At 42.1% G+C, this 117,621-nt stretch overlaps 1 long non-coding RNA gene across 1 annotated transcript; it reads left to right on the forward strand.

The window, feature by feature from the left end:
* The first annotated feature begins 4,012 nt into the window (after nt 1–4,012).
* LOC140494559 (uncharacterized) lies at nt 4,013–62,488 on the forward strand. Its single transcript, XR_011964012.1, has 4 exons — nt 4,013–4,060; nt 29,664–29,840; nt 43,346–43,538; nt 62,098–62,488. It is a non-coding gene; the product is annotated as an uncharacterized lncRNA (long non-coding RNA).
* Nucleotides 62,489–117,621: the final 55,133 nt, after the last annotated feature.

Below are 117,621 nucleotides of genomic sequence, written 5' to 3' on the forward strand. Positions count from 1 at the left end.
TTGGCTAAAACTTTGCTGGAGTTCTGTGTATGTGTTCCTGGGTAAGGATGTCATTGGCAATGGAGCCCATTGCATACAGCAGGTATTGATATGGAGCTGTTAATGCTTCAAAGGTGGCCCTGAGTGAGTTGATACTCTCATTTATGGGCATCCATTAATCCTATAATAACCTGGCAGGGATGAGGGGTGACCTTAGAGAGGTTTATAAAATCATGAGGGGCATAGATAGTGTGAATAGCTAAGATCTTTTCCCAAGGCTGGAGCATTCCAAAACTAGAGAGCATACGTGAGAAGGGAAAGATATAAAAGGGACCTAGTGGGCAAATTTTTAATGTTGCCAGAGGTAGTGGTAGATGCTGATATACTTACAACATTTAAAAGCTATGGGTACATGCATAGGAAGGGTTTAGAGGGATATGGACCTGGCAAATGGGACTAGAATAATTTAGGATATCTGGTCGGCATGAGTGAATTGGACCAATGGTCTGTTTCCGTGCTGTACATTTCTATAACTCTATGAGTATACCTCACTTTACCTCACTTTAGGTGAGCTTTCAATTACACCACTTTAGTCTGAGGGAGCCATCAAATCACAATATACAGAAAACCTTTAGCAGATCTTCTTATTTCATTGTTGCCCAGTTATGCCTCGCAGTTCTTCATACTTGTTTGAGTAAAGAGCATCATGACCTGAGACTACTGTCTCCACTGCTGCCACTATGTTTGATTATGTTGTGTGTGTTCTTCAGGTGTTAATAGACTAGGCTTTTAGGTAACAATTAAACTGCTCTGCGACTCTACGACTCTACAAGTGGCTAGGGCTATGAAACAGCGTGCTTTGGAGCTGGACAGGTGTCTAACTTCTCAGCAAGGCATTAACACATCTGATCACAGTGATACTCAACTTTCTTCAGAGGTTAATCAACATAATCATCAAACTCCACTGACTACAATGTGAGGTTTAAGTTGGATTATACCCAGTGAATCCTAGTGTTCAAGAAAGGGGAAAATGAGAGCCATTCCTGGTCCCAATGATTTCTACATACAGCGGACACAGCGGTACTGTGGTGATGTCCCTAGCTCTGGGTTCGAGTCCCCTTCAGAATTTGATGGCCATGGAATGTGTGTTTATAATGGGGGATAACATTATGGCAGTGCTAAGTATGGGAGATTCTGCTGGTCAGCCTCTGTGTGTGAAATGGTATTCCTTAGGCTGCAGTTTCTGAAGACAGGATCGTCTTCTGTTCCAGGAAAATCTAACTGTAGAAGCAGACATTCTCATCCTTTTCTTTTCCTTTATTCATTCATGGGACTGGGCAGCTAGTCAGTATTTATTGCCCATCCCTGATTGTCCAGAGGGTAGTTAAGAGTCAACCATATTGCTGTGGGTCTGGAGTCACATGTAGGCCAGACCAGGTTAGAACGGCAATTTCCTTCCTTAAAGTTCATTAGTGAACCAGATGGAACTTTCCTAATGATCAATTCACGATCATCATCAGACTCTTATTTCGGATTTTTATTGAATTTAAGTTCTACCATAGCGGGATTCGAAACTGGGTCCCCAATCTAACAATAATACCACTTGGCCATTGTCTCCCCAATGATTATACAAAAGGAGAAGAATGTTTAAGTAAAAACTATATCTATAATGTTCTTTTGTTAACAGCCTTTAAGCAAAAATACAAAGTAAATAACACTGATTCAATAGAAACAGCATTGGCATAATTAATTTCTAATTTTAATGCTTTTATAAAGGTTAGTATTAGGGGGTACAGCACACTCAAGTGTTAAACTCTTCAGTGTCAGGTGTAATCACAGTTGAGAAAAGATGAGATAAATCAGGAATTAGTGGTTTGGATTTTAATTTGGATTTTCTAAGTCTGTGAGTTGTTGAAGTAGAGATTCAGAAGAAGGTGAACAATGGCAACTTGTATTTATGTTTATGTAGTGCATTCATGTAATGAGATGTCCCAAAGTCCATTACGAAACAATGTATGCCACCAAGTTGCAGAGGAATGTATTAGTTAAGAGAACCAAACACTTGATAAAAGAGGGGTTTTTTAAGGAACATTTTAAAGAGCCAATGTCAACAAAATGGTGTGGGAAGAAATTCCAGGACTTGGCAGTGAGGCAACATGGTCACCAATAGTGGAGCAGTTAAAAATAGGCATGTATAAGAGACCTGAATTAGAGTGCAGATATCTTGGAGGTTTGTCAGGTTGGAGGAGATTGCAGTGACAGAGAAGACCATGGCACAGAAGGACTTGAATTTAAAATTAGAGCATAACTTAGCTGAGAGTCAATGTAAGAGTGAATGAACAGCAGAACTGGAAAAAGTACAGTAGGTCAAGCAGCATCAGAGGAGAAGGGGCATCAATGTTTCAGGTCAGAACCTTTCATCAGGAGCCAATATAAGTCAAACACAGGGATGAAGCATGAATGAGACTCAGTGTGAGTTAAGAAACAGCAAAGTTTTAGATGCCCTTTAAGAGATTTAAGAGACAGCTAAGAGGTTCAAGTGCAAATCATAGCATTACAGTGTTGGGAAATATCCAATAATTGGCAGGAACACTCAAGTCATAAATGCTGTTTTAATGCATGAAGTCTTGCAGGAAGACTGAAATACCAGCAGGGAGAGCTGTATTCACATATCTGATGGATTCAACCACACGTTATAGTGTGATACACAAAACATTCCTAAGGGCAAAGTCTTTTTAGTTTGACCTGGAATACATTAGCACAACAATGGCAAAAAAAATCAATTCAATACAAGCTATTTCTATATAGGATTGTGTTTCTAGTGTACAAAACAGCAGCATGTTCAACACGCGGACTAGTGTGTGAATCTCATGGTAAAGGATATGATTACAGCAGGCTGGCACAGACAATCTGATATAATTGCATTTCAATCCAAACATCCACTTTTAATACAAAAAAATGAAAAAATGACATGCATTATCACATCCAATTTTAGTTTTCCAAATTTCTAAACATACGCTACTGTTCTCGTGATTTAGCAGTTTGCCATTTCTGTCAGTCTCTGGGTACATGTTACACACAGGTCTTACATTATGCGGGTCTCTTCGTGGTAAGCTTGCATGTTGTTCTTGGTTTTTCATCTGGCTGATGTTTTTTCCCCAACACAAATGATGAAGTTACTCCCCTATGGGAGGTCAGTGAGACAGGACTTGGAGAAACCCTAATGTAATAAGGTCAACCAGTTACATTCACATCAAACGCAAATAGAAAATCGTTAGGGCAGATCAGGAATGAGTACCTGACCATTGTTTTTGCCTGTGAACATTTTCATCAATATCTGCCTTAATGTGATGTGCAAAACAGGCAAGGTTGGTGTGAGAACAATTGTTTTCCAACAGGAAATGGGCATGCCATCCAACTAAAAGTGGAGAGTGGATTCTCAGAGCTGAAAGTGTCAATGAAACTATCCCAGAAGGAAAAACCAGTAAAACTGGTGAAAGGTACATACTGGTCTGACTCATCTTGTATACTTCACAACAGGGGACCTGTCCAACCAGTGCATTCATTTCTAAGAATTCTTATTTTGTTAAGTCCTGTTTTTAAAAATCTTGTCCTGTTTCCCTTCAGCGAAGCAGCGTGACAGGAGCTGCAGGAGAGGGTCAGGACTGGCCGTCCCTTTCCAATCTTTTTGAACTTCAAAATGTTTTCATGGACAGGTCACCATTATGGATGGCGGGGTGGGGAGGCTTATGGAATGTGAGGGTGAAGGAAACCCCTTATAAGCTACCACTTGGCTGTTCACAGGCAGTAGGGCCTTTTGGTCCTGCTTGATCTACTACAGGAGACCGCCCTCTAGGCAGCTAACCTGGTCACTGCACCCTGTGGAGGCCAAGTATCTCAGTGCCAATGTTTGGAATTTGTAAAGTGGATGTTTTACCATTTTAAAAGTGAAAAGCTAAGTGCCGCTCTGGTACTTTGTGACAGTTCATCCTTTGCCGCTAATTTCTCACCATATCCCTTTTATAGCACCGCTGTGAGCATCGTATCTCGTCGATAGGGATCAGCACTTCCAGGAGAAAAGGTGAGAGTCTTGGGATCAGAGAGGAGGGTAGTGATGTCCAATAGCTTTCCTTCTATGTGGTCAAAACTGTACTCACGACATACAAAAAAAATCCAAAAATCACTCATTATTTTGAGTTAAAAGTTTGGTTCAGCATTAAAACCCTTTTTTAAATCATTTAACAGCTTGGGCTGCAACTCTGAATTTTTATTGAATTTTCACTTAAAGGAAACACAATGAAATGGAAATTTTGTAATAGTGGATTTCTTCAAAAAGGACTCTCTGAGAGTATAAACTACCTGGGTGCTTGAATATTAACCTCTGCCCTGAGCAGTTCCTTGAGACTCATCAAATTGAGGGATGTTCATGCTCAAGGCTAAAGCATTTACCTATTTCATAACTTACTTTTGGCTTTAAATATTTCCAGATCAACCACCCAACCGTTGGATGCAGAAACATGTTCCAAATGCAGAAACACGTTCCTTCCATACTGTCATAGCAAGTAATCCCAGGGCAGGTACAGCATGGATTAGATGTGAAAATAAACTCCCTCTGTACTGTGTCACAACCCAGTCAGGTAAAGCATAATTAGGGGACAGAAATATTCTCCTCACTACACGGTGTTATCATTGTTCCCAGAGCAGGTAGAACAAGGGTTAGGACAGAATAAAACTCCCTTTTCCACTGTATTAGCATTACTCCCAAGGTAGTTGCAGCATGGGTTAGATACAGAGTAACTCTCCCTCTGCACTGTGTAATCATGACTCCCAGTAACTAAAAACCAGAAGAACTGTGGATGCTGTAAATCAGACACCAAAACAGAAATTGCTGGAAAAGCTCAACAGGTCTTGATGCATCAGTGGAGAGAAATCAGTTCTGAGTAAGGGTCCTGAAACCGGAAACATTAACTCTGATTTCTCTGCACAAATGCTGACAGATCTGCTGAGCTTTTCTAGCAATTTCTGTTTTTGTTGTCCCTTATCATTACTCCTAGGACAGGTGCACTGTGGCTCGATATAGAGGAACTCTCCCTCTCTATACATTGTAATCATTACTCTCAGGGTAGGTACAGCATGGGTTACATATAGATGAAAGCTCCCTGTACACTGGAGGGGTGTAGGGCTCCCACATATGACTCCTGTTGTGCATGTTGCTTGTTTTATGTCCCTACAGAGGTCACTCTAATGTATGTTCTGGCCTATAAACCATGTGTACTTCTCTCCCTGGTTTTCCCTGTGAACTCCTATTCTCGAGGTGGTCACTAAGCATCCTTTTCTCCTTCTCTGTTTATCTACTTCTTGCCAGCCAGCCTTGGATCATCCATTTAGAATATCTTATCACGTCTTGTTACATGCACAATCCAGTTCATTTGCCTTTTTCTGATAACATCAATCAAGCCAAACTCTTCCTGAATGAAGTGCCTTGCAAGGCTGGTCATGGCATTAATCAATTCCAGCCTCCCCACTACTGTTGACCCGTTCCAATTTGCCTATCAGACCAACAGATCCATGTCAGATGCCATATTACTTGCCCTTCACTTCTTCCAAGAACGTCTTGACACCAAGAACAGCTACGTAAGAATCCTACTCATTGACTACAGTTCAGCCTTCAACACTATTATCCCCTCGAGACTGATTACTGAACTTAGTGATTGCGGACTCAGCTCCACTCCCTGCAACTGGATCCCCAGTTTCCTGACCCACAGGCCACAATCAGTGAAGATCGGGGACAATATTTCATCCTCACTAACACTCAACATTGGAGCCCCCCAGAGGTCCGTACTCAGCCCCCTAATGTACTCACTGTATACCCATTGCCAAATACCAGGCTAATGCCATTTACAATTTTGCTGATGACACCATCATAGTCCATTGAATCTCAGATGGTGACAAAACAGACAACAGATGGGAGGTGGAAGACCTAGAAAAATGATGCACTGAGAACAACCAAGCTCTCAATGCCAGCAAAACCAAAGAACTCATTATTGACTTTTGGCAGGATGTTACTCATGCCCCCCAACACATTAACAGCACAGAGGTGGAACGAGTGGAGAGTGTAAAGCTCCTGGGAGTGGTCATCCACAACAAGCTTTTTGGACTGTTCATGTGGATGCCCTGGTTCCAAAGACCCAACATCTCTTCTTCCTCAGGCAGCTGAGGAAATTTGGCATGATGGCGAATACCCTTGCCAACTTTTATAGGTGCGCCATGGAGAGCATTCTGTCTGGAAGTGTCACAACCTGGTCGGACAACGGTAACATTCAACATTGGAGACAGTTACAGAGAGTGGTGAACTCAGCACAGACAATCACAAAGGCCACCCTCCCATCTATAGAATTCATCTACCAGGCCCGCTGTCAAGGAAAGGCCACCAGCATTCTCAAAGATCCGTCCCACCCTGGCAATGTTTTTCTACAACCTCTACCATCGGGGAGAAGGTACAGAAGCCTGAACACACGCACCAGCCATTTTGAAACAGTTTCTACCCGACTGTTATTAGAATACTGAATGGACTCACAAACTCTTAGCATTCACCTGTACCTGTGTTTTTGTTTTTGCTGCTGTTTACCTATTATTTACTATCTATGCTACTTAACTATGGGATCTGCCTGTATTGTTTGCAAGACAAAGCTTTTCACTGTGCCTCGGTCCATGTGGCAATCAATTCAATTCAATTCAATCACTTCTATCACCTGCTGATTACTTTTTTTATTTGATCCTATTTATCTAGCCGTCTTGTTTTTTGCACTTGTCTCCAAACCTATATCTCAAAGCTCCCTAGAAGCCTGACCTCCCCTTTCCCCAGTGGTCAATAATAAATTCATTAAAATTTTCACTCATCATTTCTTTAATTTTCTATTCTGTTAACTGGTCAGTAATTTTCTGTTTCTATTAAATTGTAATCCTAGCTGTCACCTTATTGTCAAGACATTCTGTAATTATGTCTGCCTGACATTTAAATCATCTCAGCTAAGCTAAATTTCTCCCCATGTCTTGAACGTTCACTCACTCTTTCCCCAACATTTTCATGAAGCATTCCTGACTATATTGAACTTCATTCCATGATCCATCGCTATAGTGTCACCAACTGCCCAGTCACCAACAACTATCATCCATTCATGACCCTTGCAACTAAAACTTTGCAATCAATCCATCTAACACTGTTCACTCCTTCCTTTCCCCAAATTAAATATGTTGCTTTCTTTTCCCTCTGCATTCATTTAGCTGAGAAATAGCATCCTTGTCAGTTGTCACAATTCTATTTGTCTGTTCACCAGTTCTGAATCTCCACCTTGCTACCTTAGCTCCTGAAATTTGTTCCACAAGTAAAGACTGTATTAGATGTCTGTTCAATGCGCCCTGATGAAGACAGTGGTGACAAACTGTTAATGGCACTGGATTAGTAATCCTGAAAGTTCTGAGTAATTCCCTGGGGACCTGTAGGGAACAGTAGTGATGCAGTGGTAATGTCACCGGAATAGTGATCTGTGTGGAACAAAAACAGAAATTGCTGGAGAATGTGAGTAAGTCTGGCAAAGTCTGTAGAGAGAAAGCACAGTCAACGTTTTTGGTACAGTGACCCCTCTATAGAACACAAAGGAAAAAGTGCTCAGTTTCTGGTCAACGGTAACCTCCAGGAGGATTCAGTGAGGGTAATGCCATTGAATGTCAAGGGAAGATGGTTCGATTCTCTCTTGTTGGAGATGGTCATTGCCTGGCACTTGTGAATGTTTCTTGCCACTTGTCAATTTCAAACATGAATGTTGTCCAGCTTTTGCTGCATTTGGACATCGACTGCTTCAGTATCTGAGAAGACACAACTGGTGCTGAACTTTGTGCAGTCATCAGTGAATATCCCCATTTCTTATGACAGAGGGAAGATCATTAATGAAGCAGGTCAGTTATCTCCGTTCCAGAATACCTCTGCAGGAATTCTTCAGGGTAATGTCCTTGACCCAACCATCCTCAGCTGCTTCATTAACCACTTTCTCTTCGTTTCTGTACCCTGTGCCAATTTGTACATGGTTCAGGCAATAACCTTTGATGTTTACTTTTCAATTCAGTTCATAGCTTCTCGTACACTCTAAGCAGAACCTATTTCCTGCCTCTAACAATGTCAAAACTTAATGTCAAAACCTAATTAAGTGGTGCAGCTAGACCAGTTAACCTAATTGATTCAAGGAATAGGTTTTATGGTTGTGGCCACAGTTGTTTCTAATATAGCTGAAATGATAAATTATTTTTCATGCATAGACATTAAGAATCATTGTTGCAAAAGAAAGTCTTGATTCTATGCATCTTATGTTAATTTTAAAGATGGCTTTACTGACAACATTGGTATAAAAAATTTAGTCAACACCATATCTATTATAAAAGCACAAAGGTAAAAGAATCGTCAGTTCAATATGCAAATCTCTTGTGATTTTTTTTATCCACGGTGGGCACATGCTGTTGTCCACTAAATTAATATGGTTCTTTTCGAACATGCTTATATATAATTCATGTAAATTGATGCATGAAACTTGAATATTCATATACTGGAGACACAAAGAAAAATATTAAACACACAAAAGATGTCCAGAAACAATCCATAAGATTTTTTTTAATATATAGATATATTGATTCAACATATGTGTGTTATTTGTTCTGTTTACAGATAATGCACTCTATCAGAGGCAGCTTGCAAGTTGCAGTGTTTTTGACTTACAAAATCCAAATTTCTGTCTTGTGTCGATCAATAGTTCATATTTTAAGCAATTTCTTTTAAAAAGGCACTTCATTTTGCCAATTCAGGCCTACTCCAACAAATCGCTGCACACATGAATCAATTGGTATGTCGTTAATTTATCAAAAAACTTCCTGTACCACTTCTAGTGTGACAATTTCTGGATAACACCCCAATTATTATAATAGCAACAAAACAAATCTTTGTATAGGCTCTTTAAACTAATAAAATACCTCAACATTTTACAAAAAGCCAAACTTAAAATATTTTTGAAGGGATGAAAGTTATTTTTTAACAAATTCTGTTTGAAGACTGTTTTAACTGTCATCACTCTTTTTCACAAATATTAAGAACAATTTCTAAACACGTAAGTTGGTAAATGATTGTTAACAGCATAACTGAACATGCCCATACCCTCCAGTTTACTGTAAGCAATGAGCGAGAGATCTTTTATTACACATGAAGAGTTGGCTGAGCATATGAAGACAATCTTGGACTTTAGATAATTGGGAACAGTTTAAGCTTTATTTCCTTGGCTTCCAAGTTGCATTCCACTCTGCAGTTGTGTTACATCCTGTAACAGACTGTCAACCATCTGTTAGTCTGTGTATGTTCAATCAGTAAGATTTCAGTTTATTGCTTCGATGAGTCAGTATATTAGTCTCGACAGCACAGGTGGCATTCCATTAAATAATGTATCATTTGAATTCTTCCATTTGTTTATTTTTAAATTGACTCTTAGTGAGCCACAGAGGAGGTTTGCTTCCCTGAAGTGTACTGTTTGCCTTTCATGTTCCGTCGACCATATTTCTTTTCCCTTGGTGCCCCTCTCTCTTTGATGGGGAAAGAGAGTTCGTGAGCATGATGCTGACAATCTTCAGTTTCTTAATTCACTTAAATAAATCAGCTTGTTTAACCAGTTTGAAAATATCTTTAGAAGTTAAGACACCTCTGCAGCACAGAAATAGGCCATTCAGCCCAACAGATGCATGCTAACAATTGTTCTCCACACAAGGTTTCTCCCATCCTTCTTCACCAAACCCCATTAAATGGGGGAGATAATGGTCTAGTTTTATTATCACCATACTGTTAATCCAGAGACCCAGGTATTTCCGAGGAGGGTGGGGAGGCTAAGTTAAAATCTGCCATGGCAGCTGTTGGAATTTGAATTCAATAAAAAAAATCCTGGAATTCAGAGTCTAACGATGACCATTGCCAATTGTTGAAAAAACCTATTTGGTTCATTAATGTTCTTTAGGGAAGGAAAATGCCATCCATATCTGGTCTGGTCTACATTTGACTCCAGACCAACAACAATGTGGTTGACTTTTAACTGCCCTCTGGGCAATTAGGGATGGACAATAAATACTGGCCCAGCCAACGATGTCCACATCCTGTGAATAAATTTTCCTTCTATTTCTTTCTCACTACATACTTATCGAGCTTCCCCTTAAATAAATCTGTACCAATTGTCTCAACTGCTCCTTTTGGTAATAAGTTTTATATTTTAACTAACACTGAGTAAAGAGGCTTCTCTTGAAGTCCAAATTGGATTTGTTTATGATAATATGGCCCTAACAACTAATTTAATTCATGGGTGCAAAGGTCTTCTTTACCTCAACCCTATCAAGCTCCTTCAATAGTGCAGCATCTTGCTACAACCGGCTGGTTTTCAGAGACTTGAGTTGCCTTTTCAAAGGACGTCCTGTCAAACCATACATGAATCAGGCTCTGATGCAACCATTAGGTAGGGCCTTTGCTGGAATCAAGACCCCACAGTCATAAGTTGCTCCATCTACATGCTGTCAGCAAATCAGAGACTGGCAGCTCTTCAACTCAGCAGCACATTGGAGGAAGCTGTGGTTGCTGATGGCAAGGTAACCCTGGAATCCTGGGGTAAAGGGTGGTGTCAGAAATAAAGGAGGGAGACTGGCTTCCAGTGGGCACACATAGCTACCAATCTCCATTCACTCAATCCAGCACTGAATGCCTTTGATAGAGATAGCTCCAAATGTGATGACAAGCTGAATGCACAGGTTAACCTGTCTGGTACACTGTGTGGCAACAGACCTGACTGCTACTGGCTTAAACCAAGTGGTAGTTTGTATTTGGCCAGTTAAGGGCCTCAGCTGGTAATGGGGCAGGAAGTTTGACCCGGACTTCAATCTTGGGTAGATTAGAAGGAGTGAAGATTTGGGTATGTTACCAGCCGACCTAATTAAATGCCTTCCTGCCTCCAATCTCACCACCACTGCGAGCAGAAGATTCCACTGGCAATCTTAAAGATCTTCAACAGGTCTAGAAAAAACAGCCACCATCTGTTGATTTTTGTCTCATCACATCTCAGTTCTTATATCATTCCAGTAAGTCATTTTACACCTTTCCAGTGCCTCAATATCTTCTAATATTATGGAGATTATGACTGGCTATTTCAACAAAGTGTGGGCTAACCAGGTTTCAGGAGAAAGTGAGGACTGCAGATGCTGGAGATCAGAGGTGAAAATGTGTTGCTGGAAAAGCGCAGCAGGTCAGGCAGCATCCAAGGAGCAGGAGAATCGACGTTTCGGGCATCAGCCCTTCTTCATTCCTGAAGAAGGGCTGATGCCCGAAACGTCGATTCTCCTGTTCCTTGGATGCTGCCTGACCTGCTGCGCTTTTCCAGCAACACATTTTCAGCTCTAACCAGGTTTCAGTACCAATTTAACCAAACTTACCTGCTTTTCAATTGCCTTCATCCTAAAAGTGAAGCCCAGGGCTTTGTGTGTACATATTAAGGGATAATTATACTGTTTGACTATTTTTATTGAATTGTGAATTTCTCCATCCAGGAATATGGGGCTTCCTAATCCTACCCACATATAACTCTATTGAATTTCAATTACCAACTGCACACCCACTCTGTAAATTTAGTATCGCCTACCAGTACTTTGTCACAGTTCTCCACTGTATTAATTACCATTTTGGTGTCATCCACAATTTTGGAAACTGTGGGCTATGATTTTTGTAGGGAGTCAGTGAAGTCAGGGTAATGGGAGAGATTGGGTGGGGAATACACTGGGGGCAGTGCTTCAGATTGGCATTGAGTGCCAAGAGATGGTGAACTCATTTGCTCAGCACCAGTCTGGGTGGACTTGATATATGATGATGGCCTCCCTCTTCTGCTGTTAAATCCCAGTGTCAGTGGGAGGAAGTCATCAATTGATCACCTAAAGGCTTCAATTTGCCTTAGGACAAGTGGTCTTTTCAAGGTCTTTCTGATCACAGGTATGTGAAGGTAGATATACCTCAGTAATAACACTCATGACAGAAAGCCTAACTTCACACCCCACCCCCTGCAGCCATCCTGCCCCTGATGGGCATAACAGTCAGCTCCTTTCTTCTGATTCCCAAATTCAGATAATTTAAATAGAGAGACAGAACTCTGAGGCTCAGAGGGATCTGAGTGTCCTTCAAATCACATAAAGTAAGTATGTAGGTGATTCAAGCAGTTGGCTGGGCAGCTGCTCTGAAATGCAGACTAATACCAATGGCATAGGTTTGATTCCTGCACTGACTGAGACTCACATGAATTGAATTGAATTTAATGTCACGTGGACCGAGGCACAGTGAAAAGCTTTGTCTTGCGAGTAATACAGGCAGATCACAGAGTTAGATAGCATAGATAAGTAAATAATAGGTAAACAGTGGCAAAAACAAAAACACAAGTACAAGCGAATGCTAAGTGTTTGTGAGTCCGTTCAGTATTCTAACAACAGTAGGGTAGAAACTGTTTCAAAATCGGCTGGTGCGTGTGTTCAGGCTTCTGTATCTTCTCCTTCATGGTAGAGGTTGGAGAAAAACATTGCCAGGGTGGGATGAATCTTTGAGAACGCTGGTGGCCTTTCCTTGACAGCGGGTCTGGTAGATGGATTCTATAAATGAGAGGTTGACCTTTGTGATTGTCCAGACCAAGTTCAACAGTCTCTGTAACTGTCTCCGATCTTGAATGGTACAGTTGCCATATCAGAAACATCCAGACAGAATGCTTTTGATGGCACACCTATAAAAGTTGGCAAAGGTATTTGCCATCATGCCAAATTTCCTCAGCTGCCTGAGGAAGAAAAGACGTTGTTGGGCCTTTGTAATCAGTGTATCACATGACGAGTCCAAGAAAGCTTGCTGTGGGTGACCACTCCCAGGAGCTTGACACTCTCCACTCTCTCACACCTCTGTGCTGTTAATGTGCAGGGGGGGGCATGAGTAACATCCCTCCAAAAGTCATTAATGAGTTCCTTGGTTTTGCCGGCATTGAGAGCTAGGTTGTTCTCAGTGCATCATGAAGCAGTCAATCTCCCCCCTCACCTGAGGCATGGTGACCACGAGCAGTTATCTCTCTCTAATGCAAGAGCAGGCCTCTGGCCTTTTAGAGCTGTGGTAACTTCACCTGTTAGTGTGTTGGTATAAGTGGTTAGGAAGTCAACTGAACTATTTGTTGTTTATTGCAAGGAGAGTGCAATATAAAAGTAGGAATATTATACAACAGATATGTAAGGGCATCGGTGAAACCATATCCGGAGTACTTTGTAAAAACAGAAGTTGCTGGAAAAGCTCAGCAAGTCTTGAGCTCTGAAGAAGGATCATCAGATCCAAAGCATTAACTGATTTCTCTTCACAGATGCTGTCTGATCTGCTGAGTTTTTCCAGCAATTTCTTTTCCTCAAAGTGTCATGAATCTAATGAATTGTGAGGAAAAGTCACTGTACCCAAAACGTTAACTCTGATTTCTCTCCGCAGATGCTGCCAGACCTGCTCAGCTTTTCCAGCAATTTCTGTTTTTACATCTGATTTACAACATCCACGGTTCTTTCAGTTTTTGCTCTGGAGTGCTGTGCACAGTATTTGTCCCTCTGTTTAAGAAAGGACAGAATTGCATTCGAATCAGTACAATGAAGGATCTCTTAACTGAATCCCGAGCTGAAAGGGTTGCTTTGTGAGGAAACTTTGGCCAAATTGGGCTGGCACTCTTTGAAGTTTTAAAGAAGGAGAGATAATTTTATTGAAAGACATAAGATCCTGAGGGGAAATAACAGGAAGGATACTGAAACGATATGTCCCTATGTGGGAGAGACTGGAACGAGGGGTCAGAACTTTAAAAATAAGGGATCTCCTCTTTGGGTCAGAGATGAGATTTGTTTTTTTTCCTTCAAAGTGTCATGAATCTGATGAATTCTCTTCTTGAGAGAACACTGTGGGAAAAGTCATTGAATCTTTTTAAGGTGGAGATTGGTAGATTCTTGACTAACAAGGGAGTCAAAAGATAATGGGACAAGCAGAAAGGTAAAAGTGAGAGCAGAAAAGGATCAGCCAGTATCATAATGAATAGTAGAACAGGTTTGAGGAAACTATGCCCACTCCTAATTCTTATTTTCGTATATATTACCCTCTTTGGGACTTATGACCTCTGGTTCAGACAATCCTTAGGTTCCTGCAGGAAAAGTACTTCCATTAAGATGGGCTTTGCCTGTCTCCTTGGAACAGGCAGTCAAAGCATGGCCCAATGGGAGCTGGGAAGTTTCACCTGCAGCACGACAGTACAGGAAATTCCCTGCTGTTTTACCAAACATCCTCAGCAAACCTTGCCCCTCTCACCAACCAAACTGCCTTCATTCCTGATACCGAAGGGCCAGTAAAATCCTGACCTAAGTTTCTAAATTTGTTTTTTTTTAACTCATTCGCAGGATCTCTGGCGAGGCCAGATTGGTCTTAAGAGGGTACATTGCTGTGGGTCTGGAGTCACATGTAGGCCAGATAAGGATGGCAGTTCCCCTCCCTAAAGGGCATTAGTGAACCAGATGGGTTTTTCCAACAATCAATTCGTGGTCTCTTAATTCTAGGTTCTTATGGAATTCAAATTCCACCATCTGCTATGGAAAGACTCAAACTTGGGTCACCAGGCCATCACCTAGGTCTCTGGTGATGCAGTCTATTGATAATACCATCAGCCATCCCCTCCCCTCATGGAATACCTGATCTTGGGATTGCTTGGTTGGGAAACTTGAAGAGAATTTCATTCCACATCTCTCTCATGATATGTCTGATTTGCTTAACGGCCCTGTTATGGGCACTAAGAACATTATTTTCAGTCCCATTTATCCATGGTTGGAAAATGTAAATCGTACTTAACTGTATGGATAAGTGAGTTGCCCAAAGGGGAATGTTTTCATGCTCACCAGTAATAGATTTTCTCCCTAGGAGAGGAAATGGTTACAAAAAAAGGTTTATGTACTGCAACAGAAATAGCAAAGCCTAATGCATTACCAATAAACTTTGCTATTCTCTCATGGAACAGACACTGCCGAAGAGAGTTATTATTTTGATGGGGTTTGATATGAAGCCAAGAGCTGCTCAACTTAAGACACAACTCATTCTACTTGCAATGTGGCAGTGCTTGTATCAACATAATGTCTGAGATAGCTCAACTCAGCTGACACTGCAAACACATTCTGATTCTGAAACTGTAGATAGCTTCAAAAATAAGATCTTAAATAATGCTAGTGCAGAAACAGTATTTTCCGCAGCAACCTTGGAATAATATGAGAGCAATCTAACTGCTGTCTGCTCCAGGGCTCCCTGATTGCAGTACAGATTATTATCCAGTATAAGGAAGGGGATACTGCTAGGCCATTAGTGAAGTTCCCTGAATCTATTCTGAATTAAATGTGATTTATTTCCTAGACTGAACCACAGACAATATGAAATGTTTAACAATATATACATGGCTCACCTCCAGCCCAACATTGACACAGAATCACCATGTGCAGTGGAAATAATCCATTGCATGACCACATTTGCATTCCTTTTTTTTTTGCATTTATTAAATAGAGGGAAGAAAGGAAACTGTGCACATTTCCTTGTTTCATTTTACTCAGACTCCTGCAGTTTTCTGAGCTGACAGTCCTCTGATATCCACCCGTTAATTGAAACTCCAGTTCCCACAGTCCTTCTCAGCTGAAACTGCACTTTGGGGTCTCCTCATGTAACGGTTTTCATAACCAAAATTCTAACTTCCGCAATTTGTCCCAAACAAGCCCTGACTGCCTGCTAGCCTTTCCACCTGAATACCCACCCTGCCCATATCACTGGCTCCTGTTAACTCTGAGCCGCAAAGTCCTAACTGACCTTCTGATCTGAAGCTTCAACTCCCAGGAAAACACTGGCAACCTCAATTTCTCTGAAAATTGTGAAGGGCAAAGAGGAGTCCCATTGGACAAACAAGGATGATGCCAGGGTATGTAATAGAGTCATAGAGTCATTAAGTACGGAAGCAGACCCTTCGGTCCAATCAGTTCATGTCGAACATGACCCCAAACTAAACTCGTCCCACCTGCCTGTTCCTGACCCATATCCCTCCAAACGTTTCCTATTCATGTAACATATCTAAATGTCTTTTAAATGTTGTAATTGTACCCACATTCACCATTTTCTAAGGAAGTTCATTCCACACGTGAACGACACTCTGTGTAAAAGAATTTCCCCTCATGTCTTTTTTAAATCTCTCTCCTCTCACCTGAAAAATGTGTCACCCTAGTCTTGAAACCCACATCCTCGGGAAAAGACAGCTAACATTAACCCTATCTGTGCCCCTCATGATTTATAAACTTCTAAAAGGTCACCCCTCAACCTCCTGTGCGCCAGTGAAAAAAGTCCCAGCCTATCAGCCTTGCTTTCTAACCCAAACCTTCCATAACTGGCAACATCCTAGGAAGTCTCTTCCAAACCTTCTCCAGCTTAATAATATCCTTGCTATAATGGAGGGGTGGCCAGAACTGGACACAGTATCCAGAAGAAACCTATTGGTCACAAGTTAATTAATCATCGTGAATTGGCTCAGGGAGGGGGGGAGGTTTCATTGTCAAAGTTAATGCCATCATTAGGTGACCTCATCTTCAAACATTTTCGAATGTGAAATTTAAGTGTTGAAGAATGCTACCAACAGTGTGACTGGAAACTACAGGGATAATGTCATAAAGTCCTACAGCATGGAAACAGGCCCTTGGCCCAAACTGGTCCATGCCAACCAAAATGTCCATCCACACGATCCACATCTTCCTGCACTTGGCCCAAATCCCTCTATATCTTTCCTATCCATGTATTTATCCAAATGCCGTTTAAATGTTGTTAATGTACCCCCCCCCTCCAAAACCACTTCCGCTGCCAGCTCATTCCAATGCGTACCACCCCTTGTGTAAAAATGTTGCCCCTCAGGTTCCCTTTTATTCTTTCCCCTCTAACATTAAACTGATGCCCTCTAGTCTTCGATTTCCCAACCTTGGGATAAAGACTGAGTGCATTCACCCTATCCATGCCTCTCATTATCTTATATACTACTTTAAGAACCCCCTCAGTCTCCTACGCTCTAAAGAAAAAGTCCTAGCTTGTCCAACCTTTCCCTACAACTCAATTCCTGGCAATATCCTTGTAAATTTCTTTTGTACTCTTTCCAGTTTAATAACATCCTTCCTCTAGCAAGGTGATCAAAACTGAACACAATATTCCAAGTGCGGTCTCACCAACGTCCTGTACAACTGCAACATAACTTCCCAACTTCAATACTCAGTGCCCTGACTGATGAAAGCCAGTGTCCAAAAGCCTTCTTCACTGCCCTGTCTACATGGGACTCTACTTTCAGAGATCCATGTACCTGAATTCCAAGGCCCCTCTGTTCCATTACATTCCTTAAGGCCCTACCATTCACCTCCTACCTTGATTTGACTTTCCAAAATGCAATAGCTCACACTTATCTATGTTAAACTCTATTTGTCATTTCTCAGCCTACTTCCCCAGCTGATTAAGTTCCTGCTGCAATTTGATAACCTTCCTCACTGTCCACGATACTGCCTATTTTAGTGTCATCTGCAAACTTACTAATCATACCTTGTACAGTCTCATCCAAATCATTTGATATCGATAACAAACAGCAATGGGCCCAGCACTGACCACTGAGACACATCACTAGTCACAGGCCTTCAGTCCAACAAGCATCCATCCACTATTAACCTCTGCTTCCTACCACCAAGCCAACTGTGTATCCAATTTGCCAGCTCCGCCTGGATTCCATGTGATGTAACTTTCCAGAGCAATCTACCATGTGGAAACTTACCAAAGGACTTACTGAAATCCATATAGACTACATCTACCATACTACCATCGTCAACCTTCCTGGTTACTTCATCAAAGAACTCTAACAAATTTCTGAGGCACAATCTCCTACGCACAAAGCCATTCTGACTATTCCTAATCAAATCAAATAGAGTCATAGAATCATAGAGATGTAAAAATTAATTTGGTTCACTTAGAGTCATGGAGTCATAGAGACATACAGTGTAGAAACAGACCCTTCGGTTCAACCCGTCCATGCCCACCAGATAACCCAACCCAATCTAGTCCCACCTGCCAGAACCTGGCCCAGATCCCTCCCAACCCTTTCTATTCATATATCCATCCAGATGCCTTTTAAATGTTGCAATTGTACTAGCCTCCACCACTTCCTCTGGCAGCTTATTCCATACACATACCACCCTCTGCATGAAAAAGTTGCCCATTAGGTATCTTTTATATCTTTCCCCTCTTACCCTAAACCTATGCCCTCTAGTTCTGGACTCACCCACCCCAGGGAAAAGACTTTGCCTATTTACCCTATTCATGCCCCTCATAATTTTGTAAACCTCTATAAGGTCACCCCTCAGCCTCTGACACTCCAGGGAAAAGAGCCACAGCCTGTTCAGCCTCTCCCTAGAGCTCAAATCCTCCAACCCTGGCAACATCCTTGTAAATCTTTTCTGAACCTTTTCAAGTTTCACAACATCTTTCCGATAGGAAGGAGACCAGAATTGCACGCAATATTCCAACAGTGGCCTAACCAATGTCCTGTACAGCTGCAACATGACCTCCCAATTCCTGTACTCAATACTCTGACCAATAAAAGAAAGCATACCAAACTCCTTCTTCACTATCCTATCTACCTGCGCCTCCACTTTCAAGGAGTTATGAACCTGCCCTCCAAGCTCTCTTTGTTCAGCAACATTCCCTAGGACCTTACCATTAAGTGTATAAGTCCTGCTAAGATTTGCTTTCCCAAAATGCAGCACCTCATATTTATCTGAATTAAAATGTATGTATATCTTATCACTCAGAATCTTCTCAAATAACTTAACTAACACAGATGTTATTGGTCTGTAGTTTCCAGGTTTTTCTTTGCAAGTCTTCTTGAATAAAGGCACAACATTCGCTACCCTCCAGTCTTCTAGGACCTCACTCGTGGCTAACAATGATGCAAAAATATCAGACAGGGCTCCCTCAATTTCTCCCTCAATTGATGCAGTGTTCTCGGATATACCCTGGTCAGCACCAGGAGATTTATCTACCTTCCTACATTCCACTACATCCAACATCTCCTCTACTGTGATATTGAATTTGCCCAGGATATGACCACTAACTTCCCCATGTATTGGAATGTGCTGAAGTTAAAAAGGATATAAGCATGGCCATGCAGTTCCTGTCTCCTATAGGGATTACCAAGGGGATGAAAGATTATCGGAGATATGCAGGAATGTAGAGTTAAGGTTAAAATCAGATCAGCCATATGTCTTATTGATTGGTAGAGCAGACCAGAAGGGCGAATGGCTGAATCTTGTTCCTTGTTTGTAAGCAGGGCCTCAGAAACTCTCCTGCAGTTGGCATCATACTTTCATTCAACATCCACATATGTGCGTTTTTCAGTGCAACTCTTGAGATTGTGATTAGCAATGGGCAGGCTGACTGATTACATTCAACCCCAACATAATCCTGGCACAGGCCCAATGTGAGCTGTTCTACTCTGGCTAAGGTCAGTTACTTCAGCACCTATTACAAGAGGCATACCATGTATTTACGTAGCACCTGGTGACGTCCTCAAGCTTTACAACTGGTAAATTACATTCTGCAGTGCATTCAAACTATTTAAACCACCCTATCAGCCTATTTGCACATAGCAAGATTGCATAAACAGCAAATAAGTGAATGGCCAGATAATCTCATATGTTTTGTTGAGGAACGAATTGGCTTAGATGTCAGTAAAACCCTCTGTCTTATTCAAGTTGCTCCATTGATCCTTTTAAATCCACCTAACTGCCTCAGGTTAAAATCTTATCTAAAAGATAAGATATTGAACCTGTGATGCTCTGATCGATCTTGTTAAGGGCTACAGCGATTGCTATAATCACTATTCACGTAGTGCCCGCTCAGTATACTCACGTACTCAATATTCAGATCTAACCACTTGCTAACTGATATGCCATCCATTCTGACAAACCTCTCCATCTACTTTATATGAGGTTTCATGGTGAGTGCTCTGTAATTGACAGGTAGGTATGCAACTGTATTTGTCTGGATATGATTTATGACCAAGCACTGTTTTACTCTGAGATGATAAATAATTGAAAAGTTAATCTAGGCAGAAAAGACAGTTTTAACACTGGGGGTGATAAAATTGAATCACACTTAACTGAAAGTTCATATCACTTCCTGATACTGTTCTGTCACATTGATTTGTACAGTGGAATCCTAATGAACCTCTCACAGGTTTGAAATAAAACACATTGTTTGATGCATAAACCCTACAAATGACTCATAAACATAGTCCATCCCATAATACTGAGTGAGTATTTCTACTGACTGATAAACTATTCCTCTGAGACCAGGGGTCCCAGGCTGGACTCTAGGATTGATTTCAGCTACAACACTGGGGCAGTAATTGGCCAATATGTCCTGCTTTCTCTGTGCAAGACATAGCGGGGCAATTTTCCACATCATCGAGTAGATGCCAGTGTTGTAGCTGTACTGCCACAGCTCAACTAGGGGCGTGGCAAGTTCTGGAGCACAAATCTTCAAGACTATTGTCATCAGGGACCATAGCCTTTGCAGTATCCACTGAGCCCAACCATTTCTTGATATCATACAGAGTGAACTGACTTGGTCGAGAATTGGCATCTATGATGCTGAGAACCTCTTGGGGAGACCGAGACAGATAACGCAGTCAGCACATTTCTGGCTGAAGATTGGTGCAAATGCTTCAGCCTTACCTTTTGCACTGATGTACTGGGGTCTTCCACTATTGAGGGTGGGGATATTTGGGGGAGTCATCACATCCAATGAGTTGTTACATTGTCAACTGTGATTCAAGATGGAATGCTGCAGGACAGCAGTGTTTAGACCCGATCCAGTGGTTATGAGATTACATAGCCCTGACTGTTGCATGATTTTCTGCAGTTTGGCTGCAAGTAACCTTGTGTATAGTTTCACCAGGTTAACAGTTTATTATTAGCTAGGAATGATGCTGCTCCTGGCATGCCCTCCTGCATTCTCCATTGAACCAGGATTGATCTTCCAGCTTGATAGTGTTGGTAGAGCACAGAGTATGGCAGCCCATGAGGTTATAGAGTTAGTTTGAATGTATCAGCTGTAATAGATGAAGCCGAAACACTTGCAACAATCTTCAAATAAACATGCCAGATTAATGATCGATCTCAGCCACCTCTGGAAATCCCAGCATCACAGATACCAGACTTCAGTCAATTTGATTCATTCTACATGATATCCTGAAACAGCTGAAGACTGGATATGGCAAAGTCAATGGGACCTGACAATATTCCAACAACAGGACTGAGGATTTGTGCTCCAGAACCTGCCAGACCTCTGGCCAATCTGTCCTAGTACAGCAACCGCATTGGCAAATATCCAACATTGTGGAAAACTGACCCCGAAGGTTATCCAGTGCAGCTTCAGTGCTAACGTTAAAAAAATGACAAGTTGAACCTGGTCAAATACTGCTCTATTTGTCTCCTTTCAATCACCAACATGGTGATGGAACAGATTGTCAACAGTGCATTCGAGCAGCACATGCAACTGAGCTGCACTCAGTTTGGGTTCTTTCAAGACCACTTAGCTCCCAATGTCAATACAGCCTTGACAAAGAAACTGAACTCCAGGGGTGAGGTGGGAGTGATTGGCCATGACATCAAGGTTACATTTGACCAAGTATAGCATCAAGGAACCATGCAAAGCTGGAATCATTTAGAATTAAGGGAAAACCATCCACTAGCTGGTTTTACAGTGGGGGCCAATGGGCAGTGTTTGTGTGACTGTACACGAGGAGTGAATGGGCATTCTTGTGAGTATGAGAGTGGGAATAAGTGGAGTTATTCGAATGGCACCATGGAGGAGGAACTTTAGTTATGTGTAGAGACTGGAGAAGGTAGGCTTGTTCTTCTTAGAGTTGAATAGATTTATAGAACTTACATAATTTATGACAGCGTTTTGACCAGCTGTTCTACTGCTGATCATAAATAGTTTTAACAATGTAACTATGAATCTGTTTCCAGCGGCTGAAGTGCCAGTAACCAAAAAAACACAGATTTAAGATAATTGGCAAAAGAGCAAGACCTGATTAAAAGAAAACATTTTCTTCCACAGTGAGTTGTCATGGTCAAAAGCAGAATGTTTGAAGCTGTCTTTATTATCATATTTTAAAAAAGGGTATCAGATAACAACTTGCAGGGAACAAATCTCATGGCTACGGAAAAGAGTAGGGAATAGGGATGAATGAGGTAGCTCTGCCAAAGAGCTAGCATTGGCACCGTGGGCCAATTGTCTTTGAATTCTTTGCTTGTACAATGACAGTGTTTGTGAGTCTCTAATCAAGTGATTGGAGAATTTTTGTGGCTTTATAGAATGAAGATGGATTGACTTGAATGGTTGATTGCTTCAATCAAATTTTACTTTGTTCACAACAAAAATCTTTAATCTTACATATTGACATCATGTCTTTACTACATATTTAAGCTGATTCGCAGCAGCGACCTGCTTAATGTATGTCCCCTATTTCACCTTTCTACTGCTGTTCTGAATGAGATTGTCAATTGACTTGGCAACATTTAACAATGCCAAACAAGGGTAGGCAATCTTTTAAAGACATTGTGTGAATGGATTGATGCCTTCATTCAAATTCCTAAGTGTACCATGTTTGGGTAATTGCTATATTGATCTACTTGCTATTAAAATCTGATCATACTCTGTCATTCTGAGCGTAATTAACATGATGCCATCAAAATGTGTCAGGTCAATTGTTAGACCCATTTAGTAGTTAGTTTCAGAATGGATAACACCAATTATAGCTCTTCAAATATTTTTACAGGAAAACCAACATGTTCTGCAATTACTGTAATTCTGCCAGTGCTTGAGGAATTCCAAGTTATTCGAAGGCTGCATCCGTCACTATTGACAGTGGCTTTTAATATTGCGAGAAGCTTTTTAACCAATAAAGATTTATTCATTATTTAATTTCACAGAAATAATAAAAATCTGGCCTCTTGTTTGTTATTGTAAATGCACTTGACCTGATTTTAATTAGGCAAATATATTAAATGGAAGTCTGCATTTCCTCTACCACCAAACCATTTGCTAGAAACTTGGCTTCCTGGTATGTTTTCCTTGGATTCCTGAAGAAGGGCTCATGCCCGAAACGTCGATTCTCCTGCTCCTTGGATGCTGCCTGACCTGCTGCGCTTTTCCAGCAACACATTTTCAGCTCTGATCTCCAGCATCTGCAGTCCTCACTTTCTCCTTCCTGTATGTTTTGTCAAGCGTCTCTTCCTCTTTTGCTGTTAGCCCTCTGTAAAGACTCGGTCAGGTCAGGATGAGGATAGTGTGGTTTCTTTTCCTGTCAAGGTTTTAAAGGAATATGAAATGAAGGAATTTCATGGGCATCATGAGGATCGCAAAAGTTAAGAGTTTCCATGACATTAAGGGAATGACATCCCAGTGGTTCCTCATGGCCATCTAAGAACCTCTGATATAGAAAGAACTTGCAATAACAGAACACCTTAAAGGTAGTGGAATCAAAGAATATTGTAATGTAGTTACTGTTGTAATAATAACAAGTGTAGCAGTGAATTGAGCACTGAAAACTCCTACAAACAATAAACTGTCATAGCTTTCTAGAAATTATAGCTAAGTGTCAAATAAGTGTTTCTCATGCACTTAATTGGTTTTTAAAATGCTTTAAACAGTTTAAATTAGCTGTCATTCTCTAACATTGCAAAGAGTAAGACATCCTACAGAGGTATACTAACATCTTCAAAACCCTAAACCATGATGCTGGCTTCTGTATCAAGTCCAAGTAGGCCCAAGTAGGGAGTCTTTCAAAATCATTGGAGACCACGATAAGATTTTGTACTCTCACCATTCCTTTCCATCTTCGTTATTGATTTAATCATAAGGATGGTCATGACTGGTGCAGATTTTGGCACCCATGGAAAAATACCAATTAATAGACCTAGCTTTCACAGACAACATCATCCCGTTGGCTGAGAAATCCTGAACAAAGCAAGGCATGACCACCAGGTATCAGCTGTAGGAAGAGCAAAACAACGCAACATGACAGGAACAATACCTCTCTATCGTGATTGGATCACAGTATATTATGGACATCACCCATTTCCCCGAGCCAGGAAGTAAATGTCCAACATGGTGACTGACTTCTTTGCAAGAATTGGCAAAGCAACTTTGGTCTTCCAGCAACCCAATACAGTGTGGGTATCCAACACCATCAACAGGGTAATGAAAGTGAAATCTACCCTGGTAAGGTATGGAAGATGTCATAAAAGTATGACTTTTCCACCAATGTCGCCTATGTAAAAACCTGGATATCACAAAAAGGATGTGCTGTAGGACAGGTCATAGAGAGATTGGGAGGGATATTGAGACATTGTGATGGAGAGACAACTTATGATGACAGGATATTTCATTTAACGCCTGGCCAGAGTGGAATGGCCACCACCAGGATGAAGAAGAACATGGGACTGGCCAAAGAAGATGTGGTGAAGTACATTTAAGGAGAACCTTAAAAAGTGGGACACTACCTCACCTGGAACAAAAAGATTGAAATGGACTGGTTGTTAAATATTGCTACCCATTGTTCATATGGGACCAGAGAAATTATGTTAAAGTCACCACTGAGTCAGAACACTCAAGACTCTAAGCATATAATCTGGGCTGACAGCTTTGAATTTAATTAAAAAAGACTTAGAAGAAGGTTCTGAAGGACAGTCACTCAATCCAAAATATTAACTCTGCTCTCTCGTCACAGATACTGCCAGACCTGCTGAATTTTTCTAGCAATTTCTGATTTTGTTTTTGAGGCCTAGCATTTGTCTTATCTCACCATTGAACATCAAAAAATCCCAAGGCATCAGCATCAAAATTAGGTTAACTGTTTACACATCTCACCTTTTAAAGAGTTAAAAATGTGATCTTGCTGTGTATAATGTGGTGCATCTGTTTGCATAGCAACATTGTCTGTTAGATAACTTGCTGGATGGGGTGCCCTAATATTGAGAGAAGGTGTTGGTCGTGTCCAATTTCTTCCTCTTGACAGTTAGCCCAAGGTGTAGTCTTTTGATTATGATGATCAAAATAAATTAAATCCCTAAAAAACAAGTGTGATCTGTGGAAGAATGTTTTAATATGCGACAGGACTAAGGGGCACATTATAATGAGGTAATAATGTCTGTCCACTCAGGGCAAACAGGATGTTCTCTAATATGTAGTGGCTGCATTTGGAGCCATGCGTCGTGACTGACTAATGGGTTTATTTAGTTTCATGAGGTTTGGTTGGGAATACCCAAGCTGCCAGCACGAATGTTGGAGATCCTCAGCAGATTAGACTCAATGGATGCTTAACTATGAGAATCAACCAACTACGAACATTCTAACTCAGCAACATTCAAATTCTATGCAGGGTAGCCCATTCAGCCCCTCAAGCTGTTCTCTCATTCAATGAGATTATGTCTGATCTGTGACGTAATTCCATATACCAGCCTTTGGCTTATCCCTTAATATCTTTTAACTAAAATTTATCTGCCTCAGATTTAAACTTAAAACTGATTCAGCATGTACTGCCATTTGTGGAATAGAGTTCCAAACACCTACCACCCTTTGTGTGTAGAAGTGCTTCCTAACATCTCTCCTGAATGGACTGGTCCTAATTGTCAGATAATTCCCTCTACTTCTGGAATCCCCAAGACTGACACTCTCATGCATCGCTGTAGGAGTGCAGCATTGTTAGAGATGCCAACTTTCAGATGGGTCATTTAGGTTTCAATTTCCCTGCTTGGGTGGTGTAGAATATCCCCATGGCAATATTTAAAACAGAGTGGAGAAATTTTCCAAAGTGTATTGACCAATATTTATTCCTCATTCAACATCACAAAAACAGGCTCTGCATTTCCTGCAAAGTGACTCTACCTCAAAAATATTTAACTGGCTGTGAAACACTTTGGTAAATAATTGTTAAGAAAGGTTTAAGACACTTACCAGTCTTTACTTTCATTATATAGTTCCTTGTGCCTGCTCCACCAGTCAGAATGGTCATAGCTAATTTTCTACCTCAATTCCACTGACTTATGTCATGGTGGACTGCTGCCTCACAGGGTCGCAGGTTCAATTCCACTCTCAGGTGACTGTCTGTGTGCAGTTTGCACATTCTCCCTGTGTCTGCATGGCTTTCCACTGGGCGCTCAGTTTCCTTCCACAATCCAATGATGTGCAGGCTAGGTGGATTAGCCATTGGAAATGCAGAGTTATTGGATAGGGGAGTGGGTCTGGGTGGGATGCTCTTCGGTGGGTCAGTGTGGACTTGATGGGCTGATCATCTGCTTTCACACTGTAGGGATTCCATGACCTCCCCGTTCCCCATATTCCTTATTTCCCTGAGACCAAGAATCTATCTTCCTCAGCCTTCAGTATACTCAGTGACATAGCATCCAAAATGCTGTGAGATACAGAATTTCAAATCCTCACGACCTCTGAGTGAACATAAATTCACAGATGGCCTGAAAAATTTGAAGATTCATTTAACTCATTATAATGTTAACAGTCTGCTCTTGTTTAACACAAAAAGAAACTTAATGGAATCTGATGCCAAAGAGTGCAGCTTTATACATGCTTGGAACGGATAGCTGCACACTCAGAGCAGCAACTGGTCACTAGCAATTGTAACAGTACTGGTGATAAAGACAGATGACAGTTAATGTATTCATGTCACTTTCTTCCACACATGTGCTTGGCAGACACATTAAGAGATTTCTTTTGTACAGGTTGATGCCTCAATTAAAATACTAAATCATATAATGCGTCTAATGAGAAGAAAAATCATTGGACCATGGGGCCTCCTGACAATTAATACCCTCATCCCTCCATCTCTTATATTGACCCATACGTAGCAGGGGTCTCACCATGCAGGCACCCCAACAAGCAAACTGATGCCGGCTGCTTGCAGGCTTTCAGTGTCTCATTATCGGAAACGGTGGCACTGAGAGCCTCGCCATCTCCTGCCCATGCTGTTGACCACCAGTGAATGGGACCATTGTTATCTGTTTTAAATCCAGTCCAATAGATGGAACAATGCCTTCCACAATTTTCTCAGATGCGCTCATTTTACTATCTTTTCCATAATTCCAAGTATTATGGATCAGACCAAACCCCCAAAGTATAATAATAGGATAGCCTAGATTCCAATTTTTTTCTTATTTTAAAGGCAAGTGCCAGGTGTTGCATTCCAGATGCAGTTCAATTGGTCAAAGTACTACTTGAAGCAAAACACATTTTACTCATACACTATAATTAAAAGACAACAAAAGAATGCAGAAATTTTAATAACTTAACTCTATTGGAAAATTAACAGAATAATAGATTATTTAACTACAAAGCATCAATTGTTCCAGTATAGTAATATCTCATAAACACACCCTTGGCAAAGGCAAATTCAGTAAAATAGAATTCAGTAAAATAGCAGCAGGAAGAGAACCCCAGGTTTGAGCTGTAACAGAGAGGGGAATAAGAGCTTCCATATCCAGCTTCAAGACCCCAGCAGCTGCTCCTGAGAAACAAAACTAAAAATCTTGGTTCTGTGGGAACTTGCCCCCACTCATTTAAGCTGCTTCTACTGTCCCATCTTTTTTACAAAAAAAAAACCAATGCTTCTCCAACTGTTTACTTTATTGGCTCTGATTAGACTGACTGGCACCTCTGTTTCAACCTTTCTTCATGAAAAAATCCTGGATAAAATACACCCCTTAAAGCCACAGTATTGTCATACAAGCACAAGTCCGTGTGTGTCAGCCATTGTCAGCAGCTTTCACTTTTCATCTTGTATGCCACCAGGACTCAAAAAGAAGAAACAAATTTCAACAGAACAATTCAAAATTGAATAATTTCCTACTGCGATCCAGTTGATGGTGGGCCCTGCAGGAAGTTTACTACAAATGCAGTTGAACCTCAAAATGCCAAATGCCAAAATGACACTGGCACCTCGCAGACAGGCCCTGTGACACCACTTCATGTGGACTCAGCTTTCTTTGGGAGGGTGTGTTTGCCCAGGTGTGAAGACCATGAACAGTCTGTTGAACTATCTGTGAAGAGTTTACTCTCTGGTAATAAAGAGGGCCTCCTGCAGCCCCATGACACAGATATCCTTCTACATTCAGCAAAATACTCAGACAGCAGAAACCTATCAATCGAACAGGAAATCATTCATAGTCAAGCAGCCCATGGTGTGATACCAACCTCTTTATAGTCCGTATCTGCAGCAGGTAGGAGGCAGAAAAGAGTCTCAAAAAATAAGGAGATGCTTCTCTGTTCAAAGCAACCTTCTAAGAACCTCTTTCAAAGTTCTAAAATACGTATTGATGTTTTTAAATATCATCGCAGCAGAAAGTGAAATGTCTGTTAATTTCAGTGAAACCTACACTCGAGTTTAACTCTACCTTATACTGTGATTATAAAGGCTCTACCATCCTGCTCATAAGAAGGCATACAGTAGATCAGCCTTTCTTAGTTGTGGAATAGATTATAAGAGCAGAGAAGCTGTAAAGGATTTTTGTTAGACCTCTTCCAGAATATTGTGTGGAGTTCTGGTCACCACAGTATAAGAAGGGTGCGATTGCATAAGAGAGGTTGCAGAGAAAATTCACGTAAATGTTGCCAGGGATGGACCACTCTAACTATGAAGAGAGGCTGGATAAGCTCAGGTTGTTTTCTGTTGAGCAGAAAAAGCTGGGAGGGTAGGCATTTGATTGAGGTGTATCAGACTATGAGGGGCACGGACAGGGAGAGTAAAAAGCGACTGTTGCCCTTAGTTAAACGATCAGCACCAGGGGACATAAGTTTATGGTGAAAGGCAAGAGGTTTCATGGAGATCTGAAGAAGAAAGATTTTCACCCAGAAAGTGGTGGGGAATCCAGAATGCACTGCCTGGGACAGGAGTTGAATCAGGAAACGTCACAACTTGTAAAAAGTATGTAGTACTTGAAGTGTCATGACATTCAAGGCTCTGGGCCAAGTGCAGGAAAGTGGGAGAGTAGTTTGGTGCTGGCTCGATGGGCCAAAGGACCTCCTCTTTGCTGTATGAATCGATGGCTGTTCTACGACTGAGCTGAGTTTGCAAGCGTGTGCCTTCACGGTGCCATCTAGTGGTGGCATTCACAGTGAGTGCACCCTATTGCATGCAGTTCCTGTGTACTTCCAGCTGAAATATTCATTTTCATTGTTAAAGATCATACAGCACTTTCCATAGTTTGGCTTGCTGCACACCATCCTGTTCAATAGAAGACCAAATAAATTAAATACAGCAATGGAAGTCAAATTGATTATTATTGAAGACTGCGAGCACCAATTCTCTAATTGACTGGCTTAATAATAGATTGATAAATTACCATTCAGTCTCTGGAGAAGAAGGAAGGAGGCATAGTATGTGAAATGCATGTTACTTGCAAAATAATGATGATAATAATAAAATTTGCACTTTATTCTATTCCATATAATTCAGGTATATTACAGCACCACAAGCAAGGCCCAGGAAGAGTGTGTGGATGAAGTCACAGCATTAATTTTACAAATACAGCTAACTAATTGGAAGTCTCGCCCACGAGGCACACACATCAAGAAATTACGAGCACAGAAGCACTGAGCAGTGATTTGAAGTCCCACGTGTACATGGCTAGAGGTGAGCATCGCTCCGGTTAGTGCACTTTTAGAAATCCCTGCCTTTGCGTCTGGTTTGGACAGAACTGGCCAGCCTAAAATAACAACTCCTTCATGTTTTGTAAGCTTTTCCTGTAATGTCAGCACTGAAGACTTTGAAGAGTTTGTAAAGTCTTTGCAACTTTATGTAACAGCCCCTTTAGTAATGAGAGCAATTAACTAAACACTGTACTTCAAATTAGTACGGGAGAATCATAATGTACTTCAGAATAATGATCTGCCAAGCCAACAAATTTAGACAAATGGGAGACATCAAAGCTTTCTAATGGGCAATGAATTTGTTTTTTTTGCTGAAGAGTACATTTGACAGAGAACCTGGAGAGGTAAAGAGTAGATCACCCTTGATTAAGTTACTGGTGTATACATTTTATACACTTAATTGATTACACAAATTTTCTAACTTATGAGAATTGAAGGTCATTTCATTGCTAAAGTTATAGTATGTCCTATTACTACTGATGAACTTTCCCTTCTCCTCACCTACAAACCTCATCCCATTTACCATACATTCCTCACAATAATCAAATTAAATCTGCATCGCTACTTCCCATGATGAAGGAGGAGCAGCGCTCTGAAAGCTAGTCCTTCCAATTAAACCTTTTGGACTACACCCTGGTGTTGTGTGATTTTTAATTTTGTACATCCCAGTCCAACACCGGCATCTCCAAATCATGACTCCCATATTTTATGTACAGCCGAAACAATCTGCACCTCAAAATGTAGCAGGTTATCGGGTCAGTCTGAGGTTTATATGCCCCAGTACAGGTAGTTCTTATATAATGCAATGGTTGCATTCTTGTGCAACCTCGCATTATAGAAAAATCACACTTTAGAAGCAGTGCTTAAAGTGTTGATGATGTTATTGTTTTACAGCCAACTAATTTTAAAAGTTTATGCTTTAGAAACAGTGTCCCCAATTCATCAATTGCACTACTGCAATTTGCACTAACGAAACATGCATTACAGCAGAATGACCTCTACAGTGGAGGACTTCAATCTTTTGGATTTCCCTCACAGAGGGTGCCTTTCTATCTGAAGCAGGCAATTTACTCTTTGCAGTGCATTGAATCATTTGACATTGGTCGTTCCTTCTCCATGGTGGATCCTATGGAGCTGTGTGTGTCATGTATCAACAAATTTTTTTTCTTTTCAATCCACCTTTAGATTGTGCTGAAGCATGTAATCTCTGTACTTCAACATGTTGATTGGTTTGCCATCTCTCATTTATCCTCAGTAATTGTGTTATTGGTGAAACCAATATGTTCCTATCCCCAGTTCCAATATTTTGGGATTGCTTATTTGGCAAGACTTCTGTCACAGTTACAGGGCATTCTTCCTGAGAAGATGAGAAACTTAAATACTCTGTTTCAACTTCTCTTCTGAAAGGCCTCAGCAGCTAACATCAGAATAGAACCTGTCACAGCTACTTGTTCACCCATCTGTATTGCAATCCAAGTTATATCATTATAGATTCATCAATTGACTCAAGTGGGGCTTATTGCTCATTGACTATCTCATTGCTTATGCTTCTTCACCAATACTGATTTTTGTCTGAATTCTCTTTTATTTTGATAGCAGTAGAAACCATTTCTCCCAAAGCAATATAGTCAAAACTTCCATCTCAGTGACAGTTTGAAACAAAATTCCTCTACCCACATAACTAATCTCAATGGATTCTGTTTGGGTTCCACCTTGAATTGAGGGAGCCCCGTGAAATTGTCTCCCAACTTTTAGCCAGTTATTCCATGACCGACTATTCTTTCATTTATAAGTTTATATTTTATAGTTTAATTCCTTCTGTCATCAGAAGATTGCTGTTGAAACATGCAATTCAAGTCAAGAGTGAAAGTTCTTAATGGTGAAGTGTGCATGTTGAATAGTAATTCCTGCTGGCATGAAACTTGCCCAATTCTGATGCTGGAAACTTTTTCAGTTCTAACAACTTGAAGATTTCTATCCAAACTTCTCTGGCTCAGAACTCCATTAAATAACAACATTTCAGCCGCGGCGACTGTTCTTCTCAGAGAAGCTTCACTTTCTTCTGAGACCTCGAACCTTCTTGTTCTGCAGTCAAAGCTAAACCAATAGCTTTCTGATTTGTTGTAAACTCCGCACTGTAAACATTCCACACATTAGCACCAAAATGGTTCAAATGATTTTTTGATCTATTTAAAAATTTAAGTTCACAGAACTGTCACACTTCCATCTGCCTCTACTTATAATCTAAATCTCAAAATGTAGTGTATTTATTATGCAACTTTCATGACAGCGAGTAGCTATTTGACATCTTGCTTTGCTGTGACAGTGTCCTACTTTGGCACATTTTCAGGAAGCAACCTATTGTGTGGCAGAAAATAATTAAATTCTTTATGGAATTCTTAATTCGCATTGTCTCTGCCAGCTCCACAGCCATGAAAATATTTTTTGTTTATATTGTCTGATAGCTGTCCTACTCATTGTACTCATGTCATTTGTGTTTTTTCTACTTTGAAAACTGGTCACCTGTGCCAAGGTCACCTCTTAAGATTTATTGATATTGTTTCCAGACTTCTGCTTGACTTGCTATTTGAATGGCTTTCTCTAGAGTGAAAGCGTCTTTTTACTGCATGTCCAGTTTCCTTTGAATAAACCAATCAAAGGCGATTCCTATAATTTATCCTGTAATTTGGGGCGGCACAGTGGTACTGTGGTTAGCACTGCTGTCTCACAGCACCAGCATCCCAGGTTCAATTCCAGCCTTGGGTGACTGCCTGTGTGGAGTTTGCACATTCTCCCTATGTCTGTGTGGGTTTCCTCCGGGTGCTCCGGTTTCCTCCCACAATCCAAAGATATGCAGGTTAGGTGAATTGGTCATGCTAAATAGTCAGGGGTGAATATGGGAATGGGTCTGGGTGGAATACTCTTCGGAGGGTCGGTGTGGACTGAAGGGCCTGTTTCCACACTGTAGGGAATCTAATCTAATCTCTTATGAATTCTGTGTTGAAATGACCATTGTTGCATTGATCCAGTCATCTGCAGAGGTCATTAATGAAATCATCTGTTGATTCCCCTAGAAATTGAACTTCACTCTTAAATATTGTACTTATGAAAATTATATTTGTTCTGATATTAAACAAAAAAGTATTGTGTACTTCTTCAAAATTATCTGTTTTTTGTTTTACCTGACAACATTATCAAATATAAATCCATTGTTTATAGAACAGCACTTAATAATTCAATTCTAATTCATTATCTAATTCAGAAGCTACTCCGTATCATAAGGATTGTTTTCTCCAAAATGTCCAAAATTCTCTGCTTTCTTTGGCCTATCTCTGAAATTAAATCCTTGTGGTAATATTATTTCTGATGCTATATCTTCACAATGTGGAATATTTGTTTTCCTTGCTTCAAAGGCTTTACTTTTCAGTAATAACAATGCTGTTGATCAGTACCGCTGCATTCAGAAATTTTACTGTCAAATTGGAGCATTAACACCTTCTGGAGATGAAAATTAATTACTGCTGCCTATTTTGCAGCGTGTTTGAATGACTCCCGCTGTTTGCAACCTTAATAAATAACGCCCATTTTGCTAACAGCTTTCCTGACTGTGGTTTTAATAGTCATAGTTTTAATAAATGACCTCTGCTAATTGCAACTTAATGAAATAAATCTCATTTCTCTCAGCTTTTTCTATGCCCCATGATTTAAATAAATGCTTCCTGCCTTCAGCACGGACTGAGTGAAGGATCTCCTGCTTTTCTGTGTCTTAATAAAATCACCTAACTTCCTTCTCCCATTATATCAGGGCTGTTTAGGTTTTCTAATCTGTCCCTTTATCGCTTTAAGCCCAGGATGTCCCAGCATCTACAACCTCGTGTTAGGTTGATTTTATTGCCCTTGATTTCCTTTGCTGTAGTGCGTGTCTATCTGAGCTGTAGGTCTTTCCTTTACTTTCCACTTACTCAGCCTGTAATTGGTGTCACTTGTTAAAGCTTCCTTTACCAATCAGGAGTTTTAACCTTACTCATGGAGCCTTTGAAATCTGAATCACTCTTTGGCTGAACTCTTACTCAGATTGTTCTTATGGACCACCACCATGTGATGGGTCACTGCTTAGGGCAGACTACATGACTACCTGAACTTTAAGAAATAAGGGTAGCATTTAAAAGTGCCTGTCCCTTAAAGATGATTAAGTCTACTTGGATGAGGGTAGAAATGTGGTCACCTTTCCGTACAAGCTGATAATGTGTGGAGCTGGAAATAGCACAGCAGGTCAAGCAGCATCCGAGGAGCAAAAGAGTCAAAGTTTCAGACATAACTCTTCTTCAGGACTTCATTTTCTGCACACACTGAACTCCAGCATCACCGGCGTGGAAAAAACAGAAAGTCTCCAATTACCCAGCACATAGTGTTTCAAGCAAAAGCAAAACTAAGCCACATTTGGGTTCACTGACGAGAACTTGCAACTCGATTCACCTGTAAACCCCCCCACTACCAGAGAGATGATGGCTTTATGGTATTATCACTAGACTATTAGTCCAGAGAGCCAGGTAAAGTCTTGGTGAACCCAGGTTAAAATCCCACAATGGCAGATGGTGGAATTTGATTTCAATGAAAAATCTGGAACTAAGAATCTAAGGATGATCATGAAACCATTATTAGGAGAAACCCATTTGGTTCATAAATGTTCTTTAGGTAAAGGCAGCTGCCACCCTGACCTGATCTCACCTACATGTGACTCCAGACCCACCGAAAATTGGTTGACTCTTAATGGTTCTCTTGGCAACCAGGGCTAGGGCAACAAATACTGGCCTAGTCAGTGGTGTCCACGTCCTCCAAGTGATTGAAAAAAGCCTCTCACTGCCCCCTAGACTGTCTTTACCTAACCACTACTGATCCTGATCCTGTCCCCAGTATGTTAAAATATTAAAGTTGCCTCGAAGAATCCTATCAACTGAATCATTGAATGGTGACAAGGTCGTGTCAAATACATGATGAGTTATAATATAGACAAGGAGATTGGAAATACTAAGGTAGAGGAGGTGCTGGAGCAGTGGTAATATTGCTGCACTGCTAATCCAGAGCACCAGGCTAATGCGATGGGGTTGATATCCCACCATGGCAGGTGAAATTTAGAGTCAACAAAATCTGAAATTTAAAAAGTTACTCCGAAGGTGATCATGTAACTGCAGTGAGTGTGATAACATCAGCTAGCTGGATCTCAGAGCATATGAGTTCCCTGGTTGGGACTCTTAATCTGCTCCAATCAGGGAGCCAAAGCTGACATGAAAGGATGAATATCAGGTATGATGAGTAGCTGAATGCCTGACTCTGTGAGAGGCATTATTATTGTGAAAAGCTATGCATTTGTAAATAAAGGGTGATTGGTGTTGGGAAGCTGGCCTCTGAAGAGTTATTACAGTAACCACTGCCAATTTTTGTAAAAGTTCATTTGGTTCACTTACAGTCATGGAGTCATAGAGACATACAGCGTGGAAACAGACCCTTCGGTCCAAGTTGCCCCTTAAGTCTCTTTTATATCTTTCCCTTCTCACCCTAAACCTATGCCCTCTAGTTCTGGACACCCCCAGCCCAGGGAAAAGACTTTGTCTATTTACCCTATCCATGCCCCTCATGATTTTGTAAACCTCTATAAGGTCACCCCTCAGCCTCCGATGCTCCAGGGAAAACAGCCCTAGCCTATTCAACCTCTCCCTATAGCTCAAATCCTCCAACCCTGGTAACATCCTTGTAAGTCTTTTCTGAACCCTTTCAAGTTTCACAACATCTTTCTGATAGGAAGGAGACCAGAATTGCATGCAATATTCCAACAGTGGCCTAACCAATGTCCTGTATAGCTGCAACATGACCTCCCCACTCCTGTACTCAATACTCTGACCAATAAAGGAAAGCATACCAAATGCCTTCTTCACTATCCTATCTACCTGTAACTTTCAAGGAGCTATGAACCTGCACTCCAAAGTCTCTTTGTTCAGCAACAATCCCTAGGACCTTACCATTAAGTGTGTAAGTCCCGCTTAGATTTGCTTTCCCAAAATGCAGCACCTCACATTTATCCGAATTAAACTCCATCTGCCACTTCTCAGCCCGTTGACCCATCTGATCAAGATCCCGTTGTAATCTGAGATAACCTTCTTCGCTGTCCACTACACCTCTAATTTTGGTGTCATCCGCAAACTTTCTAACTACACCTTTTATGCTCACATCCAAATCATTCATATAAATGATGAAGAGTGGACCCAGCACCAATCCTTGTGGCCACTGGTCACAGACACCCAGTCTGAAAAACAACCCTCCACCACCATCTTGTTTCTTCTACCTTTGAGCCAGTTCTGTATCCAAATGGCTAGTTCTCCCTGTATTCCGTGAGATATAACCTTGCTTTCATGTTCATTGGGGAAGCAAATCAGCATTCCTTGCCCAAACTGGCCTAAATCTGACTCCAGAAATGTAGTTACTCTTAACTGCTCTCTGAATTGGCCTAGAAACATAATTGCTTCAAGGCCAGTTAGGTTTGGGCATCAATTGCTGGCCTTGTTAGTGATCTCAACATCCCATATAAGAAGTATCTTAATGGGGAGAGACTTCGGGTGCTCTGGTGCAGAGGGATCGAAGTGTATTTATTCATGAGTCACAGAAAACGAGCATTTGGGTATAGAAGATAATAAAGAAAGCAAATATAGGGCTTTTATAGTTAAAGGAATAGAATATAAAGGTAAGGAAGAATTGTTGCAACTAATCAAGGTATTGATGAGACCGCACCCTGAGTATTGGTGTACCGTTTTGGTCCCCTTATTTGAGGAAAGGTGTTGTGGCATTGGAGGCAGTTCAAAGAAGGTTCACCAGATTGATCCAAGAGATGACGGGTTTGTTGTTTGAAAAGAGTTTGAACAGTTTAGGCCTATACTCTCTGGATTTTAGAAGAATGAGGGGAGATCAAATTGAGGTTTTCAAGATGCTAAAAGGTGTGAAGTAAAATGGACGTGGAGCTTTCTCTTGTGGGGCATTCTGGGATGAGAGGTCACAGTCTTAGGATAAAGGGTGGCAAAGTTAAAGCAGAGTTGAGGAGACACTACTTCTCCCAAAAGGTTGTGAATCTGTAGAATTCGGAAAGTAAGTAAATTTAAGGAAGAGTTAGACAGATATTTAATTGGTAATGGGTTGAAGGATTATGGGAGAAGGAGGAAAATGGGTGAATAGCATATCAGCCATGATCGAATGGAGGAGTAGGCTCGATGGGCTGAATGGCCTAATTCTGCCCCTATATCTCATTAACTTATGAACTTATAATAAGAAAATCTCAGATTGCTGGGGTCATTTGCTACACAGTCTGAATTGAATGTACATAGCTCATGTTGAGATAAATGTCAAAACTGGTCCAGAGAAGGTTCATGAGTTTGATCCTGGGTATGGAGGAATTTTCTTATGAGGAGAGCTTGAGTAGGTTAGGCTTGTACCCACGGGGGTTTAGAAGAATGAGATTCCTAAGGGGCTTGACAGGATAGATGTTATTTCTTTCAGAAGGTAGTAAATCTATGGAATTCAACACAGCAGAGGATTGATGAGGCTGTATTGTTAAGTGTATTCAAGACTGAATAGCTTTTTAAACAGTAGATGAATCAAAGGTTGTAGCGATAGGGCAGGAAATTGGAATTGAGGATTATCAGACCACCCATGATCACAATGAATAGTGGAGCAGACTTGATGGGCAGAATGGTCCACTTTACAACGATGTTACACCTACAGCATGTGCCAATAGCTTCAGTGGCAAACACATTGCATACACTTCAGTCAAGTGGCTATGGCTCAAAGTACAAGTTGAATGAGTCTCGGTTAAGTCAAGGGGGAACTGGGGTCAGTCATTTTGGTCCTGCCACAGTTAGTTAAAGGCAGCACCCAGCCTCAGTCCAATGGTTTTAACATGGCCAGTCAACCACTTAGGACAGTCAGAGTCAGAGGTTCCAACTGGAGACTCAGACCTACCAGTCTAGTGCAACCTAGGCACAATTAGTGCTAAGTCAGTTGGAGAGCAGCACAGATCGCTGGAGGGTTTGGTCACCCATTAGACAAGACTGCCCTTCCAAGTTGGTCATGACAGGAGGCTGTGATTCATGTTCGAGGTCAGTTCAATGGAATTCAGGGAGGGTAGTGTTATCAGGGGCCACTAACTCTGGTTAAGAAATTGGGGAAGTCAGTTTTGGAGTTTACACGCAATATGTTAGGATGTAGAGGAGATAATAATTGTGACAATGGAAAACTCAGTATATAAGTGTGGGAGTCAATAGAGCATTAGGCACTATTATCAACAATTAGTGTGCTGACTTTGATGGGAGGGGAGGCTGACAGCATCCTGCTCAATAGTAACTCACCCCCTACAATATAATGTCACAAATTTCAGATACAGTTTGTGCTATTCCCTTGGAATAACATGCGAACAGAGGGATTATAAAACCAGTTCTAATTCTTCCAGAGTGCGCAAGTGGGACTGAACATTTAACTGTATACCAGGCTAAGTTCAAGACTTAGTAAAAATCATACAGCGCCAGGTTATAGTCCAACAGGTTTATTTGGAAGCACTAACTTTCAGAGCACTGCTCTTTCATCAGGTGATTGTGGAGAATAAGATTGTAAAACACTGAGTTTATAGCAAAAGTTTACAGCGTGATGTAACTGAAATTATATATTGATAAAACCTGGATTGTTTGTTAAGTCTCTCATCTTTGCGAATGACCATGTTGGTTTCAGTTCTTTCATATGTAAATTACAAAACTTTTTTTAAAAGTTACAATTCTCAAGTGCACTTTAACAATTGGTGTCATGTCGGCCCAGAAAAGGTATTGAAAGTGTTAACTCCCTGTGAGGCTATCTGTGCCACAATGGTCAGACTGATTCTAATCTAAAAAACGGATTTACAGAATCTTACATGGATTCATGCAGTTTTTGAGCAAAGTAAAATGTAATCCTGCAAGTACAAATTCACCCCACAAATTTATATGTGCATGTGTGCTTGTGGGTTTGTGTGTGTGTGTGTGGGGTGGGGGTTGTAATGAGTGTCTGTGAGAGGGTGTGTGTATGTGTGTGAGTGTGAGTGCAAAGGGGTTTAAGTCTGTGAGGGTGTGTGTGTGTGTGCCTGTGTGTATGTGTGTATGTGTGTATCTGTGTGTATGTGTGTGTGTGTGTGTGTGTGTGGTGGGGGGGGGGTGGGATCTGTGTAGTGCAGTGGGGTCACCTGTAGTGTGACATGAACCCAAGAACCCAGTTGAGGCCATCGCCATGGGCACCCAACTTGGCTATCAGTCTCTGCTCGGCCACTTTTCGTTGTTGCCTGTCCTGAAGTCCGCCTTGGACGATGGTCACCCGAAGATCCAAGGTCGAATGTCACGGACCGCTGAAGTGTTCTCCGACTGGGAGGGAGCAGTCCTGTCTGTTGATTGTTTTGCAGTGTCCATTCACCCATTGCTGTAGCCTCTATTTGGTCTCACCAACGTACTATGCCTCAGAGCTTCATGTCATCAAGCCACTATCACCTAATGAAGGAGTGACACTCCGAAAGCTAGTGTGCTTCCAATTAAACCTGTTGGACTATGACCTGGTGTTGTGTGATTTTTATCAAAGAACTCTAGTCACTACTCTAGTCACTCCTGTGTTGCAAGCAAAAGAAGCCCCTCTTTCACTTAGAGACAAAGCCAGACAAAGGAAATGGGACAACAAAAGCATTCTCTCTCACCCTGAAAGATGAAATTCAATCACGGTCAAAAGGAATCAGACTAGTGAATCTCAACTAATCCACAAAAGCAAGAATTGTGAAGACAGCTATTCAACTACTAATTCAACATTACTCTATTGCAAACTTAATAACAGTCAACTAACAACTTCTTGGGAAAAATGCAGAGATTGATCCAGATACCTGATTTTTAAAGAAAACTTTTACCTTTTTAGATTTAATGCTAATCTCTAATCTGTCTATATGAGTGTTGCATGACTAAAGCTTCTCACATTTAATTCATAAACTCCCCTTTTTGTTAATTAAAGAAAGCCTGTTTAAATTGTCTCCCTTTTAAAATGTAAGATCAATTGGTCCGGAAGAAAGGTATACACAAGGAAAAAGATCCTTTATAAATTAACCTTGTTGCAACCAATCACAGGGAGGGTGACTGGTTGCAAAAAGTGGGTAGTTCATCCCTCTTCATCTGGAAGCCAAACCTATTGGGATATCCCATCTGGAACTGGAACAAATTGGGGAATCTTACCCAGGATCGGATCGTAACAATCTGCCTGCAGTTCACTTTTTCCTTATACATTCATGAGATGAGGGTGACACTGGCTGGGCCAGCACTTACTGACGATCTTGCCCAGTTGAGCATCAACCGCAGACTGTGGGTCTGGAGTCATATGTAGGCCAGACCGAGTAAGGATGGCTGTTTCCTTCCCTCAAGGACATTAGTGAACCAGTTGAGTTTTTCTGAAAATCAGTAATGGATTCTTGGTCATCCTTACGCTCTTAATTCCAGATTTGCTTTTATTGAATTCAAATTCCTATATCTGCCATGGCAGTATTTGAACCTAGCTCCCCATTATCTGGGTCTCTGGATTCACAGTCCAGCGATAATACCACTAAGGCATCACTTTGACAAACACTCTGCATGTGGATGAAGAGCATGGTACGTGAGCAACAACCTGCCCCAGGGCATGAGGAAAGATGATGTCATCCAACATACTTTAATGGAAAATCTCCGCCTATGATTCTTTGATGAATGGTCTGACAATCCTGAATTTCCAGAATAACTCACGATCACTTTGATGAGGCTCTGGAGGATGAAGAATATCCAATTCTCAAAAAGGATGATTCTTTCAGGGAAAAAAAAAGGATAAGAAGTGGGGTACGGAATGAGGTAGGGAAGATAGATATTTTATTTTATTTTACAGAAAGGAACTTTGTTTTGCTGTTGTGATAATATGGAGGGAAAGTAACTGGGATAATCTCTTGGCCCAACACAGCACTCTACTGACCTTGACCTGCTGAATCAACAACAATGTCACATCATTAAAGCACAGAAGCATGACAAGTGCTTTGAGATTTCTGATAACTTGCTGCTATTTCTGATCTATTCTAATGGTGTGCACTGTCCCTGCATTGATTACATGAACTCTGTTCCATTGGCCAATTGATCGACCTTTGGTTCTCATTAATAACTGGTGGGACAATAGTCCTCTCTGCATCATTGCATTGATTTTGCTGACAAATACTTGACAAATTAAGTCAACAAATACTATAATTCAACTCAACTAAGCAACTCAAGTAGAAGGGAGCTAACATGTTGTTTATTGATGCATTGTTCTGTGTTGACTCTGAAAGGCACTATTCCACTATGTTTTGTTTTTATGCAATACATCCTTATCCTCTTAGATGGAAAAATCTTCAAAGTCAAGGATTGTATTAATACAGTTGTATTACTCATTTGATATGAAAAATCTGAAATATTATGATCCTTTCATGCACCCACCTCATGTTCCAAATGCTAAGTGTGCAAAACACTTTTCACGAACCCTTTGTGTAAATTGTTTGATCACACAGTGGATTTCATTTTTTGAAATTCATGGAGAAACCAGTTTTAACATTACATTCTTGTAGTTCAGTGGGTTATGACACTGTCCTTTCAGAACTGACTGAATCTAGTTGATGACAGCTGCCCATAAGGATCATGGGTGAAATGAGTTTGGACAGTCTCAATCCAGCTTGTACTGAGTAGGAGCCCATAATGTAAAACCATTGTTAAATTGGAGCTACTTTGCAAAATATTGACAACCTCACTCAAAAAATTCCCGACCTCCCTCACTTTGTCAATCTTCCAACACTATAGGGGCTTTGAACACCCAGCAAGACTTGGGAGGCAATGGCCATGTGATATTATTGCTGGACTGTTGATCCAGAGACCCAGATAATGTCCTGGGGATCCTGGATTCAAATCCTGCCACAACAGATGGTGGAATTTAAATTCAGTAAATTTCTGGAGTTAAGAGACCATAAATCCATTGTTAATTGTCGGAAAAACCCATCTGGTTCACTAACATCATTTAGGGAAGGAAACTGACCTACATGTGACTCCAGACCCACATCAATGTGGTTGACTCAACTGCCCTGTGGGCAATAAATGCTGGCGACGCTAGCGATGCCCTTATTCTTTGAATGAATTTTTAAAAAAGACTTGACTTATTTCCTTTTGCATTATAAACATTTCCTCCAAAAGGACTGATGAACTTAGAATCTAGGCTCACATATGTTGAATAACCAATTGTTTGAATCACGAAAGAGTAGACAGTTCTCATGAAACTTTACTCAGGTAGAACCAGTATCCTCAGATAAGCTAAATTCATAGAGCATGCAAAACAACATTTTTCACTGTACCATGGTATATGTGACAACAATAAATCTTTCAATAAGCTAGTCAAGGAATATTTGCCTTAAAAAAGGAGTAAAGCACTAAAGATTCTGAATACACAGCAATCCCTGATGTTGGTGCAGTCTCTGTCACAGAGGGGAATCCGTGTCATTGATTTTTGATTTAATTTATTATAGTCATGCACCTAAGTACAGTGAAAGGGTTTGTTTGCATACAGTGCAGCAGAGCATAACATACAAAGACACAAAAGATCATAGGGTGATTGAACAGACCGGGGAATACAATGTTACAGTTGCAAAGAAGTTATACAAAAAGTAAGATCAACATTAGCTTGGAAATTTGAGAAGTCTATTCAGAAGTCTAATAACAGCAAGAAGAAGCTGTTCTTGAACCTGCTGGTGAGCATGTTTAAGCTTTTGTATTTATTTTCATGAGATTCAAGGCCTCTGACATCAAAGATAAAATTAGACGGGAAAAGAGATCTGTTGAGCACATTCAAAAAGATGACAAGCGTGAGAATCAATGTCACAGGAAGAACTGGAAAATGACTGAGTTCCAAGAAAGGATTCAATATAAGGCTCAATTGATTTTCTGGAACTGAATCTGTCTTCATTGCTTAATCTGACTTGAGGAAATGAAATCTCAAAATTGAGCGTGTATCTTCCACTCACCTCAGATTATGTTTCATGAGATGGTCAAATATTTGCAACTGCAAAGGACTTCCTTAGTCAGAAGCATTTTGCAAATGCTCAGAGAAACCTGGCTGAATCTCACATAACTATATGGAATGGATGAGAGTAAGCTCAAATGGGATAGGACAATTATAGTTGTCAGAGCACCAGTTGAGAAAATGAAAATGAAAGGCAAAAACATCTTGATAGATAATTCATTGCCTGAGCAATAACATAAAGATATGAAGATGGCCAGCTGAAGTAGGTTTGACACTGGAGGCCAAGTTTTCACTTCCCAAGAAAAGGTCACAAAATGCAGAGCTATTTCTCTTTACTAGTAAACAGTTGTACTCTGCTGTCCACACCCATATTATGTTTGTGTATCTTTATTGCAGATCGGAAAGGTCTCAGGTGCAAAACAGATGCAAAGATCTTCCATGATCTATGTCATCATTCCGAGAACAGGAAAATTGCACTTCCTCACACAAATGATTTCCATATGCTGACATGGGTTTCAGAAGCACTCCTTCTCTGAGGGTTTGTGACCATTGAGGAAGGTTTGCTGAAGAGTTGGGAACATTTTGACAAGTAAGTGTGAAATATTTTGATAGTTTGGAATGTCGCCATTAGGTGCCATATTGTAATGTGGTAATGTATGAACTGTGATGATTCAACACAAGGATCCATCATATACACGTAATTGGCCATCATTGTGCATACTTTGTTGGGCTTCTTACATTGAAGAAAGTGCAATAATTCAATAAAAATGCAGACGTGAAACCTTGTTAGCCTCTACTGCCAAGGTTTCTGCCACAACTTAAAATCTGCAAAAACAATCCTACTTTTCAAGTTGAAACAGTTCATCAACTGCTGCCTCTCCCTCAACTGATAGGCATTTTGATTTAAAATAGAAATGCAGCATTGTTTTGTCCTTTACTATCAGTCAATTTACCTTCAACCTTGACTTATGAGGATTTTAGACATTATGAATTCTTGGTTGGGTTTCAAATTCTGTAATGGCTACACCTCAGTAATTAGTCCATTGATCCAAGAACAGTTGTTAATTTAAATAACAAAATATGGCCTTGGTGTGTTTGCACACAAACTTAATAAGCTCAAAGGATTTGATTTTTTTCCACCATAGTAGTTTTTCTTTCTTTCTGGTATCAACGATAGTGTGTTTGAATTCAGGGTTTCACTGGATTGTTGGAAGTTTAATTTTTTGCAATGATTTTAAAATTATTTTCACTGCTAACGCTTGGCTCTTGAGGACTGTACATGGTGCATACTGCTTGAGTGGCTATTAAGGATAAACCCACACATCCCCAGACCCATGGCTGTAATTCAGATGCGGCAGAAGCCTGTAACCAAGACGCTAAAGCCTATTACAGAGACCCTGGCCAATGTCAAGTAGCAACTGGAGGAACAGCAGAGGATGAACAGGAAGATGAGGGAAAGGTGAACTCCACTGCAGTAAAATCTTGTATTATATTCAGTGTTTCAAGATGGTGCCAGAGCATGGCGACACTTTGAGTATAACACGTGAAAAAAACTTTTCACTGTAATTTTATATATGTGACAATAAATTTAAATCTAAGCAGCAACACTGAGCAAGCATGGGGGAATCTGAGTGGGCATGGGGTTGGCATAGGTGAATGGGAAGGAGGAGACGTGAGATGGCACAAGAAATCTAAGGAGACATGGGGGACCTAAGGGGGGTCAAGATTTGTGACATGCAGGAGCATGGGATCCTAAGACTCAAGTTGCTCACACAGGGGATGGTGCATGTATGGAATAAGCTTCCAGAGGAAGTGGTGGAGGCTGGTGCAAATGCAACATTAAAAGGCATCTGGATGGGTATATGAGTAGGAAGGGTTTAGAGGGATATGGGCCAAATGCTGGCAAATGGGACTAGATTAATTTAGGATATCTGGTCAGCATGGACAAGTTGGACCGAAGGATCTGTTTCCATGCTGCATATCTCTGACTCTAAATGGGTGACATAAATGTGGGGCAAGTTCTCAGGGGCCTAGTTCTGAACTGAATTAGGGTTCACAACTTAAAGCTCCACAAAGGGGATACCAGATGCAATCTTCATCAGAGAAGCTGTACAGTTTGACTTCACATTCAAGGCTTAGGTTTTGAGCCGAGTAATGACAGCTGGGCTGCCCAGAACACAGGTTCAAATTCATAGCCAGAAAGTTAATGGCTGGCAAGTGTAGTATTGGAAAAGCCTGGCCTGTTACTCCAAACCTAATCTTTACAGAATCTGACCTGGAGTATTTAATGGGACTGAAGAGAAAGCTTATTTAAATGTCTGTTCGGGTGAGTGTTGGAGCCCATTCCCTGAGAAAAAAACAATTCAATCCAGGTTTTACCTAATCTGCAAACATGTGATGCCCAAAATGGAAAGCATTCCACTTGATAGATTTTGACCCTCACTGTGATGTACAAAAAAAAACACTGAAAAGATTGGAAGATCTTCATGGATGACTTTTTCACTGAACACGAACTAATATGTCACTGGCACCACTGTCCAAAAGAGCATTTGTGCTTTGTTTCCAATTATTATAAACTCTTCCAATGCACAGTTTCCTAAACCCTTAATATGCTTTCACTTTTGCCAAATATCAAATTTCTTTGCACATTGTATGAACATATGCTGCCCATTAATCTGTTGGCTCTATGCAGAGATTTCTACCACAATTAGTATTTGTCTAGGTCACTGCAATTTACAGATTGATCAGTTAGTGTATGTCAGTGCCAACTTCTCTTTGTGATGGGCTGGGGGATTGTTTTTGAGCAAAGTAGCATTGATGTTAAATTAGTTAATGCCTAGCTTCTATTGAGTGCGTGAGCAGATATAGAGAGGCCTGACATAGTGACATTGCGAAGAGACCATTTCCCTAAAGGCACGAAAGGTAGCCTTGGCTGCTGTAATACTAAACTATATTGATCAAATAGATCCAGTTCAGTTCCTGCCATGTGATTAAGACAGATTAATTCAGATTAACCTGAACTATCAACATCTTTTCTCCACCAGCACTCTACACCCACTTCCCCCACACATGCCTCCCCCTCCCACCCTACACTATTGCAAAAATGTTGTCCCCTCCACATTTCACTTCAACTCTGATGAAGAATCATCCAGACTTGAATAATTATTTTTAATGTGCATTTGGGTGCTGCTCCTGGAATGCCCTCCTAGACTCCTCAATGAACCAAGGTTATTTCCCTGTCTTGATGGTGGCTCAGTGGTTAGCCCTGCTCCTTCACAGCATCAGGGATCTAAGTTTGATTCCAGCCTTTGGTGACTGTGTAGAGTTTGCATGTTCTCCCTGTGTCTGCGTTGGTTTCTTCCAATTGCTCTGGTTTCCTCCCACAGTCCAAAGATGTGCAGGTTAGGTGGATTGGCCATGCTAAACTGCCCATAGTGTCCAGCAACATGTAGGTTAGGTGGATTAGCCCTGGAAAATGCAGCATTACAGGAATAGGGTGGAGGGAGTGGGATGCTCTTCAGAGGGTCAGTGCAAACTTGATGGATCGAATGGCCTCTTGCTGCACTGTAGGGATTCTATTCTATGATACGGGATACCGGGAATGTGAATTTACAGAGAATGGAAGAATATAATTCTACTGGAGCTGATGGCCTTTAGTTCCTCATAGATGACCAATTTTGAGCTGTCATATCTGTTTTTAATCTATCCGATTTAGCACGGAACTTAATCTCCCCAAGAACTTCTAGGTGACCACTCCAACCAATGGAGTCGATATTCAAAGGTTCTTCAACAATGTGCTAATGTCACAAGGAGGTCTGTGTCTCTCATCCCGCAGGGTTCCAGTACTTACAGGCAGTTCCTCCAAAGTGTTTCTATTTATAGGTGGGCCCCAAACAACAAGGTTTGAAATATACTGCTCTGGGCTCATATTTATTGAGCATTCAGCAATATTCACACAATTGGCATGAAGCACTGGTGCCCCAGAGGGTCAACACCTTTCACAAGAAGATAGAAGGAAAATGATTTGTCTATTTATATTTTTGCAATCATTACCGAGCTTCTTTGATATTGGTTTCAATCTTTAAGATGATCTTCACCTGATGGAAGGTTGCAAAACCATATTAATGTTTAAATTAGAATTTATCTTTAATTGGCACACACAAAGTTATTTCTGGCATATTTATGGGCATGTGTCAAAAATAACAAATGATTTCAAATGTGTTTAATGTATATTTTAATTTTGTGAAGGAACACATTCAAATTATGCATCTAAGCTTAATTTAATATTAATAGATGCCTTTCAATTGTCAAGGGGGTAATATCATTCCCTAGACCTGTTCCTAGTGTTGAGAATCATTGTCTTCTTTGACTTTGTTTTCCAATCACCTCTAAAAGTATAAACCCACGCTGGGGTACAATTCCATTGCTCCAGTGTGTGTTCTTCAATGCACAATCTAATACATGTATCCATAAGCACAGGCTCAGCTAGTCATACACAGACAAAACAAACAAATAGGAGCCTGAACAATATGGTGCGTTGTGGGAGAACCACACGGCCGTGTGGTCCACTAGGATTATGGCAACATTTTCATTACACACACACACACACACTTTCCCACAGCATAACACACACACATACGCACGTACACACAAGCACGTACACACATTGGTTTTCACATTCACACAGACACATTTATATACTCTGCTATCAGATACTGAAGCTGTTGTTGATGCTTCTCGTCTCTCCCTACCCAGAGGCACAGATTTTATCAATGATTTGATGTCTATTGGGTCATTGGGAGTCTTTAGGACAGAATGGTGAGAGAATTTATGTTTCTTCTATTTTGTGGATGAAAAGCAATAACATAAAGGCAACAAATTGTAGGAAAATCATGTTTGAAACTATAGTACTCAGCTGACATCATTGAGTTAAGGGTAGATCAGAAACTGAACCAGTTCGGCTATCCTAACAAGGGCTTTTATTTAATTGAGATTATGAACCTGGCTGGTCCGGGGCCTTTGGGAGAGGAATCCCGCACGAATACGGGTTTTGTTACATTTGATGTTAACACATTCCGAGCATGTATCTCACTACCCAATTTCAATGTTATCCATTGTTTTTTTTTTCTCTTTCTCTTATTTGAATAATGTAAGAGACTTAAGTATACACTCTGGTTAGTTGTAGGTTAGATTAGTAGTTAGTTGAGTTTTGTTTTTTTTCTCGGTATTTTTCTTTTGTTAAATTTTGGTGATTTATATATCAATGTTTGTACTTGAGAGTTTTGTTTATTTTTGTAAACTTATAAAAATGTTAAATTTCTAATAAAAATATCAATAAAAAAAAAGAAACTGAACCAGAAATAACAGAGTTTTGCCCAAAGGAGCAGATTGACACACACCTACCCCATCATTTACCTCCACCATGGACCAATGAATTGTTCAATCCTTCACTATTGTCACATCACCCAACAACTCTACATTAATCTATGAAGTGATAATTATATCACAATTCACAATTCATCTGAATGAAACTATTGGAAGGCAATGGCCTAGTGGTATAATTGCTAGACTGTTAATCCAAAGACCCAACTGATGTTTTGGAGCCAATTACTGCTGACGCTGGAATCTGTACTGAAAACAACAAATTTTGGGGATCGCAGCAGGTCAGGTGGCATCCATGGAGAGAGAACAAGCTAACATTTTGAGTCTAGATGATCGAAACATTAGCTTACTCTCTTTTTCTCTCCATCGATGTTCTGGGGCCCTGGGTTCAAATCCTACCATGGTAGATTTGAATTGAACAAAAATCTGGAATTAAGAGTTTAATGATGAACTTGAATCCATTGTCAATTGTTGGAAAATCCAGTTGGTTCATTAATGTCCTTCAGGGAAAGAAATTGCCATCCTTAGCTGGTCTGGCCTACATGTGACTCCAGACCCACAGCAACGTGGTTGACTCATAACAATTAGGAATGGACAATAATTGCTGCTGTAGCCAGTAACTCCCAAATCCTGTGAATGAATTTCTTTTAAATTCCCAGTTGGGAAGTTTCTGTATGTTGCACAGCCACACTTCTGTTTTTTTTGACTTTCTTCTTTTGTGGAATGTCATTGTCACTGGTACTACCATCCTTGTAGATGGCAGTGTTTGTGGGTTTGGAAGGCACTATCTCAGGAGCTTTGGTGAATTTCTGCAGTGTACCCTGTAGATAGTACATACTGCTAGTACTCACCATCCATAGTTTGGTCATGTGGTGCCAATTGTTTGGCTGCTTTGCCCTGGATGGTGTCAGGTTTCTTAAGTGTTGCTGGAGCTGCATTCATCCAGGCAAGTGAGGTGTATTCCATTGCACTCCTTGTAGATAGTAGACAGGCTTTGGAGAGATAAGAGGTGAGCTCCTTGCTACAAGATGTCTGCCTTCTGTCTTGCTCTGATAGCCATAGTACTTATATGGCTAGTCTAATTCACTTTCTGGTCAATGAAGAACCCTAGGATGTTGATAATCCAGAATTGACAAAGGAAATGCAGTCGAATAGCAAGGGTTGATGGTTAGATTCTCTCGTGTTGGAGGTAGGCACTTGTATTGGGCAAATCTCACTTGCCACTTATTAGCCCAAACTTGAATAATATCTAGGAGTTGTTGCATTTGGATGTACATTGCTTCAGTATCTGAGGAGTCAATAATGGTGCCCAACATCGTGCATACATCAGCAAACCTTCCCATCACAACCGTATTTGTTTAGAATATGACTTCAACCAGTGAAGACCATTTCCCCAACTGACTCTAGTTTTCGTAAGGCTCCTTGATGCAACACTCAATCAATATGGCCTGAATGTGAAGGGGAGTCAACCCAACCTCATGTCTGGAGTTCAGCTCTTTTGTCCATGTCTGAACAAATCTATCATGAGGTGAGTTGCTCAGTGATCCTGGCAGAATAGTAAGAAGTTATTGCTAATCAAGTGCTGCTTGATGGCACTATTAATCACCCCTTTCATAATTTTACTGATTAAGAGAATAAACTGATAGAATGGGAATTTGCTGGGTTGGATTTATCTTGCTTTTTCCAAACAGGACATAGCTGAGTAATTTTCCATATTGTCAAGAAAATGCCAGTTGTAACTGTACTGGAAGACAATGGCTGCAGGGGGTGGGGAGCAACAAATTCTGGACACGTCTTCAGTGTTATTGAAGGAATAAAACAAAGAATCATGGATGCTGGAAATCTGAAGCAAAAACAGAAATTGCTGGAGCAACATAGCAGGTCTGGCAGCATCTGTGGAGAGAAGAACAGAGTTAACATTTTGAGGCTGTTCTGAAAAAAGGTCTCTGGACCCAAAGCATTAAGTCCACAAATGCTGCCAAACTTGCTGAGTTTCTCCAGCAATTTCTGCTATTGCAGGAATGTCGTTAGAGACTGTAGCCTTTGCAGTATCCAATACCTCCAGATATTTCTTGATATCTTGTAGAGAGAATTCACTTGGCTGAAGACTGGCATCTGAGATGCTAGGAATCTCTGAAGGAGACCGAGATGAATAATCCATTCAGTCCGAATATTGTTGAAAGTATTTCGACCCAATCTTTTGTGCTGATGTGTTGGGCCCTCCTATCATTGGGGATGGGGATACTTATGGATCCTCCGCCCCTCTTGTGAGCTGTTAAACTGTCCACCACCTTTCAGGAATGGACAGGACAGGACTGGTGAGCTTAGATCTGATCTGTTGTTTGTGGGATCACTTAACCCTATCACTTGCTGCTTATGTGTTTGGCATGCAAGTAGTCCTGCTGGGTAGCGTCACCACATTGACACCTCATTTTTAGGTATGCCGGGTGCTGCTCCTGGCATGCCCTCCTACACTATCCCTTGAATCAGTGTTGATCCCCTTGCTTGACAGTAGTGTTTGAATGGGGGGATATTCCAGACCATGAGGTTGCAGTTCGGGTCAGAGTACAATGCTGCTGCTTTCATGGCTCACAGTACCTCTGACATGCCCAGTCTTGAGTTGCTAGATCTGTTCGAAGTCAATCCCAGTTAGCACGGTGTTAGTGCCGCATAACATGGTGAAGTGTAGCTTCAATGTCTAGAAGAATTTTGTCTCCACATGGACTGTGCAGTGATCACTACCCGAATACCACAGAGTCAGATCCAACCATGGCAGGCAGATTGGTGAGATTGAAGTGAAGCATGGTTTTCTCTCTAGTTAGTTCCGTGCCACAGACTCTGGGGAACACAGAAATGAAGTAGCCAATCCTGACATCTTTTCATCCTAAAGAGTGACCTCGGGCGAGGGTACATTTCAATTGGCACCAAAGTCCTTGGCTCCTCAAAACATCAGTGGGTCCTAATTAGCTATTCCACTGTGATGTGCATCGCAGTCCAACCTAATATTGACACATATGGAAGTCAGTGGATAGTGACAAGAGGGGTATCACAATCCATAGCACCAAGTTGCTAACTGGTGATGTTGTGAAACTTGAAAGGCTTCAGAAAGATTTATATGAATGTTGCCGGGATTGGAGGGATTGAGCTATAGGGAGAGTCTGAATAGGCTGGGGCTGTTTCCCTTGGAGCATCAGCGGCTGAGGGGTGACCTTCCAGAGGTTTATAAAATCTTGAGGGTCATGGATCAGTTGAATAGCCAAGGTCTTTTTCCAGGGTAGGGGAGTCCAAAACTGGAGGGCATAGGTTTAAGGTGAGAGGGAAATATTTAAATGGGATCTGAAGGGCAACTTTTTCACGCAGAAGGTGGTGCATGTATGGAACGATCTCCTAGAGGAAGTGGTGGAGGCTAGTACAATTGCCCTATTTAAAAGGCATCTGGATAGGTATATGAATAGGAGAGGTTTCAAGGGATATGGGCTAAATGCTGCCAAATGGAACTAGATTGATTTAGGATAAGTGGACCAAAGAGTCTGCTTCTGTACTGTGCATCTCTATGACTCTATGGTGGAGTCAGGTTACAATATGTTTTGATGTAGCAACTGAATGTGAAGAATCAGAAGTGAGGGAAGGATCAGCCAGCAAACTGTTTCCTCACACCCGTTCAGTTCAATGAGAGCCACCTATAATAAAGTCAAAGCTTAAAGAATCAACTGAGTTGAATATAAACTCATCTCAAGAAGCTGAGCCAGAAGATAAAGCCGATAGCAATTGTTGAGATGGAGAAGAACACAAAAAAATAGAAATTCTGCAACAACGTGTCCTTGGAATAATGTGACTCACAGAGACACAGCAATTTAATTTACATTCAAAGAGCTATAAATAAAGCCCCAAACAGTTCTGGTTATTATTATTATCTATGTGTGTCATGCTTCAATATATATATGTGCTCTGTAATATCGCAGTGCACATGCACCTTTTAACTGGTTTATTTTTCAAGTGAAACAATCCACTTTCTTTCATTTATACAAGTTTAGGAAGTGGATAGGTTCAGATAGCACAACTGTGATCAGTGCTCTCTGAAAAGATTGATAATATTTAATTACTCAATCCTTTTGCTAGCAAGGGAGAAAGATAACGCAGCATACAAATGAAGTGGCAGTCATTATTTTGATTAATGGCCTTCATACATTTCAGATGAAAGGTTGAACGTTTTATTTGCTCGGGGTGTCCATCATTTGTTTTCCTCAGGTGGAATGTGACAACCCTCTGAATACTGAAACATGCTGAGAGAGAGCTCCCGCTCCTGGGAGGAATATTAGAAGATGGTCCGTGAAATCGCATTGACATTTCCTAGCAAAGAAGCTTTCACACTTAAAACATTCACATTTGCAACCGTGTGGTTCTCCAGATAGACTTAGATTGTCGATCATAAAGATAACAGCCTTTTTAAGTGGTATGTGATTTAAGTGCAAGCTCAGAAATTTTTATTTATTGCGCCCTGCGCCTCTGAAGCCGCTGACTTTGCAAAAGGGCTACCTCTGCCGTCCTTCAAATGAGAATTCTTCCTGATGATGACCTTCTTGAACTGTTGCAGTGGACCATTGTCTGACATATCCTGCTGAATCGGTTCTGTGATCAAAATTTAGGGAGGCGATGGTGCAGTGATAACGTTACTGGTGTTGTGATTGTAACGAGGTCAGCCAGGTGGACCTTATAGAACATGAGTTCCCTGATTAGGCCTGTCAATCTGTTCCAGTCAGGGAGCCCTGGCTGACAGACATAAACAGGAGTGCCTGAAAGCTGGCTCTGAGGGAAATGTGTCAGTGTCAAGTACTCCCCAAGTGTAGATAAAGGGTGACTTGGAGACGGGATACCAGGCTCTGTAGAGTTATTTCAACTGGACTAGCAATCCAGAGTCCCAGACAATTGATCTGGGAACACATGTTCAAATTGTACCATGGCTAATGATGAAATGTGAATTCAATAAAATATCTAGAATTCAAAAACTAGCCTAATGGCAGCCAATGTTGAATGTGGTAAAAATCCATCTGATCGACTAATGCAATTTAGGGAAGGAAATCTGCCAGCTTTACCTCATCTGGGCAATATGAGACTTCAGATCCCAGCAATATTATAGACTCTGAACTGCCCTCTGAAATCACACAGAAAATTAATCAGTTCAAAAGCAATTAGGATTGTTCAACAAATGCTGACCTTTCCAGCAACACCCACACTCCATTCAGAAATTAAAAAAAGGTGAGATAAAAGCAGGCTTGCTGTAGAATGGGATCTCTATCAAGTCAATTCAGTCACGACACGTGCTTTTTTCGACTGCCATGTGTTATGATCCCAGCTGATGTTATTACAAGGTAAGTCAGATCCCAGATTGACATCTGAATTGATAGATCATATTTTGTTTTGCTTTCATTTATCAAGGTGGCTTTTCAATGATACACTGGTCCACAAAGCTGCAAATCAGGTTTTAATAATACATACAAGTTTATTTGGCAAAAGAACTAAAGGTAGAATTGAAAAATATATATTTTTTTTTGCATGACAAAGATTTCAAAACATGCAATAAAGTACACTCCCATCTAACCCAACCCCATCGTTCATCCACACTCAAACACCAGTGAGAATTCACCTCTCTAACACACCAATAATGTAACATAATTGGTTCTTTCAACTCCTGCTCTTGAGAGTTTGATATCTCTTAACTGATTAGTCATACAACTGAGATTCGACTTTTTCAGCTTCATATAACCCCTTCTCACCAAACATTTCTGATCTGAAGCTTTCAACTGAGGGAACCTATTTCTGAAATATTCTGAACTAACTTGTTTCTCTCAGAGAAATCTAATCCTTCTAAACAAAATTCAAAGCTAATGCTCCTCAATGTTTACTCTGGCTACTCGTATAACTCTCCCACTGCAAATAAATCCCCATTATCCATCTCCCTCACCACCACCCAACCCCATGACCCCCTCTCCCATATTCATTTATACAATTCATGACTCCTGAAATACTGAGAAGTTAATCATTAAAACCCTCGTGCACACAGGCCAAAACCCACAAAATCCAAACTCTATAGCAGAGAATATTAAAGCATTTATAAATCACACATGGATCCCTGAATAGTAATCTGGAGTTTTTAAATACACTATAGTTCTGGTGAACCAGAGGGGTACTCTCTAATTAGAGAGAAGACTGGTGGTACTTTAACCTGAAAGACACCTCGCCTCAGTTAAGGTAAAATATTGAGAAAGAGAGTCCTTCATGGTAACCTCTGCTGGTGCAAGAACTAAATCCACACTGTTGGAGGGGATCAGTTTAGCTCAATTAGTTGGATGATGTCAAGTGATATCAATGGCATGGGTTTAATTCCCACACCATCTGAAATTATCATGAAGGGCTCTCCTTCTCACCTTCACTCTTCACCTGGGTTAAACCACCATAAGCCATTTCTCTCTGTCTCTCACTAATGAGAGAGCAGCCCCATGGATCAGGAGTAGGAATCATACAATTACAAATTAGGTACAGCTCACAAACAGACCATTCATCTCAATCTGTCCTCTTGAGCCTCCTCACATCCTTATCTCTCTAAATCTATCGGTTTAATCCCATATTCCTTTCTCCCTCATATTTACCTCCCTTCCCCTTAAATTAATCAACATGATTCACCTCAACCATTCTCTGCTATAGTACATTCCACATTCTCATCACATTCTGGGTAAAGATGAATTAATCTGAATTTCCTGTTTGATTTCTTGACAACAACCTTTTAAATATGCCCTTTCATTTTGTTCTTGTTACAAGTGGGAACATTCCCTTTGATGGAATATTATAGGAACTGAATGAACATGGCTGTCATGCAAGATTGGGAAGAATCATATAAGAGTGAAACTTATCTCGAAGTCAAGATTAAATTGCTGTCTCTTTTAACCAAGACAGCCAGGCATGATTCTCACAAGGCAGTACCAAGTTGCTGTTAAGAGTTTAGATTAGATTACTTACAGTGTGGAAACAGGCCCTTCGGCCCAACAAGTCCACACCGACCTACCGAAGTGTAACCCACCCAGTCCCATTCCCCTACATTTACCCCTGCCCCTAACACTACGGGCAATTTAGCATGGCCAATTCACCTAACCTGCACATTTTTGGATTGTGGGAGGAAACCAGAGCACCCGGAGGAAACCCACGCAGACATGGGGAGAATGTGCAAACTCCACACAGACAGTCACCTGAGGCGGCAATTGAACCCAGGTCTCTGGCACTATGAGGCAGCAGTGCTAACCACTGTGCCACCCACAATGAATTTGATTTGATTTTATTGTCACATGCACTCAAAGTACAAAAGCACTGCAGTGATAAGTGTATAATGTCGCTATACAAGGAACCATCTTAGGTACAAGTATCTAGGTACAGAATCTTAAGAGCAAAGTAGAAAGCAAGAACAAAATTAAAAGTAAAACGTTGCAGTGATTAAAATATAGTGTAAAACAAATGAAATAAGGTTAAAGGTTACATATTAAAGAACTTCTTAGTTTTAGGTGGAAAATAAAGATATAAAGCTGAAAGTTCAAACATTGCAGTTTTTCCTTAAGTACTTAGCCATAGTGGGACCCCACATTGAGGGGTTATTAAGGGGATTATTGTTTGTTAAATTAATTAATAAGTTAAAATTGTTTGTTAACAATGTTATTAATTGGAGGCATCACTTCATCATTTGCTATTGTACGTTTACAATGGACTGTACTGAATGCAGTGATAGGTTTCATGGTTGATGTGGGCTTGGGATAAGAAGGGGTTTGGAATACTCTCCCTTTTTGATGTAATGTGCAGGTCACTCAGCTGACCCAGCACCTTCACCGAGTTGGTGCACACACTGAGGCTAGAACTGAATGATGATGGAGACCTGATTATCGGGCCCTGCATATCTCATCTGCGGGATATGCTAGCACTATCTGCTCTCAAAATCTGTTTTGCTCCTGATTTCCTCACCATTAGTCATTATCCACAGGAGTCCTGATGGGATTTTGGTCACTGTAGCTGCCTTCCTACAAAAGTAGGAGGATTGGGGCTAATGGCCAACCCAGGAGTAAGCAATAGACATTGTGAAGGACCAGGAGTACCAAACTCAGGCAGAGGGTGCAGCAGCAGGGCCCCTCAGGATGCACAGGGTCCACAGAAGGAACAGAGATTTTCTAAACCAACTCTATCTCCAGGGGTGGTGCAAAACACAGTATCAATGCAGGCTCCTTTTACTCTGGGACACTAGGACAGAACTATGCAGGAACAGGAGCTGAGGGCTCCCGTGTGGGATCTAAGTTGTGATGCACTCACAAATGCATCATGAACAGTATTTGCTCAGCTTCCACTCTAGGACTTGAGCACAAAATCTCGACCCATGCTCCAGTATAGTTCTGAGAATGGGTTAAACTGTAGGAAGTTGTTCTTCAGATGAGACATCAAACTGAGATCCTGCCTGCCTTTCCCCAAGTTGTCCTCCAAAGTAAAATAACAGGGAGTTCTCCCCAATTTTCTAACTAAAAGTTTTCCTCCAGCCATCAGATTATTTATTTCATCAGTGTTAAGTGGAAGCTTCCTGGGCACAATCTAGCTGCCAAACATCCTCCATTATCACAGTGACCACACTTGTAAAGTATTCCATTTGCTTTGAAAAGTGCTTTGGAACATCCTGAGGTGATGAAAGGGCTACGTAATGCACAATTTTCTTTTACTGGGATGGATTTTGGAAAATGTTTGAAAACCCTATTAATTGGCCTTTCTAGGAATGTCCCAACATGAGCCTCACTACAATTCAGCCTTTGGGCTGTGAATGTGTTCCTTGATTAAAATATCTTTATTAAATCATTAAGCTGTTGGCTTGACTCAACTGGTGAACAACCATCATGGTTTCAAAGCTGACTCTCACATTTGAGCCCAGAATTTAGGTGATTGTGTCATTCTTTGAAAGACATTACTTGAAGGGCCTGTTAGCTTCTTGGGAGGCAGCTGGAAGATGTGGTTGAGGCCAAGAAAGTCATCTTAGTCTCGGAAACTGGCCTTCGGGAACAGCTGGGTGCTTTGAAGGGCTATCATTCTGGAGGCATAAAATCAAATGAGATGGAATGTCCTCATTGTCCAAACTAATCTTCTGGATCTAAGTAACAAAATATTAATTGTTGCTGTGTTGAATTCAGGATCTGGATCAGATTTCCAATAAATGGGCACTAAATAACTAAGTAGCTCTGGTTGTAATACATTAATGTCAGGATATTGGAGACTTTTCTCTATACCTCAGGATGTCCTTCCTTGTAGCATTTAAGCTTTGTGACCTTAAGCATGCAGCTTGAATGTACTTTCATTTGAGCCAAACGGCAATAATACGTTATACATTACATTGTAAAATGCTCTTGTCATTGATGAGCTAATCTCAAAGGGCAGATCTGTTGCTGGAGCCTGGGATTCTCCTCTGTTAACTCCATAAACTGCAATCCCTTACCTTTATCAGGAAATAGAAAGCTTATTAAATCTTTACTGATAAACTTCATTTCAGCCAGTTAAACTACAGCTCTTCCTTTAGACTTGGAGCCGCAAAGACTTGACATTTTCAACTCTATATTTCAAACTTGGTTCTGCATTGTAGGTAGTACACAAGAGAATCTTCGTTGAAGATTACTAGTTACCTTACGAAGGTGCTGGAGGGACATCACCTTCAGCTGTTGTGGCAATGTTGTGGCCCTGTGGCAATGATGTTCCATAATGATGCTGAGCAAAGTCTTCCATCATTTTTTAACCTTGTCACCATGTTGGAATGTGATACATGACCAGTGAGCATGGTGAATGATTTGGAGGAGCACATAATATTACATTTTACTGCTCTTGTCTTCACTGGTGGTGGATGTTACAGTGTTGAGAAGTCATACGATTGGCTAGTTATTGTAGTGCATCTTCTAGATAGCCTGGTGTGCCTGTGGTAGGGAGTATTGACAGCAACTGACGAAGTGCTAAACAAGCAAATAGCAATGGAGGCTTGATGCAGTCAAGCCACTTGAGGACTTCTGGTGCTGCATTCCTCCAGGTAAATGATAGGTAATTCATCAGATTTCTGAGTAATGGAGAGGTCAGGACATAAACCATTCATCACAGAGTACCCTGTCTCTGCCTTGCTGATGTAGCTACAGTGTTGGTATGATTGGGCCAGAGGTCATCTCAAAATGTTGAATGTAATGGACCTATCAATTCATTTTGTAGTACTGTGACATCCACACTCTGGTGACCAACAACAGGGAAAGCAGCAGCTTAGTGGTAAATATCACTGGACAAGTCATCCAGAAACCCAAGCTGATGTTCCAGGGATACGGGGTTGATCCTACCATGGCAGATGGTGAAATTAGAATTCAGTAAATATCTGGAATTTAAAAACTGACCTAATGATGACCATGTAACCACTGTCGATTGTTGTTTAAAAAAAAACTATTTGCTTCATTAATGTCCTTTAGGGAAGAAAATCTGTCATCCTTACCTCGTCTGGTATACATGTGACTCGTCTGATATAAATGCTGGCCTGGCCAATGATGCCCACATCACATGAACAAACTGGAAAAAAAAACAGATTTTAATGAACATTACTGTGTAGACAGGACAGTATGAGAAGACAATCCATCAACAGCCTTACAGACACTGACCCCAGTTGTGTGTGATCGGACAGCACTAAGACACAGCTGCCGTTGTACTTTCTTTATAGGAATTTCCAAAGGAAAGGTACAATTCCTTTCCTCTAGATATTTAAAACTCAGGGACGTATCGTTAGGCTATTTACTGATCAAAATGGTCATTGTTGACAATGTGAAAATGACAAATAATACCATCCACTCAGGAAACAGACCTTCTCATGATCTGATGCTGCAGGAAAGCTGTTGATAATGCAGCAGCAATGACTGACTCCAACAGCAATGAGTTCCAGGTATGACTCCAGCCAATTGTCTATGCTCTCCTTGACCCATACTAATTTCAGTTTTGCTAGGACCCCTTCAATCATGTATACCTCAGTCAGCCGATTGGAACCGATTGGAATCAGTTTGTCTCAATACAGGGAGAGACCATGCACTCTTTTAAGGAAACAAAAATAACTGCTCATTTTTCTGGTTCCTATATTGATATAATTGTTTGGAAGATCACACATGAGTTTGGGTGGGAGTGGGGCAGGGTAGTGAGGTGTAGAAAATGCTCACTCCTCCTCCACCCCCATTCCCCATATATGTTAAATCAAAGTAATACACAGCATCCTACAACATATTTCCCTCTATATTCATCATTTGAACCCACATGTTCAGCATTCTAAGGTCAATGGAGTGAGCTCCAGAAACTTGTTCAGCACAGGCTCGCCAATTCTGGTTGGATTTTTTTACTGAAGATACTGTCAACTGCCCTACCCAGTCAGAGCCTGTCCCACTGACCCCTCTCCCCCAAGACCAGTGCCAATTCCCAAATACATGAGTGTAACTACTCAACATAAATGAAGAACACACAACTTTTTAATGTGTCCACGAGGATGACAATAGGCAATAGGTGCAGGAGTAGGCCATTCTGCCCTTCGAGCCTGCACCAACATTCAATATGATCATGGCTGATCACCCTTAATCAGTATCCTGTTCCTGCCTTATCTCCATAACCCTTGATTCCACAATCCTTGAGAGCTCTATCGAACTCTTTCTTAAATGAATCCAGAGACTGGGCCTCCACTGCCCTCTGGGGCAGAACATTCCACACAGCAACCACTCTACAGGTGAAGAAGTTTCTCCTCATCTCTGTCCTAAATGGTCTACCCCGTATTTTTAAGTGTATCCTCTGGTTCGGCATTCACCCATCAGCGGAAACATGTTTCTTGCCTCCAGAGTGTCCAATCCTTTAATAATCTTATATGTCTCAACCATATCCCCTCTCAGTCTTCTAAACTCAAGGGTATACAAGCCCAGTCGCTCCAGTCTTTCAGTGTAACGTAATCCCGCCATTCCAGGAATTGACCTCGTGAACCTACGCTGCACTCCCTCAATAGCCAGAATGTCTTTCCTCAAATTTGGAGACCAGAACTGCACACAGTACTCCAAGTGTGGTCTCACCAGGGCCCTGTACAGCTGCAGAAGCACCTCTTTGCTTCTATACTCAATCCCTCTTGTTATGAAGGCCAGCATGCTATTAGCCTTCTTCACTACCTGCTGTACCTGCATGCTTACCTTCATTGACTGGTGTACAAGAACACCCAGATCTCTATGTACTGCCCCTTTACCTAAATTGATTCCATTGAGGTAGTAATATGCCTTCCTGTTCTTGCCACCAAAGTGGATAACCATACATTTATCCACATTAAACTGCATCTGCCATGCATCTGCCCACTCACCTAACTTGTCCAGGTCACCCTGTAATCTCCTAACATCCTCATCACATTTCACCCTGCCACCCAGCTTAGTATCATCAGCAAATTTGCTAATGTTATCACTAATACCATCTTCTATATCATTAACATATATTGTAAAAAGCTGCGGTCCCAGTACTGATCCTTGCGGTACCCCACTGGTCACTGCCTGCCATTCCGAAATGGAGCCGTTTATCACTACCCTTTGTTTCCTATCAGCCAACCAACTTTCAATCCAAGTTAGTACTTTGCCCCCAATACCATGCGCCCTAATTTTGCTCACTAACCTCCTATGTGGGACTTTATCAAAAGCTTTCTGAAAGTCCAGGTACACTACATCTACTGGATCTCCCTCGTCCATCTTCAGAGTTACATCCTCAAAAAAGTCCAGAAGATTAGTCAAGCATGATTTCCCCTCCATAAATCCATGTTGACTCTGACCTATCCTGTTATTACTATCCAGATGTGTTGTAATTTCATCCTTTATAATAGACTCCAGCATCTTTCCCACCACTGAGGTCAGACTAACTGGTCTATAATTTCCTGCTTTCTCTCTCCCACCTTTCTTAAAAAGTGGTATAACATTAGCCACCCTTCAATCTGCAGGAACTGATCCCGAATCTATCGAACTCTGGAAAATAATCACCAACGCATCCACGATTTCCCGAGCCACCTCCTTCAGTACCCTGGGATGTAGACCATCAGGCCCCAGGGACTTACCAACCTTCAGACCTAACAGTCTCTCCAACACCAATTCCTGGCAAATATAAATTCCCTTCAGTTCAGGTCTTCAGCCACTGTTACCTCAGGGAGATTGTTTGTGTCTTCCCCAGTGAACACAGATCTGAAGTACCAATTCAATTCTTCTGCCATTTCTTTGTTCCCCGTAATATATTCCCCTGTTTCTGTCTTCAAGGGCCCAATTTTAGTCTTAACCATTTTTTTGCCTTTCACATACCTAAAAAAACTTTTACTATCCTCCTTAATATAATTGGCCAGTTTACCTTCGTACCTCATTTTTTCTCTGCGTATTTCCTTCTTAGTATGACCTTGAATTTGAGAATAATTCTGCAGGGTTGTGCAAACTAACCCATTTACTAAAGCCTGCACAAGAACCCACAGAGTGTGACATTGCACTGAATGAAAAGAACAGTTTATTAAAATGCCTTAACAATTGTTTTGCTACAACCTCTACCACCCAAATGGGCAATGGCAGCAGATTCATGGAGACACCACCAACTTCAAGTTCCCTTCCAAGCCGCACACCTTCCGGTATTAGAACTATATTGGTGATTCTGTCACGGGGTCAAATCCTTGAACTCTCTCTCTCTCTCTCTCTCTCTATCAGTACTGCGGGTATACACACAAACCAACCACTACAGAAAGAGGAATCAAAGCAGTGAAGATTGAATAATTTCTGCACAAAACAGACTCAAGACAACACTTGATAGTGAGAAAGAGTTGGATCCACGGTAAAGTCTTCTCAGTTAAGAGCAACTGGAAAATCACAGCCTCGGTAGTCAGATTTCTCAGATACATGGTTTGAAGATTCACCTGTGACTCTGGAATATTTTTAGAATTTGTGTACAACTTACGTGTACGGTATGCTTCTGTAGATTTTCAATGACTGCAGTAGCTGTGGTAGCTAATCTCATCAAACATAGCAACTACGAAAGGAAGAATGAAGAAAAACATAACACACCCTAAAGGGAAAACGACTGCAGAGAGATTTAGGTGTTCTAGGTTTAGATTTTAGATTTAAATTTAGGTTTTTATCAAGTGCATGACTCGCAAAATGTTTGCTTCCAGATATAGCACGTTGATCTTGCTTTGCACACCTCCTGTGCAGTTGTGACATGTATGCCGTGATTTGTCTAAGCACTGTATGATCTACATGTCCTTGTTTGCTATGATCTCCCCGTACTGCTCGCAAAACAAAGCTTTTCACTACACTTAGCTACATGTGACTACAGTAAATCAAAATCAAATTAAATCAAATATTGGAATGTTATCCTTTATTACAAAAGTAATTGAAGATACAAGTCAGGATGTCAAATTTCAGTTATATAGGCATTGGTGAGACCACATCCTGAAAACTGTGCAGTTTGGTCTCCTTATTTAAAAAAAATGTAAATACAATGCAGGCTGTTCAGAGATTTACAAGATTGATACCTGGGTGAATGGTTGTCAGTTCAGGTTAGACAGGCTGGACTTGTTTCCACTTGAGTTCATAAGAGTGACAGGTGACTTTATTGAAATGTGTAAGATTCTGAATGTTCCTAACAAGATGGGCACGGAAAAGATGCTTCGTCTTGTGAGTACGATTGGAACTAGGAAATATTTTTAAGGTGAAGCTAGGTAAGGCGATAAGACATAGGTGCCGCAATTAGGCCATTCGGCCCATCGAGTCTACATCGCCATTAAAGCATGGCTGATAGGTTTTCAATCCCTATTTTCCAACTTTTTCCTTGTAACCTTTGATTCTTGTTAGGATAGGGAATCAAGGATTATTGGGGTGGATTGGAATCCAAAATCCAATCAGATCAACCATGATCTTACTGAACAGCTGAGCTGACTCAAGGGGCTGAATAGCCTTCCTGCTCCCATTTTTGTATGTTCATATATAAGGAGAAAATTTGAGGGTGGTAAGGAGGGAGAAAGACAATTAGCGTAATTACCTGCTGGTTAGAGAAGAGGAAAATCAATGTGCCTTTCCATTGCTAATCAATAACTAGTGACTCCTACAGAAAACTGGAAGGTGGAATTCGTTAATGCCTTTGATGTCTGACATGCTTTTCTGACACTCAATTTTGAGTGCCTTCAGTTGCTGTTAACAAAACAGTAATGGTCTCAAAACTAGGTTGCTGACATCAATGAAGCAGACATGTCCATTTTGACAGGGCCTGCTGCCAACTGACCAAATCACCAACCTGCTATAGGTCATAGACCCCTATTAATGTGGATATCAAGATCGTAAGACAGTAAGGTTTCGCTCCTGTCTGCCATGAACCAATCTTGAGTGCTCTGTCCAATAGCCAATACCAAGATGCCTATTTGCAGTTCCATTGATTGTTTAAATGAGACAAGGCCCTCAAAATCACAGGCACCTGTTAAATGAGAGAACACCCTGGCCAGTTGAGTACACAAAGGTTCAAGCAGACCACACCATCTGTATCATTTGCAAGAAAACCTCCTTTGACAGGCAACTATGGATCCCCTTGGAACTGAACTCCAACAAGCAGTCAATGTGTACAAGAGAAAGATGGATGCAAAAAGAAATTACTGTGCATAATTGCAAGTTTCATCTAAATAATTTACAATCATTGGTGTAAAGGCAATGAGCTTATTGACGATTACTTTGTAGCATGTTTAAACAAATGGTGGGAGAAAGCAATCATCATCTCAGTGTGCACACAACTGTGCGCTAACATGTAATCTCGAGCAGTCAACTGCCAGATGCCTCAGGAACATTCCCAAAACCACTATAGTCACATAAAGAAAAATGCAACCATTTATTGCAGCCTGATGTTTATAGCATCACCCCAGGCAGTTTACAAGTAAGAAAGATGAAGGTTTAAAGAAAAGAGTTCACGTATTGCCTTTGATAAAGGGAGGTTATTAGTTGCAAAGTGATACAATTACAAGGAATTTAGAGCCTGTTGATTTTGTAAATTCATCAGCCACCTATGAATAGTTTCAGTGGACTAGAGCAGGGAACATTGTGACAAAACTTGATTTCACATTATCACAGCTTAGAAATAGAGTGAGGCCATTGGGCCCGTGAATCGTCCTTATTCTATTTATTAACAATTTCCAACAATCCATTAAATGACTGTTTGGTTGTCTCCACTTTATGGCCTACATTTTTACCCCATGTGTACGACAAAGGTCTTCTCATCTCCCATTTCAACTAGAGTCCCTTTTCCCCCTCCATAGTTTGAAGTAATTCCCCCTTAAGTTTGACAGAGCAATGATGCTGTAAAGAGTGGAGGGAAAGAGAGTCACAAGATCATATCTTTGGAGGAAGATGAGATTACTGCTGACATCACCATCAACAGTATTCGATGAGTGACTCCAGGTTTGTAATAAAACTGATTATTGCGATCTGCCAACACAAACTACAGGCTGTATCCTGCTCATATTGACTGTAACGATTTTTCCATTTCTTACTTAAATTACTTCAACACAGTCATAAACCTACAGCACTGGACTGTAGCTATCAGCCTGTGCTGGTTACTTTGAGCAGTCGAGTGAGTCTGTACAAAGCAGCAATGTTTCCATTCGAGGTGCTGTGACCGTTTCACTCCTATACCTCCCCAAACCCAAAGGCAATTCTCATCAACAGTTATCAATGTTGCTGTAGTACATAGGGCACTAAATTATGTCAGTAATATCCACATTTTAATCCTTAGATTTGTCAGAATGTCAGTATGCTGAGTGACTAAACTGCTTTTAGATTGGTATCAATGGGGTATTTGCAGTGCTGCTTCATAGATAGCTAACACTGGCCCCACTGTATATCAATCAGATTCCATTGAATTACATCGCCATGAAACCCAATATAAAGCACACTGCGCCACTAAAATAAACACTAAAATAATTCCCTTTAGAAACTGTATCAATTTTACTCTTTCCTGCTTAATCTAAACATTTATTGCTATTTTTAAAGCTCCTAGTTCCTTTTCATCCCTTCTGCATCTTCGCTGCTGCCATCCCGAACACCGTGCAATGGAAGTGTGGATATTAGGTGAGGCAAGATTCTGGGGAGGATGTGCTTTTCCCAGATGCATGAGATGCTAACACTTAGTGCCTAATCTCACCAGGAACCCCATAGAATCAGTTCTTTAAAGGGAGGCAAGCTTCTGGTACACATTGAATACAATAATGAATTGGGGCTTTTAAAAACATGTAGATAGTGGCAGTGCTACTTACTGCTTGCCTCTAATACCTTTCAGGGCTGAAAAAGTCCATAATGCAAACATTAATTGTCTTTTTACCAAACAATGCTGTCTGACCTTCTGAGCGGCTCCACCATTTTCTCTGACTGTTCCACATATAAGGAATTTGTTCCAATGTTTCAGTTGACTGACTCTGATCGCCAGCATCTGCAGTCTTCACTTTTGCCTGAAATGGATTGCAGTCCAGGCACAAGCTAATAAAAAGTACACATATTGTGAAGTGTATATTTGTTTTTAGAATTCCAACCTCAATACTTCTAATTTGGCTAATTTCACATTTTATCAAGCAACAAGAATAGGCCATTCAACCCCTCGAGCGTTTTCTGCCAGTCAATTCCATCATGGGTGATCTAGATGTGAAGTCCATTTATTTTTTTTTCTCTTGGGTTTTGGGTATCCCTGACAAGGCTAGCATTTATAACTCATCCCTAATTGCCCTTTAATAAATTCATGGTGAGCTGCTGTTGTCCATGTTGGAAAGTCCTCCTATTGTGGTATTAGCAATGGAGTTCCAGGAATATTATTCAGTGACAGAATCATAGAATCCTTACAGTGTGGAAACAGGCCCTTTGGCCCAACAAGTCCACACCAACCTCCGAAGAGTAACCCACTCAGACCCATTCCCTTAGCCTATTATCCCACATTTACCCCTGACTAATGCACCTAACCTACACATCCCTGAACACTGTGGGAAATTTAGCATGGCTAATCCACCTAACCTATGCATCATTTGATTGTGGGAGGAAACTGGAGCACCCAAAGGAAACCCATGTTGAAGGAATAATTATATAGTTCCAATTTAGAATGATGTGTAACTTGAAGATGGTTGTGTTCCTGTGTACTGGCAGTCCTTGTTCCTTTGAGACCTCACCTTTGGACAGTATTGTCAAAGAAGTTCTGGTAAATTGCCACAGTGAACTTTGTAAACACTAGAGCGACGTTGCACCCAGTGCAGGAGGGGTGACTATTTAAAGTAGTGAATTGGCTAATAATCAAGTGGGTTGCTTCATCTTGGATGATGCTGAGCTTCATGAATATTATTGGCACTAGATTCACCCAGGAAAGTGGAGAGTATTCTGTCTCACAGCTGACTTGCTTGGAGGTGGGAGGAAGTCATTTGGAAGTCATTCAGAAGTCACAAGGTGAGTTCCTTACTGCAGAATATGGAGATTCTGACCTGATCTTATGGTCTCAATATTTATGTGGCAGGTCCAGTTACATTTCTAGTCAATGGTGATCCGCAGGATGTTTCTGATGGAGGATTAATCAATGGCAATTAATTGAATGTCAAAGGTATGTGGATAAACTGTACCTCCTTAAAAAAGGTAATTGTCTCACATTTGTGTGGCATAAGTGTTACTCCCCACTTATCAGTCCAACTTTCATTGCTAACAGATCTTGTTGCATCCAGGCGCAGACTGTTCAGTTATCTGACTAGGTATGGGTGACAAATGAAATGGTTGTTTTTTGGTAATGTCAATGGATTAGTAATTCAGATTAATGTTCTTGGAATATAGGTTCAAATCTCACCATGGCAGCTGGTGGAATTTCAATTCAATAATATTAATATCAAGAATAATCAAACTCAGTAATTGTGTCATGAGGCTACCATTGATTGTCATGAAAGTTGATATCGTAGGGAAGGATATCTACTGTCCTTGCCTCATCTGGGCCTCATGTGACTGCAGAACCACAGAAATATGGTTGACTTTTAACTGCTCCCGGAAAAGTCCTAGAAAGCCACACAATTCATGGGTAATTAGAGATGGGCAACAAATGCTCCTTTACCAACAATGGCCAAATCCCTTCTTGGTATCTGGCAGTGAACACATTTGGCCGAAGGCTGGTATCCGTAATGCTAGGGTCCCCAGAAGGAGGTTGAGATGAGTATTCTAGCTCAGAGCTTTTGCAAGCATTTTAGCCTTGTCTTTTTCACTGACAGGCTGTGTTCTCCGCCTTTAAAGATGGTAATGATCATGGGGATTCTCCTCTGTCTGCTTGTTGGTTGATCATGACTAAACGTGGCAGGCCTTGAGGTTTGACCTAAATCATTGGTTTTGAGATTGCTTATTTCTTTCTGTGTGCTGCCTCTTTCACTGTGTCACATGCAGGGTTAATGCTGAGGGCTTCTAGTAAGTCCAGTATTGTGGCTTCAGTAGGTAGGCACCTCATGTTTCGGAATGCCTGGTGCTGCTCCTTGCGTGCTCTCCTACATTTCTCATTGTCGTAGAATGAATACCTTGGCAGAAATTGTACAGTGATAGATATGCTGGGCAGTAGGGTTTCTGATGTGCTCTTTTTGCTCTTCAGGCTCCTAGTACCTTGTGTTTTTGTTACTTCCACCAGTATGTGGCATTGGGTAATGGAGACTTCATGTAGTTTACTGCTCTTTGTCTTTGTTTTTCTCTTTGGCATCTATAATCATTGGTAGCAGAAGATACACCACCATAGAGAAGACCCTGGTCTTCGATAACGAGAAGGTTTATTGCATGGTAGCAGTAAGTGCATTTTGTCAATTAGAATTACTAGGACCGTTGGGAGATGATACAAGATACATCTGTTTCCTCTGAAAGCTAGAGTAGAACTCTTGTCTCCACTCACAGACTGTGCATGACATCCTGAGAATGGATGGAGCCATTTTAACAGGAACATGAATCGCTTCAAAACCATCACTTTTTATATTTCCACCTAAGCTTTGTTCCTCATACTGAACCCTTATACAGTTATCCTTATGAATGCAATTGCCCCATCTCCCCTCAGGTCTCTGACTGCACAAATGTGGGCGGTTTGGATGTTTCATACTTTTCTCAGAATGCATTCTCTTTGGACATGGAAGAATAGTAGGTCCTTTCCCGGAGGACTGTTGACCCTGCTCTGATGTGTCGATCATTTTGCTGCTGGAAAATATTTAATTTCTAGAGTATACTTCATGAAGAACATCATTTTTGTAGATGTTGCCGATCCATTAACTTATCTGGAAGACCTTAATCTTTTGAATTACCTTCTTCTATTCTTACTATACTTCTTTGCAGCAGTTTGATAACATTGACTGACTTGCTGGGCCATTTAGAAGGCAGTAGAGGGTGAACAATATTGCAGTGGATCTGGAGTCATAGATGCTAACTGGGTGAGGCAAATTTTCTTCATTGAATAACATTCATGAATCAGATGGGTCTTTACAACAATCCAATAAACTTCATTGTCACTATTACTGAGCCTTTTATATATATATATAAATTCCTCTGTAATGTTGTGGGATTTGAACTGATGTTTCTGGATCATTAGTCCAGGCTTCTGTACTATTCATCCAGTAACAGAACCACTATGCTACCTCACTCCCAGATTTATCCCTCCATGCTCCATATACCTTATGCCCTTACCTAACAAAACCCTATCCATCTCAATTTCAACTCTCCAAAGTCAATACATCCTTCCCAAGGCTTGTTAAGCTGAACACAATGTACTACTGGATGCTGAACTGAAGTATCACATCCTCAATGTTGTATTCTTGGCTGCTTGAAATGAAGATCGACATTCCATACTCTTTTCTGATTAGTGACTTTTGAAATTCTACTCCTTATTCTTTGCAAGTTCTTTTTAATCATTTTCTTTCCTGCCTTTTGTCACAAGTCCAAAGCCCCAGTTTTAACTGGTGAGAATGAGATGGGGTTCAGATCAAAATACTCAAATTAGGCCCCACCAATGGAATATCAAATTAGGCAAAGTGTAAATTCAGCATTTAGGTCAATGCTCTGTGATCTTGCTAGATGAGTTGAAATCAAGGTTAAAGTCTCAGAAATAGTGCATAAAGTTAACATTTCAATAAGATATATTTTCCTTCTAATTTGCTGAGGTGTTGGAACCACTTTAAGTAACAGTAACCTACACTGTTATATAAATATTAATTTAGTCTTTTTTTCATTCTGTCTGACTCTAATTCAGTATTTTATTAATTCCATTGCAGTGGTTCTTAAACTTTTTAAATTGATTAATAATTGTGGGCAGTCCCCACAATGTGAATGTCCTGAATATGAAGAGTGGTAGAATAGTGCTTTAAAGGGAAGAGTTGCTTTCTTGCAAATATCGGTGAGATCAATGTGACTGCTTCTCACTGCGGAGTCTGTCCAAATTTAATGTGATATTTGAAATGGCACCCGTAAATCTTTCCATGTAAATCCAACATTTGTTATTTTTCAGGGGGAAGAGAGTGAAATTACAGAATGCAGATCCTCGAATCATGCACAAAATTGTCATTGAAAATGAAGCTTGATTTATTCAGCCTGGTAAAGCAGTGGGTTTTGTAGGACGCCAGGAGACTGGTTGTACAATGGTCTGAGACTAATTTGACAGCTTTGTGCATCTTCTTAACTGCAGCAATGCAAGAGGCTGCAGTGGCTGGCACCATTTGTCATTTCATTCCTTGTGGGTCTTTGAAACAAAAAACCCAGCCTTTTAAGCTGTGGCAGGCAGTCAAGAGTAACCACATTGTTGCAGTGCAAATCCAAATCTGATCTCAACATTCTAGGTGGTCATTCATGAGGTCACAATGTTACTAAAATTATACACCATTTTCTGAATACAGTGACAATGTCCCTTCACTGCAATCAGTGAACATACATATCCAGCCTCTTTTTAATAATCACCAAGTTTTAATTTCCTCCCTTCCAGGGAGGGTGAAGGATGATGGGATTTTTTAAAAACTCATTCACAGGATGAGGGCATCCCTGGCTAGACTGACATTTAAGACCCATCCCAGAGAGCAGTTGAGAGTCAAGCACATTGCTGTGAGTCTGGAGTCTGTCGGACTTTGGCTCAATCTACCAACTTACTTTCTTCTATGTGTGAGCCCAGTCCTGCGTGTTCTTTAAATGAAGCAATAGGAGAAGATATTCGGTCTCACACTCTTAATTTATTTTAGCAGTAAATGGATAAAGCATACAGAGCTCTGGGTCTAGACCTTTCTGTCCCTGACAAACTATATAGTGTGTCAGTTCAGAAAGTACCACACCTTCCTGTCCCTGACCCAGTCTTTTTATATAATAAAAAACGTCATGCAATCACTGAGGTAGGATTGTCTTCTGATTGGCTGTTGATCTGACTCCATTCTCCACCTCCTTGCGTTCCCGGATGTCCGACCCCACGTGACCTTGTTTTGTCCGTGAATTCCTTGCGCGCGAAACAGCGCACCACATGACCCTGTTTTGCCCGCGATACGAAGTACCACGTGACGTCCTCCTGCACGTGTGCATAATGGAGCATCCCCAAAGGCTTCCGAATGCCGAGTATATTTACACTCGCAGCCAGCCGTATATTTACAAGTAAGTCATCTATTTACAAGTCCCCCTTTTGGTCTCATGAAAATGAGTCCAATAAACCAGTTTTATACATCACATTTGCTCTCCGATGCATAGTCTTTCCTTCCTGCCAGAGCCATGGTTTCCGTCCCCATCTGTGACACCTGGTAGGACAGGGGAGCCTTCCTTTCAATTGCTGTGATGATTACCCTGTTCAACAGAGATCTAATACAGGGGATACAACAACATCCACACAACACTAACGCAGTCATCATACCAATGAGGGACATAAACACAGACGCAATCGATCCTTTCCATTTCCCAAACCATGAGTCGAAAATGCCTCCTAGAGGGCTGTCAATACCTGAATGTTCATGCATTTCTTCAGACAAGATTCTTAGTCCTTCCAGGGCTCTGGTTACTGAGCCACCAGGTGCTGTATTGTTGGGGGTGAACGTACAACATTGATCTCTGAACATTGAGCACACTTCCCCCTTTTCTGCTAACAACATATCTAAGGCCATTCTATTTTGAACTGTCATCAATGAGGTCGCTGCCAATTGTTCAGAGAGTCCCGCCACCACGTCTCTAGTTCTATTGGCTAGCCTGAGTACATTGTAATGTACATAATTAATTCGGTCGATGTTTTTATTCAGCATGACTGGGAATAGCACACCGATAATTGGGAGATTCTCAAATCCTGCTGCTATCTGGTCTGCCAATTTATATTCATCAGGTACACCACGGGGAACACCTATTGCATCTATGTAAGTGGTTGAGCCAGAAGTGACATCAAAAAAATCCCTGCGTGTAAGTACATTCGGATTTATTCCCTTTTGTCGTTCTCCGAAGAGGAATAAGGGTACCCCTAGCCGGACCATTGCACAGGTTCCAGACCAATCTGGAGGTAGACTAACATACAGTGTTCTATCTCCACAATACCAAAAAAGATCAGCTCTGGCCCAAACCATTGTGCTAGCATTCTGCCAGCTGGTTACATCAATCGTGTCCTGACAGCAGTCAGCAGGCATGTCTCCCAAGATTGTATTAGAACTTCGAGCAAAACAAGTGTAATCGTTGGCCCTTGGGGTAAGCACTGGAGGTAACGTGGAATTCATTACAGGTGGGAAAATAACACTTAAGGTGGTACAATTTGGAGGGTGAGGGCCATCATGCAGTGAAATCCTGCTGGGTCTATATTAGGGAACAATGGGGCTGGGGTAGTAAATAGGGTTGGCCTGGCTGAGGAACACGAGACGCAATTACTCATATTCATTGAGGTTGCAGTAGCTGTCATCCAGTCCAGCCACGTGTTCCTATCACCATATCCGGTAGCTAGTCTAATAATGTCATCTCTTGTAATGTTATTGCAACCTATCACCACAACTCCTGAACTTTGTTCTAACTCCACACTTGTTGTGTTTCCGGTTTTTGGCTGGTGCATCGGAGGATCCACCAAGGTTACCTTCACTAGTCCCATTGTATCCTTTCCTAATTGATCTACACCTATTACAAAGTAAAAGCTGTTATCATCGATTTCGCACTGATTCCGTACTTCTTCAGGACCAGGGCTAATGGTGAATCCTGTCAGGGTTAACAAAAGTGGATTTTTTATCTCTGAGGAATGATCGAGTTGCCCCCTAGTGAGACTCACATGGTCTCGAGCCTTCCATCTATTATCTGAGGATGGCGACTTCTTGGGCGTCCATCTTACCCCAGTCCATGTTAGTACATGATGCCACGTCGGGCACCATCTATAGTAATTGGTATGCACGCAAAGCTATACATCATACCCTCTCCAGCTCCCTGGATGTGGCCACAGTCAATTACTTCGCATAAGTCAAACTGGTATGTTATACCATGGCTTTTATCATGTCTGATGTGTACCTGGCTCCCCACCTCCCTTAAACATTTGTCCACCTTTTGCCCTATTGCTCTTTTGTACCTGGGACTTTCTCCCTCGCCTGTGTGTTTGTCCCTCATGGTTAATACCCCTATTAACAGTGGCATAACACTTATAGATAAAAGAATAGCAAAAACTCCCAACCTCAACAGCCAAGGGTAGTGTGGGCTTCTTACAAAGATAAACATTATATCCGTAACACAACCTTCCGATATATTTTAAACAAATTCTTCTTGTGTTCCGGTCCTGTCCTCACTTTTGCTCACCAGAAAAACCCTTCCTTAGAGAGCTTGAGAACCTCTCCCCCTTTTTCCAGAACCCTCTTCCTGCAAGAGTTAAAGTTTAAGACCGTTCTACTCTTTTTCTGTTCTTATTTGTTCTAGAGTTCTCGTTGGCAGTTCCTTGGCTGCACACTGACTGAAATGATATCAGCTTTCTCCTTTCCCCTGTAATCTGACCACATGAGATGTCCTCTCCATGACCTTGTAAGGTCCTGTCCACCTTGGCTCCGACTACTTCCATTTGATCATCTTCAGCAGGACCCAGTCTGTGGTAGATGGCGGCTGGCTCTGTAGATCCCCCTTTGCCGATCCAACCTGTTTGGAGAAAGCTGACACCAAAGCTGTTAGTTGGTCATAGTAAGGTTTGTACCTTAGAGAGGCTCCTCCTCCTCCCTCTACCATCTGTATTCCAGCTCCCGGTCCCGGGAACTGCTGCCCTGTTGTTAGCTTGTACGGGGTGAACTCTGTGATAGAGTTTACTGAACTTCTAATGGACAGTAAAGCTAAGGGTAGGGCTTCAACCCAACTTAACTTTGTTTGGGCACACACTTTTCCTATTTTTCCTTTTATGAACTGATTCATTCTTTCCACTTTTCCCTGTGACTGAGGATGGTACACTTGTTCCAAACGCATGTTTCACTCCTAAAGCTGCTTCAACTTCTTGCAGGTCTTTGTTCTTGAAATGTGTGCCATTATCTGACCTGACTCTCTTTGGAAACCCATGCATTGGAATGTATTGGTTTATCAAGAATTTGATCACTGTTTTTGTGTCTTCCTTTTTCACAGGTATCGCTTCTGGCCAACTAGTGTATACATCCACTGCTACCAAAAGGTACCGGTATCCGTTTACTCTCTCTATCATGTCAGCGTAGTCGATCACTATTTCCTGACCTGGCATTCTTGGAAGAGGGAATTTTCCCTCATGTGGTTTCACTGTTGTTCTCACATAGTATTCTGTACACGTTTTACATTCCCTAATATAATTTTCAATCATTGCTGGCAAGAATGGATGCCACCAATGTGTCAGATACCTCTGCATCTGTGATTTTCCACAATGTGTCAACCCATGAGCTTCCTGGAGCATGGAAGCTATCAAACCTGGGGGTAGGATTGGTCTACCGTCCGGTGACCTCCAAATCCCTTCTGACTCTGTGGCCGCTCTCTCTCTCCAAACTGTCAGTTCATGAGGAGAGGCTTTCTGCTGCTCTTTGATTAACACATTTACATCGCAGGCAGGCAGCAGGTCATACACTGTTCTCTCTGTTTGCATCATTATATACTGTGCTGTATACCCTGCTGCTTTCTTTGCTGCTAAGTCTGCTTCCTGATTGCCCTTCGCTACTACTGTGTCTGCTTTATCATGTCCTCTACACTTGACCACCGCCACTTCTGCAGGTTTCATTAGGGCCTCCGCTAATCTTTTCATAACTTTTTCATGTTTAATTGGGGTTTTTGCTGCTGTTAAGAATCCTGCTCTAATCCATTGACTGAGTTCTACCTGTATAGCCCCTGCCACATATGCAAAGTCGGTGTAAATATTTACTCTTTTTCCCTCTGACCATTCTAACACAGCAATCATTGCCTGTAGTTCAGCCAACTGGGCTGATTCTTTGCCTGTAACTTTTCCTGTCAACCCTTCCTCAAATCCCTCACTTGTCTGTCGCACCACTGCATCGGCTGCTTTAAGTCCTTCAGTTGGATGTCTGTAACAACAACCATCTGTGAACAGCACTTCTTCTGGGTCTACTAGTGGAATTGCCTATAAGTCTGCCCTAACTTTGACGTCTCTCTCTGTACCCTTTCCTCACACATGTGTGGCTCTCCTTCTCCCATGTTGTCAGCCATGTTAATTCCTTCGTGTGTAAAAGTTATATGTGGTGCATTCAGGATTTTCTCTAACCTGGTTTGCCGCAGTGACGTCATTGTCAAGGCTGTTGAGTTCCCATAGGCCACTATACTGTGTGTCGTCAGTACCGTTAGTGAATGGCCCATGACTATATGTGCTACCTTTTGGAGAATCTTTGCTACCCCTGCTGCATGTCTTGTACATGGCGGGTGTCTGTCTTCTGTTGGGTCAAGGGTAACACTTACATACATCAGCACCTGCCTGCCTCCCCCTTTTTTCTGAAAAAGAACACCATTTATTGTGTGTAATTTTTCTGAAATATCGAGGAAAAATGGCTCTTTGTAATCCGGGACCGCTAAATCAGCAGCCCGTGTTAGGGCCTGTTTAAGAGATATGAAACTTTCATCTTCCTCCGTGGTCCACTGCAAATGGGCCGACAAATTTCTCATGCCTTGCTCATTTACCATGGCCCTGAGAGGGAAAGTGAGCTCCCCATATGATGCAATAAATTGTCTGCTGTACCCTGCCAACCCAAGAAATGAGAGCATGTCTTTGACAGTGACTGGTTTGGTATGATGCAGAATGGAGGATCTATAAGACGGAGACACACCTGTTCCTTTAGCGGAAATAACTCTACCCAGAAAAGACACCGTTTGTCTGCAGCATTGCAATTTAGCCCGTGAGACTTTGATACCAACGTTATACAGGTGAATCAGCAACGACTTTGTGGCTGCCAAACAAGAAACATGGTCGGGTGCCGCCAAAGGAATGTCATCCACATACCGGATCAATACCACCCCCTTTGGGAGTGTCAGGTCCTTCAGCTGCTGTTTCAGTACCTGATTAAACACCCCCGGCGACAAAATGAACCCTTGAGGGATCCTTGTGTAATGTAGTTGTTGGCCTTTATAGGTGAACGAAAAAATGTCCCTCAAATGATCAGCTTGGGGCGAACAGAAGAACGCGTTGGCCAGATCAATGCACGAGAACCACTTATGGTCAGGGGTCAGCACAGACATCGCAGTGTATGGGTTTGGAACTAGAACTGTTGGAGTAGAGACAACACTATTGATCCGTCTAAGATCATGCGCCAGCCTATATTTACCTGTATTCTGCTTCTCTACAGGTAAGATAGGGGTGTTCCAGGGTGACCGGGAGGGTTCTAGCACCCCTGCCGCTAACAATCCTTCAATTGTGTCGGCGATGCCGGCTTCAGCCTCTGGTTTGTGTGAGTATTGTCTCTGCCAAATCAGAGTGTGGTCTATTAAATCGAATGTGATTGGTGTGACGTGTTTTTAGTGACTAACGTCCATTGAACTTGCTGACCACAAGGTATCTGGTAGAGTGTCAAGCATCGCTGCAGCCTGTGGATGGTCTGTCTTCTCTCTACCATGAAACCTTTCAATCTGCCAATGTTCCAGCAGTACCTTGTCAGTTGTCCTGTATATAATTCTGTAGGCTTCCTCTGATGGTGAATATTGTAAACCGGGTAGCTGAGTCCAAACCCAATCAGTTAGCGCCATCAAACGTTTGGACATAGGTCCCAGATCCTTGGCCTGATGTTTAGCATGCACGGCCAATGTGACATGAGGTATAGCTTCTTCTGACATCTCATACCATTCCAACTGTTCTGCAGTTAGTTCAACAACACCCGCCACACCTTCTTTCCCTAGCAGAATGCAACTGGAGGAAATATCCCATTGAGTCCCTTCTATGTGCTGATAGAATGCATGCTGATAGATTTCATTGTCATCTCTATCATAATACAGGGTAACATGGAGGGGATCTGCAGGAGGAGCATAGGGATGCAGCATCTGAACCCAGGGTCGCCATTGGTTGTATAAAGATTGTATGCCATTATTCTGCCTGTTTTCGGGTTCTAGGAGTCCCCAGTATATATTTGCCCACTGCCCTTCTGCCATTGGTGATGTGTCCAGTGATAGCATCATTTGGGATCCAGAGTGAATCATTGTCATGGAACAGTTGAACGAATAGCCATTCGGAAAGGTCACTACCAATCCGTCTGGTCCGCACAAAACCGAGACCCCACATCTCACCAGCAAGTCGCGGCCCATCAGATTGACAGGGCATGGAGGTGATGTAATATATCGGTGACGAAAGGTCTGTCCGGCCACTGATGTGATCAGTGGCGATGTCAAAGGCAGATTTTCTGGTTTACCCGAGAACCCTACTAACTGGACGCTGGAGGATGACATGTTTGACCAAGGTATGTCACAAGTGATGGTAGAAAATCTTGCACCCGTGTCAACCAAAAAAGACAGAGTCTTGTCCATTACCCTCATGTGCATGTAGGGGTCTGCCAACCCCGCATGTCCCTGAGTCCTCGGGCCCCGTCAATATTCATACCCCTGCCCTTCCGGCATAGTCTGGGGGTACTGACCTTGCACCGAGGCTGCAGCTGCATTTGGGGCTTGGTAAGGCTGAGCAGCCTGTTGTGAAGGAGGCTGACTTGAGTTTTCATACTGTCCTCGGATAAATCCCTGGCCTCCCTGGGGTCCCCACAGCATGGGACAATTTCTTCTCCAATGCCCGGGTTGGCTACATTCAAAACAGGTGTTGGGTGGCTGAACTCTTGGTCCTCCGAGGCCCCTTCCACTACCACGCATTCCTCCTGAAACACCTATTTGCCTGCCCCCATAGTGGGGGTAGGGTGGCATCCAATCAGGTGTTGGGTTCAGACTGGGCAGGTTGTTTTGTGGCGACGGCTGCTGAACCATCTGATTAATCGTCTTTTGGGAGGCCTTCCTTGTATCATTAGCCTTCCTTCTAGCCTCATCGAGCTGTAACTTCAGCAACTGCACTTGAGCTGACTCATTGCTCTGTTTATCTTCATCCTGTTTTGTCCTGTGACGCTTCATGTGGTGCGTCAAGTGTTTCTCCCACTGTTCTGTAGAACAACCTGGGATATCAGGATTACTCTCCATTGCCTCTTTTACTTCCTTAGGCATCCCTGCCATAACGGCATTCCTAAATAACGTGGTCTGTAGCTGACCCAACCCTGGATGGCTCCCCGCAGTATCTGTCCACGTTCCCTTACATTTGGCCAAAAAGGCAGGCATATCCTCACCCTCCTTCATTGTGAAGGTGAGTGAGTGCATCGCTCCCGGTGGAATCGGAAATCTATCCCTCATTGCCCTTCCCACACAGGTGGCATGCTGCACAAACGGTTCTGAATCAGGTAGTAAGGTGGTCCCCGCTTCAATCTGCTTTATTTTCCACATATTCAATTGCTTGCCCAACAATGCTCTCCAATCACCCATAGCTAACTTGTGCCCTAGTGTATATTGGCAAAATTTAGTCATCCAGGGTCCACCTCCCTCCATGGGAGGTGCATCCAGGATGCAGTTCATGTCAGTAAATGTGAAGGGGTGATAAACATCCCCCATATAAGAGCTTCTGTGAATTAATGGCATTTGGTGGTGCTGATACTTTGTGGGTTGTTGTAATGTGTCTCTGTGATGCAGGTTGTAACTTGGTTCAGGTAGGGGCTTCATTGGAGGGCCATGTTCGGTATGCATTGTGAGTGAGCCTTTCAAAGTGACGGGGTAGGTGTGTGTGTCATCCTCTGTCAGGGATTCTTCATCCTCAATATTTGTACTATTTTTACACTCCCCCCCATCCAATTTGTCTGTACATCGTTCTTCCCTCAAATCTCTTCTTCTTCTGTCTGAGAACCCGTCATCTAGTAACTGACCTGAGTCATGTAATCTTCCCCTCCTTTCGCTCTCAACACTATACGGTGTCGAGTGAGCATCTGGCTCTTGCACTGATGAATGTCTCCCCTGTTTCGGCTGTTCTTTGTTTCTGCTGTGCGTCATTAACACCCTGCTTGCATCCTCTGCTTCTTTAACTCTCTGTTCAGCTTCTAGTCTTAGTTTTTCTACCTTTCTGATGCTTTCTTCTACTGCTTCCGCCAGTCTCTCTTTTACTGCTTCGTGCATTCTTGTTCCTACTTCTTGCACATCCAACACCCCTTCTTGAACATACATGAGTGGCATTTGTGTTACAGGATATGGGGGTGGTGGTTGTACCCCAGGCAGTTTAGGATATAATGGCGCAGATGGTCCTGCCTTTTCTGTCTCCTTTGCCAGTTTGGTTTTAGAGGTATCACCTACTCTCTTTTGTAATGTTTCTACCACCACACAGGCTAACGTCATGTTGTGCAGATGAATCCTCCTTTCTTCTTTCTCCTCGCCTTCTTTTGTCCACTTTCTTCTAACTAATATTGACCCTTTCTTTCCCTTCATGTGCTCTTCTACTTCTAGTTTAGCCTGCTCTTCTGCTTTTCCTAAAAACGGTGACAATTTCTCCCTCTCCTCATCTTTAGGGACTTTGCCCTGTTTTTGTCATTCTTCCCAAACCTTGTCATATTTCTCCATCATTGTTTTTTGTTTGTTCTTTGTGAGCCCTCTGACTAACTGACTTCTAGCTTTACCCCACTGCTGTTTTACAGGCAACATTAAGTTGAAAGAACATCCTCCGTATTCCTCACACTCTTTATCAAATTCCCCTTCCATTTTACGTATTTTTGTTTGAATCCTCCCGTCTAGCAGTCAATTGGTTTGGATATAATATAACCGAGCAACTAACCCAATCAGAGACAAATCCGGTGGCCAGTCAGTTTGTATGGAGTACACCCGAGGAACTGACCCTTTCAGCGAGATTTATCAGCAGTGTCGTTGTTGTCACCGTTAGGTTTCCACTGCCAACTCTCTCTCGCTGAGACACCACCGTCCCTGTCTTCAAGACACTACTGGCTTTTCTGTCACCCTCCGTACATTCCCCAATATAAGTTTTAAAACATACAACACAATCATACACCACAACTTGTGAGCGTTGCTTTTATGAAATCGTGCTCAATGGACTTTTAACCTCCTCACACTTACGTACCTTGTTGCTTTTATGGGGACTCTAACCCCACGGGACTTTAAACCTGTACATACTATATCAATACTTTATCCACTTACTATTACTAGGACACTTGCAGTATAATGACAACAATCCATTTAGTATTTCCAATTGCAGAACTTCGATATAAACAGGTGTCTGCTCACCTTTTTTTTATGCGGCGCCGCTTGTTGTTGTCATCAAACGTCAGTTGTCCATTGTTTCTATTTTTCTCTCTTTTCCATCACTTCTCCGTCTTCATCACATCGGGGTCACCAAATTGTCGGACTTTGGCTCAATCTACCAACTTACTTTCTTCTATGTGTGAGCCCAGTCCTGCGTGTTCTTTAAATGAAGCAATAGAAGATATTCGGTCTCACACTCTTAATTTATTTTAGGAGTAAGTGGATAAAGCATACAGAGCTCTGGGTCTAGACCTTTCTGTCCCTGACAAACTATATAGTGTGTCAGTTCAGAAAGTACCACACCTTCCTGTCCCTGACCCAGTCTTTTCATACAATAAAAAATGTCATGCAGTCACTAAGGTGGGATTGTCTTCTGATTGGCTGTTGATCTGACTCCATTCTCTGCCTCCTTGCGTTCCCAGATGTCCGACCCCACGTGACCTTGTTTTGCCCGCGAAACGGAGTACCACGTGACTTCCTTGCGCGTGAAACAGCACACCACGTGACCCTGTTTTGCCCGTGATACGGAGTACCACGTGACTTCCTCGCACGCGAAACAGCGCACCATGTGACCCTGTTTTGCCCGCAATACGGAGCACCACGTGACTTCCTCCTGCGCATGCGCATAAAGGAGCATCCCCAAAGGCTTCCGGATGCCGAGTATATTTACACTCGCAGCCAGCCATATATTTACAAGTCACATGTAGGCCAAACCAGGTAAGAATGGCAGATTCCTTCCCTAAAGATGGGTTTTTCCCAACAATGGTTTTATGGTCTTCATCAGACTTTTAATACCAGACGTTTTAAAAAAAATATTGAATTCAAATTCCACCATCTGCTGTGGTGAGATTCAAATCCAGGTCCCCAGAACATTACCTGGGTCTCTGGATTAATAGGAGAAAGTGAGGACTGCAGATGCTGGAGATCAGAGCTGAAAATGTGTTGCTGGAAAAGCACAGCAGGTCAGGCAGCATCCAAGGAACAGGAGAATTGACGTTTCGGGCATGAGCCCTTCTTCTCACTGGATTAATACTCCAGTGATAATACCACTCATTATAAAAATTTGTACCAAACATTACTGGTAACCATTGACCTCATTATAAAAGTGTGATGAAAGTTGTATGATTTCTATATATTTATACTTCTGTTTTAGAGTTTGGAATTTAGAACAATAGCATATAGTTTGGTTTTGTGAAGCAGTTTAAAAATTAATTGTATCAGTCTTTCTGGAACCATGATTTGGAAGCAGAGAGCAAGTCCTCTGGAGTATTAATGGACAATTCCTTAAACAACAGTATATGTTCCCTCTATTTTTACCAGTCACTGCACAGACTTCCAAGGTTCACATCTGGCAGAGGCTTCTGAAACCAGAAGACAATGTATCTACCCATGTGCATAGACCCTCTCAGCAACTGCTCAGGCTAAAATGATTGGTTACTGTGGAGACTCAACGCTGGAGAGAGAAAACATTAAGCTTTAAATCTAGATTGCATATGTTGTGTTTTTAATTTAGTTCAAAAGCTTTTGAGTTCAGTTCAGAGGAGCCCTGACTAGGGCATGAAAGTATGTAGAGTCTCTCCTACTAATGGAGATTATTACATGAAAAAGTATAGGGGTTTCAGTCTGTGAAAAAGTCCAGGCTAGGTTACAATATTGCAGATTATTAAAAGACTGAGAAAGTCTAAGCTCCTCAGTAGTGTGAGGATTCCAGGAAAAGGCTTCACAACTCATGGGAGAAGAACTGAAAAGACAAACCTACCAATTGGATAGGGAAGGAAAACTTCTCTGGATTCTGATTAATTGTGAACAGCTGATGTTAGGGAATGGATGAGATTTTGTTTTAATGTGTGTTTTGAAACCTTTTAAACTGTTACACTTAGTTTGATTTTGTTAATGTTATTCCTTTATTTCATGTGTGCAGTAAACCTCTGTTTTATTGTTCAAGCCAAATCTGTAGGCTTGTATGTTGATGTATATGGTCATTTCCAAGCAGTTCTCCTTCCTAGGAGGGCTGCATGTCAGAAGTACTGTGTTTCAGAGGAGGTACTGAATGAAGCAATATCACACTGCAAAGTTTGTGAAAAAAAGACAGATCATCTAGTGCCCTGGCCTAAAAAGAAAGAGTTGCATTTATATAGCTTCTTTCATGATCACTAGAAGTTTCAAAGCAATTTATAGATACTTATAAAGTATGCTCACTGTTGTAATGTGGGAAAATGGTAACCATTTGCACGTATGAGCTTTCAAAATAACAATTTGATAATGACCAGATAATTTGCTTAAGTGATATTGTTTGAAAAATTAACATTGCCTTGTTGTTCTTTAAAGACTGCCACCTTTTAGACCCATCTCAAAGGACAAAGATTGGTGGGGGGGGGGTGGGGTGGCAGGGTTGTTTGAACTACCAAGTGGGCCGTTGCTGCATCAAAACACATCAGCACGTCATTCATGTCATTCATGTCTCAAATTTGCACAAAATGGCCTCTATAGCTGCTGTAGTTTAAATTAGTTTACTGTTTTTGAGGTGAGTATTGAGGCTGTATAGAGCCTTGCTTTCAAATGACCTGCTTAAATTTTAGACTTCAGTTGAAGCATCCCAGTACTGAACCTAATGCCTGGGTCCTCACAGCATCTGAATAGCTCTGAAGAGAATGACTTTGGTCCTCCATTTATCTTATACTGTATTTCCCCCCCCCCACACACACACACACACACACACACACACACACACACAAACCTTCCCCTATCCATGTTTTGCTCCTATCTTGTTGACTGCACTGTCAGTGGAGTAAAACCATTTTATCATTTACACCTTCATTTACAACCATTTTGCAACACTATCTCTCCTTTGCATTCATTAGCACTCCCTATATCCTTTGCTCTGGGCATCCTTACAATCTATTCCCTTTGCTTTTCCTCCCACTCTATTAAGAGCATTAAAAAAGACATACCAGACTCAAAATGTTTCTGTCTTCACAGACGCTGCCAAACCTGCTGTGTTCCACCAGCACTTCCTGTTTTTCTTCTAGATTGCCAGCATCTGCTGGAATTTGTATCTTGCTTTTATATAATTATAGCTTACCCAGTGCATGTTGATCACTGCGCTGCATGGACCTCTGATCATAATGGAATATTAATGTTGCCACCATCCTTCTTGGTTTTGTGTGGTAGAGGAAAACCTCTTCCTGGTTTAACAAGAAGGGCTTAGAATAGTTATATTTATTTCACATCAGCAGCTAGTTACAGAATACATAGACATAATAGACATTGGCTGAATTTTCCCAGGAATAGCATTCTCATACAGATTGCTACTCTCTTCACATTAGAAGGAAGGTCCGCATTTCTGACAGGAGATCCCACTTAGGGCTCACTCTGAAATAGAAAGTACAACTTCCATTCTGAACGTTATTTCACAGTTCACTGTCAGAGGAAGGCAAACCATGACCCCCTTTTCTCAGCAGCTGGCTGCAGTAGTCAGAAATGTAAAGGTATTGACAGTAACATTGATAGCTCTGTCAAATATAAGGTCAGTATGATGTTGGGGTGCTAGGAGAGTAAAGTGCTTGATGGGTAGAGGGCATGGGTGCCAGGTAAGGGGGGTGCCAGCTAGGGACATGTAGGGTACCAGGAGTAGAATGCCAGATGGGAAGAGAGCAAGGTGCCAGTTAGGTAGGCTTCCAGAGAAGTAGGATGCCAGCTGGGCAGGTGCAGGTCAGTAAGAGGAAGGCTGCCAGATGGGAAAGGGGAAGAGTGCATGTTGGGTCGGGTATTGGGCTGCAAGGTGGCCAAGTAAGTATTGCAAGTGTTTAGAGTAGGTTGAAACAGGAGAGATGATGTGATGTGGGAGGATGGTGAGGACAGAAGTTGTGGGTGTGATGGTTTTAGGTCTGGCAGTTAGGTTGAGGGGATTTTGTCAGATTATGTCAGGACTGCGGTGGGTCGAGTTGGAGCTGCCGCACGGGAGGTGTGAATTTCAGCAGAGGAAGGGGATGGGGATTGTGGGGAGGAGGTGAGGAACTCTGGTCCAGCAGCTGGGCGAGGGTAGGTGCAGGTGCGTAATGAGCTGGATCAGATCAAGACAAGGGAGTGGTGTAGAGTTTGAGGAAGGGGTCATTGTTGGGTGTAGCAGAAATACCTCTTGGAAATAAGATGAGATTAGTTAATGATAAAAAGTAATTGCAGAGAGAAAACAAGTCCTCGACGCTCACTAGTCAGATTCTCAACTGTCTGTTGAAACCCTAAAGGGAAAATGATACCTTTTGTTCTTAACATTGAGAACCTTCCTTTTCTACTCTCACTATATATTCACCCAGATTTCTTGCCACTGCCCATGCCACTAAAAAGCTGGAAACATTTCACCAAAAGGGTCTCATTATAGCAGCTATTCTTCTCACTTTCACTCAAAAATTATTACCGTTTTCCATCCGAGTTTTCCTTTTTACAAGCACTGGGATAAAAGTGTGAAATTCTAGTATTTCCTGTGTACGATCCAATTAAACTAGAAGCAGTTCCATTTGCCCTGATTCCTCTCACTGAAACAGAGACTATCAGAGTGCATATATCTTATTCTGTAGCACCGTTTAATGACATTACATAATTATCCATATCAATACCTAGCAGTTTTCTGTTTTTATTTAATTAATTATATTCCCATCACCTTAAGTGCTATTTTCTTTATGCTCATTCAAGGATCTGGCTCTTTTTTTTCTTTACTGCAGTGTTGGCAGACTTTCAACTGCTCACTGAAATGACCATTCCTTTTAAGTGACTGTTGGCAGGCTTATATTAACCCAGGTTGTAGTCATGTACTGTTCTTTCCACACCCAATTCCTATACATGTGCACTTACCAGTAGAATTCAGTGGACTGCAATCAGGAATTGACTGATTCTATATTCTCCCTCTGAATCCAGAATCACTAATGACAATCATAATCCCAACACTGTTGTCATGGCCCAGAAGACTTATTCTAGAAACATTAGGACTGACCACAGAATATTTCTGGTTTGTGTGTTTATCCACTAAGGCAATAAAGTAGCTTCTCTTCACAGTTTTATTATTTTACAATACCGGTGCCTATTGGAGTGTCATGAACAAAAGTTGAATTGATTTACTTTTACTGTTGTCCTCCTTTGTGTGAAGCAGAATTGATTTCTAATTTTATTTTCATGTTTTCTTTTCCCTTTTTTTAAGTAAGCAGTGGTATGTTTTCCTAAGCCATGTCTATGAAGTCCAACTTATGATGCCTCACAGCAAATTCTTTAGATTCAGAAAAAAGCAGTGTTTATTATTGCATTCAAAACGAGGTTGATGTTTTGCAACACACACACACACACACAGACAAAAAGAAAGAGAACGAGGGAAGTTACAGATTACAAATTATTGATATTAAATGTATAAGAAACAGTGATACTTTCCGGTATTTAAAAATGATTAACATTGGGAGGGATTCTTTAGCTAAAACTGGATCTTCTTCCTCTTCTGGTGTTACAAGCAGACTGGGAAAATAGGTTAAAAACTATGTGAGTAAAGGCAATTCAAATAAATCAGTAGTTTTAATCATAGGACTGGGCTCCCAGTTTAGCTACTAAGCTAACAGGATTCCTGGCCAAAACCTGTTCTGATTTGGGGCAAATAACTGGAAGGTCATTAACATAAGTCAAGAAGTAACAGGTATTCGGTAGTGTACTTTCTTCAGAACTGACCTGAGGTAGATTTGCCATCTACTAGTCCTTTGTGTTAGCTTGGCTGGAACATTTATACAGTACAAGGAGTGCCACATACTAGCAGTCGATGAGCTTGCTTTTGTTTTGGTAGTTGTAGGAAATTTCAGGAGCCATGAATTTTGTCAGGTTTTTAAAAAAATTTAAATATTAAATGTATGATATGTATTAAAGTTTTTTTTTGTTTTATTCTGCTCATGATTGAAGTCTTGAGTACACAATCCAGGCTGCCACATCAGTGTAGTACTGAGAGATATAATAGTAAACATTCAAATGCTGAAAGCCTAAAATAATAAGAGAAAATACTGGAAATACTCCAGTGGCCAGGCAGCATCTGTGGATATAATATTGTCAGTTGTTGTTACCTTACAACATCCTTGGTGTCATTATATTGCCAGAGAATATCTAGAAATGTGTTGAGGTAGGGTGGACAGCATCAGCTTTTATTTTAAAGCATAATAACAGCAGCAACATCATACTAGTTTTATTTTTCCTCAAGGCTGTAGGATCATGGTTACATCATGTGACACCCGTCGCTTCCTAAGTAACATATACTGTGTTCCATTCGCATATTACACAGAAACTCCTACACTGCGGTGGAGAGACAAAATGAGTTAACAGTTCAGGTCGATAAGCTTCCATCAAAATCAGTTTCCTGTTTGATTTCAACACTGAACTGCAAAATCAAAGCTGTGTGTTGTGAAATGGAGGCGACACTCTTGAAAAAGAGCAGGGGCAGATCTCCCCATTGAGATGACCAGCCTTTATCCCATCTCCACCATTTATTTCATTGCTGTTTATGGGAGCTTGCTCCGTAGCTGCATTTCCTGCATTACAACAGGGACTATACATCAAAACTAATTAATTGGCTTCAAAGCACACTGGGACACTCTAAAGTTTTTCTTCACCTTTTCTGTGGTTATTTGCCAAAAGTCACAATTATTGAATAACCTTATTTCTGCTGAAAATTGTGCCGACCCTGAAATCAGGGAGGTTACAGCTGTGAGACGGCTGGAAATGTGATCCAGTGTTTAAAGCTTTCGGATGCTCAGTGTCATTTTACATTGCAAGTTTCTCAGGTCAGAAAGTGCCACAACTCTTATAAACCTGTTCGAAATTCAATAAACACTAAAAAGCAACAGAAAGACAATTAGAGTTATATCTCTTTTAAAATGTTTCAGGGGCGCATTTCATATCAATAAAACTCAAACTTCTGTATATTAAACTTACTCACATTATTAATTCCCTTGAGACACTGCACACAATGGTCAGCTGCAGTTTGCATCAATGGGTGCCTGACTTTGCATTGCATTGACGCAGAAAAAGCCAAGTGGATCAACGTGACACAATTCCTTTGTAACTCACAAAACACTGCTCATACCTTGCAAAAGTCAAAGTGTGAACATCAAATCGGTTCTAGGCCACCTCTGGAACCACTGTTACATCATGAATTTGATGACTGCCATCTCTTTCTTAATATAAAATTGAACTAAAACCTGAGCAAAGCTCTCAACGTGTGAGTTTGCTTGCTCACCTAAAACCTCACCCTTTCCTTGAGTAGCAGCTCCATGGTCCCCAGAATCCACACATGAACCTAAATTCTGATGATTAGCAGGTTGTCCCACTGTAGGATATGAACCGATGAAGCCAACCTCAACACTCTCCTCATTCAATATTTATTCTTACCAGCAAGGATTACTATGTAGTGGTCAGGATCCCAAGAGTAGACAGTGTACCTCCTCTGCCTGGCTGAGATCAGCCAGATCAATACACCTCAGGGACCTCCTTGGCATTTAGCTCCCAAGACAGTGCCAGGCAGAATTTGTACTCTCTGAGCCAATGGAGTGATTGTCATTTTGCATGTTTGGAAATCACAGGCAACAATGGAAATTTGTGGAGCACCAAATTTTAGAACAGATCCAGAGAATCTTAGATATTTTGCTATGATTGATATTAAATACATGACTCCTTTCCTTAATGACTTCAGATAGCAGGGGATTGGAGACACCTCCATGAGGCTTAACAAGGTGGATTGCTGTTGACTCATCCTGCCCTCTAGAATGAATGTAAATCAATAGCAGTATGAACTGAGCTGCTTTATTGATCCTGTGGGCTTTATTTAGCCTGCTAATAGCAATCATTAATGCATTTTGAATAAAGTAAATACTCTGCAAAACACAGACGGCAATCAATAGCAAGATACAAAATCCTGAAATATAAAAATAAATGTGTTAATTTATCAGCTGGGAAAGCAATTAGTCTTCAAGCTAATAGCAATTTCAAGCCTCATTATGGATTATAAATTAACAGTGCATTTCAATTGCAGAAAGGGTTGGGAAAACATTCTCGAAATTTCTGATAGCTTGGCAACATTTTTTTTAACATGCACCTAAAATAGCCTTTCAGTTTTGCAAAATAATAACTTAAACTCCTGAGAGTGAATGGGACAACAGCATTGCCTGATTTCTCACTAAACTGTATCTGGAAGAGAGCCGATGTTCAACAGGATTAGACCCTGGGGGAGATCTTCCAGGCCCATCTGGAACATTTAAAGGCAGGTGGGGGGTGGTGGCGGATTCATTGGGTGGTAGGTTAAAATTCAGATTTCTGACAGTAGCTTAAATTTTTTTATAAGTTCTCAGAATGTTTCCGGCAAATCAGCTTTTGGTCAGAATCTTGTTTTGTATTCATTAACAGTAGCCGGCTGGAATCATGTTCACAGGCAGAATATTTGGTAGGGCCATGGAGAGTGTGGCTGGAAAAGTGCAGCAGGTCAGGCAGCATCCAAGGAACAGGAGAATCGGCGTTTCGGGCATCAGCCCTTTTTCCAGCAACACATTTTCAGCTCTGATACTCCAGCATCTGCAGTCCTCACTTTCTCCATGGAGAGTGTTGTCAAACAGAGAGGCCTAGGGCTTCAGGTACATAGTTTCTTGAAAGTGGCATTACAGCTGGACAAGGAGGTGAAGAAGGCATTTGGCAAGCTTGTCTGCATTGCTCAGGATGAGTCGAGTGTGAGGTGCTGGAAACGCACAGCACATCAGGCAACATCCCAGGAGCAGGAAAATTGATGTTTCGGGAAAAAACCCTTCATCAGGAATGAGGCTGGGAGCCTCAGGGTGGAGAGATAAATGAAACAGAGTAGTACTGGGGTAAGGTAGCTGAGAGTGCAAGAGGTGGATGGATGTTGGGGTAATGGTGATAGGTCAGAGGGGAGGGTGGAGCAGATAGGTGGGAAGGAAGATTGACAGGTAGGATAGGTCATGAGGATGGTGCTGAGCTGGAAGGTTGAAACTGGGAGTAAGTGAGGGGCAGGGAAATGAGGAAACTGGTGAAATCAACATTGGCTCCATGGGGTTGGAGGGTCCCAAGGTGGAAGATGACGTGTTCTTCCTTCAGGCATCATGTGTGAAGGGAGTGGCGATGGAGCATGTCCTCGGTGGAGTGGGATAGACAGTTGAAGTGTTCAGCCACGGGGCAGTGGGGTTTGTTGGTGCGGGTGTCCTGGAAACGGACTCTAATGCACAATTTGAGTAGTCGTCCTGTCTCTCCAAAATAGAGGAGACTGCATCGGGAGCAATGGATACAGTAAATGACATGTGTGGAAGTGCAGGTGAAACTTTGATGGATGTGGAAGGCTCCTTTGGGGCCTTGGATGGAGGTGAGGGAGGAGATGTGGAGGGTGGAGGAATTGGGAACACAGGATAGCATTTTTACAGGAGGCAGGGTGGGAGGAGGTGTAATCCAGGTAGCTGTGGGAGTCGGTGGGTTTGTACAAAATGTCAGTGTTGAGTTGGTCAACGTTGATGGAGATGGAGAGGTCCAGAAGGGGGAGGGAGGTGTATGAGATGGTCCAGGTGAATTTAAGGTCGGGGTGGAATGTGTTGGTGAATTGATGAACTGTTCAACCTCCTCGTGGGAGCATGAGGTGGGGCTGATGTAGTCATCAATGTAGCGGAGGAAAATGTGGGGAGTGGTGCCGGTGTAACTCTGGAAGATTGACTGTTCCACGTAGCCGACAAACAGACAGGCATAGCTGGGGCCCATGCGGGTGCCCATGGCTACCCCTTTCATCTGGAGTAAGTGGGAGGATTCAAAGGAAAAATTGTGGAGGGTGAGGACCAGTTCAGCCAAATGAATGAGATGTCAGTGCCAAGTACTGGTGGGGACATCAGGAGAGGAAGAAACAGAGGGCTTACAGGCCCTGGTCATGGTGGATGGAGATGTATATGGACTGGATGTTCATGGTAAAGATGAGGCATTGGGGGCCAGGAAATTCAAAGTCTTGGAGGTGGGGAGGACATGGGTGGTGTCCCAAGCATATGTGGGGAGTTTCCTGACCAGGGGAGATAGGACAATATTGAGGTATGTGGAGAAGAATTCAGTGGGGAAGGAGCAGACTGAGACGATGGGTCAGCCGGGGTGGTCAGTCTTGTGGATCTTGGGTAGAAGGTAGAACCTGGTGGCACGGGGATCCCAGACTAAGAGGTTGGAAGCTGCAGGTGGGAGATCCCCTGAGGTGATGAGGTTGTGTACAGTCTGGGCGATGATGGTTTGGTGATGGGGTGATCAAGGGGGCGGTAAGAGGAGGTGTCTTCAAGATGGCACCTGGCTTCAACAGTGTGCCAATTTACCACTGTGCCCCCCCCCCCCCCTTGTCCGCTGGTTTGATGGTGAGGTTGGGGTCGGAGCAGAGAGAGTGGAGGGCTGTGCATAGCGAGGATAAGAGGTAAGAGTGGGTGAGGGGGGGCAGACAGCTTGAGGCGGTAAATATGCCGGTGGCAGTTGGAAATAAAGAGGTCGAGGGCAGGTAATAGACTGGCAAGGGGTGTCCAGGCAGATGGGGTGTGTTGAAGGCAGGCAAAGGGGTCCTCAGAAGGTGGGTGGGAGTCTTGATGGAAAAAGTAAGCTCAGAGCAGAGGCGGCAGAAGAAGTGCTTAATGTCACAACATGTGTTGAATTCCTTGATCTGGGAGTGGAGGGGGATGAAGATAAGGCCTTTGCTGAGGACTGATCGATCGTGCTCAGTGAGGGGTTGGTCTGGGTGAAACTTCGGCAGGGCTGGTAGCTAGGACCTGTTGTAGGGCTGGAGCTTGGAGTGGGGGCGGAGACTGTAACTGGAGTGGGCATGGTAGTGGAGTGACCAGGGGTGACGCCATTTACAGAAGTGATGCTTACCCCAGGCATCGGGGGGTGGGGGAGGTGGTGACTGTGGGATCTGTGGGGTGGGGGGCATGGCAGCGGTGTGCAGGTGAATGATGTCAGTGGGGATGGAAGTGGTTGCAATGACAGCAGCTGTGGGGGCGGAAGTGGCAGAACGCATAGCATGGGTGATGACGTTGGGGGCGGAAGTGACTGTGGAGTGGCAAACCCACTGACTCCCACAGCTACTTAGATTACACCTCCTCCTACCCTGCCTCCTATAAAAGTGCTAGCCTGTATTCCCAATTCCTCTTCCTCCGCCACATCTGCTCCCAGGAGGACCAGTTCCACCATTAGAACTCACAGAACCCTTCTTTAAAGACCCGCAATTTCCCCTCCCACGTGGTTAATTATGCTCTCGAGCGCAATTCATCCACTTCCCGCACCTCTGCCCTTGAACCCACCTCTGCAACAAGGACAGAACCCTCTCTGGTCCTCACCTTCCACCCCACCGACCTCCCTATATATTGCGCCATCCTCCACCATTTCCGCCATCTACAAACAGACCCCACCACCAGAGATATATTTCTCTCCCCATCTCTATCCGCTTTCTGTAAATACAGTTCTCTCCGTGACTACCTGGTCAGGTCCATGCCCCCCAACAACCTATCTCATCCACATCCCACACCTCCGCCCTCCAACCCCACCCCTCCTACCACAATAAGGACAGAACCCCCCCGGTCCTCACATTCCATCCTACCAACCTCCGCATAAACCGCATCATCCGCTGACATTTCCACCACTACCAAACGGACCCCACCACCAGGGATATATTTCTCTCCCCACCCCTTTCTGCTTTCCGCAAAGACTGTTCCCTCCATGACTACCTGGTCAGGTCTATGACCCCAACAACCCACCCTCCCCTCCCAGCACCTTCCCTTGCCACCGCAGGAATTGCAAAACCTGTGCCCACACCTCCCCCCTCACCTCCATCCAAGGCCCCAAAGGAGCCTTCCACATCCGTCAAAGTTTCACCTGCACTTCCACGCATGTCATTTACTGTATCCGTTGCTTCCGATGTGGTCTCCTTTACTTTGGGGAGACCGGACGCCTATTCGGAGAGTGCTCCAGAGAACATCTCCGGGACACCCACACTAACCAACCCCATCATCCCCTGACCAAACACTTCAACCCCCCCTCACAGTCCGCCAAGGACGTGCATGTCCTGGGCCTCCTCCATCACCACTTTTTTACCACCCAACACCTGGAGGAAGAACGCCTCAACTTCCACCTCAGGACCCTCCAACTCATGGCATTAATGTGGATATCACCAGTTTCCTCATTTCCCCTCCCCCCACCTTATCCCAGTTCCAACTTTCCAGCTCATGATCCATCCTACCTGTCCATCTTGCTTCCCACTTAACCACTCCATCCTCCCCTCCAACCTACCACCATTATCCCCACCTCCATCCACATATTGCACTCTCAGCTACCTCCCTCCCATTTATCTCTCAACCACCTTGGCCCATAAGCCTCGTTCCTGACAAAGGGCTTTTGCCTGAAATGTCAATTCTCCTGCTCCTCGGATGCTTCCTAGCCTGCCGCACTTTTCCAGCACCACACCTTCGACTCTAATCTCCAGCATTTGCAGTTCTCACTTTCTCCCTTCATGTTGAGTATAGGAGTTGGAACGTCATGTTGCAGCTGTCCAGGACATCAGTGAGGCCACATTTGAAGTACTATAAGGAGTTCTGGTCGCATTGCTAAAGGAAGGATGTACTTAAATTGGAAGGATGCAGAAAATATCTACAAAGTTGTTACCGAGACTACAGGGTTTGAGTTATAAGGAAAGGCTGAGACTTTTTCTTCCCTGCAACATAACAGGTTGAGAGTAACCTCACAGAAGTTTATAAAGCCAGGACAGGCACAGATAAGGTGAATAGCCATGGTATTTGCCCTCAGGTGGGGAGTTCAAAACCAGACAGTATAATTTTAAGGTGAGAGGAGGAAGATTTAAAATGGATCTGAGGGGCAACCTTTCCACCCAAATGGAATGAACTGCCAGAGGAAGTAGTAGATGCAGGTACAGTTACATTATTTAAAATATACAGTGATCGTAATGAGGTCAGTTGGGTGGACCTCATAGAATATAAGTTCCCTGATTAGGGATGTTAATCTGGTCCAATTTAGGGTGCCTTGGCCAACAGATATAAACAGGAGTGTCAGAGGTTCTGTTCACTCTGAGAGCTGGTCTAAGGAAGCTGAATCAATGTCATGGACTTCCCACATTTCAATAAAGGGTACATGTTGATGGGTTACTGGCCACTGTGCAATTATTTCAAATGATATTTGGACAGGTACATGAATAGGAAAGATTTAGAGGGATATGGGCCAAACGCAGGCTGGGGGACAGCATGGATGAGTTGGATGGAAAGGTCTGATTCCATGGTGTATGACTTAGTAACTCTATGATTCTATATTGCTGACGATAAGCAAGAAAAGCATGTTCTCACGTACATATGTGACTATATGTATGTAGTGTGTGCCTGGCAGGATACACTGACATCCCGGGGAGAACACATTGCTTCAGTGGCATGTGTACTTCATAAACAAGCATTTCTTTACTTGAACTGTCAGACAGTTCAGTCAACCCCAGCTAATGAAAAGTCTAATTCATAATCAGGTGGAGGAGCTCAAAACTAATGAGTATATTTTTAGGGTGCATGAGAGTAGTTAGTGTGTGAAATGAACTGAAGAAAAATTGGTGGATGCAGATACAGTTACAACATTTAAAAAACTTTTGGATAAGTGCATGAATAGGAAATGTTTGGAGGGATACAAGCCAAATGCAGGCAGGTGGGACTAGTTTAGCTTGGGTTTAGGTTGGCGTGGACAAGTTGGATGAAAGGGTCTGTTTCCATGCTGCATGACTCTGACTCAATCAGTCGTATGCTTCCTCAGATGAGGAGGATGGGAATCTGATAGGCATGATGAGGAAGGTGAAGCTGATGCTGCTGAAGAATCTAAGATAGTAGTAAGACATGGCAGACATGTTCAAGAGAATGTCCAGAGCGGCTAGGTTTGAACTTTTGACTAATATATGTGGATCTGGGAGCCAACTTTTGCTGAGAGGTGTTCCTGCCTTAAAGGGAATTTTTGAGTTCTAAAATTAGACTGTTGCTTTTTTGTTTGGCATTCAGCTAAAGTTATTTTGTCCTGTGCTGCAGTGACTTATTGCTCCACTTCTAGGTCAGACCATCAGGATAGAGTTATGCAGGAATACATGGGGGCTGCATATACCTTCCACAACCATCAGTGAGCAAGGTGTATTCATTTATTGCAGAAATGCAGAGACTCACACATTGCTGAGTGACTCTCCAAGCCCACACGTCTCCCTCAAGGTCACCCTTCCCAGGGGTCATGGTCGACCCAGAGGGCAGCTGAGATTGACAGCTTCAGTGCTCTGACATTTTCTCCTTCTGCAGCAAAGAGTTACATGGAGAGATATTAGCAGGCCAAATGAGCACTTTCCACGTATTTCACAGATACAGATTGAAATGTCAATTCCAGAACCAGGAGAAGTGAAATTGTATACCCAGCCTCTTGGTGGATTTTGGGATGGATTTAACGAGATTGGCAGGGGAACCGATATGGTGTTAAAACTTTAAGCACAAGTAAGTGAGCTTGGAAGACAGAAAACACATGATGTGGCTGCTGAAATTCCTGGTGAAACGATATTCAGATAGAGGGGGATAAAAGAGATGGGGTGGTCACAATATTGATCAAGAAGTTAGTAATAGCAATGAGGAGTGGTGATATCTTGGAAGGATCATCAAATGAGGCCATATAGGTAGAAGTAAAAAAACACAAAAAGAGCAAATACATTGTTGGGAGTGTCGTAGTATCGGCCTGAACACACACACACACAGATAGTGGATGAAATATGTCACATACAAAAGTAATAAGGCAGTAATCCTGAGGGATTGTTAACTTCCCAAATATTAATTGGAATAGTTTCAGTGTGCAAAATTCTTAAATTGCACCTCGGAGAACTCTTTCAGTCCATAAGTAGAACGCTCAACAAAGGAAGAGGTGGTTTTGTACCCAATATTAGGAAATGAGCATGTGGAAAGCGTACCGGGGGGAGAGCTTTTTGGAGATAGCGACCGTAACCCTGTTAGATTAAGGATAGTTATGCAAAAGGATATGGAAGGGCCATGAATAAATTTCAAAACTGTAGCAAGGCTAAGTTTTCCAAAGTAAGGTACAATTTGGCCCTAGTGAACCAGGAGCAGTTACATGCAGATAAAACTATGCCAGAGCAATGGGAAACGTTCAAGGTGTCAGTAGTGAGAGTATGAGGAAAATATGTTCCTGTAAAGACATAGATCAAGACCAGAGAATGCAGGATGTCAAGCAACATAAAGGTTAAGATGAAGTTTTAAAAAAAGCATTTAGCTAGTACCAGGTTCTAATGCAGCAGAGTCCCTAGTGGAGTATGAAAAATGCAAAAAGGAATCTAAAAAGGAAAATTGGAAAGCAAAGAGAGAGTATGAGAAAACATTGGTGGGTAGAATAAAGGAAAACCTACAGGTTTTTAAAGAGATTTGAAGAGCAAGAATAGGGCCCATTAAAGACCATAGAGTACAGTCGGTTCTGTTATAATCTGCATTTTTTCACCACGATGTGGCTATAACACATTGGAGAATTCAGACCATTATTTATAGAATGTGAACTTTCTTTACCGGTATTTGTTATAAAATAATTCTGACCCCATTAGTTTAAACAATGCTACTATTATACAATTTTCTTATAACACAGGGTCACAGGGGAATGGAACTATTACGTTATATTGTGACGGAGCTGCTCCTTTAGCAAGGTTATTCTGTCCTAGGTATTTTTTCAGAAGGGTCGTAAGGGCAGAGATTCCCATATGTCTGGAAATATCTACTTGAGAACACTTCTAAGTTTTATTTTTAAAAACACTTGTACAATGAAAGGGGAATGGCCTGTTCTCCCATTTCAGGGTATCTCTGGTTTGGTTTGGCCTGAGGTACCTTGGTTGACCTGAGTTTCCACTTGAACAAGGGACAGAAAGAGGATCAACACAGATTCTACCTTTGGTCACTATGCAGTGACATCTACAGTGGGTGGAGGGACTGCCTTATACAAACAGCCCCCTCCCATACCACCTCCTGCCAAACATGGGCTCAATAGTTTGCAATATTTGACTTCATAATGTCACTGGACAACAGAGTAAAAGCACTGCAGGGTTAAACAAACCATGCCCCAGCACTTCTGCAACATCAGGGCAGGAGGGGAGAGGGAGACAGAAAGGTCAAAGAGATTCAAATGAACAATTGGAATAAGATAGAAGTGAACTTGCTATCGCCCCTCCCTGGGGGCACTGAGTTGTGACTCAGCCTGGTTGGACATTTAAAGCACACAGTATAAATTGGTATGTGGAGCAATTTCAGAAGATTTTATAGGATTGAAGGATTTAGTGAAGGATGTGGGGAGATTGGATTGAAAACTATCGAAAAGAGATAGGCTTGTTAGGCCTAATGGGCTGTTACCATTCCTGTTGCAAAAAGGAATGAGAGTAGTGAAAGACCTCCTGGGTTTGCAGTCGAAAGGGAACATCAATTCAGATTGCGTGCTGCATGCTCTCCTCTCCTTACTGGCCAGAGAACAATATAAGTCAGTGTTAGTAGGTAATCGGATTCAGCTTCCATACAGCAACTGGAAGAGATGCATTAAAGTAGAATGATTGCATTATGTGCTGTTCAGCCAATTACATCAAGGCGACAGAATAGAAATGGACATTCAGACAAACTGATCTATGTCAGCGTTTATAGTCCACATAAGCTTTCTCCCAGGCAGAAAACTCAGAAAGGGATCATGCTGTAAGGTTGAGTGAAATAGGGGTTGATGGGAAGGGTGAGAGCAGTAACAAATTAAAAATACTAAACATGAATGCACGAAGCATTAGACATAAGATGGATGAGCTTGAGGCTCTTTTGGAAATTGGCAGATACAATATTGTGTAGATAACTGAGACGTGGCTTCAAGTGGACAGGGCCTGGGAAATGAATATTCAAGGCTACACGTGCTACTGCAAGGACAGACTGACGGGCGGGGGGGGGGGGGGGTGATGGGGTGGCCTTGTTAGTAAGGGAGGATATTCAGTCCCTTGCGCGGGGGGGACCTAGAGTCAGGGGATGTAGAGTCAGTGTGGATAGAGCTGCGAAATACTAAGGGTAAAAAGACCCTCTTGGGAGTCATCTACAGGCCCCCAAACAGTAGTCTGGATGTCGGATGTAAGTTGAATCAGGAGCTGAAATTGGCCTGTCGCAAAGATGTTACTACAGTTGTTATGGGGAATTTTAACATGCAGGTAGACTGGGAGAATCAGGATGGTATTGGACCTCAAGAAAGAGACTTTGTGGAGTGCCTCAGAGATGGATTCTTAGAGCAGACTGTTAGATCTGAAGGTGCTGGAGCCGACCAGGGAGAAGGCAATTCTGGATCTGGTATTGTGTAACGAACCAGAATTGGTCAGGGACCTCGAAGTGAAGGAGCCATTAGGAAGTAGGGACCATAATACATTAAGCTTCAATCTGCAATTTGAGAGGGAGAGGGTACAGTCGGAAGTGACAGTACTTCTGTTAAATAAAGGGAACTATGGAGCTATGAGGGAGGAGCTGGCCAAAGTTCAATGGTGCAATACCTTAGCAGGGAGGACCATGGAGGAACAATGGCGGATATTTCTGAGTATAATGCAGAAGTTGCAGGATCAGTTCATTCCTAAAAGGAAGAAAGATCCCAGGAGGAGGCATGGGCAGCCGTGGCTGACGAGGGAAGTTAAAAAACATAAAGTTAAAAGAGAAAAAGTATAACATAGCAAAGATAAGTGGGAAAAGTGAGGACTGGGAAGCTTTTAAAGAGCAACAGAGGATTACTAAGAGGGAAATATGCAGAGGGAAAATTAGGTACGAAGGTAAACTGGCCAATAATATAAAGGAGGATAGTAAAAGCTTTTTTAGGTATGTGCAAGGCAAAAAAATGGTTAGGACTAAAATTGGGCCCTTGAAGACAGAAACAGGGGAATATATTATGGGGAACAAAGAACTGGCAGACAAATTAAATGGGTACTTCAGATCTGTGTTCACTGGGGAAGACACAAGCAATCTCCCTGAGGTAACAGTGGCTGAAGGACCTGAACTTAAGGGAATTTATATTTGCCAGGATTTGGTGTTGGAGAGACTGTTAGATCTGAAGGTTGATAAGTCTCCGGAGCCTGATGGTCTACATCCCAGGGTACTGAAGTAGGTGGCTCGGGAAATCGTGGATGCGTTGGTGATTATTTTCCAGAGTTCGATAGATTCGGGGTCAGTTCCTGAGGATTGGAGGGTGGCTAATGTTCTACCACTTTTTAAGAAAGGTGGGAGAGAGAAAACAGGAAATTATAGACCAGTTAGTCTGACCTCAGTGGTGGGAAAGATGCTGGAGTCTATTATAAAGGATGAAATTACGGCACATCTGGATAGTAGTAACAGAATAGGACAGAGTCAGCATGGATTTATGGAGGGGAACTCATGCTTGACTAATCTTCTGGAATTTTTTGAGGATGTAACTCTGAAGATGGACAAGGAAGATCCAGTAGATGTAGTGTACCTGGACTTTCAGAAAGCTTTTGATAAAGTCCCACACAGGAGGTTAGTGAGTAAAATTAGGGCGCATGGCACTGGGGGCAAAGTACTAGATTGGATTGAAAATTGGTTGGCTGATAGGAAACAAAGGGTAGCAATAAACGGCCCCATTTCGGAATGGCAGGCAGAGACCAGTGGGGTACCGCAGAGATCCGTGCTGGGACCGCAGCATTTTACAATATATGTTAATGATATAGAAGATGGTATCAGCAATAACATTAGCAAATTTGCTGATGATACAAAGCTGGGTGGCAGGGTGAAATGTGATGAGGATGTTAGGAGATTACAGGGTGACCTGGACAAGTTAGATGAGTTGGCAGATGCATGGCAGATGCAGTTTAATGTGGATAAATGTATGGTTATCCACTTTGGTGGCAAGAACAGGAAGGCAGATTACTACCTCAATGGAATCAATTTAGGTAAAGGGGCAGTACAGAGAGATCTGGGTGTTCTTGTACACCAGTCAATGAAGGCAAGCATGCAGGTACAGCAGGTAGTGAAGAAGGCTAATAGCATGCTGGCCTTCATAACAAGAGGAATTGAGTATAGAAGCAAAGAGGTGTTTCTGCAGCTGTACAGGGCCCTGGTAAGACCACACCTGGAATACTGTGTGCAGTTCTGGTCTCCAAATTTGAGGAAAGACATTCTGGCTATTGAGGGAGTGCAGCGTAGGTTCACGAGGTCAATTCCTGGAATGGTGGGATTACCTTACACTGAAAGACTGAAGCGACTGGGCTTGTATACCCTTGAGTTTAGAAGACTGAGAGGGGATCTGATTGAGACATATAAGATTATAAAAGGATTGGACACTCTGGCAGCAGGAAACGTGCTTCCGCTGATGGGTGAGTGCCGAACCAGAGGACACAGCTTAAAAATACGGGGTAGACCATTTAGGACAGAGATGAGGAGAAACTTCTTCACCCAGAGAGTGGTGGCTGTGTGGAATGCTCTGCCCCAGAGGGCAGTGGAGGCCCAGTCTCTGGATTCATTTAAGAAAGAGTTGAATAGAGCTCTCAAAGATAGTGGAATCAAGGGTTATGGAGATAAGGCAGGAAGAGGATACTGATTAGGAATGATCAGCCATGATCATATTGAATGGCGGTGCAGGCTCGAAGGGCTGAATGGCCTACTCCTGCACCTATTGTTTATTGTCTATTGTCCCAGTCCTCTTCATCAAACTCTAGAACGTATCCTTTTTGTACTTTGATTTTTTTTGAAAGGCCCACTTCAGCTTGGTGACTGCCTATCGCAGTATGAGTGAAGTCAGGAGAAATGTGGGGATGAATCACAGGCTCAGATCCATACATACCTTACCAGCTCCTGATGTAAAGTGATGCAGCATTCCGGAGATTTTAGCATGGATTTCCATAATAACTGAGAGCCTTGCCGTCATGGAGGAAATGGCAAAGTGCCCAATGACACAGAAGTCCTTCTTCTGAACATGGTGTTTTCACAGGCAGGTGCAGGAATGCAGACATGTCCTGTTTCATACACGCATGTTCATAGAAGCAGCTGCCCATGTAATCAACATGTCATATTTTAGAAACCGAGGATTGTGAAATCTGAAGGCTTAATTAGAGCAGCTCTGAATATTGTGCATTCTTTGGATATACACAGTATTCTTTGGAAAAGCAAGGTACCCCATTAGACATAAGCCTGTGATATCTTTGAAATATCGGCTGTCCTTTTGGTAGTGCCCTTTTGGGAAAAAACAATTTGAAATTATTTATAGTAGATATGAATGTGTGGAAAAGATGTGTGAAAACACATTTACTGTCAAGCTGTTTGGTCCTGTCAACAAGCCTACCAAAATCAACTGTAAGAGCTGTCGAAAGCCACTGGCAAGAGGTGCTCAATGGGTTCAATTCCACCCGCGGGCAACCGTCTGTGTGGAGATTGCACATTCTCTCCATGTCTGCATGGGTTTCCTTCAGGTGCTCCCATTTCCTCCTACAGTCCAAAGAGGTACAAGCTAAGTTATTTGGCTATGCCAAATTGGCCATAGTGTCCAGAGATGTGCAGGTGGAATAGCCATGGGAAATGCAAGATTAGAGGGATAGGCTGGATCTGGGTGGGATGCTCTTTGGAAGGTTGATGTGAACTCGATTGGCCAAATGGCCTGCTCCCTCACTGTTGGGATTCTATGATCAGTCAAATAAGTCGGTATGAAATGTCAAGCAAATGTCAATGCAATCTATTATCAGAACGTCAAAAGGAGCTGTCAGGACGCCTATGAAAGGTAGCTGCCAAGATATACAGACTCCTGCATTCTAAATCAGTGAAAATAAAGTGCCTGGAGTGTTGAAAGAAAATCATTGCTTTCTACTTCACTCTGTTGATATTGATCTATTATATGAATAACGTGACATGGATGAATTAATCACTTCAGAGTAAAGACACCTCTACGTAGCAGCTACCACAATGTTATTGAATTTTACAACCAGTTGAAAGTGAGATGACTGGGTCTGAAACTAGTATTTTAAATTTAAATAAAGACAATTACAGAGGTGAAAAAGCAGAGCTAGATGAATTGAACTGGCATCCTAAGCTAGAGGATAAATCGATATAAGAACCAATAGTAGACATTTATGGGAATATCTCAGAATACTCAGAATAAGCATATTCCAAGTGCAGGGACCCAAAGAAATTAAGGAAAGCAACAAACTTAAGGAAAAGGAAACAATTATGCAAAGATGAGTAATGATTAGATAGAATATAAAGAATAGCAAGAACTAACTGAAAGATTAATCAGGAGAAAGAAGTTAGAAGCTGGCTAGGAATGTTAAAAAAAAGATTCTACAGAAATTTAAAAAGGATTCTTAGAAAAACTCAAAGTAATTGGGAGAGTCAGCATGGCTTTGTGAAAGAGAAACCATGCTAACCACAACTGGAGTTTTTTGAAGAAGTGCCAGGCACAGTGGATAAAGTGGAGTAAATAGATGTACTCTTCTTGGAATTCAAGAAGGTATTTGACAAGGTGGCATGTAAAAAGTTATCACAAAAAGTTCATGGCATTCAGGCAATATATTAGGATAGAAGATTGGCTGGCAGGCAGGAAACAGAGACTATAAATAAATGATTTGGAGATGCCGGTGTTGGACTGGGGTGTACAAAGTTAAAAATCAAACAACACCAGGTTATAGTCCAACAGGTTTAATTGGAAGCACACTAGCTTTTGGACTATAACCTGGTGCTGTGTGATTTTTAACTTTATAAATAAATGGGTCTTTTTCTGATTGGCCGGATGGTGATGAGTAGAGTACCACAGGGGTCTGTGCTAGGGCCTTGGTTTTTGACAATTGAAATCAACAGTTCAGATGAGAGAAGTAAAAGTGAGGTAGCTAAATCTGCAGATGACACAAAAATAGAAAGGAAAGTTACGTGTGAACAGGATAATATGTTTTAAATGGAAGTACAATAAAGGGGAATATTAGTTTAATGGAGAAAGATGACAGATTCTGAGGTGCAGAGGGATCTAGGTGATCCAATGCATGAGTCACAAGAAGTTTGTATGCAGATATAGTAAATAATTAAGAAGGCTAATTGGATTTTACCATTTATTACAGGAAGATTTCATAAAAATAAGAATGTTTCGTTTCCATTACACAGGATATTATTGAGACATTACTTATTTCACAAGTAATATGTGAAATGTTTCTTTTGTTGAGTGCAAGTTGTGTCACATTTATTGGAAGGATTCTCACAATGAGGCCAAGCAAGTTTCCTCACCACATCTTACCAAACCCACTGTATTAATCACTTTCTCTGCCCCGATAGTGTGTATCATGTCCAGGTTAAATACCAGCTCACTACTTGTTGTACCCTCGCCACTCCCTAGACATCCTAGAGTTGAACAACATCTCTGATGCAGGTACTGTCTTTAAAAGATCAAACTATGTCAGTGCGAGCTGCCCTGCACAGTACCTGGCATTTGCCCCAGGCATTGCAGTTGGGAGGAAATTGGTGTCCTGCTTTGTGGGCAGGGTGGTGGAGTTCCTGTCAGATGGGGTGGAGCACAGGTGGGACTTGCACTTTTCTGAGGACCAGCAGTGGAGGCCAGGCCATGCCAGCCTGGTCGAGGTTGCCATTCAGGTTAAAGTTGTCTCAATCATCTGAACGAATGCCCAGTACTGTCACGAGAAAATCAATGTCCTTCGCTGCTCTGACAGTGTAAGTGCCACCATTTATTCTGATGCCTCACACTCACTTTATCTCTGCTGACGTATTCACCTTGCACCAAGGGTCATAGCTCTACCGCTCTCATTAATTCCTGCAACATCTTCACTCACCCTCACTCATCCTAATCAATGACATTACTGAGAGGATTTTCCTCTCTATAGGTAAGTACAGAACTAGAGAGCACCATTTGAGAATTAGCAGCCATCCTTTTAGGTCAGAGATGAGAGGAGACTCCTTTTATAGGTTAGGTTAGGGACTGATTTTAAAAGCAGGGAGGTTATGTTGCAGCTGTATGGGGTGCTGGTGAGGCCACACCTGGAGTACAGTGTGAAGTCTTGGTCTCCTTACGTGAGAAAGAATGCACTGGCACTTGAGGGGATGCAAAGGAAGTTCACTAGGTTAATTCCAGAATTGAGAGCTTTGTGTTATGGGGAGAGACTAAGAAAACTGGAATTTTTTAGAAGAATTGTTTGGGGTGGGGGGGGGGGTGTTTCCTATAGAAACATATAAAATTATGAAAGCAATAGGTAAGATAGGAGTGGAGAGATTTTTCCACTGGCAATGAAACTAGGACAAGAGGGCATTGCCTCAAAATTAGGAGGAGCAGATTTAGGACTCAATTGAGGGTATCTATGCAATTCCCTGCCCAATGAAGTAGTTGAGGCTTCCTCAGTAAATGTTTTTAAAGCTAAGGTAAATAATTTTTTGAGCAGTAAAGAAATTAAGGGTTATGGTGAGTTGAGGCCATGAAAACATCAGCCATGATCTTATTGAATGGTGGAGCAGGCTCGAAGGGCCAGACGGCCTACTCCTGCTCCTAGCTCGAATGTTCTTATTCTCTCAGGGGGCTATGTGACTTTGTAACTCTGAGCCTCAGAAATCGGTGCAGGCAGGAGTCAATGATTCTTTAAGGCAGAGGTAGACAGATCCATGTTAGGCAATGGAATCAATTGCTTTCATGGATGGATGGGAACGTGAAATTCAATATAAACAATAGATCAGCCATTAGATTACTGAATGTGGTGGAGCAAGCTCGAGGGACTGAAAGGCCTAACTCATATATTTGGACACTCATTTAAGCCTGAAACCTTCCAATACTTAATTTGTGTTGCATGACTAATTTCACAACCATGCATTATCACAGGAGGGTGTCTGTAATTTTGTCAACAGTTTGATCAATAGCTACAATAGCTATAGAGGTTTTGATGTAGGACTATGAATACATATAAATGACTTGAATGAGAGAAGTGAAAGTATGTGGATGACACAGAAACAGGTGGGAAGGTACGTTGTGAGGTTGACAGAAAGAGTCTGCAGAGGAATATACAGTGACTGAATAAAAAAATCTGGTAGATGGAATGCAGTCTGGGAAAATGTAAAGTGATGCCCTTTGGCTGGAAGAGTAAAAGAGCTGAATATTATTTAAATAGGGAAAGACTGCAGAAAGCTGCAAAAGAAGAGGATTTGGGAGTCCTCAGGCATAAATTACAAAAAGCTGACAAAATTAATTCAGTGGGTAATAGGGTGGGCAACTAAATGCTTAGCCTTCCTTTCAAAGCAATTGGAGTATTAAAATAGGGAGGTCTTGCTAAAACTGTACAGACCACAATTCACTGACCTGCACATCTTTGGACTGTGGGAGGAAACCCACACAGACACGGGGAGAATGTGCAAACTCCACACAGACAATCACCCGAGGCTAGAATAGAACCTGGGACCCTGGTGCTGTGAGGCAGCAGTGATAACTACTGAGCCACCGCGATGTTGTGACTTCAGATTTTTTCAAGTATTTTCAATCAGTACGGGGATCAAGGTTCATGGGAAAAATCATGCGGGTCGTGTTGAGGATTATCAGATCAGCCATGATCTCATTGAATGGTGAAGTGCCATCAAATGGTGATGGACCCAATGGCTTACCTCTGCTCTATGAACAATGTTTGTTCTTAAAAGAGACTGTACACTTGAATGAAATGTTTACTGTTATAATGCTTTATGCAGATGAAGGAATGTAAATGTAGCAAAAGGTTTGTCTTGTGACAGTTTTTTAAATGTTTGGAAGACTGCAACAGACAAATAGAACTTTATTTAATGAAACTTTGTTTCTTCCAATCTCTGAATGGTTCCTGAAGTTTGCCCACAGTGACTATTGGGTTGTTATATGGTGGTATTAGCACAAAAAGTAGTGCACTGGCCAGAGTTGACAGCAAATTAGCATAGAGACTATAAAGGACCATCTCATAGTATCTCTACGGTGCAGATAAGGCTAGTCGGTCCATCATGTCTGCACCAACCCTCTGAAGAGCATCCCACCCTATCCCTGTAATGACACATTTACTGATAACCCATCTAACCTCCACAGCCCTGCACACTATGGGCAATTTAAGCATGGCCAATCCACCTAACCTGTACATCTCTTGAGACCCATGCAGACACAGGGAGAATGTGCAAACTCCACATGGACATTCACCCAAGACTGGAATCAAACCCGGGTCCCTGGCACTGAGGCAGCAGTGCTAACCACTGAGCCACTGTGCTGCACAATGCACCATGTGGATGGTGTACAAGCATTGTTCCTCACTGAGGGAATGAGGGGCTTACAGTATAATGGTAGGGCATGGATGGGGCTCATAAATGTGTGGTGGTGGTGAGGTGGTGTGCGGGGTGAGGGCCCTGGGGCAATCATTTTTCTTTTATTCTTTTTAAATTCAGACAGAGTGCCAGATCCATGAAGCAGGCTTCCCATCCAGCCTGCCTCCATGAATGGTATCCTCCTCAATGAACCCAGGGTCATGGACCTCAACTTCTAATCCAGTCTGTAAATCCCAGTCCAAAAATCTGACGGCCGGGCAGCCATGTTGAGAAGTCGTGTTTGTGGAACTGAGAGGCAAAGCTTTGACAAATTCTGTACATAATATTGTGCACCCAACTCGTGGAACAAGGGCCAAAGTTGTGAATATTCTCTTAACATTAAATATAACCTGACAAAGGCCTAAGAAAAATAATACATTTTTGTGGCATGATGTGTATGACCAAGCAGGTCACATTGAAGTGAAGACACTATTTGTAATGAATGATTACTGGATTGTATTGCAGCATTGTAGCCCCTTGGGTAGCGTCCTGCCTTTTATCATTATACCATTAGAAGCTTTTCTCTCCAATGTTCACCCCCCACTCATGAACAAGTCAACCCCTTGCTGGGATCTGCTTGTTAATTTTACACCCACAGTCAATTGGAGTCTTTCTTTCTCACTCTCTAAGATTGCTTTGCTTCAGTCATTAGGTACCCAGTGAGAGCTTAGAGTAATTCTTATAATAAACCTTTGCACACCACCCAACTATCATATTTTGCAATTAAAAACATCAGCTCCAAGCTGAACTTTACATCTTACATTGTTTGATAAATTGTAAGGCTCATCAGCAACAGAAGTGTAATTTGCATAAACTCACACACAGGCAGTACATACATACATTGAGTTACTCATAAGGTGATACCACATTCATGAAAAGCCCATCTGATGGAGAAGAAAATGCAAACTACTAAATGTGAGAACAGCGTTCTCTTCAGGTCTGTGAAGTTATTTGTAAAGCCGCAGATAGTATGCATAAAATGCCTTTCCAAACACAGGATGTCACAAAGTGTTTTATGTAGCACTTTTGAAGCAAACTCCTTGTCGCAGTATGACAAAAACACAGCAAGGTCTCACAATTGGCAATGTACTTGGTGGCACAGGACTTGCTAAAAATATGCAGACTTTGTCAAAGCTTTTCCTCTTGCTCACATCAGGACAATTCACAAGAAGTAACAACGCAAAGGAAAAACAACAATTATACTGTATGGGAGGAAGACAGCTAATTGGTTGACAAATAAACTCTGATTAGTAGAGGCATTGCCTTGGAGAATGCATCAGTTAATGATGATTGACCATGAATAGTCAAATTTTGTTTTTGCAATAAATACATGATGGTTGCATTCTTGTGCAACCCCACATTATAGGAAAACCACACTTTAGAAACACCACTTAAATCACGTTACAGCCAACACAGGGTTTAAAAGTTCATGCTGAAGAAAGTGTCCCCAATTTGTCAACTGTGTTACAGTGAATTTGTGTTCTGGAAAAAGGACTTGTAATGAAACAATTGTTTCTTTTTCTTCGGTGATGTTAATTAAAGAGCAAGTGTTGGATAGGATGCATGGAGAATCTCTGTGTTCATAGAATCCCAAGTGTGTCAACAGGGCATTCAGCCTATCGAGTGCAGACCACTCCTCCAAAGGGCATCCCACTCAGACCCATCCCCCTGTCCTATCCCTGTAACCCTGCATTTCCCATGGCTAATTTATCTTGCCTGCACAGCCCTGGACACTATGGGCAATTTAGCATGGCCAATCCACCCAACCTGTATATCTTTGGACTTTGGGAGGAAACCAGAGCACCCTGAGGAAACTCCACATGGACATGGGGAGAATGTGCAAACTCTGTTCAGTCACCTGAAGCTGGAATTAAACTTAGGTCCCATGAGGCAGCAGTGCCAATCACTGAGCCACTATGCTCTTCCAACAATGCCATATGAATTCTTTACCTCCAACTGAGTTTCCAATTGGAAACTCATTTTAATGCCTTCTGTAAAAGATGGTACCTCCAGCAGTGCCACATTCATTCAGGAATGCTTAAGACTCAAAACTTGTGGCTTGAACTCACGATCTTCTGACTCTGAGGCAAGACAGCTCCATAAGACCAACTCAAACACCAGGCAGAAATGTGTCACAATCACATTGAGTTTACATATTTCACATTTCAAAATATTGCACAACAGTTTCAAAAGGTGGGTTTGAAAACTATAACAGATGTATACTGTACAATATTAGAAACTATATCAAATAAACAGAAATGTATTTAAAGAGAAAGTGTAGGGGAAAAGCAATTTTTCTTTTCTCAAATGCAGGTTCAAACAGCCAATAGGAAAATTAGTATGATATCAATAAATCCTTCGTCACGTAGAGTACGATCAACAACAGAATGAACTCTTGGACAGAATAATTTGCTTTCAAAACTAATAGAAGAGTTACTGAAAGTAAGAATGCAGGTGCAGCTGGGATTACTTGCTGCAATTTTACAGGGCCTTGGTGAGACCACATCTGGAGGATTGAGGGCAGTTTCAGCTTCTTATCTGAGGAAAGATGTTCTGGCTACAGAGGAATGGCAACAAAGGTTTACCAGACTGATTCCTGGGTTGGCAGGACTGACATATGAAGAGAGAGTGGATTGGTTAGGACATATTGCCTGAAGTTGAGAAGAATGATGGCAGATCTCATGAAAACCTATAAAATTCTAACCAGACTCGATGATGTTTGGAGAATCCAGAACTAAGGCACAGTTTCAAGGTTCAGGTCATTGAGGAATGAGATGAGGAAACATTTCTTCACCCAGGGAGTGGTGAGCCTATGAAATTCTCTGCCAGGGGAATTGGTTGAGACCTTGACACTGAACGTTATCAATAAGGAGTTAAACACAGTTCTTAGGGCTAATGTAATTAAAGGGAATTGGAGAAAGCGGGAAAAGGACACTGAGTTAGATGATCAGCCATGATCATATTGAATGGCAGCTCTCAGAGGGCTGAATGGTCAGCTCCTGCCTCTATTTTCCGTGTTTCTATGTAATATTTCAGTGGGGTGTTTCAAAATGTCATTACATTGATACATGAAGATGGACCATATGCTAGCCTCATACTTAATTATCATGTGAACCTGAGGTACATTAACTGGAACATATAAGGCAAATGACCAACATCTATTGTTCCTGGTTATTTTCTCAGTCAGTCAGTATTACACTGCAGTCATCTGATCAGATATTACCCAAAAGGTTAAGATGTAAACAAAATCCTCATGGAGTTGGGAGCATTATATTAACATGGATGAAATTTTGCTCAATTGACAGGAAACAAGCAGTTAGGATAAATCGAGCATTTTAAAATTCTAAATTAGAGTCTAAAACTAGTGGTTGTCACATGGATCATTGCTGCAGTCTCAGATGTTTACAATCGATATTACTGACTCAGAGGAAAAAACCGAAAATGACACATTGAAATTTGCTGACATAAGAAGGTAGGTGAGAACATACATTGGGAGGAGAACTCACAGAGCCAAATTAAGTGAGCTCACAATAAATAGATACAGTACAGTATACAAATAAGTAAGGTTAGTCACTTTGGTAGCAAGAGTAGAAAAGGTAAAAGACTCATGAGAAGATGTGAAACTTCTAGATGTCAGTGTTGACAGAGACTTGGGGGCACACAGAGGAGAAACACAGACGATTATTATTTAGGTTCAGCATACAATTAGGCACACTCATCTTGTTTGCAAGGAGACTGGAAAGAAAGCCTTGATATAATTGTCTTATTAATTCATTTATGGGATGTGGTCATTGCTGGCTTGGCCATAATTTACTGCTTGCCCCGAGTTGCCCATGGGAAGGTGGTGATGAGCTGCCTTCTTGAACTGCTGCAGTCCACTTGCTGGAGGATGACCCACAATGCCATTAGGGAGGGAATTCCAGGATTTTGACCCAGTGACGATGAAGGAACGGTGATACATTTCCAAGTCAGGATGGTGAGACTATATTTAGATTATGTGAGACTACATTTGAATCACTGTGTGCGTACTTGCCCTTGATATTTAAAGAAGGATATTTTCATAATGGAGATGGTACAACAAATCTTCTCTAGGCTGATCACTGAGTTGATAGGGATGTCCTCTGTTAAGGGGCGGAGCAAATTGAGTCTTTATTCTCTATAGTTTAGAAGAAAGTAAGACAAAATGATTGAGAATGGACATGACAACTCACTGAGTTAGAACTGAAGCCCTCCCCCTGATGCATTTGGTAATGAGGACATTGAATTGAGTGCTACAGTGATAGCTAGTGAATGTAGCATCTTCTTGCTTCTAGCCCAGTTAAGTTCAAAGTGAAACTGTTGATGATGAATTTCCTACCCCAATGCCATTTAAGGCTTTTGAGTGAGCAATTAATACCATGCAGGAAGAACAAAGAGAAAACACTGTCAAGCTTGCCTGCATGCTCCCAAGGATGAAGGGATGGGGCTGGATTGCTCATTCAAAGACACTTGATGTCTGATCAAGAGCCTTGGCATCATGAAGTATGTGACCCACTGAAAGTAATCTAACTACCCCTATTGCTGATTTCCTAATCCAACCTCCCTCTCCTTCATTATGCCAAAACTACGATCCCTTCCAGTCATCAGTCATTTGGTCCTTTGATGATTTTGGTTCTAAGGTGAGTGCAGAACTGACAGCAGCCACTGCCTCCCAGTGGCACTGCTGAGCAATAAAAAGTTCTTGGTCTCCAGTTGGCAGTTTGCGTCCATGATTTCAGCGATGGCCTGGTGCTATCAAGCAAGCCTTCCAAAAAGGAGTGATGTAGACCTCTCACCAACTCTCCAACCAACAGCCACCCTATCAGCAATATCAAATTACACCCTGAGAAGTTATTGCCTCTGACTGGGGAAGCTAGACCATGAGGGCCTGACTTGGGATGAGGACCTGATTACTTATTGTTGAGATATGGAGAAAAGAGTCACTATCCTCTGCATGATTAGATTCCTCCACTTAGCTCTACTGTCACCAGCCAGGGAAAAGCATCACATCTACATCCACCCCATCAGGTCCCATTAGAATTTTACAAGCTTTAATAACCTCTCATGTTCAAAACTCAAGGCATTACAGATGCAGTTTCCTCAATCTCTCCTTATGAAACCTACAGATTTTCTGATACCTTCTGTGGAGGTATCCTCTATGCTGTGAAAGAACTGTTTAATTTCCCCGGCATTTCCATGTTCCCCACAATAGCTTCTGCAGTCCCCACCTGTAACGAGCCCATATTTATCCTTGCTAATCATTTCCTTTCACATATCCATAGAGGCTTGTACAATAGTCTTTATGTTCCTCTCTAACCAGCAATCACATTCTCTTTAACCTGTCCCCTTCTCAGTTCTTTGGTCCTTTTTTCATACGATCCAAAATGAGTCCCAGTCCTCAGCCTTACCTCTGCTTCTGGAATTTGTATAAATCACTTCCTTTGAATAATGCAATTTTTAACTTGCTTTGTGAACAGTGGTTGAGTTATCGTTCCCTTTAGGTGTCCATGCCCTTAAGGAATGTATGCCTGTTGTAGACGTAGTGGTTTATCTTTAAATACCTTCATTGCCTAGGCCAAAGTGAGGACTGCAGATGCTGGAGATTAGAGTCGAGAGTTGGGTGCTGGAAAAGCACAGCAGGTCAGGCAGCATCCAAAGAGCAGGAGAATCGACGTTTCAGGCAAAAGCCCAAAAGGATCATTGCCTGTCCACCATCAAATTTTCTGCAGAATTTTCTAAGTCCACCATAACAAACCTGCCCTTTATACCTACATACATTTTTTGCATAGATTTAAGACCCTGGTTTCAGCGTAAACAATGTCACATTAAAACTTCATGTATAATGCTAGCATGTTATGGTCACTATCTATCCAAGATGGCAGTGGGATGACAGTGCGACAGGTTCCTGCTCGTAGGTTGCTCTAACTGCTATTACTTCTGTTTCTTTCACTTTCTTCTCCCATTCTTTTACTACTTTTTATCTTAGTTTAATCTGCTGACCTTATGTGAGGTGTGAGGCCGTGGCAAGGGATGTCCCCAACACCGATGGCAATCATCCCAAGCGGCGGCAACAGGGGGAGCATGCACCTCGGGGTGGGGGGGGCGGGACGGTGACAGAGAGAACACCTACCTGATGGGGGGGGGGGAATGAGGGAGGGAACGCACAGCCCCGGGAAGTGGGGGAGGTTGGTGTGAGAAGGGACACACAGTTCTTAGGGGGGTGGTGAGAGAGGGGACACACAGCCACTGCGGGGGAGGAATGAGAGAAGGAACACACAGCTCCAGGGGTGGGGGATGAGGGAGGGAACACACAGCCCTGGGAGGTGGGAGGAGTGTGAGAGAGGGAACACACAGTCCCGGGAGGTGGTGGGGGATGTGAGAGAGTGAACACACAGCCCCAGGGGTGGGGGGTGGGGGGTTGGTGTGAGAGAGGGAACACACAGTCCTGAGGTGGGGTGGGGGGGGGGGAGGTAGTGTGAGAGAGGGAACACACAGCTCCCAAGGGGGTTGGGGGATGAGGGAGGGAACACACAGCCCTGGGAGGTGGGTGGAGTGTGAGAGAGGGAACACACAGCCCCGGGAGGTGGTGGGGGATGTGAGAGAGGGAACACACAGCCCCAGGGGTGGGGAGTAGGTGGTGTAAGAGAGGGAACACACAGCCCCCGGGGGGTGGGGGATGAGGGAGGGAACACACAGCCCCTGGGAGGGAGGGTACAAGCAGCCCTGGGGATGGGGGGGTTGAGTGAAGGAACACACAGCCCCAGGGGTGGGGGGACAGGGATGAGAGAGGGAACACAGACACAGCCCCCAGGCATGGGGCAGCGGTGAGAGAAGCCACACAAAACCTGAGGGCAGCAGTGATCTAGAATCTATCTCTGCCTTAAAAATATATCAAAGACACAACTTTGACCACCTTCTGAAGAATAGAGTTCCATAGATTCACAACCATCGACGGGGGATGATTTTTTTTCCTGACCTCTTTCTTAAATGTGCCATTCCTTATTTGAAAAGCTTCAAACATTAATGGTTTATCTTATGCATTAAGCCAATATTACAAATGCACATTGAGATACTGATCTGGAGTATCTTGGGCTTTGCATATCTGCACATACACAATCCCTGAGGCTGCTGCTCCACATCATTCAGTAAAATCTTCAATATCTTGTGCATTGTAACACTCCTTCAAAGACATGTATACGTGGTAGATTATCAAATGCAGCTGAGTCGAGAGTGTGGTGCTGGAAAAGCACAGCAGTTCAGGTAGCATCCAAGGAGCAGGAGAATCCTTTTTTAAGCAAAAGCCAATGCAGCTCACGAGTGTAATGTCTGTGGTCTCATCTCTTCATATGTTCATTCTGGACTGATGCCTTTGCTGTTGCTGATGTCAGAGATTTGCATGAATCTTATTATATTGCAATTAATGGGCACAAAATGGCTATCACATTCAGCTGGACAACAGTCGCTGCATTTCTAAATTAATCTGTTATATGTAAAACCAACTGGCATCTCTCTCAGTTATGAGAGCATCCAGCTCTTTTTCATCAATGCTTGGACCAAGACTGAAAAGAGGTCTGAAGCTGAGTGGTTCAGGCAGACCTGAAATTGAGAATCAGCGAGCAGGTTGTTGCTAAGTGCTGCTTGATAATACTGTCCACACTAAATCTTCCAAGACTTTACTCATGATTGAGAGTAGGCTGATGGCAATAATTGTCTGGAACAGGCAAGTCATCCTTTTGTGTGTATAAAACATACTTGGTGACATTCCTACCCAGAGTACAATCTGTGTTTGTGCTGCCTTCAGTGTTTCTACCAAAGTGTTGTTTAACTCTGAGGAAGGTGAATTAATCAGATATTTCCATGCCCAAGTTTTACTTGGTGCCATGGGAGATTCTAGAGTATGGGGTCAGGACTTTCAGGGTAACTTCTTGTCCATTATATACCACCACTTCAACCACCTAGGGTGTGTCCATGCTGTCAAAGGGACAGGTCATACCCAGGGACAGCAATTGAGAAGTCTGGGATGTTGTCTCTAAGGTAGTATTCAAAGAGTATGTCAATGTCAAGCTGATCTTTGACTGAACTAAGGAACAGCTCCCTAAATATTGGAACAAGCCCCCAGATTTATTGGTCAGAGTATTGAATACAGGAGTTGGGTGGTCATGTTGCAGCTGTACAGGACATTGGTTAGGCCACTGTTGGAATATTGCGTGAAATTCTGGTCTCCTTTCTATCAGAAAGATGTTGTGAAACTGGAAAGGGTTCAGAAAAGATTTACAAGAATGTTGCCAGGGTTGGAGGATTTGAGCTATAGGGAGAGGCTGAACAGGCTGGGGCTGTTTTCCCTGGAGTGTCAGAGGCTGAGGGGTGACCTTATAGGGGTTTATAAAATCTATGAAGGGCATGGATAGGATAAATAGACAAAGTCTTTTCCCTGGAGTGGTGGAGTCCAGAACTAGAGGGCATAGATTTAGGGTGAGAGGGGAAAGATGTAAAAGAGACCTACGGGGCAACTTTTTCACGCAGAGGGTGATACGTTTATGGAATGAACTGCCAGAGGAAGTGGTGGAGGCTGGTACAATTGCAACATTTAAAACGTATCTGGATGGGTATATGAATAGGAAGGGTTTAGAGGGATATGAACCGGGTGCTGGCAGGTGAAACTAGATTGGGTCGGGATATCTGGTCAGCATGGACAAGTTGGACCAAAGGGTCTGTTTCCATACTGTACATCTCTATGATTCTATGTTAGTGAAGAGGAGTTTTCAGGGTTGTCCAGGCAGTCGATGCCTTTGTTATTTCTGGTTTCTAAGTCATTGCTAGGTGGATGGTTCAGCTTTTCTGTTGCAGTCTGATGCAATTGAGTGGCTCTGACAGGATATTTCAGAGAACAATTAAAAATCAACCATGTCGCTGTGGATCTGGAGTCACAGCTTGTCCAGACTGGGTAGATTTGCTTCCCTGATGGATATGAATGGACCAAATAGGTTTCAACTACGACCTTCTAGTTTCATGATGATCAGATTTTTATTCTAATTTATTATCACTTAACCAAATCAATTTTTAATGAATTGCTCTGAAATTACTCCAGGGGAATACAACTGGTATGTTAGATCTTATTCCAAAAGAATTGGAGGGTGAGAGTCAAGGATCTTTAAGCTGTTACATAGTGAGACTAGCTATGGAGTGCTGTGTGCCATTTTAGTCTCCTTGCCTTTGAGGAATTGCAACGAAATTTCACTGGACTAGATTAGATTACTTAGATTAGATTACTTACAGTGTGGAAACAGGCCCTTCGGCCCAACAAGTCCACACCGACCCGCCGAAGCGCAATCCACCCAGACCCATTACCCTACGTTTACCCCTTCACCTAACACTATGGGCAACTTAGCATGGCCGATCCACCTAACCTGCACATTTTTGGATTGTGGGAGGAAACCGGAGCACCCAGAGGAAACCCACGCAGTCACGGGGAGAATGTGCAAATTCCACACAGAGAGTCGCCTGAGGTGGGAATTGAACCCAGGTCTCTGGCGCTGTGAGGCAGAAGATTGTTTTTCTTCATTCAACCATGTCAGTGTAACTGGATAGACCAACATTTATTGCCAATCCCTAATGAGGTAGTCTTGAGTTTGATCAGATGAGGCCGATCGTGCCATGAATTTAGAAGAATGGGAATGAATCTTACTAAAACATATAAAATTTTTGAGGGACCTAGTGGGGTTGAGACAGGGTTTTCCCTGGTTGAGGAATCTGGAATGTGACATCACAGTTTTGACCATTCCAGGCTGAGATGAGGAAAAAGGTGGTGAGATTTTTAGAATTCTTGAACTTAAAATCTTTTCAGAATTCTAGAATTTGGATCCTTGGCCACTGAGATTATTCAAAACAGAGAGTGATAATTTTAGGGTACAAAGTTATCCAGAAATGTGTGGAGAGGGTAAGGAAGCAGTGATGTTAATAATCAGCTATGATCAAATTGAATAGCAGAGAATGCTTGAAGGATCATATGACTCACTCCTGTTCCTTTTTACTATGCTGTTATGATGTTTGGAATTAGTGATTCAATCCATTGCTTTAATATGAACTCACTAAAATTAGAAAAAATGTTGAGAGGTTCCAGTCCTTGTTTTTGTAGTAATTGCAGAGCAAAATCTGAGAGATCCAAATGTATGAAAAGCGATGGGTCAACTGGAAATAATCAGCTCAAATTTTCCACATCTTAATTAAGTATTAGTTAGTGAATAAGTGAACCAAATGATTATTGAATAAGCATGTCTGATTATTGAGATATCTACTTGCTGTGATTAATTCTGGTTGCAGAGTTCCCCTAATGGTAGGCCCGAACAGGGTAACCATCTAAAATCTGTATCACTGGCCAGTAGGGCTGAGCAGAACTGCCCGAATTAACAAGTAACCAACAGTGCCCAATGCGGTTGGCCATAGTTCATAGATTCGTAGAACCTTACAGTGCAAATAGAGACTATTTTCACTGAACCTCCCACCCTATCCCCATAACCTTGCATTTACCAGGACTAGCCCATACAACCTGGACACTATGGTGCAATATAACATGGTCATTCCATCTAACTTACACATCCCTGGACTGGGTGGGGAGGGGGTGTGGGACCCTACAGAAACCCAAGCAAACACAGAGAGAAAGTGTGAAATTCTGTACACACTGTCACCTGAGGCTGGAATCAAACCTGGGTTCTGCAGGTCTTTTGGTAACTGTATACGTCTTATTGATCTTGGGATGTGGATATTGTTGGTAAAGGTGGCATTTATTGTCCACCTTCATTGTCCTAGAGAAGGTAATGATAAGCTTTCTGATTAAACTACTGAAGCTTATGCAGGGAATATGCTCTGTTAGGTAGGGAGTTACAAGTTATTTGTCTTTTTTACCTTTAAATAGGGGAAGAAGGTAAAGGTAACTAGCACAAGATGAAGAGTAGAGAAACTGCATTTTTAATATGGCTTGTTTTTTCCAGGATTTTTCTTTCCTCTTCTCCTGAAGGAAGTTGATTACTCCATGGTGTTGGTATAGTAATGTTACCAAGTGGTTATGCTTTATTATGAATCCATCTGATGAGTACACTCTGATATATAACAGGTCACCAATTCAGCCACCACCTAGACTTCTAGTTGGAGCCATAAGCCAATGTTTAAGAGCAGCAACTGCCTTTGCTGACTTTATTCTTTAGGCCAAGAGATTTTAATGCCAATTGAAACAATTAAAGTTGTAAAATTGTAACAACTCAGTCCAGATAGTCATAGTCATAGACATAGAGATGTACAGCATGGAAACAGACCCTTCGGTCCAACCCATCCATGCCGACCAGATATCCCAACCCAATCTAGTCCCACCTGCCAGCACCCGGCCCATATCCCTCCAAACCCTTCCTATTCATATACCCATCCAAATGCCTCTTAAATGTTGCAATTGTACCAGCCTCCATCACTTCCTCTGGCAGCTCATTCCAGACACGTACCACCCTCTGCGTGAAAAAGTTGCCCCTTAGGTCTCAATTATATGTTTCCCCTCTCACCCTAAACCTTTGCCCTCTGGTTCTGGACTCCCCGACCCCAGGGAAAAGACTTTGTCTATTTATCCTATCCATGCCCCTTGTAATTTTGTAAACCTCTATAAGGTCACCCCTCAGCCTCCAATGCTCCAGGGAAACAGCCCCAGCCTGTCCAGCCTCTCCCTATAGCTCAGATCCTCCAACCCTGGCAACATCCTTGTAAATCTTTTCTGAACCCTTTCAAGTTTCACAACGTCTTTCCGATAGGAAGGAGACCAGAATTGCACACAATATTCCAACAGTGGCCGAATCAATACCCTATACAGCTGCAACATGACCTCCCAACTCCTGTACTCAATACTCTGACCAATAAAGGAAAGCATACCAAACGCCATCTTCACTATCCTATCTACCTGCGACTCCACCTTCAGGTCTCGGTTTGTTTCAGAAACACCATGCTGGGAGGAACAATTATAAACTGTGCCGTGAGACAAGCTGTACATAACTTTTATTTCAATATCTCTTCAATGAGCTACACTGTCTTAACCATGGACCAATTGGTCTGGAATTGCAAT

Source organism: Chiloscyllium punctatum, chromosome 24, assembly GCF_047496795.1.
Source record: "Chiloscyllium punctatum isolate Juve2018m chromosome 24, sChiPun1.3, whole genome shotgun sequence".
Taxonomy (NCBI): Eukaryota; Metazoa; Chordata; class Chondrichthyes; order Orectolobiformes; family Hemiscylliidae; genus Chiloscyllium; species Chiloscyllium punctatum.